The sequence below is a fragment of the Ovis aries genome, chromosome 21 (genome assembly GCF_016772045.2).
Source record: "Ovis aries strain OAR_USU_Benz2616 breed Rambouillet chromosome 21, ARS-UI_Ramb_v3.0, whole genome shotgun sequence".
In the NCBI taxonomy this organism is placed as follows: Eukaryota; Metazoa; Chordata; class Mammalia; order Artiodactyla; family Bovidae; genus Ovis; species Ovis aries.
This window is the reverse complement of record NC_056074.1, coordinates 47,104,893-47,210,903: the sequence shown is the minus strand read 5'-3', so window position 1 is coordinate 47,210,903 and position 106,011 is coordinate 47,104,893. Positions and strand designations below refer to the sequence as shown.

At 61.6% G+C, this 106,011-nt stretch overlaps 6 protein-coding genes and 1 long non-coding RNA gene across 35 annotated transcripts; 4 read left to right on the top strand and 3 right to left on the bottom strand.

Annotated features, from left to right (window-relative positions):
- Window positions 1–1,302: 1,302 nt before the first annotated feature.
- On the top strand, window positions 1,303–26,535 carry PTDSS2 (phosphatidylserine synthase 2). 2 transcript variants are annotated; one of them, XM_027959959.3, is made up of 12 exons: window positions 1,303–1,487; window positions 7,226–7,327; window positions 14,217–14,299; window positions 17,773–17,840; window positions 23,382–23,516; window positions 23,801–23,851; window positions 24,258–24,371; window positions 24,532–24,650; window positions 24,967–25,081; window positions 25,152–25,297; window positions 25,492–25,677; window positions 25,802–26,535. In XM_027959959.3, exons 1-12 carry the CDS (start codon window positions 1,306–1,308, stop codon window positions 25,974–25,976), a joined length of 1,476 nt encoding a protein of 491 aa, XP_027815760.1. In that variant the 5' UTR covers window positions 1,303–1,305; the 3' UTR covers window positions 25,977–26,535. The 2 variants fall into 2 exon arrangements, with proteins under 2 accessions (XP_027815760.1, XP_027815759.1); XM_027959958.3 differs by having other exon boundaries at window positions 23,743–23,851.
- A 1,173-nt stretch (window positions 26,536–27,708) lies between these two features.
- RNH1 (ribonuclease/angiogenin inhibitor 1) lies at window positions 27,709–42,939 on the bottom strand. Of its 9 annotated transcripts, XM_060404383.1 has the most exons (12): window positions 42,341–42,908; window positions 39,697–39,906; window positions 39,409–39,607; window positions 35,778–35,883; window positions 29,994–30,164; window positions 29,711–29,881; window positions 29,178–29,348; window positions 28,924–29,094; window positions 28,668–28,838; window positions 28,327–28,497; window positions 28,017–28,187; window positions 27,709–27,892 (listed from the first exon to the last, which is right to left on the bottom strand). In XM_060404383.1, exons 3-12 carry the CDS (start codon window positions 39,563–39,565, stop codon window positions 27,805–27,807), a joined length of 1,548 nt encoding a protein of 515 aa, XP_060260366.1. In that variant the 5' UTR covers window positions 39,566–39,607; window positions 39,697–39,906; window positions 42,341–42,908; the 3' UTR covers window positions 27,709–27,804. The 9 variants fall into 9 exon arrangements, with proteins under 9 accessions (XP_060260366.1, XP_060260365.1, XP_060260367.1 ...); XM_060404382.1 differs by having other exon boundaries at window positions 39,697–42,432; XM_060404384.1 differs by having other exon boundaries at window positions 39,409–39,588; window positions 39,697–42,432.
- A 149-nt stretch (window positions 42,940–43,088) lies between these two features.
- Window positions 43,089–59,304, top strand: LOC132658382 (uncharacterized). Its single transcript, XR_009597962.1, has 3 exons — window positions 43,089–43,684; window positions 45,271–54,138; window positions 54,845–59,304. It is a non-coding gene; the product is annotated as an uncharacterized LOC132658382 (long non-coding RNA).
- Window positions 59,305–66,495: 7,191 nt separating this feature from the next.
- HRAS (HRas proto-oncogene, GTPase) lies at window positions 66,496–69,410 on the bottom strand. Of its 3 annotated transcripts, XM_027959996.3 has the most exons (6): window positions 69,266–69,410; window positions 67,972–68,133; window positions 67,625–67,803; window positions 67,364–67,523; window positions 67,195–67,276; window positions 66,739–66,854 (listed from the first exon to the last, which is right to left on the bottom strand). In XM_027959996.3, the coding sequence occupies exons 2-5, from the start codon at window positions 68,080–68,082 to the stop codon at window positions 67,214–67,216; spliced, it is 513 nt and encodes a 170-aa protein (XP_027815797.1). In that variant the 5' UTR covers window positions 68,083–68,133; window positions 69,266–69,410; the 3' UTR covers window positions 66,739–66,854; window positions 67,195–67,213. The 3 variants fall into 3 exon arrangements, with proteins under 3 accessions (XP_042093664.1, XP_027815796.1, XP_027815797.1); XM_042237730.2 differs by lacking the exon at window positions 67,195–67,276 and having other exon boundaries at window positions 66,496–66,854; window positions 69,198–69,410; XM_027959995.2 differs by lacking the exon at window positions 67,195–67,276 and having other exon boundaries at window positions 66,496–66,854.
- Window positions 69,411–71,152: 1,742 nt separating this feature from the next.
- Window positions 71,153–87,123, top strand: LRRC56 (leucine rich repeat containing 56). 6 transcript variants are annotated; one of them, XM_042237729.2, is made up of 13 exons: window positions 71,153–71,240; window positions 72,981–73,054; window positions 73,526–73,716; window positions 75,804–75,891; window positions 76,467–76,527; window positions 82,942–83,038; window positions 83,138–83,338; window positions 84,000–84,183; window positions 84,564–84,722; window positions 84,803–84,867; window positions 84,950–85,092; window positions 85,330–85,448; window positions 86,490–87,123. In XM_042237729.2, the coding sequence occupies exons 3-13, from the start codon at window positions 73,540–73,542 to the stop codon at window positions 86,777–86,779; spliced, it is 1,584 nt and encodes a 527-aa protein (XP_042093663.1). In that variant the 5' UTR covers window positions 71,153–71,240; window positions 72,981–73,054; window positions 73,526–73,539; the 3' UTR covers window positions 86,780–87,123. The 6 variants fall into 6 exon arrangements, with proteins under 6 accessions (XP_042093663.1, XP_042093662.1, XP_042093661.1 ...); XM_042237728.2 differs by having other exon boundaries at window positions 85,327–85,448; XM_042237727.2 differs by having other exon boundaries at window positions 85,315–85,448.
- A 212-nt stretch (window positions 87,124–87,335) lies between these two features.
- LMNTD2 (lamin tail domain containing 2) lies at window positions 87,336–96,593 on the bottom strand. 13 transcript variants are annotated; one of them, XM_060404173.1, is made up of 15 exons: window positions 94,136–96,593; window positions 93,607–93,699; window positions 91,903–92,110; window positions 91,660–91,812; window positions 91,075–91,162; window positions 90,800–90,955; window positions 90,457–90,528; window positions 90,286–90,374; window positions 89,651–89,943; window positions 89,094–89,361; window positions 88,794–88,989; window positions 88,579–88,698; window positions 87,958–88,495; window positions 87,817–87,872; window positions 87,336–87,661 (listed from the first exon to the last, which is right to left on the bottom strand). In XM_060404173.1, exons 3-15 carry the CDS (start codon window positions 92,088–92,090, stop codon window positions 87,482–87,484), a joined length of 2,397 nt encoding a protein of 798 aa, XP_060260156.1. In that variant the 5' UTR covers window positions 92,091–92,110; window positions 93,607–93,699; window positions 94,136–96,593; the 3' UTR covers window positions 87,336–87,481. The 13 variants fall into 13 exon arrangements, 11 of the variants coding, with proteins under 11 accessions (XP_060260156.1, XP_060260157.1, XP_042093656.1 ...); XM_060404174.1 differs by having other exon boundaries at window positions 93,607–93,670; XM_042237722.2 differs by having other exon boundaries at window positions 87,958–88,079; window positions 88,299–88,495; window positions 91,903–96,593.
- Window positions 96,594–96,793: 200 nt separating this feature from the next.
- Window positions 96,794–99,395, top strand: RASSF7 (Ras association domain family member 7). Its single transcript, XM_027959968.3, has 6 exons — window positions 96,794–96,888; window positions 97,460–97,590; window positions 97,773–98,485; window positions 98,577–98,705; window positions 98,780–98,861; window positions 98,945–99,395. The coding sequence occupies exons 2-6, from the start codon at window positions 97,467–97,469 to the stop codon at window positions 98,974–98,976; spliced, it is 1,080 nt and encodes a 359-aa protein (XP_027815769.1). The 5' UTR covers window positions 96,794–96,888; window positions 97,460–97,466; the 3' UTR covers window positions 98,977–99,395.
- Window positions 99,396–106,011: the final 6,616 nt, after the last annotated feature.

Genomic DNA, 106,011 nt, shown 5'->3' with positions numbered 1-106,011 from the left:
GAAGGGATGGAACCAAAGCAAAAACAATACCCAGTTGTGGATGTGACTGGTGATAGAAGCAAGGTCCAATGCTGTTGGACTGTGAAGAAAGCTGAATGCCGAAGAATTGATGCTTTTGAACTGTGGTGTTGGAGAAGACTCTTGAGAGTCCCTTGGACTGCAAGGAGATCCAACCAGTCATTGGAAGGACTGATGCTGAAGCTGAAACTCCAATAGTTTGGCCACCTCATGTGATGAATTGACACATTGGAAAAGACCCTGATGCTGGGAGGGATTAGGGGCAGGAGGAGAAGGGGACGACAGAGGATGAGATGGCTGGATGGCATCACCGACTTGATGGACGTGAGTTTGGGTGAACTCTGGGAGTTGGTGATGGACAGGGAGGCCTGGCGTGCTGCGATTCATGGGGTCGCAAAGAATCGGACACGACTGAGCCACCGAACTGAACTGAACTGAACTGATTCCCACTCCCTCTTCTCCCTAGAGTAGCAAGTTCCCCCACTTCGTTCTCTGGATTTGCCTGTGGTCCACCACTGCTCACGTATCCTGAGTTGCAATTCCTCTGCTATTCCTAAGTAAGTCTGCCTTTGCTGGTGAAATAACTGGCTAATTCATCATTAAAGGTGACAGTATCCATGTACAGCTCTGCATGGTTTCATTTCTTTTGAATATATCCCTAGGAACGGAATTGCTGGGTCACGTGGCAACTCTGTCTCACCCTTTGAGGAGCTGCCAGACTTTTTCAAGTGGGGTTCACTGAATATTTTTGCAGGGTGCTCTCTCTCTATTAATAATCTGAGTCAGCCAAGATCAGCATGGCTACTGATCTTAAGAGCTACTCTTTGGCCACCAGGAGGCTAGAGTCTGGAGATCCCAGTGAAGACTGGGAGAACACGCCTGGGGATAGGCCGCCTGGGGAGGAGAGTCTGGGGCGTGGCTCAGGGCAGACAGCCCAGGAGGAGGGTCTGGGGCAGCCTGGGCGCCCCTGATTAGGGAGACGTCGCTCCTCCCGCAACTCACGCAACGCTAGTTACCTAGCGACCAGGTGGCATCCCTCCCAGCAAGCACTGTTCCTAACGCATGACATCGGAGACTACGAGTCCCAGGATACCCCGCGCCCAGGCGCTCAGACTACAAGTCCCACAATACACCGCCCGCCCTTTTCTTGCCGCCCCCCGCCTCTGCCCTCCAGAGACCCTGCGGAGCGGGCGCCGCGACCCCTTCCCGGCGCTCTCCGCGCGTTCTCGCGCGGACTCGGGTGCGTGGGGTCAAGGCGCGGGGCGGAGCGGCCGGGGCCCGGGCGTCATGCGGAGGGGCGAGCGCCGGGGCGCCGAGGGGCCGCGGCCGGGGTCCCCGGGGCCGGGGGGCAAGGCCTCGCCGGAGGAGCCGCCGGACGGCGCGGCCGCGGGCCGAGCGAGCGGGCCGGCCGCGGGCCGCCGCAGCACCGAGTCCGAGGTCTTCGACGACGGCACCAACACCTTCTTCTGGTGAGGGGGGTGCCGGGCGCCGGCGGGGTCGGAGGGGCGTGGCCGCGCCGCGCGGGTGGAGCGCGCCCCGGGGCCCCCGCGGCGGCCCCTCGCCGCCGCCCCCCGGACGCGGCCTGCCCGGTGTCCAGCGCCCACTCTGACCCCTGTCCCCTCTCCGGGAGGGCTTGGCCCCGCAGTCACCTCCGGGCGGCTTCTCCTGCCCTCGCTGCCCGCAGTCCCCCGCTGCCCCGCGTCCTGCCCCTTTCTCTGCCGGCGCGGGTGTCCTGTGAAGTGACACCCTGCTCCCCCGGCGAGTGGGGGAACATCCGCGCCGCGCGCCACGCCGGGAGCCCAGCGGACGAGTGTGGAGGGAAGGCGCTCCTCTCCTCGGTGGCCCCGCGCCAGGCCAGTCCTCTGACCCCTGTACCCCTCTGACCCGGCCACGCCTCGGCTCAGGCCGCCCTCTGGCCTGCCTTCACGGGGGTCACGGAGGGAGGGGCAGCCAGAAGCAGAGGTGGAGGAGTGCGTGGGCCGAGTTGGGCGCTTCTGCGTTTGAGGGTCCAGGAAGCCAGCCTTGGGTCAACAGGTCCCAGGCATGGTTCATGCACCTGACTGACCCAGTGACCTTGGGCTGCCTTCTGCTTGTCTGAGCTTCTCTTCCGTTCCTTGTTAGAGGGACAAACCCTGTACCCTGGAAAGCGTGCTTGAGAGGAGGGCTGTGCCTGCCGTTTGCTTCTCAGTTCAGGTCCAGCTGAAGTTGAGTCCCGTGATGGGCCCTGGGGACAGTGGTGGCTTTGGGCCGTAGCCTGCAGGGATGCTGCGTGGAAACAGCTTCTTCAGCAGGTCTGGGAAACCTCAGAGGAGGTGCACGAGCGGCCACATGTGTCTCATATCTGACCCAGGAGAGGCCTGAGGGTGTGGTGGGGGAAGCAGCCCTCTGGTGAGGTCGGTGTTATCTCCTCTGTTGTGCAGGCAGCTGCCTCAGGGGTGGGTTGGGAGAGGGCTGGGTGACGGAACGACCGGCCCTGCTTTGGGAAGCTGCTGTGCGCCAGTGGCCTGAAGCCAGAAGGAGGGGGAAGGGACGGGGTGCCCACCTCAGTGGGGGTGAGGCCCTGGAGCTAGTGGCTTGAGCACTGTGGGACCCTGCTGGGCGTTTCTGTGCGTGGACCAGGCCGTCGGCTGTCCTGCTCATGGGGCAGGACCCCTTCAGGCTGCAGGGCAGAGGGCGCAGTCCTCCCACACCCGAGCTGCTGGCCTCTGAAGGGAGGCTGAGGCCCGGCTTGCTTTGCTTCTCTCCCGTTCATCAGTGCCTGTCTTAGGGGCTGCCACTTGCTGCTTCAGGGCGTACAACAGCCTGGACAAGAAGCTTCGACTCCGGCACAAACAGGCTCCCTGTGCTGGCCAGGGGTGCTGAGCACTGCACTGGCCTCAGCAGGCAGAGCTAGAAGGGCGAGTGCAGGCATCTTCAGAAGCACAGACTGCCAGCCCGTGGGGCCCTGCCCGTGGGGATGCAGAGAGGCCTGCCGTGGTCGGGCCGTCCTGTGGGGAGGTCTGATGGAGCCCGGAGGGCTCTGAGGAGGGCGTGCCCCAGGGCTGCCGGCTCCTGGGACCTGCCTCCAGGGCGGGTGCCCCAGCCTCTCCACCACAGGTGTTGGGGTGCCCGCGTATGTGGTTTTTGTTGCATCTTGGGCTTCTGCCCTCACCTCTGTAGGGGAAGCAGCTTCATGTTTCCGTAAGGTAACCAGATGCTCACCTGGCGAGAATGACTCACTGTTGCTTGTAGGGCCCAGCCACTTTCTGAGTCTCCCATCATTGACTTGCTGTGCTGGGATTTTGAAAATTCTTTCATTTTAATTTTTTGTTTTAGGGAATTTTAGTAATGAATGTTACCAAAAAATTAAAGACTAAAAGGTATATATTTGTGGAAGTGACTATATGTTCCACAGTTTCTCAAAATAACTCTTCCATGTTCAAAACTTTGTTCTAACAGTTTTCGTTTTCAAAGAAGCTTGGGGGTCAGCTTATCAGCCAGAGTTTGGAGTTCATGTTGAGCCTTGGTGTCCTAGTCTGGGCTGCTTTCAGCCGGAAGGGGCAGAGGCCGGCAGGGTCTGCTCAAGTCTGGGCTGCTTCTGGCCGGAAGGGGCAGAGGCCGGCAGGGTCTGCGGTGGCGCCGACCCCTCTTCTGCAGCTGTGGTGCCTTTGGTGGGGAGCGCCTCAGGGAAACGTCGGGACCCCAGACTCTGGGGAAGTGTGCAGAGATCCGGCAGCTCAGAACGCCTAAACGTTGTTCCGATCACTCTTAGAGACCCAGTGCCCTGACAGGTGCTTCTCAACATTACCACCTGTAGGTGGGAGATAGTGAGTCAGCACTGGGTCAGCGTGCTTCAAGGCAGGGAAGAGATGGATGGTTGTGACCCTTGGGAAACACTCATTGTATGCTCACCTCTTACAACACTGAGCCTTGGGTGAGTGTCCTAAATTGATTCTCAGGGCTCTGCTGTTAGCAATATGCTTTAAGAGTAGGTATGAGAATTGGCAGGGCAGATCTTAGATGCCCCAAGTTCCAGGAAATGCCTTCCTCAGTTACTGTGGGTTGGGGTTTGCCAGCTTCGCCCACATCTGGGCAGCATGAGCTGCCAGCTGATGCCTTTTTGGTCACGCTGGTCAGTGGCCCTCGGTGCCTCTCGCAGGCCCAGGACTGGCCGTCTGGTCTTGGCCTCTCACAGCCACGCCTTCGTACCTTCTCTGACTGGTTTGGCAGGCTGCCTCCCTGCCCACACAGCATAGTGGATTGGCCCTCTCTAGAGAGGGGCTGGCAGCTGGGCATTCTCCACTGGCCGTGGCAGGGAGCCCACTGTCCTCCCGCCCTCATGTTGGCCCAGTGGCCAAGTCACAGGATTCACGGCCGAGCGATCCCTGTGCCCAGATCCCCACGTCTCCTCTCAGCCAGGCAGCCAGGCGATGCTCCGGGAGCTCGGGCGTCTGGAGGGCACGGAGGCGCCCTGGGTCCTGAGCCCCGCGCATCGCCTTTGTCCCGCAGCATCCCCAGCCCCGGCATCCGCGCTTGGCCACGTCGCGTGCGCTTTGATCCATCTGGCCTCCCGACTTGGGCCCTGGTGGCCCCGGTCAGTGTTCATGAGGACAGTGCCCGAGTGTCTTCCTTCCTGGCCCCCGGGCTTCCCGCGAACGTCTCTTCCCTTCTGTCGGGAGAACTTCTGTGGTGGTGCTTGCACGGCAGGCCTGCTGCGGATCCCCGCCTTCTCCCTCTGTCCGCCTTCGCTCCGCAGGGTTGGGGATGCTGCTTCGACATTTCTTTCACTGCGTTACAGATTTTGTCCCACTTCTGGGCTCTGTGGTTTCTGAGGGGAAATCTGAGCTCAGACTTGGTGTTTGAGCGGAAAAGGAGCCTGGCCAGGAGTCTGTGCTGCAGGGGCCTTTGGGGCCAGTTCTAACACCTTGATTTCTGACTTACTCCTGTTTTTTGCTTTTTTTCCTCTGAAAATGCTCACCAGGGTAAGCATGGCCCCTGCCTCTCGGGGCAGGCAGCTGGGCGTTCTGGAGCGCAGGGGCGTCTGCCTCCCTCGGGGTGCAGGCTGCAGATGCCCCGGGCTTGAGCAGGCCTCCTGTGGCTCCACCCAAGCCCCCTCTGCTCTCCACCCCTGCCAGTCCTCCAGCCACGTGGGCCCCACTGCTGGCCCGCCCTGTGCTGGCCCTCAGCTCTTGCCTTGCAGGCCTGGACCTGAATCTCCGGGCCTGCTGTGAGGCCTTCCCTGGTTCTGCGCCCCGCCCCTGCCCCCCTCACCTTTCCCCATATCCAGCCCTCTGTTTGTCTTGCTCCAGGAGCGAGCGCGCGGGAAGGCAGGCCTGAGGTCTGCTGGCACATGGTGTAATCTAGCCAACGTGTTGTCTGTGCCACTTGGGACCACTCACGCTGGGTCTCCTCACCTCACGACAAGGGTTTGGTGTCGGTGTGCTGGAGCCGTCCTGGGCCGGGCTCAGGCCCCAGGCCCCTGTCACGACCTGAGTGACCCTGGCAATGAGGCTCAGCTCTGAGCATCCTCAGGGCCGAGATGAGGTAGAGCCCCACGCCTCGTCGTTGCCAGCTCAGCCCTGGCGGGGTCCCAGCGACCGCTTCTCCCCGTGCACATCGGATGGAAAGGGTGGGCCGTCTCCTCGACCCAGGAGAGGCAGCTGAGCTCGCGAGTCCTGTGTGTAGGCTGGTGTCCCGCAGAAGTTGAGTTTCTGGGTCACCACCTCCAGGGAGCCCCAGGAGTGGCGGCCTGGAGCAGCGCCTTGTGATGTCGCCTGCGCCTGAGACACTGCGTGGAGTTCAGCTGGAAGGCTGAGGTCCTGAAGTCCCCGTGCAGCCTCACACTCACACATGATTATGTTACATTGAATCTTATTAAAACAGTTAAAGTAGGAGTTTGTCCACTTTTGACAGTTTTACACGTCAGCGTTGAGAAGTGTGAAAGGATGGATGCCGTCTCTGCTTTCCTCGCTGGGAGCTGCCTTCCCTGCACACAGCTGTCTCTGTTTTCACGAGGCAGAGCATAAGCTAACAGCGGGATGGAGGGAGAGAGGGCCTCTGCCTTACGGGTGGGGGCTTGCCTGCAGCGTCAGTCGCGCGTCAGTTCCTCCCGTACTAACCGAAACCTCCGCGGTTCCAATTAGGCTCCCGATAGCGTCTTCCGTGGCAGCTGTCAGGCTGCTGCTGAGTGAAGATGGGAGAAGGCCGAGCGGGCTGGTGGGAGGGGAAGCAGCGGGCCTGCCGCAGGCCGGGCTGGGGGCGCCCGCGGCGAGGGCAGCCTCGGCGCTCGGCCGCTGCCGCTGGCCGGCGAAGCTGCGCGCCTTCCGCGTGTGGCTGGCCCGCTACGTGCCTTTTTCTGTGAAGTGTGTGTCGAGTCTTGTCTGCATTTTCAGGAGATTGTTTGTCCTTACTGGTGAGAGCTCTTCGTGTGTTCTGGCTACAGAGGCCTCTGTCAGGCGTGAGTGTTTTCTCCAAGCTCGTGACTGACCCTGGTTTCTTCCCTGTTTCATGGAGTTCTGACGGCAGGCAGGGAACTGACGCCCGGCGGCCAGTCCTGGGCTCGGGGCTTCCCGCGTGTTGTCCGCCTGGTCGTCAGGACACCTCTCAAGGCTGGAGGTGTGGCTCCAAGGACACACTCTGCTCTCTCCTGTCTAGAAGCTGGGTCTCTGCCTCCTTTGCAGACAGCTGTTAGCAGGCAGGGGCTCCGGCAGGCGTGTGGCGCTCGACACAGCGCGGTGGCTGTGGCCGCGTTTCCAATCAGGCAGGCCTGCTGGCTGCCGAGAGCCATCTCCTTCCTTCCACGTGGGGCTCTGCAGCCTCAGCCGGGTGGCCCGGTAGCGGGAGGGGCCGCTTCCCAGTCTCCGGGTGGGTGGCAGTGCTTGCGCTCCACGCCCTCAGTCTGGGTCCCGCGGCCTGTGTCTGCGCCACCCTCACGGGGCTCTCACCCGTGGTGCGAGGTTGGTCTCTTCGGCGTGATCTGTTCTGTGACTTGAGCTGTGTGACCTGTGGGCCAGTCCCTCTGAACAAGAGCTGCCCCCTGCTCCCCGCCGCCCGCCCGCCCAGCCGACACGCAGGCAGAGGACCGTCCGAGCGTCACGAGACCAGCAGCCAGCGGTCAGTGGGTTTTGCGCTGCAGGTCGAAAACGGAGTGCGCTCCTTCAGGGACGCGTCGCCTGCGTGGTCACTGCGTGCTCTCCGCGCGCTGATGCGGGCTGTGTTTGCGTTGCAGGCGGGCCCACACCCTGACCGTGCTCTTCATCCTCACCTGCGTGCTGGGCTACGTGACTCTGCTGGAGGAGACGCCGAGGGACACGGCCTACAACACCAAGAGGTACCCGCCCGGCCCGGCAGTGGGCGAGGGTCTGCACTCCTGGGGCTCTGGGGCCTTGCGGCACTTTCGGCCCCTCTTCTGCCTGGCCCAGCCCTGGCACCATCGACCTGGCTCCAGGGAGGGCTCGGGTTCAGGTCAGCTTCAGTGGGGCGGCTTCTTGGGGGTCCAACTCTTGGCACCCCAGGCCTCACCTGAGTGTCTGGCAGGTTGGCTCAGTGCCGATGCTGTCCCCCTGGGCAGCGCCAGGCCACGTGGCCCCAGGTTCGGCCCCTCCAGGCTGCACCCGCCCTCTTAGGCCCCACTGGCAAATGCTGTTGTCGCCCGATGCCCCCTCCGTGGGTTCAGCTAGCTTGCTAGAGTGGCTCACGGCAGTCAAGGAACGTTTTGCTTGTTTATTATAGAAAGTTCACCGTAAGAAGACTAAGCAACAGCCAGATGGGGATGGGTAGTGGGGCAGGGTTGCCGAGTGCCCACGCGTCCCGGAGGCCCTCGGGGGGTTGCTCACCCGGCCTCTGGGCTCCTCACATAGCCTGATCGATCGACTGAGGCGGGCCACTGGCAGTGGGCTCGTTGTTCCCTGCACCCAGAGAGCTGGGGGACCTGTGATTGGTTCCCCTGCAGACCTCCCATCTGGAGGTGGGATTTGAAACATAACCGAGGACAGCTTTGTGACCCTCAGCAATTGGGGAACTCCGGGGGTTTTAGGGGTTCTGGCTAGACACAGAGGAAGGCCAAACCCGCATTTCTTGCTGTGAATCACAGTGGCTGTGAGCTTGAGTGTCTGGGCTTTCTGGACGGCCAGGAGTGGCTCCATCAGCTGGCGCCGTGCTCTGCACTGTGCCAATAAGAGGCTGCTAGAAAGGTTCGGCCCCGTGTGGGGCGTGTGGCCCATCTTCTCTTATCTCCAGAAAGAGACTAGTGGGCAGGATTGTGTCCTTTGCCTGAATCCGGGAGATCCCGGGGCCAGCCTCAGAAGTGCGTGGGGAAGACTAGCTGGTTTTAGAACTCGTTTCTGTGTGTTTTCTACACTGGGTGGACTCGCCTCTCCCCTCTGGTCCCACGAAGCCCCCATTGCTGTTCCAGTCCTGGGGCCCAGGCCCCAGCCGCTCTGCTAGGGCAGCTGGAGGAGGCCAGGCAGGAACAGAGGTGGGGGCACCGCCCAGAGCCCGCAGGCGCCGGGAGGCTGTTGGCCATCATCAGCGGGGAGACTGGGCTGGCGTTCCTTCACCCTTGGGGTCTTGCCCTCTGGCTGGACTGTGACGTGGACACCAGGGTCCAGGACACGGGAGGCGTGCCTTGCCCTCCCCCGTGAGGTGCAGGCCTCCTGCCCGGGCTCCTGGGTCCGCACTCGGGGGTCCCCCCGCCTCCCTCCTGTCTCCCCGTTGGCTTTGTTGGGTCTTCCTCTTCATCCCAAGTTCTGCGTGTCAGCCCCCAAGTCTAGCACCTCTTAGTGCTCAGTCCTCCCCAGCCCTCCACGGTCACGCTGCAGGCTGGCACACGGAGTGGGGCCCAGCGCCGAGGAGGCAGCTGCGCTGCTCTTGGACCCCCCGGGTGGGCCCCTGGGGCTGTCCCCCACCACCACAGGGGGCCCTGAGGATTCGGGAAGTAGTGAGGCAGTTTGGCGGGGGCCCTGCACTTGCCTCCAGGGGATTTCTGACTGGAAGTTGGTCTTCGCTGTGAATTTGTGTGCTAGCCCTGAGTGGAGGGTTTGCACCATCTGCTGGGCGCACCCGTGTAGGGAGCCGGAAAGCAGAACTTGGTTAGACTGGAGAGGTGGCCCGTGTGGCTGTGAGGCTGCGCCAGAGGTGGGCAGTCCTGATGCCACCGGGCCAGGACAGTCCCAGGGAAGAGCTGCCCCCCAAACCCATACAGAGTGTCTCGGAACACCATCCCGGGGGCTTGCTGGGTGAGTCACAAAGCCTTGCTGCCAGGGACCCCCACCCCAGCCCCCAGTGTCAAGGGGGCTTGTTGGCCCCCCCGGGACCACTCTGGGCCCGTCCTCAGCTCTTCATCCTGCGCTGACCTTTCTCCCGAGCTGTCTGTGTCTGAGCGAGGGCACAGAGGCCGCCAACGGGGCCATCTGGGTCTCTGCCGGCTCCCCTGTGTGAACTCAGGCGGGGCTGGGGACGGCAGGTGGGTAGAAGTTTGGGGCCCCGGGTGCTGCTGTGACCTCTCAACCACTTGAGGGCAAGGGAGTTCCCTCCAGGCCCTTGGGGCTGCCTGGTGCCTGGAGCCCATCCTGGAAGCCTGCAGGCCCCACCTCTGCACCTGACCGAGACTCTGCAGCTTCTCCCAGGGACCGGCGAGTATGCAGGACCCCTCAGACCCCAGAGGGGGCCCCCTGCTCTCCAAGTCAGCACCTCACAGCCTGGGCTGTGACGAGGCCCTCGTGTCTCTGGAGGGTGCTGGGGCACACATATTTTTATTTTTTATTATGTCAGAGCTTTTGATGTTTGCGTCCCAAAGGTTATGGTTATTTTTTTATTAATATTTATGTTAAACATTTAGGAAATCGGTTTGCTCTCCCTAAGCTTTCAATTCCGCCTCTTTCTACGGGTCTAGCATGTTCTGTCACTTCAGGAGAGCAGACTTTCTCCCTTCAGCCACCTTGATGGACGTGTCGTTTAACGTAAGACGCACCTGTCACTCAGGCTGCCACGAGGTGGAGGCGTGCTGGGCTTCTGAGGACGTGCTCAGTGTGCACGGCTGGCCGCAGGCCCTTCTTGCCTGTTGCAGAGTCTCGTCAGGCCTGCGCCCTCGTGTCTGGCCCCTCCTGCTCCGCATGGTGGTTTCGTGGCACCCGTGTTGCCGTGCCTGTCAGCAGCCATTCTGGTCCGTTTCCAAGGGGTGGTCCGCCGTGTGGCCACGCCCAGTCCTTTGGCTCATTGTCTGTTGGTGACATTTGGGATGTTTTCGTACATGTGCACATCAGTTCAGTTCAGTCGCTCAGTCGTGTCCGACTCTTTGCGACCCTGTGAACCGCAGCACGCCAGGCCTCCCTGTCCATCACCAGCTCCCAGAGTCCACCCAGACCCATGTCCATTGAGTTGGTGATGCCATCCAACCATCTCATCCTCTGCCGTCCACTTCTCCCCCTGCCTTCAATCTTTCCCAACATCAGGATCTTTTCAAATGAATCAGCTCTTCGCATCAGGTGGCCAGAGTATTGGAGCTTCAGTCTTTCCAAAGAACACCCAGAACTGGTCTCCTTTAGGATGGACTTATGCACTTGTAAATGTGTGGACTTACCAATACAATGTACAGTATCAACGTATGTCGCCTGTCCGTAACAGAAAGAAATACAACGTGCCCACAGCAGTTAGGAGGAACAGAGCCAGAGGGCGGAGGCTGCCCGGCTGCAGGGCTGGCTGCACAGTGGTGCCGGAGGAGCTAAAGCAGAGCCCAGAACCACACGGCCACCTCGTCCTTGACGGAGGAGAAAGGCACGTCGGCGGAGAAAGAGCGATGGCGCGCGCCCCTGGAGTGACCAGAGCCCGTACGCTGTGCACAGTAATTAGTTCAAAATGGACTGTAGACCTCAGTGTAAAATGGAAAACTAAAACTTGCTGAGAAAAACACAGGAGAAAATCCGGTGATGGGTTTGAAGATGGCTCTCGCGTCTGTGCCACACGGCTCGGGGGGTCATGGTTCCCAGGAGTCGATCTGGCGCCCGCTGCAGGGAGCAGGCGTCCTAACCACTAGACCTCCAGGGAGGCCTGATGGCCCTTTAATAGAGTGCCAGGAGCACGCTCCGTGGGAGAGAAAGCTGGTAAGTTGGACTTGATTAGAATGAAAAACTTCTGCTCTACAGAGCCCGCTGCTGAGACAGCAAGAAGACAAGCCGCAGCTGGTGGCGGACCCGCGCCGGACCCGCGCCTGACAGCGTGCTTGTCTTCTTGTGCAGAGAGCTCCAGAGCCCCGCACGGGGATCCCAGCAGCACAGACGAGCCTGGCGGGAGATCTGGATGGACACCAGCAAGGACGTGAGCGCGGGAGAGGACACGCAGCCCCGTGCGTCCGCAGAGAGCGCCGCCGCACGCGGGCCCAGCGGGCCCAGCGGCCCCAGCAGGCAGCGCCAGGTGTGGCGACGCCCGGGGCAGCAGGCGCGCGCTTCCGTCGCCAGTGGGAGCAGGAGCGTCCGTCACAGGACGAAGCAGGAAACAGCAGCTGCGCCTTGGCGTTTACCCAGAGGAGCGGAACGCTCACGGCCACACAGAACCTGCATGGGGACCGTTAGAGCAGCTTGGTTTGGAAGCACCAAGCTTCGAAGCCACCAAAACGTGCTTGAATGGGTGAACAATAGACTGCATTCATTCATACAATGAAATATTATTAAGCAGTGAAAAGAAGTGAGCTGCCAAGCCACGGAGCCAGAGATGAAGGCTAAATGCCTGTTGTCGTGAAAGAAGCCCAGCTGGGGAGGCTCCTCTCCTGTGAGCCCAGCGCTGTGACCTCTGGACGGGGCGGAGCTGTAAGGGCAGAGATGAGCGCTGTCCAGGGGCGGGGAGTGTGCAGAAGGGAGCGGGGGAATTTTTGGAGCCTTGACGCTGTCGTGTTGATGTAACGGTGAATGCGTGACCCTGCGAACCCGCAGGACTGAACAACAGCAAGCTAAGTGTGCAACTGGTCGAGACTGTGTAGCAGGCGGAGGCGCCCAGGCGGGAACGTGAAAGAAGCCCCGCCTTAGCTAGAGTGAGCGCAGCGCCTCAGGAGGGGCCGGGGGCAGGCGCTGACCGCAGTCACCCGAAAATTAGACGCCCAGGCGTAAACTCAAAAGAAAAAAGCGTACAGGATCCAGGTGAGAACACCTGCAAAATTCTGACGACTGAAATCAAAGATCTGAATCAGGGGACCGATAGTCCGTGTTCGCCGATAGGGTCTCAGTACTGGTGAGGTGCCATTTCCTCTGGGCCTGTAGATTCAGTGAGGTCCCAGCCAAACCCCAGTAAGCTGCCTTGTAGACGAGAGTGGGGTCTGTAGGCGTGAAGGCCCGGGACGTGTACAGAGCGCTGTGCCCTGGGGCGAAGCTGGTTCCCACGGGCGCGGGTCAGCAGCAGGGTCCCTGCTGCGCCAGCCCTGGGACCACACAGGCGGCGGGTGGGGGCCGAGAACCTCAGCGCTGGGGGCAGGTGACGGGCGCCCGAGGGGGGAGCGACCGTGGATAAGAGATGCCGCTGGGCGTCGGTGAGGACTCGGGTGCACTGGAACGTGGAGCCGGGCGGCACACTGGCGTGTCTAGTGTGCGTGTGTGCAAGGCTGGCACACGCACGTCTTGTTCTGTTGGCCACGAGGGTCCAGAGGGAAGGAGCACGTGGCGCCCAGGTCTTGGTTCCCAAGACCGTTCGTTCTGCAGTAGAGGAGCCAAGCGCCCTGAAGAGTGGCCGATCCCACGGCTGGGACAGGGGGCCCCGAGAGCCGCCTGGGGCATCTTCCAGCCCCGGAGAGGAGGGAATGCCAAAAAATGCAAAACCTCGCAAAGACGGGGCGCGCCAGAGACGCAGGGGCTGAGTGAGAGCTCCCGGCAGCTGAGGCTGGATGAGCTGGAGCAAAGACAGCAGTCAGGTGCTGAATTATAACCCAAGTACAGTGTAGATGCCGTTGAGTCCGTGCTGATGCCAGAAATGAGTCAGGAGAAGATACACCACCTGCACAGAAGGGTTCCTCTTGGGCTGTGGAGCTGCTCTCCACCCCGCGCAGGGGCCTCCCTCCCAAGGGCGAGGGGGACACCTGCCAGGCACCCTGTGGGGGCCAGGTCGGCACCAGTGGTCCGGCTTGTGTCCGTGGCATGTACCTTGATACGACGGGAAGGCGGTCTCCTTAACATCTGTAGTCATCACGTAGCCCTGATCTAGTCATGAGCAGCAGCAGCCTTCATTCAGGGGCAGCCACAAAGCACCTGCCCAGTCTTCCTCAAAACTGCACAGGCCATCAACACAGGGGCCGTCAGAGCCGAGAGGAGTGTCGTGTCGGGCCGGGGGGCCTGGAGCAGGAGAAGCACATTAGTCTAGAAACTGAGCAGATCTGGGAAAAAGAAATACTGTGGGCTTCAGTTATTGTACCAGTATTGGTTCACTGGTTGTGACAGGTCCCAAACGGATGGGCGTGGGAAATTCTGTACTGTCTTCGTAACTTTTCTGTCCCAAAATTCAAAGATTATTTAAAAGCGTAATGTCTTTGCTTTCCTCTAAAAGTGCTTCTGGTGGACAGGTTCTCCCAGGTAGGCCCGCTGGGGCAGGAGGGCCCGGAAGCGTGGCCGCGGCCCCCGGGCAGCCCCGCGTATGCTTCCCACGGCCAGTCCGTGCTGACCGCCGGGGCCAGGGCTCAGGGTCCTTAGGCCTGCTCCAGGGCCCCGTGGGGTGGCCACAGCCTGGCACGCGAGGCGGGGCCTGGCTCCTTGGCAGGTGGGCTGCCGTGTGTGTCTGCGTGCCTTCCGCTGGCTCCTGGGGGCTCCTGCCCGGACTGGATAGGCAGCCCTGGGCCGAGGGAGCCACCAAGGGGCCCGCCTGTTGGAGCGGGAAGCGCTGGGACCCTGGCCGCGTCTTTCCCTCTGGGGCCTTACGAGCCCTGGCCTGCCGTGCGTGGACCTGGAGGGGCGGTTGGTTTGCGGTGTGTGTGTTTGCCGTGCAGCCTTAGCACTTGGTGGCGCCCAGAAGCCGGCCAGGGCCAGGGCCTTCTCCGGGCGTGGCGCTGCCTCGGGGGGCCGTGCGGGCCAGGGCCGCGGTGCTCGGCCACCGGCTTCACCACAGCTGAGCCTCCGCTCTGCCTCACCGGGGGTCGTGGCCGTCCCCACCGTGGGTGCCCCGGGCTCCCTCCCACCTCCTGCTTGGGAGGAGCAGACCCAGAGCTTCACGCTTCCGCACACTGAGGGCTGTTTGTTCTTTATTTGCAGAGGTATTGTGGCCAGTATTTTGGTTTTCTTATGTTTTGGAGTCACACAAGCTAAAGACGGGCCATTTTCCAGACCTCATCCAGGTAACTTGCCGTTCCTCTCTCCGTGTGTGCCGAGTGGCGGTGCTGTCCTGAGGCTCGAGAGTGTCTGTGCTGCTGCGTGTGAGTGGCCTGCCCCCCCACCCCCCCTGGCCTGCAGACGTCAGCGAGGAGGGCGGGCGAGAAGGGCTTCACAGGCGCCAGGAAGCCCCTCTTCTCCCCCAACTCTGGGCCCTCGTGTCCCGCTGCTGCCCACCCGGTGCTAGTCAGGGAAGTGTGCCTGGGGGCGGAGGGGCCCTGGGGCTGTGCAGGGCGCTCGGCGTGGCCTCTCACAGGCGGCTCTGCTTTCCGCTGCAGGGCCCCCTGCCCTTCACGGTGTGGGGGGGCCCCTGGGAGCCCTCCGCAGCCGGCTCTCCTGTCTCCACCGTCCCGCCTCCATCCCAGGGTCGTGCTTTTTAATGAAAATAAAAACCACCCGTGAATATAACCACCGTTAAGCTTTAGTGTGTTTGTACACATGTATACACGCACAGCTGTAGAGCATCAGCAGTGGCCTGCACTGGGGTTTCGTGTCATCGTTGTTCACTTCAGGCTTCACACAAGCACATCGTTGTGAACCTTTTGAGAACTGGGTTTTTGGTGGCCTCAGTCCTCATCTGAACGTACCACACGCACGAGTCCTGTCCTGGAATGACGGTGTACTTGGGGGTTTCCCGTTCCACGGCGATAAGCTAGGCTGTGGTGAATTTCCGCGTGGGTGTCCCTACCCGGTTACCTGTGGAAGCGGCAGGTTAGGGGTCCATGTTGGCTGTTGCCCAGCTTCACTCCAGAAGCGGGGGCTCGGGCTCACGTGCCCGGGGGCTCTGAGCCGGGGCCTCACCAGCTGCTCGGCCCCTCGAGATGTTGGTGTGGGTGAAGCCTGCGTGGTCCCTGCCCGGGGCATGGGGTGGCGTGATTGCCTCCCCAGCTCGGGCTGCAGGACCTCCTCCACTGGCTTGGGCCTGTCCAGTGCTGCCCAGGAAGGGTGTGGACTCCTAGCCAGAGAGTGGAGGAGTGAGCTCAAGTGTCAGAAACCAGAATCAGTGAGAAACCAGGTGTGTGCCGTCCTTGTCAGATGGACTTGGGAGGCAGAGCACGAGTGCTGGAGACCCCCACGGAGCCCGTCCAGGGTGGGGCAGCGAGGCCACAGGGCGCCAGGCCCGGGTGAAGTCAGCGGCGGGACAGGCGAGCCCGCCCGGGTCGCCCAGCGGGACGCGGCCGAGTGCTCTGAGCCCGTCTGCGGCTCCGGGCCAGGTGGGCCCCGGCCGGCCTCCCCTCTGTGGTGTCTGGTCTGTGTTCTGACTGTGGCCTTGCCCTTCTTTAGTTGCTGTGTGTGACCCTGTTTCTCTGCCAGCCTCGGTTAGTTGCCACGGGGGCACCTGCCAGACGTCTTGTTCGCCTGGGGCTCGGCGGGAAGTGCTCAGATCCTGAAATCAGGCTGCATCTGCAGGCCGGGAGGACAGCGTGAGGAGGTGTTTCGGGGTCTCCACCCCCCCCACCCTCCTGGGCCCGGCTCGGGTCACTCCTGGGGGAGCAGACACAAGGCTCCAGGCCCACTGGTCTGGGGAGCCGATTTATCTGGAAACTGGAATTGGGTCTGGCCCGTTGGAAAGGCCCCCTCCCTTTCGTGGTCTTTATTTTCACGCGTGGCTTTCTCTGAAAGCTGGAGTAAGTGGGCACACTGCCAGTGCTGCTGAGGTAGCCAGCGCTGATGTTTAGGAAGAAAATAAAAGTGCTCGGTTGGGGAGCAGGGCAGGCAGACTCAGGGAACCAGCTTCAGGAGCCTCTGGGTGGTTCAGGAAGCTCGGGGTAGGGCCAGGGGGCGTGTGGAGACCCTGGCCGGGGGATGGACAAGGGCCTCTGAGGACCAGGGGTGGGCGTGGGTAGGCCTGGACTCCTGGTGGGCTCCACAGTCCAGTGGCGGGAGGTGGGGAGCCTTTCTGACCCACGTGAGTGTGGACGAGGAGGGACAGAGCCGCCTTCACAGGCAGCGGCTGGTCACCACGGCGGCGTCCCCCCACATCCCCCACCACAGTCCTGGGGCTGCTGGTGGAGCCTCGGACCAGGGAGACTTTTCCAGGCATCCCACCTTCACAGGCATGAAGAATGTCACCTCGGCTGTCTCCTTCCGAGCACATAGCCGATTTCCCAGGAATCCAGCAGCCTGTGTTTTCTGCCTGTGCGTGACTGGGCTCTCAGATCTCCTGGCAAACAGATGTGGGACAGGCTCCAAGGGTGCCGGGCCACCCCAGGGCCCAGTGTGTGCACAGCTGTGCCCAGGCGGCTGCCAAGGGACTCAGACCCAGGAGATGAGCACCGCACACGTCCCGCGTGCTTCCAGAGAGCAGGCCTGCGCATGCCCTGCTCGCCTGCGCACGGCCTGGCCCGTGCGAAACTCGGGGTGGGCGGGCAGGTGCCGTGGCCATGGCTGACCTGGAGCAGCTGGACTAACCGTGGCCGAGTGTGTGTGCACAGCTTCTTTCTTAATTAGCTTTTAAAAGAAGCCTGGGGGTGGGCTTCATTTCCCCACAGACATAACCACAGGGAAAGCAGGTGTCTTAGGCCTTATTAAGCAGGCTCACGGAGCTTCTTGGAGCAGCTCTAGACCCTCCCCTTCGCACTGTCTCATCTGCCGGGGAAGGCTGAGCTCGAGAGGGGAGGCGGGCGGTGAGGGCTGCCCTCCCCGCGTGGCTGGGATGCAGCCGAGGCGTGGCTGGGATGCAGCCGAGGCGAGGCGAGTTGAGGGCTCTGAGCGGCGACTTCGCGCGCCCGTTGCAGAACGGCTGCTGCAGTGCAGGCGGCGCCTCCGCAGCCTCGTGTGGCCTCAGCTGTTCTTACGGTGAGAACACTTGGGGTGGATGCTCAGCAACTCAGTATATCACGTGCGTGCCGAGAGTCGCTGCCGGAGAAGCATGCTGACTGGAACTCAAGACAGTTTCCTAAAACAAGTCATCCCAGGAAGTCGGGACCATCTAATGTTGGAAAATGTGTTCACGTCACTCATCACACTAACACTGAAGGTGGAAAACGGATTCCCGTGAAGGCAGAAGAGCAGGTTCTCATGTTCGTTCATGATGGAACCAGTTCGACAGCACACTGGGATTTAGAGATTTTCTTAAACTTGACGAAAAGTCTACCAAAACCCTGCAGACCTACCTAGCGATGAGGGTCGGGAGTGTCCCCACGGACACAAGACAGGGACCTCTGCCGTCGCTGCTCACATCCCGTGGTTTGTGGGCCATCTCTGCTGCAGCAGGGGGGCAAAGTGAAATGCAAGATTAGGGGCAGGAATGGGAGAAAAGGAAGGGAAAGCATTCCAGAGAGGACTGTGTGCCCACCCCTGGGCTGGAGCTTGCTTCCAGGTCTCTGCTAGGAGCCCGAGAGGGGCCTGGAGCAGGGTGCCGGCTCTCCCAGGAGCCGAGTGGGGGTCTGCAGGGCTGCGGGGCGAGCACCCCTGACCCTCTGCTCTCTCTCCGCAGCTTACTGGAGATTTTGGCTCTGCGTTAGTGTGGTCTACGAGCTGTTTCTCATCTTCATACTCTTCCAGGTAAGAGGTTTTTCTCGGTTGCATGAATGGGGGGTTCAGGTGGGTGTGAGGTGGCAGAGGAGGCTCTGGCAGCAGACACGGGGCGCTGAGTGTCAGCGGTGGGCCGGGCCAGTTGCCGTGGCCTCGCTTCCAGTCTGGGGACAAGTGTGGCTGCGTGTGCGTTGGTCCCTTCTGGCACGTGTTCGGCAAGGTGGTCAGCGGGAGGAGGTTGGAAACTCAGCTCCTTAGGAAATCTCGGATCAGGATTTGTTGCTGCTGACATCTGTCTGATAACACGCCTTGGTCTGCTGGGTTAGGCAAGTGTGACTTCAGAATTCAGTCTCAGAACCGTCAGCGACGGCTGAGTGAGTTATCATCACGTGGGAAAGTCTGCCTTTAGGGAAGGTGTACAGGGCCGGGAATCGTGACGCTGTGTGTGTCTGTGTCTGTGTGTGTGTGTACACGCTAGAGTCGGCGCAGAGCCCGGCCCCCACGGTCCCGCCCTGCAGCTGCGGTCTGTCCCCCTGCACCCCTGCACCTTGTCTCGGACACTCGTGTGAGTGGAGCCTCGTGGCCTTCACGGCCTTGAAGCTCACCCGGGTGCTCCCCTGCCATGGAAGGTGTTTCTGGTGGAGGCCCCGCCGTCTGTCTGTCCCTCCAGCAGTGTGGGCTGGCGTGGGGCGGGTGTGAGAGGAGCAGCTCGGCGCCGCCGGCACAGGCCCTCGTGTGCCTGACGCCGGGAGAGCTCCTGTGTCCTGGTGGGTTGGCCCGATGGCCAGGCCCTCGCAGCCCTTGCCGTCGTCAGAATCTTCTATTTTAGCCAGTGTCTTTTCAGGGGGTTCACTGCATTTCTAGGAGGGCTCGTGATGTTTATCAACTTCTGCATTTACGACCCAGGAAGCAGACACCCTCTTTGGTGAAGTGTCTGTTTTTGCCCTTTTGAGAAACCAGGCGGTTGGTTACTGTGGGGTTAGGGCCTTCATGCTGTCCCGGCGCAGGGCCCTCGGCCGGCGGCTTGCACGTTCCTTCCCCAAGGCTGCAGCTGGGCCTGTTCTTTCAGCAGTGCTGGGCCAGGTGTCTTCTCTTTTTGTGCTTTTGATGTCATGTGTAAGACTTCTTTGTCCAAGACCAATTTATTAAGATTTTCTGCTATGTTTTCTGTTAAAACCTGGCTTTATATTTTACACCGAGATTGTTCATTCATGTTGAGTTTCTTTTTACATTTTGTTTTGGAATAATTAGATTCACAGGAAGTTGCGAAAAAATTACGCAGGGAGGTTCTGTGTTCTTTTACCCGGTTCCTCAGTATTTTGCCTAAATGTGAGATAGCACGTGTACCTGAAATTAACACAGTGTTGTGGGTCAGCTCTCGTTCCGTCAGTGTGTTGTCTGACTCGTGGTGGCCTCGTGGACTGCAGCAAGACAGGCTCCTCGGTGCTTCACTGTCTCCCAGAGTAGAGTCGTGTGCGCTGAGCCGGTGCCGCTGTCTAACCTTCTCATCCTCTGTCCCTTTCCCTCCCTCCGTCCTTCCCAGCATCAGGGCCTCTTCCAGTGAGTCAGCTCTTCCCATCAGGTGGCCAAAGGATTGGAGCTGCAGCTTCAGCCTCTGTCCTTTCACTGAGTGTTCAGGGTTGATCTCCTTTAGGATTGACTGGTTTGATCTCCTTGCAGTCCAAGGGACTCTCGAGAGTCTTCTCAGCAGCAAGTTCGAAGGCATCGGTTCTTCGACTTGCTGTCTTTTTGACTGTCCAGCTCTCAAGTCCACACGTGACTGCTAGAAAACCATAGCTCTGACTGGACTGACTGTCGTCGGCACAGTGATGCTTCTTAACGCGCCGTCGGGCTCGTCATCACTTTGCTTCCAGGGACCAAGCGCCGTTCGGTCCCGTGGCCATGGGGCCATCCACAGTGAGTTTCGAGCCCAGGAAGATCAGGTTTGTCCCTGCTTGCGCTTTTTCCCCTTCTGTTTGCCATGAAGTGACGGGACCAGAGGGGTCCTCCTGTGGCTCGGCGGCGAAGAATCCCCCTGGGGTGTAGAAGGCATAGGTGGCCTTGGGCTCGAGCCCTGGCTTGGGAAGACCCCCTGGAGGAGGGCATGGCAGTCCACCCCAGGATTCTTGCCTGGAGAGCCCCGTGGACAGAGGTGCGTGGAGGGCTGCAAGTCTGTAGGGTTGAAGAGAGTCGGACGTAAGTGACTGGGCACACACGCGCGATGGGACTGGGTGCCGTGGTCTGCTTTCTGAGTGTGGTGTTTCAAGCCAGCGTTCTCACCCTCCTCTCTCACTGGCAGCAAGCGGCTCTTTAGTTTCTCTTCACTTTCGGCCACTAGAGTCAACTGTGCTTCCGTTTAAAATAAACAGATGTGTAAGGCAGTGCAAGCCAAGAAATAGACACTGACGCAATCCAGACAGCGGCTTACTCACCTGTGCACGCGCGCACAGACACACACACACACACACACACACACACACACACACGCGCGGATGTAGAATTCGGTACGGTGTGGGGGAGCTTTATTGCAGTGCATTTAACTAAAAATATTTTTTAATTATAGTAAAAACAAATTCCATAACATAAAACTTACCATCTCAGCCATTTCCAGCTTGGGGCCCTAGAGCATTCACCAGCCTGTGTTACCTTCCCCACCATCGTCCCCAGGACCTGCTCATCTTCCCAAACGGACACTCACTGCCCTCCAGCCCCTGGCCCCCGTCCACGTCCTGTGTCTACGGATGTGACCCCTGCAGGACGTCCTCTGGGGGAGCCAGTCAGCACCGGTCCCTCTGTGGCTGGGTTGCTTCTCTGAGCAGCGCGTCCCCGAGGTCCATCCGCGCTGCAGCCTCTGTCAGGGTTTCCTGCCTCCTGGAGGCTGAGCAGCGCCGTGGTGCTTATGCCACGCCTGTGCGCTCACTGGCGCTGGGCGGGCTCTTGGGCTGCCTCTACTTTTGGCGACTGTGTGACGCTGCTGTGGACGTGGGCGTGTGAGTGTCTGGGCAGCCCTGCCTTCCCTTCCCGAGGACACGCCTGGAAGTGGGACAGCTGAGGAGCCCTGGTCAGCCTCTAAGCAGCCGCCGGACCGCGCTCCACGGCGGCCGTGCCCACATCACAGCCCCGCCAGCCGCCGCAGCTCCGTGTCTCCGCGCCCCCAGCTCTTGGCGTGAGGTGGTGGCGTGGCTCCCGCGGTTTGCTTGCACGCCCCCAGCTGCTCGTGACACGTGTTTGGGGACAGCGGTATGTCTTGGGGAGACCAGTTTTTGTTCTGGTTGATTTTTATTAATGGTCCACGTTCTGTTTACTTAAAAGAAACTGTATCTCAAAGCAGAGAGGCCCTGCTGGCCCTTCACCAGCTTCCTCCTGTTACGAACACCTTACGCTGTGTGAACCGGCTGTTGCAGTCGGGCATTGAGGGAAGCCCACACCTCCTCCCACTTACCCTCCTCTCTGTGGCGCCGCACTCTCCCCGCACGTGGGTCTCTGATTGCTCCCAGCGGCGCTTTGTGGTTTTCAGAGTGTGTCCCTAAGTGTCTCTCTCCTGGTGCTGTCCTCAGCGGGCTCATCTCGGCTCCATGTGGCTCTGCTGGTCTGGGCGTCTGGAAGCACAGCCTGTTTGCTCTGCGCTGTCAGCTGCGCCTGACTCGTCCGCTCTCACAGCTCTGCTGCTGTTGAGGGGGTTTCTGAGGGGGTCTCTGCAGGAATGCGGGGGCTCACGTCTTCCTCGCCAGCCTGAGTGTCTGTCTGTCCATCTCTGGCCTCACTGCCCAGCACCAGCCTTCCCGCCCCCAACTTCTCAGTAGGGAGCCTCATTAGATGCCCTTTATCAGTGGAGGAAGTTCCATTCTTCCTAATTTGTTGAGTGTTTTTATCATGAGAGGCTGTTGAATTTTGTTGGTTGTATGCTCTTTTTTTTGCATCAGATGACATGGTCTTGTGGGTTTTCCCCTTTATTAACATGACGTGTTAATTCATTCCCTTACTTTGAACCAGCTCAGCACTGGGATGAACCCGCTGGGTCGTGGGGTACGGCCCCCGTGTATGCTGCCGACTGACTTGCCCAGGATTCTGCCGGGGGTTTTTGCGACTGTCTTCATGAGGGGCGCCGTCCGTAGTTGGCCTGGCGCGTGCTTTTCTGGCTTTGCTGCCAGGGTTGCAGCGGGTGTGACTGCTGTCCTTTCAGGCTCCGACGCACATCCTGGCCGCTGGTGAAGGTCCAGATCCCTGGCAGGCGTGTCTGTCGGGTTCCCCGCCCCGGCCCTCAGGAGGGAGGCCCCCGCAGGAGTGGGAGCAGCTCCACCGCCCTGCGGGAAGCCTGTGGGGGCGCCTTCTCCCCAGCTCGGTTCTGACATCAGCGCCCCCCGCGGTCATCTGCTTCCTCCTCAGGGTTATGAGTCAGTATCTGATCTGTGCTCACAGCGTCCAGGCTTGGTGGCTGGGAGCGCTCACGAGCCCCTTCTGTGTGGGGTCTTGGTGTTCTGTTTCCTGTTTCTGAGCATCCCCCCCCTTTTGGTGCTGGAAGATACCCACGCCCAGGCCCATCCTGGGCCCCTGCCCCAGGCCTGGAGTCAACCATTTCTCCAGGGAGCCTGGTTTCTTTAGAATGGCTCAGGAACCTAGGTGTGGGCCCTGTCAGTCAGCACCGTGAGCCATGTGGGTCCTGGCCTTTGTGTGCAGCTCTCCCGCCCGGCTGCTGCCCTGTCCCAGAGGGTCCAGGGGCCGGTCGGCCTCCTCAGCCGTCACTGGAGTGGAGGTTCCTGGTCTGGCCTCTGGGCTTGGTTGATGAGCCCGAGGCTGGGACAGCAGCGACTTCCTCGGATGCCCTGAGACAGACTCTTGGTACGCTTGCGCTGCTCCCTTCTGCGGCCTGAGCATCGGGGCTCAGAGTCCGGGGGCCACGCTGACTCGGAACGCAGTGCTGACCACCGCTGCCCTGCTTCCTGGCCCTCAGATCCCAGGTTCCCAGAGCACGTGTGGGGACGTGGCAGTTGTTCGTGCCACCACCTCAGTCGTGTGACAAGACGCAGGTCTGGGTGTCATCTGTCCGCACACCACAGACCTCATCTCGTCACCCCGCCTGGAACCTCCTCCCATGTGTCCCTTGGCCGGTACTCGGGGTCCTGACGACAGGTGTCTGGGGCCCCAGCTGGTGGCCAGTGGGGCAGAGGGAGGCACGGGGCTCTCTTGCTGGGGGTCCTCCCCCACTGGGGTGACACCCAGAGTCTCTGTGCTGGGTCTAGAGGCATGTTTGGCTGACGCTGGCACCTTCGTGTCAGGAGAGGCTGCCCAGGCACCGTGTGAAGAGGACACCCCACGATGCCGCTTCTCTGTGTGGGGTCTGGAGCCCGAACAGACTAGGGTAGGAGAGGGGGAGATTGGTGATCGAGCCTCTCCAGGGGAGGTACACCCGTGACCCCCATGGGGGCATGGGGACGCCCTCGGCCCTGAGACGCCCCCATTCTGCCCGGCCCCACGTGGGGCCACACTGAGACAGGTGCTTCCCCTCCCGGTTGGTGGGCGCTGTCTGCACACTGCAAACCCGCCCTGCTGACTCGGGCACTGGCCTTGCAGACCGTCCAGGATGGGCGCCAGTTTCTGAAGTACGTGGACCCCAGGTTGGGGGTCCCGCTGCCAGAGAGGGACTACGGGGGAAACTGCCTCATCTATGATGCAGACAACAAATCCGATCCCTTCCACAACGTCTGGGTGAGTGCCCGGGAGAGGCCACCTGCCTGGCCTCACGCTCTGGGGTCTCCTCCGGGCAAGTCTGTGCCACATCCTGGGCGTGAAGCCTGGCGGATTATCGCCCAGGCTCCTGGGCGCTGCCCCAGGTGTGGGTCTTTCTGGAACCTGAGTCATTCTGCAGACGGGATGGGGTGGGGGACGCGGGGGCTGAGCAGCTCACGTGTGAGGGTGCCTCTGGCGGTGGCAGGGTCCCCTCCCAGCTCGCACTGGGGAACCAAGCACGAGGCCTGCACCTGCCCCCACAGGACAAGCTGGACGGCTTCGTGCCTGCACACTTCATCGGCTGGTACTTGAAGGTAGGTTCCTCCTTGTTGGACAGGACACCTGGTTTCAGGCCCACCCTAAGCTCCGGGCTGTTTTCCAGCCATGCAGTGGGTGGGGCCCACAGTGCTGGACGGGCGGGCTGCTGGGCTCGGGGCCCCAACCTGACCTCACGTGTCCTGGGCATCACAGCACCCAGCAGAGAGCAAGGGAGACCGACCCACGGAGGCCTCCGGTCCCTGGGTGGGAGAAGCCCGGAGCTAGTCGCTCGCAGCCCTAGGCTGGGGCACGCCTGAGAGCTGCCTCAGCGTCTCGAGTCGGGGTGGCTGGAGCGGAAGCGGCCCCCCTGCCTCTGTGTCCCTGAGGACTGTGGGGCGGGGAGGGGCGGACTGTCCCTGGAGGCCCCACCGCGGAGAGCTGACGCGCTGGCCTCGGCCCCAGACCCTGATGATCCGCGACTGGTGGATGTGCACGATTGTGAGCGTGATGTTCGAGTTCCTGGAGTACAGCCTGGAGCACCAGCTGCCCAACTTCAGCGAGTGCTGGTGGGACCATGTAGGCGCCCCGCCCTCCCCGCCCCGCCCCGCCCTCCCCGCCCCGCCCCGCCCCCACCGGCCACACCGCGGGGGGAGGAGGGCAGCTCCCGGTGGCCTCCGACAGGGCCGCCGCTGCTGGGGGCCCATGGCGCCACCTCCCACCTGCCTCCCACCCCCAGTGGATCATGGATGTACTTGTCTGCAACGGGCTGGGCATCTACTGTGGCATGAAGACCCTCGAGTGGCTGTCCCTGAAGACGTACAAGTGGCAGGGCCTCTGGAACATTCCGACCTACAAGTACGTCTCTAGAGCTGCTGATCTGCGGGCCTGGGCTCTGGTGTGGGGCCTGTGGGGCCTGCGGGGAGGGGCCGCGGCGAGGATGTTGCCCCCTGTGAATTCCACCTGGGATATGACCCTGGGCATTGCTCTTACGGCGACCAGGACGTCAGCCCATCCTGGCCACCCAGCTCCTTGTCCTCCCTTCTGGGGTCACCCCTCCGCGGCTGCCTCCCTCTGTGAAGAAGAAAAGAAACTGCCCAGGAAAAGGCCTGGGGGGGCGGGGAGGCCGGCCTGCCCCGAGCGCGCTGCCCTAGCTGATGGGCGCTGCTTCCAGGGGCAAGATGAAGAGGATCGTGTTCCAGTTCACGCCCTACAGCTGGGTTCGCTTCGAGTGGAAGCCGGCCTCCAGCCTGCGCCGCTGGCTGGCCGTGTGCGGCATCATCCTGGTGGTAAGGCCGGCGAGGCTGGGCTCCCCGCGCACCCCAGCCCGGGCTCCCCGCCACCCTCCTCTGCCCCCAGTTTCTTCTGGCAGAGCTGAACACCTTCTACCTGAAGTTCGTGCTGTGGCTGCCCCCCGAGCACTACCTGGTCCTCCTGCGGCTCGTCTTCTTCGTCAACGTGGGCGGCGTGGCCATGCGGGAGATCTACGACTTCATGGACGACCCGTGAGGGCGGCGGGGGCGGGGCGGGGCCTGGTGGGGGCGGGGCCGGGGCGGCGGGGCGGGGCCGGGGCGGCGGGCGAGGGCGGGGCCTGGTGGTGGGCGAGGGCGGGGCGGTGGGCGAGGGCGGGGCCGGGGCGGCGGGTGGGGCGGGGCCGGGGCCTTCCTCGGCGTCGGCGCAGCCCCACCTCCCTCCGCAGGAAGCTGCACAAGAAGCTGGGCCAGCAGGCCTGGCTGGTGGCAGCCATCACGGCCACGGAGCTGCTGATCGTGGTGAAGTACGACCCGCACACGCTGACGCTGTCCCTGCCGTTCTACATCGCCCAGTGCTGGACGCTCGGCTCCGTGCTCGCCCTCACCTGGACCGTCTGGCGCTTCTTCCTGCGGTGAGCGCCGCGGCCCCGGGGTGTCCTGCCCACCGCCCCAGGCCCTGGGCTCCTCTGCGGGGTGGGATCCAGGGACCCCGCCCCCGCGGGCTGGCCTGCGGTGACCCGCCCCCGCCGCCCGCAGGGACATCACCCTGAGGTACAAGGAGATACGGCGGCAGAAGCAGCAGAGCCGGGACGAGCCGGGCAGGGACGAGCCGGGCAGGGCCGACGGCAGCGCGGACGGGCGCACACCCGGGCCTGATGACGCCTCGGGGTCCGAGGAGGCAGACAGAGAAGGGGTGCCGGCCCCACACTGACGCCTGGGCTGCCGGTCCTTGGTGATTCTCGCCATGAACCTGCCAGCAGCCTCAGCCCTCAAGGCTCTGTTCCCCTTTTCTCCCGTGTGCACGGCGGCCCTGGGTATGTGCGCGGTGTGTGTGCGTGCTTGAGTGTGGGCTCCAGGGCTCCCCCTGGGCCTGCCAGTCCTTGTGGAGCCAGAGCCCCCTGCCGCTCTGTGCAGTCAGCCTGGGGTCTCCTCGACCCCAAGCTTCGGCACCCAGATGGCCTGGCCCAAGCAGTGGCATCGTGGTGCCAGCCTGCTCCCTGGGCCCCGCCAGTCCCCCATGACCCCCTGGCAGCCTGTGTGAAGGACAGTCATCCAGGGACACCCTGAAGAGGCTGAGGAAGGGCACATCCCCTTCTCGGGATCTTCCATCTGACCCTCTAAGCTGGAGGGTGCGTGGATGGTGCTGGAGGGAGGCAGAGACTCCGAGGCCTGGTCCCCACTGTCACGAGTAGGTCATGAGGGTCTCTGTGGCCAAGTTGAGGTCCCCTCCGCAAGCAAACAGCAAATAAAAGCCATGGTGGAGGCCTGCAGTTCCACGTCTCCTCGCTGCCCCTCAGCCGTCCTTCCCTGTGCCGCCCCACCCTGCCCCCCTGGACCAAGCCCTGGCAGCCTCCGGTGGGATGTGGGTGGTGCTGGTCCCCCCCGCTGCCCCCCCAGAGGCGGGCGCACGCCTCACGCTTCATACACAGATGAAGAGGGGCGAGGACTCCCCGACACGCCCAGGGGCAGGGCAGGCCCGGCTCTTGGAGCATCACTGCTTCAAAGCTCTCATTTCCTTGGGGGTCTTTTTGGCCTGTAACTACTTTTTGGGAGAATTTCAAACCTAGAGTGAAGGATCGACCTCACACCTGTGCCCACCCCTGCGCTCAAGCATTGAGTTACTGAGCCTCTGGCTTCGTTGGGCTTCCTCACTTTGGGAGGAGACAGAGGGCCTTGATGCAGCTTGGATCAGGGCTCAGGGCTGATGCCTTCCTGCTGTTACCGGAGCACGAAGCGTCCTGCCCACCCAGCTCCCCCCGGGCTCGGGGTCACTCTTGTCCCAGCCCGCCTCCCTGCCTCTGCTGTCCCCAGGAGACCTCTTGTTTCTGGCCCCTTGAGCATCTCCCACCTAGACTGGGACCACCCATTCCTCTATGGAGCCTGTTCTGGGGGAGGGTAAGAAGCACCGTGAAGGGCTTTGTAGTGAAGGCAGGAACTGAGCTGCACAGGCTTCAGACCCTCTGGAAGCTGCCCAGCGTCTACACCTAGTTTGTGCTGCTCAGGGCAGGTCAGCCCTGTGGGCTCACCCACAGCACGACTGAGGCCAGCTCGACGGCGGGGGGACGCTGCCCTTCTGCCCACAGGGCTCCAGCCTCTCTACCCGGAGAGCGTTCAGGAGCTGGCCACCGCTGGGAGCCGGGCCCCGGGAGCAGCTCGCACACGGGCAGCCGGGGGCGCTGCCGGCTGAGGCGAGGCAGGCCCCCTTCCAGGGCCCCTCAGGGCAGGTGGGACGCTCTTCTCACAAACTGGAGGAAGGCCTGGGTGGGTTGCAGGGGTCCTGCCAGCGCCTGGGAGCTCAGGCCGGAGCCCCTGGAGGAGCTTGCCAGGCACACTCCTGGCCCGGACCCTGGACCCCTGACTGGCTTCAAGCCACTACAAGTGGTCGTGAAAAACTCACTCTACACCAGCACCTCACGGGGCCAAGTATGGACAAAGACGCCGGCTGCCAAAAAAGGGATTTTAATAAAGTGCCTAAAGTTCTCTGCCAGAAATGAGCTAATATGACCTTTTCTCAGTTAAAGCCCGGTGGGGGACCGGGCTTAGGAGATGATGCGCAGGCCAGGCTTGCTCTCCTCCACGGCCCGCAGGCGCTCATCCACCGCCTCGGTCCAGTAGATGTCATACAGGCTGCAGGGGAGGAGCGGGGAGGGGAGCGGGGTGAGAGGAGCCGAGCGCCCCACCCCACCTTCACACCTCACCTGCCTGTCCCTGCCCACCCACCCCCCGCCACCCCCGCCCCACGGCCACTCACACCAGCTGCTCCAGGCCGCAGGCAGGCTGCTCCAGGCTGCCCAGCAGCTGCAGGACGCCAGGGTCGCCCAGGCCGTTGTTGCTCAGGTCCAGCTCCCGCAGGCTGCGGCTGGCCAGCAGGAGTGAGGCCAGGCCGCCACAGCTGCTGTTTGTCAGCTCACAGTCGCCCACCCTGGGCAGAGGGTGGAGCTGCGGTCAGGCGGAGGGCGTGCCCCCAGGCGGCCACCTGATAGTGGGGCACCAGGGGGTCTAGGTCCTGGGCATCCCCACCGTCAGCCGGAGTGGACATACCCCCCCCCCCAGCAGCTCACCAGAGCACCCGCAGCACAGTGCCCGGCTGGCCCAGGGCCTGGCACAGCACGTGGACGCCCGCGTCGCCCAGCGGGTTGCTGCTCAGCTGCAGCTCCAAGAGGCGCTTGTTCTGGGTCAGCACGGAACCGAAGTGCTGGCAGCAGGCGGCCGTGAACCCGCAGGACTTCACCCTGAGGGCGGCAGGGGCTGCAGTCACCTCGGACCGCACTTCTGGGGTCCCCCGAGTGCGCCCTGTGCTTGGGCGGCCACGGCGCCCTCCTGGCCGCTCCCCCCCAGGACCCCAGCGCTGTCGCCCCCCACACCCCGCCCCGTTCGGCCCCGAGCACCCACGGCCCCTCACCACAGGGACTCCAGCTGGCAGCCGGGCTGCAGCAGGCTCTCGCACAGCAGCTGGGCACCCTCGTCCCCCAGGCCGTTGCCCGCCAGGCTCAGCTCTTTCAGAGTCTCCTTGGCCTGGAGGATGCGGCAGAGGTCTCTGCAGCCGCTGACGCTGAGGTCGCACTCCCAGAGCCTGCGGGGTGGGGTCCCCATCAACACAGAGACCCTGACACGCTCAGGGGTGCCCGTCTGCCCACCCCGCCCGGGGATGGACTCACCACAGGGTCCTGAGCTGGGAGCTGGGGCTCAGCAGGCCGGGGCACAGCTCTGCCAGGCCTGCGTCGCCCAGCCGGTTGCTGCCCAGGTCCAGGTCCTTCAGTGAGGCCTGGGAGGCCACGATCCCACACAGGTCCTTGCAGTTGGCCGCCGTGAGGCCACAGTTCTCCAATCTGGGGGCACAAGAGGCGCCGGGAGCTGGGGAGCCCCCGCCCCGCCCCTGCCCCGCCCTGCTCCACTCCCGACCACAGCTTACTTGAGCGTCTCCAGCTGGCAAGCGGACTCTGCCAGGCCCCGGCACAGCACCTGGACGCCAGCCTCGCCAATGTCATTGTTGCTCACCACGAGCTCCTTCAGGTCCCGCGTGGCCCTGAGCACCGCAGCCAGGGGCTCGCAACTGGCGGCCGTTAGGTTGCAGTACTCCAGCCTGGGGGCGGGCAGCAGTCAGCCCTGAGCCTGGCCCAGAGGACACCCGTCCGGGTCTCATTTCCCCCCGCCCCGGTGATGAAGACAGCAGAGGCTGGCGGGCCCCCAAGCGGGACAGCACAGGGGCCGGGGGCTGTCTCCCTGGTAGAGTCCTGACCCAGCTGGGCCTGTCGGGCTCAGCCTCCTCCAACTGACACTGACCCCGTCTAGGCTCCCCAGGGCCACTGGGCTGCCTCAAAGCTCCCTGCAGGCGATGAACTGGGAAGGAGCCTGCCCAGGGCAGACACGCCACACAACGCAGGGGATGGCGGGGGCTGCCCGGGGCGGTGAGGCCATGCAGGGCCCCGGGGAAGGCACACTCACTGCAGCTTCTCCAGGCGGCACTGGGGGTCCAGGAGCCCCTCACAGAGCAGCCGCAGGCCGGCATCCCCCAGTGGGTTGTCGCTGAGGTGCAGCTCGCGCAGGCTGGGCAGGGAGCGCAGCGCGCCCGGCAGGACCCTGCAGCCAGCCTCCGTCAGGCAGCAGTTCTGGAGGCTGGAGACACGGGGCGTCAGGGGGCCCGAGAGCCAGCCAGCCCCCTACGAAGACAAGCCACCCGCGGCTGTGGGAGACTCGGGGCCCGGGACAGCAATGACGGGCGGCGCACCTGAGCTTCTGGATCTTGCAGGTGGGGCTCTGCAGGCCCTGGAGGACCAGGAGCACGCCGCCATCGCCCAGTTCATTGGTGCGCAGGCTGAGCTCCGTCAGGGACGGGTTGGCCTGCAGCGCGGACCCGATGTCCTTGCAGCGCACCTCCGTGAGGCCACAGTCGTCCAGCCTGTGGGCAGACACACCGTCACTGCACACAGCGGACGGGGAGCGTCCTGTGACAGGGCAACAGGCAGGAGGCCACAGGGCTCTGAACGGAGGAAACAGGCTGCAAGGGTCAGACATTTTTTCTCTCTCTTAAGCAGCAGCAGGAAACAAACTGCAAATGTCAGATTAAATGGCAGCCCACTCCAGGGTTCTTGCCTGGAGAGTCCCAGGGACGGAGAAGCCTAGTAGGTTACAGTCCACAGGGTCCGAAGAGTCGGACACGACTGAGCGACTTCACCTTCACACAAATTTTACAAAGGGTCACTTTTAAAACTCTGTGTTGCCATGCCAACACCTGGTTCCTGCAGGCCTCTCCTCAGCCTTGAGCTGCTGCAATTTCCTCACGCGGATGTTCTCTTGAGCCACGTTAATGAACTGTGTTCACCCGAGACTGTCTTCAAGCTGGTTCTGCCTAAGACTCAGAACCCACTTGCCTAACACCAGTATGTGTTACTCACATGAATGTTCTCTTAAGCTGTGTTGATGACACGATGTCCTTACTTGGAAACCTGCCTTTCCTCAAGATTTCTGTTAACTGTTTTATGGCTTGGGATGACTCACCAGATGCCAGTGTTATCTCAAAATGCATATTGTGGGTGAGGGGCCTGGTGCCAGTCTCTGAGTTTTGGGACACCTTTCTCTAATTCAGCTCAGTTCAGTCGCTCAGTGGTCTCCAACTCTTTGCAACCCCATTAACCGCAGTACACCAGGCCTCCCTGTCCATCACCAACTCCCGGAGTTCACCCAAACTCATGTCCATTAAGTCGCTGATGCCATCCAACCATCCTCTGTCGTCCCCTTCTCTTCCTGCCCTCAGTCTTTCCCAGCATCAGGGTCTTTTCCAATGAGTCAGTTCTTCACATCAGGTGGCCAAAGTACTGGAGTTTCAGCTGCAACATCAGTCCTTCCAATGAACATTCAGGAAGGATTTCCTTTAGGATGAACTGGTTGCATTTCCTTGCTATGCAAGGGACTCTCAAAAGTCCCACAGCTCAAAAGCGTCAATTATTCGGCACTCAGCTTTATAATCCAACTCTCACATCCATACATGACCACTAGAAAAACCACACCCTTGACAAGATGGACCTTTGTTGGTAAAGTAATGTCTCTGCTTTTGAATATGCTCTCTAGGTTGGTCGTAACTTTCCTTCCAAGGAGTAAGCGTCTTTTAATTTCATGGCTGCAGTCACCATCTGCAGTGATTTTGGAGCCCCCGAAAAGAAAGTCTGACACTGTTTCCACTGTTTCTCCATCTATTTCCCATGAAGTGATGGGACCAGATGCCATGATCTTCATTTTCTGAATGTTGAGCTTTAAGCCAACTTTTTCACTCTCCTTTTCACTTTCATCAAGAGGCTTTTTAGCTCCTCTTCCCTTTCTGCCATAAGGGTGGTGTCATCTGCATATCTGAGGTTATCGATATTTCTCCCGGCAATCTTGATTCCAGCTTGTGCTTCTTCCAGCCCAGTGTTTCTCATGATGTCTTCTGCATAGAAGTTAAATAAGCAGGGTGACAATGTACAGCCTTGATGTACTCCTTTTCCTATGTGGAAACAGTCTGTTGTTCCATGTCCAGTTCTAACTGTTGCTTCCTGACCTGCATACAGATTTCTCAAGAGGCTGGTCAGGTGGTCTGGTATTCCCATCTCTTGAAGGATTTTCCAGTTTATTGTGATCCACACGATCAAAGGCTTTGGCATAGTCAATAAAGCAGAAATAGATGTTTTTCTGGAACTCTCTTGCTTTTCCATGATCCAGCGGATGTTGGCAATTTGAACTCTGGTTCCTCTGCCTTTTCTAAAACCAGCTTGAACATCTGGAAGTTTATGGTTCACGTATTGCTAAAGCCTGGCTTGGAGAATTTTGAGCATTACTTTACTAGCATGTGAGATGAGTGCAATTGTGTGGTAGTTTGAGCATTCTTTGGCATTGCCTTTCTTTGGGATTGGAATGAAAACTGACCTTTTCCAGTCCTGTGGCCACTGCTGAGTGTTCCAAATGTGCTGGCATATTGAGTGCAGCACTTTCACAGCATCATCTTTTAGGACTGAAAATAGCTCAACTGGAATTCTGTCACCTCCACTAGCTTTGTTCGTAGTGATGCTTTCTAAGGCCCACTTGACTTCACATTCCAGGATGTCTGGCTCTAGGTGAGTGATCACACCATCGTGGTTATCTGGGTCATGAAGGTCTTTTTTGTACAGTTCTTCTGTGTATTCTTGCCACCTCTTAATATCTTCTGCTTCTGCTGGGTCCATACCATTTCTGTCCTTTATCAAGCCCATCTTTGCATGAAATGTTCCCTTGGTATCTCTGATTTTCTTGAAGAGATCTCTAGTCTTTCCCATTCTGTTGTTTTCTTCTATTTCTTTGCATTGATCACTGAGGAAGGCTTTCTTATCTCTCCTTGCTATTCTTTGGAACTCTGCATTTAGATGCTTATATCTTTCCTTTTCTCCTTTGCTTTTGCTTCTCTTCTTTTCACAGCTATTTGTAAGGCCTCCCCAGACAGCCATTTTGCTTTTTTGCATTTTTTTCTCTTGGGGATGGTCTTGATCCCTGTCTCCAGTACAATGTCACGAACCTCATTCCATAGTTCATCAGGCACTCTATCTATCAGATCTAGTCCCTTAAATCTATTTCTCACTTCCACTGTATAATCCTAAGGGATCTGATTTAGGTCATACCTGTATGGTCTAGTGGTTTTCCCTGCTTTCTTCAATTTAAGTCTGAATTTGGCAATAAGGAGTTCATGATCTGAGCCACAGTCAGCTCCTGGTCTTGTTTTTGCTGACTGTATAGAGCTTCTCCATCTTTGGCTGCAAAGAATATAATCAATCTGATTTCGGTGTTGACCATCTGGTGATGTCCATGTGTACAGTCTTCTCTTGTGTTGTTGAAGAGGGTGTTTGCTACGACCAGTGCGTTCTCTTGGCAAAATTCTATTAGCCTTTGCGCTGCTTCATTCCGCATTCCAAGGCCAAATTTGCCTGTTACTCCAGGTGTTTCTTGACTTCCTACTTTTGCATTCCAGTCCCCTATAATGAAAAGGACATCTTTTTTGCGTGTTAGTTCTAAAAGGTCTTGTAGGTCTTCATAGAACTGTTCAACTTCAGCTTCTTCAGCATTACTGGTTGGGGCATAGGCTTGGATTACCGTGATACTGAATGGTTTGCCTTGGAAACAAACAGGGATCATTCTGTCATTTTTGAGATTGCATCCAAGTACTGCGTTTTGGACTCTTTTGTTGACCATGATGGCTACTCCATTTCTTCTGAGGGATTCCTGCCCACAGTAGTAGATATAATGGTCATCCGAGTTAAATTCACCCATTTCAGTCCATTTTAGTTCGCTGGAGGTACAGGTCAGCAGTGGACTGCCGCAGGGACAGGGGCTCTGGGTGCAGCAGGCCTGGGCATGGCGTGAGCCCTCTCGGAGGAGGTCACCATCAACCCTACTACTGAGCTGCCAGAACCTACACAGGACTGGGAAGCAGACTCTTGGAGGGCACAATCGCCCTGTCGTGTCTGACGCTTTGCGACCCCAGGGACTTTACAGTCCATGGAATTCTCCAGGCCAGAACAGTGGAGTGGGTAGCCCTTCCCTTCTCCAGGGGATCTTCCCAAGCCAGGGATCGAACCCGGGTCTCCGCATTGCAGGTGGATTGTTTACCAACTGAGCCACAAGGGAAGCCCTTTCTCTAATTAGCACACTGCTAGTAGCTATATAACATCCGGCTACAGACTAGCAGGGGGGCACTCTTTCTGCCCCCTTCTGATGTCTGTTCAGAAGCTGTCTCCTTTGTGCTTTAATAAAACTTTATCACACAAAAGGTCTGAGTGATCAAGCCTCGTCACTGGCCCTGGATTGAATTCTTCTCCTGTGGAGGCCAAGAATCCCGGCATCTTTCACGGCTCAGCAACAACCTTTCACTTGGGCCAACACTGAACAACGTAGGTCACAACACATCTTACGATGAAAGAGGAAAACGTGAGTGGAGCATCTCGTGAAACTGATGGCAACTGAAGATAACGGCACACGGAGGGACGCGTGCCTCCACAGCTTCCATGGGGCACAGGCAGCGGGTACAGTGCCTGTCCACCTCCAGGAGACAAACCTGGAGGTTTCTTAGTCCTCCAGACGCAACAGCTCGAGGGCACGGCCCCGCTGCAGGTCCCGGGGAGGCCAGCGCGGAACGTGCCAGAGCGCGACCCAGCGCCACTGCCATGCAACTAAGAAAACAATCAAGTCGACACAGGTGGGAGGGATGCCAGCTCTCACCCAGAAAAGACAATCAATAAGTGTGGAAGGGATGCAGAAATCAGAACTCCAGTTGGAAAAAGTCCCAGTAATGCTGTCTGGCAAGACCCACCAACAGATGCAAAGACAGGTGGGCAAAGCTCTGAGCAGAAGCAAAATGTTAGCAGAGTCTGAAGGTGTCTCACCCCGAGAACCGGCAAGACCCCCTCATCAGCAGCCACGGTGACCACCAGGCGTGACCGTGTGGCACCACCGGCACAATGCCCCCGCGGCACAGCATGCCAGGCAGGACACACTGCCACTGTGCTGTCTGCCCAAAGACGCGTGACTCAACCATGGGAAGGCATCAGAGGACCTTCAGCAGAGCCCCAGCAGGCAGACCCCACCGTCAGGCAGCCAAAGACCAGGGGGACAGAGAGGCCATCACAGACGGGAGGGGCCGTGGGGGCTGCACAACGCACTCAGACAAGCCGGTGACGTGAGCCCAGGCCATGTCGGCGCCTCACCTTGACCAGCGCCCCAGGTGATGGGGCACAGGGGACCCTGCCTCGTTTTTGTGACTCTTCCGTAAACCTAAGACTACTTTAAATGAATCCAAAAGGAAAACGTGAAGCAGATAGGCTCTTGTCTCTTGCTTGTGAGCCCTGAGGAACTTCTGGGTTAGAGGGCTAGTCTGGGCTCAGATTCGGCCACAGCCTGGGAGGGCAGGGGGCATACTGCCCCCAGGAGCAGGCTGCAGCACCTTCATGCCCAGGGGAAGGGGACACTCCGACCTGCAGGTCCAGCCAGAATGAGTTTACCTTCTGCTGCTAAGTCGCTTCAGTCATGTCTGACTCTTAGCGACCCCGTGGACTGCAGCCTACCAGGCTCCTCCGTCCATGGGATTTTCCAGGCAAGAGTACTGGAGTGGGGTGCCATCGCCTTCTCCAGAGTTTACCTTCAAACGGCTGGAAAAGTACAGAGAGAGCAATACTTCACGCTGCAGAAAAACACGCAAGGTCTGTACCGCGCGTCTACAAGTGTGAGGGTCTCCCCGGTGGCTCAGCCAGTAAAGCGTCTGCCTGCAACAAGGGAGACCCGAGTTCGATCCTCGGTCAGGAAGATCCCCTGGAGAAGGGAATGGCAACCCACTCCAGTATTCTTGCCTGGAGAAGCCCATGGACAGAGGATTGGGGGGGCTACAGTCCATGGGGTCGCGGAGAGTTGGACACAATGGAGTGACTGACACCTCGACCTTCTCTAAATGATATGACCTGGGACCACAGCTCACCCCCGGAAGGGTGGGCCCCCAGGTCAGCGGGCACGGCGGTCCTACCTGACCACCTCGTACTGCTGGATCAGAGGCAGCAGCTCCGTCCAGCGGGCGTCGCTCAGCTGCTCACACTGGATGTCCAGCTTCATGGTGTGAAGTGAAGGGTTTCCTGGCAGAGGCAGGGGAAATAGGAAAACATTTCAGCCAAGCTCTCAAGGTCTGACAGGCCAGAGCCACTGGCGGGCAGCACCCCACAGGCCCAGGAAAGCACACCCGAGGAGAGGCTCCCGCCTGCCGCGCTTCCCTGCCTCCATGCCTCTATCCGCCTCACCGCCAGGGAGGGGGCTCCCTGGCAAAGACACCACAAGCCGCAGAGCTCGGGGCGCCACTGCGGGAGCAGAGGCAGCGCTCATACCCCAGCCCCCACTCGCAGCCTCCTGGGCACCACCCGCACAGGAGGAAGCGGAAAAGCGAGCCTGCCACCCAAAGCTCTGCCTCTTCCCTGCCTGAGCCGGGGCAGCGGGGGAGGAGGGGGCCTGTGGGCCAGAAGGCCTGGAGACTCAGCTCGGGGCACAGGGGCTGGAGCCGACTCCCAGGACGCACCTGGGCCCTCCCCAGCCCGAAGCCCCTGCATGGGGGGGCAGGTGCCTGTGGTCACCAGCAGCTCCTCAGGGGCACTGGCTTCAGGGGCCCTGGACAGGTGGGCTGGGGACCCCAGGCCCAGTGACCTGCACTCGAGCAGCCACCCGGGGCACCTGCTCCCACGATCCCTCCGGGTGCTGGCAATCGGTGCAGGGCATGCCCTCCACCTCACTCTGACTCAGCCCGGGGACCTGCCCCCGAGAAGCCAGCTCACCAAGGAGGCTGAGCGGAGGGAGGCCTCTGGCCAGCAGGTCTGGGATAGGAGGGCGCAGGCCCTGAGATCTCAGCAGGGCCACGCAGAGCTGCTGCTGCCTGTGGCCCAGAAGGTGGGGCCTGCAGGAGATGAGCCCAGGGGGAGCCAGGAGCTGGGGGGCTGCCTGGGTTCGGGGCAGGGAGTGGGTTTCATACAAAGAGCAACCGTTCAGTGAAGACCAGAGCCTGGAACGCATGCCTTCCCAGGTCTCCGGAAACAGGGTGACCCAGGCCCATGTGAGATTCCTGGGAGAACAATGTCTCACTCGTGTGTGTCTGAGCCTGGCACGGCCTGGCCTGGCTCAATGGGGGACGCCCCTCCATCTGCAGGCTGACGGAGCCCACAGTGGGCAGAAAGCCAGCTCAGGCAGAGGCTCTCACTCCTCTCCTGCTGGGAGAGCTCCGGTGCTAACAGTCAGGCAAGAGTCACAGACGCGCGTCTGCGCGGCCCGGCAGGGAACCTGCTAAGAAACAGGCCAGGGCACGGGTGCCGGGCCACTCCACACGTCATCACGGGATGGGCCATCCCTGGAGAGGCCACCCAGCTCACTGCCCAGAGCAAAACCAGACCCACCCCACCCCCAACCCAGGGTGTGGCCAGCCCAGCCCTGACTCAGAGTCCTGTCATCCCAGGAAGGGGGCCAGCAGGCGGTCCCAGGCCCCATGGACCAACACTGCTCCCCACCTGCGCCCTCGCCCTGCAGCTGCCTGGCTCCCAGCCTGACAGGAGGGCTCTCGCCTCTCCCTGGTAGGAAGCAGATCCCAGCAGCTGAGACGCCCCAGCCCTGACCCGACTTCTCCTGAGTATTCTTCCGTTGACGCCGGGGCTTCGTAGCCTCCAATGGACACCCATCCCTTTGAAAATCCATGAGAAAGTATAAACATCCCCAAAGACAGCTGTGTGTACAGCCTCCTCACAAGCCCCCGGTGAGGCTGCCTGATCCGGGCAGGAACAAGAACGCGTCCCGCCCACGGCCTCCTTGGGAATCAGGACTCCCACCAGCCAGGCTGCTCCCTGGCCGACTCACGGCCAGCGATCTCAATAACGGCCCCTGATCAACGCTTAAAAGCGCGGCGACTTAAAAGCTGCTGCGCAAGACCGCGCCGGACACCGGCCTGCGTCCCTTCCGCCTCGGGTACGGCCCAGCCTCCCCCGGGCGCCGCGCGGTTACCTCTGCGGGGCGCCGGGGGCGGCAGGGAGCGGGGGCGCGCCGCGGCCCGTGCGGGGCCACCCAGGGCCGCCGCCGCCTTCCACGCCCGCCGGAGGCCCCGCATGTGTCCGGGGGCCTGGGGTGAGCGCAGGGGAGAGGACTCTAGGGACTCCCGATGCCCCCGGCCCGCGCCTTTTCTCGGGCCCAGGAGTCAGCCGCCCCGCGGCCGGTGGCCGGAGGACCCCGAAATCCCCCCGGACCGCGGATCTCACCTCCTGCCGCCGCAGACCCGAGGGCCGAGCCGCCTCTTCCGCCAGGCGGGAGGGTCACGGCCCGGGCGGGGCCCTGGGGGCGGGGCCTGGCGGCGCCCGGGCCGACCCGCCCCGAGGCGGGCGCTCGCCCACCGGGGACCCCACGGCGGGACCCCAGGCCTCCCCGCCGGCCCGGGGTCTTTCCGAGACGCGCGCCGAGCCTGTGCCCCCGAGCAAGGCTGCGCCGCTTTCCGCTGAGCTCCCGGGCGGAACCCGCCGTCCCTGGCGGACTTTCCACTTGGCCGCCCAGCACCGGGGCAGGCCGCCTCGCGCGGAGGCAGCGCCCGGGGAGGCGGGCGCAGGGGGCCGCGACCACCCCGCGGAACCGCGCGGCCGGGCTTCCTCTGCCTCCTCCCACCCGCAGGCGGACGTGGGCGTTTCCCAGAGCAGGGAGATCAGATACCTGGTACACTTCTTAAAAGACGGTATTTGTCCCGGCTGATGAAATGCATGTGAAATGCGTGTGTGTGTAAGCAGGCGTGGCAGGGGGTGCGTGTGTGTGTGTCTGTGCGTGCACGCACACACAGACATGGTAAGGTGTCCCGGGAAAGAGAAACAGGCACGGCTTTCCTGACAGACGAGAAGCCATTTTGGCCAAAGCCATTTCGTGATCTAAGCCTGGGCAGGATACCGGCTCTTAAACAGGTCTTAGTAATTGGTCTCAAGGGGAAAAGGAATGCAGAAACCAGCACTGCTATCAGGCGAGAGAAGCAACAGCACCGAAGGCGGTACACCAGCTGTAAAGACTCTCGGTTCTGTTTCTCTGGCGACCACGAGCCCGCGGTCTCAGCCACCGGACCTGCTGGACGGAAGGGGTGGAGGTGACCTCCTCCGACCCTCCTGAGGTCAATCACACAAGCCTTGGACCCTGACGGGAGACAGCGCTATGGGAAAGGGCACCGGGGTCCTCCTCACTCGCTCTGAATAACAGAGCCTTTCTGCTCCCATCTTTGGCTTGTTTGTGTCTTTTGGCTCGAGATCCACCATGAAGCAAGCCCAGATTTTCAGGTAACAAATGCGGAGCGTGGCTTGGGTAAGCACTACACACCCCTCCATGTCTGTGTGTCAATCAAGAGGAATATTCACGCGTGAGCCAAGGAGACATGTTCAAAATGTCTACAGCGTTTTGCAGCTGTCCAAACCTGCAGCAATCTAAACGCCTGTCAGGAAGACGGTGAAAGCGCCACAACACACCTGCCTCACTCCCCTCTTGGCCTTGCCATGCGCGCCATGACTTGGCCCACCCTCGTGACTGCACGGCAGCCTTCAGCAAAGATCGTCAGGAAACTTCAGGGCGGCGTGTTATTACTCACGAGTGTTGGAGTTCACGTGGCATACCTGGGGCGACACAGTAAGGTGGGGACGCACAAGGGGCGGGGGGCACACGGGGTGGGGAGGGCAGGCGGGTGGGGTTCCGCTTCTGCCAGGGTCGAGCACGGCAGCCTAGGGAATGGAGACCCAAGCTCTCATCCTCCAGAAGAAAACGGTCTGACATCTGCGCGTGTGCTCCCACTGCTCCTGTGCACACAGTTCCGTTCTACAAGTAAAAACGAGGCAGAACGAACAGCAGGCAGAATAACAGCCCCCAGAGGCGCCCAGGCCCGAATCCCCAAAGCTGCAAGTTACCTTAGTAAAGGGGTCTCTGCAGATGCGACCAAGTTAAGAACCCTGAGATGGGGAGACCATCCTGGACGACCTGGGCAGGCCCACGTCATCATGAAGATCCATAAGAGAGAAGCAGACCAGCCAAAATCAGAGGAAGAGCGACAACGGAAGCAGCAGCCGGAGTCGCCGAGCCTTGAGGGCTTGAGGGTGGAGACAGGCAGCCTCTAGGAGCTGGAAAAGGCCGAGCCCGGAATCTGAAAAGAATCCGCCCGTGGATGCCCCGATTCTAACCCCCTAAGGCGCATTTCAGACTTCTGACCACGGCAAGAAGGTAGATGCCCCCTTCCACCCCCAGGGTAAAGCAACTGGAGATTCATTCCCTGTGGAGGAAACTGGAAGACAAGAATAGCAGGACAATTAAGGGAGGAGGCTGGGCCGCCGCCTAAACCACATATATTCCTCATTCTAGAAGCCAAGAGACCGCCCCTAACACGAACAGAAAGGCTCCTTGGAGGTCCAAGGGCAATGATGCTAAGCTACTCACAGGGCTGTGGCAGACTCTGTCTTGGCTAAAAGTTTCATGGGCACACACGGGAGGGTCTGTGACATACCAAACACAAGTATGGCAAGGCTGCATATTGTCACCCTGTTTATTTAACTTCTCTGCAGAGGGCATCATGTGAAATGCCAGGCTGGAGGAAGTACAAGCTGGGAGAAATAGCACCAACCTCAGATATGGAGACGATACCGCTCTAATGGCAGAAAGTGAAGAGAAACCAAAGAGCCTCTTGCTGCTGGTCAAAGAGGAGAGTGAAAAAGCTGGCTTAAAACTCAACTTTCAAAAAACTAAGATCATGGCATCCAGCCCCATCACTTCATGGCAAATAGAGGGGAAAAGTGGAAACAGTGACATATTTTCTTTCCTTGGGCTCCAAAATTACTGCGGACAAAGACTGCAGCCACAAAATTAAAAGACACTTGCTCCTTGGAAGGAAAGTTACGACAAACCTAGACAGTGTAGTAAAAAGCAGAGACATCACTTTGTGACTAAGGTCTGTGTAGTCAAGGCTGTGGTTTTCCCAGTAGTCACGTATGGATGTGAGAGTTGGACCATAAAGAAGGCCGAGAACTGAAGAACTGATGCTTTTGAACTGTGGTGTTGGAGGACTCTTGAGAGCCCCATGGACTGCAAGGCGATCAAACCAATCTATAGTAAAGGACATCAACCCTGAATAGTCATTGGAAGGGCTGATGCTGAAGCTCCAGTACTTGATGATGCAAAGGGCAGACTCACTGCAAAGCCCCTGATGCTGGGAAAGATTGAGGGCAGGAGGGGAAGGGGACGACAGAGGATGGGATGGTTGGATGGCAGCACCGACTCAACTGACACGAGTTTGAGCAAACTCTGGGAGATGGTGAAGGACAGGAAAGACTGGTGTGTTGCAGCCTACAGGGTCACAAAGGGACAGACACGACTTAGCAACTGAACAACAAAGAATAGGTATGTATCCATGAATATACGTAACTATGTGGACAGACTCGTAAGCAACTAACGCCATGGCCACCGCGCGTCACTGTGGAGGAGGAGAGGGACATGCCGAGCTGACTCCATCTTGAGAAAGAAGGAAACTCCATCTTGCATTTTCAGTGAACTTTGGACTATGTGCCTGGTAGCCATGGGGATAACATACCTACGGCCCAATTGTACTCCCGGACTGATAAACACCAGATTCTATACCAAGATTTCCCGTGGCCAAAAAGAATGCAATAATCCCCTATGTAGTCAATCGCCTCTGTAATCTTTACGGCCCCCATTGGTGTGGCAACAGCACCCATTGGTGTGGCAACAGCACCCACTCCAGTACTTTTCCCTGGAAAATCCCATGGACGGAGGAGCCTTGAAGTCCATGGGGTTGCTAGAGTCGGACTCGACTGATCGACTTCACTCTCACCTTTCACTTTCATGCACTGGAGAAGGAAATGGCAGCCCACTCCAGTGTTCTTGCCTGGAGAATCCCAGGGACGAGGAAGCCTCGTGGGCTGCCGTCTATGGGGTCGCACAGAGTCGGACACGACTGAAGCGACTTAGCAGCGGCAGCACAGTGTATAACCAGCTGCCCCTTCTGATTATGAATCATGGCTGCAACCTGATTGTATCTCCCTTTAACACTGTCCAGGCTAGGGTTAAGGAATTTGGGGATGTGGGCTTGAGCAGTATACTTAGATATATAAGGTTTTCACAAAAGTCGATCAGGGTCCCTAGCTAAAGAGGAGACTCTGCCTCTGACCGCTGGTGTACTAAACCGCACTCCACTATCCACGCTGTCCTTCTGAGTGAGTTTGTTTCCCGGAGCGTTTAACTGTAACAACTGTTCAGACGTATTCAATATCCGCAACCAGTCTCCACAGGCTGACAGTTTTCAGCTAGCCCTTGTCACAACCTGAGCCCAGAGCCACCGAGGCGCTGTCCCACTTACGTCATTCTCTTCCCCACGGGAGCTGCCCGCCCACCTCCCAGGGCCTCGGGCCAAAGCTGCACGAGGCCGGGTGGCTATCCCAAGGCCCAGCACAAGGCCGGGCGCCACCCGGGCGAGTGCGCTCTGCCAGGGCTGTCTGTCCTTCCCAGGGTCGGTTCTGCGGGGAATAAGGTCGGGGGTTACTCAACTTGAGAAGGAAAGTCTGACTGGCCAGCCCTCGGTTGTGTAACTTGCAGGACCCCAAAGAGCGGATCCCACGATCACGCGGGAGAAGCAAGCCAAGAGGCAACGCGCAGGCGCAGACTGCGCGCCGCGCGTCGTGGCTCCCAGCGTGCCCCGGGAGGAGGGCCCGCAGGGGGCGCGCACGCGGGAGGCGCACTCGGGCGCCGTGACGTCATCGGAGCGCGCCGGTGTTCGCTCCTCCCGCGGGGGTCCGCCTCACGGGCCCCGCCCCGAGAGAACTCAAAAGCGTCCGTTCTTCAGTCGCGTGGGGGGGGACCCGACCTAGCGAACCCCTAGACCCTTCCCGCAAGCGCGCGTCTCCCCGGGCTGCGTAACCTCAGTGGCGCCCGGCGCACGTCTACACACAGGAAGGCCAAAGCTGCGTCGGTGGGAACTGACTTCGGGCCGGTCAGTCATCTGTTTGGCCCACCTGCTGATAGACTGCGGGAGTGACTGACTTAGACACGACGACGGACTGTCTCCAGCCTGCACGCCCGGAGGAACACGGCCTACCTCCCACCGAGGGGCTGCCTTGGGGCCCGCGCTGGGGCGGGGCCTCGTGTCTGCGGCACCAGGCGGGGGCGGGGCCTTGGGCGGGCCTCACGCTGCGTCGGGCGGGGCCTGCGGGGCGGGACCCGATCCTCAGTGTTGGGGCCCGCGGTGGGGCGGGGCGCAGAGTGGGGGCGGGGCCTCGCGCCCGCGGCACCAGGCGGGGGCGGGGCCTTGGGCGGGCCTCACGCTGTGTCGGGGGCGGGGCCGACTTAGTCACGCCCCAGTGGGCTGGACCTGATCCCCAGGCCAGCAGCCCACGTGGCGAGAGGATGAAGCCTCGCAGGGCCCGGGACGTCAGCGAGTCAGTTCTCTGACTTGGAGCAAAGTTGGATCTCAGGATTCTGACAACTGGAGCTGGAGAGCAAGACAGAGACAGTGGTTTTGAAAGAAAGAGGCAATTTTGTAACTTAAAAAGACCTGTAATCCATGGGTGTAATCTGTTCAGCTAACATAGGCAATGCTGCTGCTGCTGCCGCTGCTGAGTCACTTCAGTCGTGTCCGACTCTGTGCGACCCCACAGACGGCAGCCCACCAGGCTCCCCCGGCCCTGGGATTCTCCAGGCAAGAACACTGGAGTGGGCTGCCATTTCCCTCTCCAATGTATGAAAGTGAAAAGTGAAAGTGAAGTTGCTCAGCCATGTCTGACTCTTAGCGACCCCATGGACTGCAGCCTACCAGGCTCCTCCGTCCATGGGATTTTCCAGGCAAGATTACTGGAGTGGGGTGCCATTGCCTTCTCTGAACATAGGCAATGAATGGTAAGAATTCAGTGTCTAACCTAAATGTATTCCTTGACTCCTGCGTGCCTGAGTGTGTTGTAGGTGCTGAGGATTCAACATTGAGCAGAACAGAGAAATCGCTCATGGAGGGAAACTCCCTGGTGGAGGGGAAGGCCAGGCCCAGAAGGGTAACCTGCAGACTGGAGCTGGTGAGGAGCGTGGCCAGCTGTCTGCAGACTGAAAGGAAGAAGTGGTGCCCAGCTGAAGGAGATAAAATCGAGATCTGAGTAAAATTCCTGAGGAGGGAAAGGAAGGTCTGGAAGGACCTCCCCCGCATTTCTCACCTGTGCTTGTCGATTTTGAGATACCCCACAAAGCTGAGTACAGCAGGTCACCACCACGCATGCACTGGACCCCTCCCAGAGTGTGGGGGCCACAGTGGGGGCCTGTGGAGTTCACTGGGAATTATGTCACTGGCCATTTTTAACTCACCTGATTCACCTGGCTGAGTCCTTACCTTTCTTTCTTGACCATGTGGCTTGTGGGTCTGAGTTCCCTGACCTGGGATTGAAACCAGGCCCTCTTCAGCCCTAGCATTTTGAACTTCCAAATGGGGTCCCTTTTTCTCCCCTCCCTGGAGAGCACCTAGTATTTCATTTGGTGTGGGCTTCCTGGCGATGGATTCTGCCAGTTTTTTTTCTCTGAAAACTTCTTTACGTTCTTTAGTTTTCAAGAACATGTTCATTGGGTGTAGAAGTATAAGCTGGCTTTTATTTCTGCTAGCATTCCGAGGATGTTGTTCCACTGTCTTCTGGTTTCCATGCTTTCTGTCATTCTTACTATCACTCCTTTGAAGATGGCATGTCTTCCCAGGTGCTCTAAGCTTTCTTCTTTATTCTCAGTCATCAGGTTTGCTGTGCTGTGCCTGGGTATGTTTCCCTGTGTCTCCCCTTCTCGGTGCTCACTGCCCTGGAATCTGTGGTTCGGTGCTCACTGCGCTCCTGGAATCTGTGGCTCGGTGCTCACTGCGCTCCTGGACTCTGTGGCCCAACTTCTCTCGTCCGTCTGGGGAAAGTCTCAGCTTGTGTTTCCTCACGTGTTTTGGACGCCTCACTCTCTTTCTGCCCTTCATCTAGAACTCAGTTAGAAGTATTCTTGACCTTTCCGCTGAACCCCAGTGTCTGTTGCGCTTTTCACCAGCTTGCACGCGCTTTCGCGCTCTGCCTCAGTCTGCACGGCCCCCTCTGAGCTGCCTTCTGCTTCACTGACTCGCTGTCTTACCTGTAGGCCTGCCGTCACAGCCACCGCTGAGCTCTTGAGCTTAGTTATTCTGTTTCTCCTTAGAAGCTTCATTTTGTTTGTGTCCAGGGCTCCCCGCCCCCAGATTTGTTCATCTTCTTTCACTCCTTGAGCCCATTTAGTGTATTTCTTTTAAAGTCCTTGTCAAATAGCTCCACTGTCTTCATCTCTGTTGGGTCAGTTTCTGCCACCTGTTCCTCTGAATGCATCTTATTTCCTGATATACTCTTTACTTTTGATTGAGCGTTACACAGATTATATTTAAGAGCTTATAAAGACGGATTTCCCTGGTGGTCCAGTGGTTAAGAATCCACTTTCCACTGCAGGGGACATGGTTCCATCCCTGGTCCAGGAACTAAGAGTCCACCTGCCACAGAGCAAGTAAGCCCACGTGCTGCACCACGGAGCGCGTGTGCTGTAGAGCCTGTGCGCCGCGGGAGAAGGCCCTGCACGCAGCCAGAGGAAGCTCGCATGCTGCAGTGAAGACCCGTCGCCGCCAAGAGGGGCTGAAGTGGGGCGGGAGCACAATGTCGTGTGAGCTTCAGCTGCAGCACAGAGACTCAGGCAGCACACGAGGGAAGGCTTTTAAGACAAATAAATGGAGAGCCATACATGTCCATTCACAGAAAGACTCAACATAGTGAAGATCTCAGTTCTCCTTAAGTTGATCTACAAATTAATTAGAATTCCAGTGAAAATCCCAGCAAGTCTTTTTGTAGATAGAGACGAGCTGCTTCTAAAACTTACACGTGGAGACGCAATGAACAAGAATAAGTTACACAGTTTTGAAAAAGAAGAATAAAGTGTGAGAATCACGTTTCCCAACTTAAAATTCAGGGTGGCTTTCCTTTAGAATTGACTGCCTTGATCGCCCTGCAGTCAGACTTCCCATGAGAAGCAAACTCCATCGAAGCAACGATGTGTGTCCTGATGATAGTGGTGGTGTCTGGAGGGATGGTTGTTTGGAAAGCAGTCTGGCAAAGCGGAAATGATATGTGACCTTTGACCTAGAACTTTCTCTCCCGGAAATCAGGCCACCCCACAGAAGGAGGACACGGGGAGACTGTTTAGCTTTGCCTGTGGTGGCAGAAACACGGGCTCCTGGGGAGACTGTGCTGGACTCCCACTAGCACAGCCCCAGCCCTGTGTGAGGCTGACCCCAAGCTCCAGGTCCCGGGAGCACAGCAGAGAGGGCTCCAGCCGGGGAGAGGAGTGAAGAAGGAGGAGGGGGCAGAGCCATGTGGAGCGAAGAGCCAGGTGTGGACCAGCGACAGCCGTGTGTGCACAGGCCGAGCACGGCAGCTCGTGGGATGCCACGCAGATGCAGGGGGTGTGTCAGCAGAGGTGAGACCCTGCTTCACGGGCCTGCTTGGGGGTCCTGCTGGGCACAGAGGTGGGGGAAGTCACGGTGTGGAGCTCCACGACGTGAACTCATAAGACGGCGGGAAAAGGCAGGTTTTGTTGCTGCTATTTGCTTGTTTTTTCAGCTGTGCTGCGTGTGGCTTGTGAGATCTTAGCTCCCCGGGCAGGGATCGAACCCGGGCCACTGGCGGTGGGTGCCAAGTCCTAACCACTGGGTTGCCAGGAGATTCCTGAGGTCGTGGTCTCAGAAAGATCACACCTAACACGTACCCACAAATGCACACCTGTGGGTGGACACTTGTAATGGAATTAATGGAGACTGTGAGATCTGGGCTGCTGCAGGTGCTGGCCAGGGGCGCCCAGGGTCTCACTGGAGCAGGGGACACTGTGGCCCCTGGCTGTGAGGATGATGTGGGCGGGAGGGTGATTGGGAGCCTGGAGACCAGCCTGCTCCTCCTGGCTGGTCAGCCCTCAGATGTGGTGCCCTCCAGTGTCTGTCAGGAAGGGTCTGCTCCAACCACAAGGGTCTTCGTTCTGCTCAGGGGCCCTGAAGGACTTTAAGAGGAGAAGGGTCTTTAGAATAAAACCTTTATTTCCACAGTCAGTGTGTCTGGACACATATTAGTAGGCGGTTCCTAAAGGAAATCAATCCTGAATACTCACTGGGAGGGCTGATGTTGAAGCTGAAGCTGCAACACTTTTCTCACCCGATGCAAAGAACTGCCTCATTGGAAAAGACCCTGAGGCTGGGAAAGATGGAGGGCAGGAGGAGAAGGGGACGACAGAGGATGGCATCACAAGTCAGTGGACCTGAATCTGAGCAAATTCCAGGAGATAGTGGAGGACAGGGAAGCCTGGCGTGCTGCAGTCCACGGGGTCGCAGAGTTGGACACGACTGAGCAGCTGAACAGCAGCAACGAGCGAGTGCGGAGGAGCGAGGGGCACCTCGGGCGTCGTCATTCCCGGGCACGGGCCGGCAGGAGGAACCCGCCGGAGGGTGCCACGCAGTGGAAGGTCCGCGAGAGGCAACACAGGACGCCTTGTGGATGGGCGCGGGGTTGGCCACCAGCATGAGGAACAGCCTGGAGGCCACCTGGTGAGTGAGTCTCAGGAGCCCGTGGAGTCTGGAGAGGAGCCCCTTTGTCCCCAGCGTCGTCCCCCACCAGCAGGCAGACGCTCTGTCCAGGACAGGCTGCTGGGGGCCAGCTCTGCTCCCAGATCTCGGGCCGGGGGCCGGGCGGAGGCAGCTCTGGTGCCACAATACAGGACCTCCTAGCCCCCGTTTCCCCAAAGGCCTACGTTCAGAGACACCGCTTTCCTCAAGGAGGCTATAAATAGAAAGCTTGCCTGCAGCTCCTAGCTCAGCCTGACCCATTTCTGCCTCAGAACTGCTGGCGTCAGTGTCGGGCCTCTGCTGTACCCTGTAGACGCGGCACTTGGGAGGAGACACTCTTCCTTCTGTCCTGCAGTTTGAGGAAATGACCAGCGCTGAAGGACAAGGAGTCCGTGTGCCCAGGATTACCTCTGAAACAGGACACGTGGGCGGCTCTTTGCCAGGACTCGGCTTAAAGTGGTGTGGGATGCAGTCTTGTATTCCTCAGGTTGTATTAGCGCTTGTCGCCGTGAGTCTGTGTCATCGGGGAGTGAGAAGCAGGTTAGAGAAACGTTGTAAGGAGGAGAAGATGCACGGCTGGAAGGCATGTCATGTGCAGGCAGGTGACTGTTGGCACAGGAGGGCCCACGACCTGGGCCTGTGAGGACACGGCCCCCGTGCCCCAAGGGCCGGCTGTGGGCATCTGGCCCTTGCAGCGGAGAAATCGCGCACGCGGTGCGAGGCAGGGGCCAGCCTTGGCGGGCCGCCTGGTTCTCTGGAGAGAGAACCATGACCGTCGGGTCATGGCTGTGGCCCCCGTGCTGCGGGGCCAAACCTGCGCCTCGTCCCCACGTAGGGCTGTTGGGAAGGGGCTGCCATAACGCGTGCTTTCATTTCTCCGGGGCGCTCATCCAGGTGTGCGATCACAAGGCCCTGTCTTGTCGGTGAGCAGCCGCCAGGGGGCCAGGAGGGAGGGGCCGGTGCCCGAGGCGTGGCCCTGCGCCCTCGCCCGCCAGCAGTGGCTGTGCAGCACGTCTCTTGTGGCCCTGAGCTGCCCTCGCTCTCAGCAGCCTCGCCTGCTGTGCCAACCACAGTCAGCAGAGACCAACGGTGAGGACAGGCTGCCCAGTGGTGGCGAGGAACTCAGCCGGGTCTGGGGAGCAGCTTGTGCGGCAGCCTGCTGGCCGCTCACTCAGTGGAGAGGCTGCTGCCTCCGTGCCCTGGCTCCTTGGGGGCTGTCCCTGCCCTGGGGTCCCTGAGCTGCCTGCTTGCTGGTAGACACGCTCGTGAGCTCCAGACCTTTGGAAGGATCAGCTCCCAGGCCTCCTGTGACCTCCTTCCTCCTCCTCTCTCACTCAGAGGCTCTGCCCCATTCTGCCACCAGCCTCCTACCGCCCCAGCCGCCCACCACTTCCAGGGTCTTCGGTGACTCTTAAACCAGATGAAGGCTGGCATTTCTGTTGAAACACGTGGTTGCCACCTCCTGTGCCTGTCAGCGTTGCCAGCTTGAAGTATTTCTAATTTCCTTATGATATCTTCTTAGAACCATTAACTATTAGAGCTGCTTCCAAATGTACGAGGTCACTTTGGTTTGTTAATGATCAACAGGAACTTTGTGAGGCCTGTGTGCGTGTCAGTGTCTCTGGGCTCCGGGCGCGCCCAGCAGGGCCCTCCCCAGGCTCGGCGTGCTCTTGCTACACGTGTATTTTTTTTTTTTTTTACACGTGTATTTTTAAAATGTTCTCAAGCTTTTGTTGTTTTTCCCTCAAACATCAGATCACACAGGCACATACACATTTCATAACCCTTTCTTACGGTCACAGGCCCATGAAGCACGTGCCTCGCGACCAAACAGGTTTGTTTCACAGCTCGACAGGACCAGCTCCTCCAGGAAGCCCTCAGGGTTTCTTCAGACCACACCCAGGGCTGGATGAGGGTACCACCCACCCTTGCCCCTTATCAGGGCAGGATTCGTGGGGGCAGTGCCTCCCACCACCCAGTCCATCTTCTTCCTGGGATGGGTGGGCCGGGGGCTGAGACACCTGGGAGAACCACCTCCTGAGCCTTCCCTGCCCGAAGCTGGGATGTCTGCACGGAGCCCTTCACCTCCAGCCCTGGCAGGGCTCCGTGGGGCTCACCTAGGAGGAGCTGCTGCCCCTGGTCCCCGGGTGGCCTGGCCACCAAGCCACGGGCCTCTCCTGGCTCCGAGGGCTCGAGTTGAGCCTGGAGCCCGGCAGGAGTCTTTGCTGCAGGTCTGAGTGGCCAGCCTCTGTGCCCACGTGCAGGAGGATGCAGGGCGCAGCTGCGTCAAGGTGCCACGTGGGTCAAGGCTGCCCCCGGGCCCCCAGAGCACCAGCATTCACGGATCAGGCCAAATCACGGGCTCTGACTCGGCCCCACCTTGGACCTCTTGCCGCCAGGGGCAGAAGCCCGTCCGAGCGCCTCACACACGCCCGGCCCCTGGTCAGGCCTAACGGGCTTCCGGCTCCGACTTAGTGGCAGAACCTGTTCCTCATGAAACCTCGGGCAGCGCTTCCCGAGGTCTGCCCTCCCCCTCGTGTGCGTTGCACATACGCTCAAGAGGCACGGGCAGCCCCTGGTTCCACGCAGCCCCTCGGTCAAGCCCGTCAGTCACGTGTCGAGGCTTCTGCGGACTGGCTCATTCCTGTGGGACACGTTGGTTATGACATGCGGGATGGCAGGGCGCCTCGTCCCTCTCAGTTTCCATGGGTTTGCGTTTGTTGAGGTTGTGAGAGGAACACGGTTGGGTCACCTCCCTTCCTGGGGCCCCATCTCCATGCGGCGTGTCCCCAGGGTCCCAGTCAGCGTGCCCGCCCCCGCCCCTACTGTCTGCATGTTGATCAAAACTGCTCTTATTTTTCTGTTTGTTTACTTTCTCCCTCAGTCTTTATTTTTTAATTGAAAAGTTTTAGTTTATTTGGCCTTCGCTGCTGCACACAGGCTCTCCAGCAGCAGTGGGTGGGGACTGCTCTTTGCTGGGTGCACAGCCTCTCATCTCTGCCAGCCTGCTTGCGAGCCCGGCTCTGGGGCCAGCGAGCTCCGCGGTTGTGACGTGCGGCCTAACTGCCCCGCAGCTCGCCTTGTGGACTTCAGGAAACCGGGAATCAGGACCACGTTCCCAAGTGCTTCCCGGTGCCCAGTGCTGGAGAAAACAAGCCAGGAGTTGGGGGCAGGCCGGGTGGGCGGGCTGCCTTCCTGAGTCTGGGGAGGAGGCTCGGACACCCGGGGAGACGCGGTGGATGGGGCGGCCCTGTGGCAGGGGTGCTCCAGTCCAGGGCGGCTGCTGTGCTGGGGCCGGGCTGCGGCTCATGGACTGAAGCAGGAGGCAGGCGGGGCCCAGCTGCGCAGGATGCCGCCTGTGGGTGAGGCCCTGAGTGTCGCTGCCTAGCCGGTTCCTGCGGGTCAGGGGCCGTGCAGAGTGAGGCTGTGGACGCAGCGCTGGCTGAGCTCCCAGTCAACCCCTGTGCCCTCCCGCTTCCCTTCTGGTGGGGCCCCACCTGACCCCTAACCTGGGGGCAGAAGTGACAGCAAGCGCTGAGCTGACACCCCAGGCCCCTGCCCTCCTGGCCCTGGGCCTGGTGAGCAGCCCCGGCACAGGGCCCTCCTGGCCCTGGGCTCAGGCCCTTCCCACTGGGAGGGCCCTGCCTCCGCGCCCCGCCCACGAGAACAGAGGGAAGGAGTGAGCGGGAAGGCCTGCCGCAGCCTGCCCTCCCGGGCGGGCTCCCCACCCGCGCCGCCCTCTGTGCCCCCGCCGCCGCTGGGCCGAGGAGCCACCGCGTGGCTCCAGGATGGTCGGGGAGGGACTGGCCGCAGCAGCCGCAAGTCACAGGGAAAGCTCACTCACGCCGCTGTAACTGAGGAAGGCCTTTCTGGATCACAGAGTCCTCCGTGCTGCTTATAACAGACTCAACCACACGAAAATCAAGTATTTGCTTGGGGAGGAGAACCCAAAGCAAACTTAGAGGAAGATAGGAAACTGTGGGAAAATATTTCCAGGTCTAATGTCCTTAATGTGTGAGCAGTTCCTACGGATCAGTTTCTTAGAGGGCAGAAGGGTGGGAAATGACGCGAACAGGCAGTTCACAGTAGAAAGGAAGCTGACAGAACACGCTTGTTCGTCTCACTAAGAGATGCGCAGATTGGGAGCAGAGCAGTGTCGCCGTGCACTGCTCACCACGAGGGGAGGTCTGCGGGCCCAGGAACCTGGGAGGGTTCCGGCCGGGGGTCTGTGGGTTCCACAGAGGAGACAGACCGCATCCTCCGAGGCGGGAGGAGCAAGTGCTTGGAGCCCCCGTCACACCAGAACAGGGGTGCCTGTCACTAAGGAACCCTAGTGGAGCATGGCGCACCCACTAAATGCAGGTCACACAGCCTTTAACAAAGACACACCCTGGGAGGGCGTGAGGAAGATTCCGGAGACTGCTAAGTGGAAAGGGCGCGACGTGATGCTATGTGAGACACGGAGGCCATACCGGGCAACCATGGCGTGCCACCTCCATTCTCGAGGGAGCACCTGGGCTCGGGAGGGGGCCCGGGGGTGGGGGGAGAGCACAGACCTCCCAGCTGAGACCACAGGGTGTCATGACCCTCTCCCGCGGGCAAGACACCTGCGAGGTAAAAGGCTCAGAACCACCCTGACCTCTGACTTGGGGTCCCACCGTGGGTTGGAGTGGCAGCAACCCCACAGCTCCGCCCACTGCTGGCACCCCCTCTGCTCCAGTGGTCTGGATCGGGAAATGGGGAGAAGGCCGGAGAAAGGGAGGGGGGGAGAGGCTGGTGGGTGCAGTGTTGCAGCCGCAGCCGAGGGAGGAAGAAGGATGGAGGGGCAGGGGGTGAAGGGCAAAGGGCAGAGGAGTTGGGAAGCGTGTGGCAAGCAGAGCTTCAGCCGCTCCAGGGCCCCACGCTCGTGTCCGGGACCCTCCTGTGTCTCTCCTCCTGCCCCAGGTCAGGGACACAGGCCGCGCGAGTCTGTCTTCCCTGGGGGCCCAGGTGGGGATGCAGGGCCTCAGCCCTCGACCCTTGCAGTGCCCTGCCCCCGGTCCTCTCCATGAGTCTCACACACCCAAGCCGTTTCCCAACCGGCCGGGCCTCCTGTGCGTCTCCAGGCCTGAGTGGACCCTTACTGTGAACGGGACGATGCGGCCCTTCCCCTGCCCAGTGTTCAGAACTGTGAACGAGAGACCCTCAGCCACGCAGGCCCCTGAGGTCGCGCGTGTCCTTCCCCCGACCAGTGCCCTCAGGGTCGGCCAGCGTGTCCCCTGGGCAGATCACCAGCGAGAACCGGCTGCAAGGCAAGTCGAATGGAGGCGTGAGCGCCTCGTGCTAGAGCCCCATGGTCCTCCGAGTGGGGCCTGCCTGGGGGCGGGGGTCCTGGGGCTGAGACGGTGGGAATCTGGTCAGAGAGCTTTCCTTCAGCTCTCACAGCGCCAAAGGCAGGTGTTAAAATATCCCACTCCGTGGTTTTAGCGTATTCACGGGGCTACGCAGCCATCACCCTCTGTCCACATTTCAGCACCTCCTCAGAGCCCCTCACTCACCAGCAGACCTGCCCCTCGCCCCTCCCCAAGCCCTGGACGCCACTAACCCGGTCTCAGTCTGTGGACCTGGCGGCGCGGGACGTTTCGGCTCAGTGGCATCACGGAGTCTGTGGTCTCTTGCGTCCGATTTCCTCCACAGAGCAGCGTGGGCACCCACGTGTAGCGTCCGATTTCCTCCACGGAGCAGCGTGGGCACCCACGTGCAGCCGGATCAGCGCTTCCGCTCCGCGGTCCGGAAGGGCTGCCGGCTCTCCCCGGGCTCGCGTTGCTGGGAGGAGCCGTTCCGTGTGATGCGGAAGTGCACGTGCCCTTGGCCTTGCCCTCGGGAGCTGGGTGGGTTTTGGAGAAAGGTCTGTCCACATTCTCTGTGCGTTTTCTGAGCTGCTGCTTTTCACTGTTGAGTTAGGAGTTTTATATAGTCTGTATACTAGGCCCCTTACCAGATAGGTGATTCACAAATATTTTTTATTCGTTGTGTGGGCTGTCTTTACATTTTCTTGATGGGGTCATTTGAAGCACAGCTTTTCATTTTGATAAAGTCTACTTTATCCATTCTTTTCTGTTGCTCATGCTTTTTTTCCCCCTTGGTTGCGCTGTGCAGCATGTGGGATCTTAGTTCCCCAACCAGGGATCGAACCTGTGCCCCCTAACCGCGGGGCCACAGGGCAGTGCCCTGTCGCTCAGGCATCCGCGTAAGCAGGGCGTGCTCCCGGGAGCCTCAGGGCTCCCTGCCCAGCGCGCGTCTGGCCTCTCCTTTCCTCACACTCAGGGCCAGGCGCGCGTGCGCTGCACTGCGGTCGGCACTCCTGCTGGGCCTTCTGGCTCCCTTCCTGTTCTGTCATCGCGTTGTGACAGGCTCTCTCAGGCGGCTGGAGGGGAGCTGGGAAGTGGAAGTGTTAGGAGTGTGCATGCAAGCTGTAACGCGCCAACCTGGGGTGCCACCCCGCTGGGCAGAGTGGCCTTCTCCCTGCCTGTCAGACAGACCAGAGCGCTTAAAACAGGGAGCCGGCTTCGCTCATTTGATCTCCGAGGCTCTTTGGTGCCCTGGGGTGTCTGGGTTTTTGTCTTGCAGTATTGGACGATGGAGAAGCGGGAGACCCTGCTGGCCCTGGACTGAGCAGAAATAACAGCCAAATATGAGGAAGTGAGGCCTGGCAGAGGTCAGAGCCCAGGACAGGCAGGTGAGTCCCGGCGGGGATCTTAGGTGAATCAGGTGAGGCTTGAATGTGTCTCTTCAGAGTCAGGGACCCAGCCAGAGCAGGTGCACGCCCGGGCAGAAATCACAGCAGCCAAGGCGAAGATCACAGCCCCCAGGAGCAGGGGCGTCCCAGCGGGGACCAGAGCCCCCAGGAGCAGGGACGTCCCAGCGGGGACCAGAGCCCCCAGCAGGGGGGACGCCCCAGCAGGGACCACAGCCCCCAGCAGCAGGGGCGTCCCAGCGGGGACCAGAGCCCCCAGCAGGGGGGACGCCCCAGCAGGGACCACAGCCCCCAGTAGCAGGGGCGTCCCAGCGGGGACCAGAGCCGAGGAGCAGCAGGGGCGCCCAGGCGGGGCCATCGGCAGCAGCAGCAGCTGTGCTCCAGGCCGGGCTCTGGGTGGACATCCTCATCAGGGAGCTCTGGTCCCCGCTGGGACGCCCCTGCTCCTGGGGGCTGTGATCCTCGCCTCGGCTGCTGTGATTTCTGCCCGGGGCTGCACCTGCTCTGACTGGGTCCCTGACTCCCTGTTGGGGGTGGCCCAGGTAGGGGCACCAGCACATGGGACCAGGCGGCCCAGGCAGGATCCTAGCCGGATGTGCAGGCAGGTCCGTGCTGGGCCCCTGGGACGCAGGGCAGGGGAGGCCTCCTGCCCCACGATGTCTTCACCCCTGGCCCCTCTGGGTTTCAGGGCCAGTCATGGGCCCGGTGGAACCCAGGAAGGATGCTGACCTCTGGCGGCACGAAGTCGCCGCACCTCTGCCGTGAGTCATCAGGACGCCCCTCCTTCCCATCTGGGGTGCATTTCCAGGTGCTCAAAGACCTCTCTGGCGGAGAGACCCCTTGGTCTGGGGGTGGAAGGGCAGGCCAGGCCCCAGAGCAGAAGGAGGAGGAGGTGTGCGTGGGCAGGGACGGAGCTCCAGAGGTGGGGCTGAGGGTGCTGGGCTCCTGGAGGAGGGTAGCCTGGACCGGGCGAGAGCCTGGGCAACGGCTCACCTGAGGCTCTTGAGCCTGACCAGGCCTCCGCTCTCCTGGCAGGGCTGCTCAGGGCAGAGTGGGCGATGGGCACTGGCAGGCAGAGGGGCACCTCCTGGGCTGCTGTGGGGACGCGGCCCAGCCCGAGCCAGCACCCTCCTGGGGTCGTTCCTCCCGTCCGGAGTCCCCCGGGCTGAGGACTGGGGGTCCGTGGGGGCCGGGCGCAGGCCCTCACCCTGTTTCCGCTGCCTTCTGGTCGGGAGGGGCTGCCCAGCTTCAGCACTCAGGACCTCAGCACCCATGGCTGCAGCTTCTACTCGGCAAAAGCGCGAGCCCGTCCACGCGGCAGTGGCAGGAGGGCGGGGAGCTGCCAGGCACAGCTGCAGTTCCCTGCTGCCCTAGCCCCAGACCTGCGAGGCATCCTCGGGCTGGAAGGGGTCTGGGCCTTTCCTGGCCCTGTCGAGTTCACCCCGCTCAGGGCCTCCCTAGGAAGCTGGCAGCTGGGCCAACACCATGCCCCATTTTCCAGCGAAAGGCCCTGGAGATCGGGTTAGCCAATGAGTGAGTAAAGATGCTGAGGAATTGGAGTAAATACCAGGGCCGCAACGGAGCACCCTAACCTGAAGGGCACTGGCCTGGGCGCCTCACCAGGCCCCGGGAGAATCTGATGCCAGGATTGCAGCCAGCCCAGCCTGGGGCCCCGCAGGGAGAGAGCAGCAGGGCCCCGGCCCGTCCTAGCTGAGGGAGGGCCCCTGCCTCCGTCTCCTCCTGGGCATCCCCCGCGCGTGCCGGCCTCAGGGCAGGCTTCCCTCCTGAACGTGCCGCTGGGTCTGCGGGGGGACCTCCACTGGGGCCAGGGCAGGTGTGGTCTCTGCTGCTGGACCTGGAGCAGGTGAAGGTAGAGAACAGAGGGCAGGACCAGGCCTCTCCCCCCGTGTGGGGCAGCGCCCACAGGCCAGGCCGCCTCCAGGGCCCTTCACCCACCCCCAGCACTCTCCTGGCACCTCCCAGGCCCACGACCCCAGCCTGCCTGCCAGGAGGGCCCCATACACCCCTGCCCCGCTGCCCATTCTGCTTGGCCTGGTACAAACACTTGGTCCAGAGATGGACAGATGCCACCTGGGATCAAACTAAGCCCACCTGACAGCTGGGGGTGGGGGCGGCATCGACAGAGCCCCCCAGCAAGGGGCAGAGGCCAGGGTGGGCATGGATGGAGCCACCCAGCAAGGGGCAGAGACTGGGGGGGGCATAGACACCCAGCAAGGGGCAGAGACCAAGGGGGGCATGGACACCCAGCGAGGGGCAGAGAGTAGGGCGGGCATGGACACCCAGTGAGGGGCAGAGAGCAGGGCGGGCATGGACACCCAGCGAGGGGCAGAGACCAGGGTGGGTATGGACACCCAGCGAGGGGCAGAGACCGGGGGAAAAGAGCAAGAAGTCGCCCAGAGAAACATGGAAGAGAAGGCACAGCCACACCAGAGGACCCACAGGCCTGTGTTATTTGAAGAGCTGAACTGGGACAAGAAACGGGTCTTTTCCTATTGCCCAGTGAGGTCCCTTCAGTTCCTCTCAGTCGCTCAGTCCTGTCCGACTCTTTGCGACCCCATGGACTGCAGCACACCAGGCCTCCCTGTCCTTCACCGTCTCCCGGAGTGTGCTCAAACTGATGTCCATCGAGTCGGTGATGCCATCCAACCATCTCATCCTCTGTCGTCCCCCTCTCCTCTGCCTTCAGTTTTTCCCAGCATCAGGGTCTTTTCCAATGAGTCAGTTCTTCGCATTAAGTGGCCGAAGTATTGGAGCTTCAGCTTCAGCATCAGTCCTTCCAGTGAATATTCAGGACTGATTTCCTTTAAGATTGATTGGTTGGATCTCCTTGCAGTCCAAGGGACTCTCAAGAGTCTTCTCCAACACCACAGTTCAAAAGCATCAATTCTTTGGCACTCAGCTTTCTTTATAGTCCAACTCTCACATCCATACATGACCACTGGAAAAAACATGGCTTAATGGCTGTTTGTTGGCAAAGTAATGTCTCTGCTTTTTAATATGCTGTCTAGGCTGGTCATAAATTTCCCTCCAAGGAGCAAGCATCTTTTAACTTCATGGCTGCAGTCACCATCTGCAGTGATTTTGGAGCCCACGAAAATCAAGTCTGTCACAGTTTCCACTGTTTCCCATCTATTTGCCATGAAGTGATGGGACCGGATGCCATGATCTTCGTTTTCTGAATGTTGAGTTTTAAGCCAGCTTTTCCACTCTCCTCTTTCACTTTCATCAAGAGGCTCTTTAGTTCTTCTTCGCTTTTTGCCGTAAGGGTGCCATATCTGAGGTTATTTGTTTCTCCCACGCATCTTGTTCCAGCTTGTGCTTCATCCAGCCCAGCGTTTCTCATGATGTACTCTGCATAGAAGTTAAATAAGCAGGGTGACAGTATACAGCCTTGACGTACTCCTTTTCCTATTTGGAACCAGTCTGTTGTTCCATGTCCAGTTCTAACTGTTGCTTCTTGACCCACATAGAGATTTCTCAGGAGGCAAGTAAGGTGGTCTGGTATTACCATCCCTTTAAGAATTTTCCAATTTATTGTGATCCACACAGTCAAAGGCTTTAGCATAGTCAATGAAGCAGAAGTAGATATTTTTCTGAAATTCTTGTGCTTTCTCTATGATCCTATGGATGTTGGCAATTTGATCTCTGGTGCCTCTGCCTTTTCTAAATCCAGCTTGAACATTTGGAAGTTCTCAGTTCATGAACTGTTGAAGCCTGGCTTGGAGAATTTTGAGCATTACTTTACTAGCATGTGAGATGAGTGCAATTGTGCGGTAGTTTGAGCATTCTTTGGCATTGCCTTTCTTTGGGACTGGAATGAAAACTGACCATTTCCAGTCCTGTGGCCACTGCTGAGTTTTCCAAATTTGCTGGCATAGTGAGTGCAGCACTTTCACAGCATCATCTTTCAGGATTTGAAACAGCTCACCTGGAATTCCGTCCCCTCCACCAGCTTTGCTCATAGTGATGCTTCCTAAGGCCCCCTTGACTTCGCACTCCAGGATGTCTGGCTCTGGGTAACTGATCACACCATCATGGTTATCTGGGTCCTTAAGACCTTTGTATAGTTCTTCTGTGTACTCTTGCCACCTCTTCTTAATACCTTCTGCTTCTGTTGGGTCCATACCATTTCTGTCCTTTATTGAGCCCATCTTTGCATGAAATGTTTCCTTGGTATCTCTAACTTTCTTGAAGAGATCTCTAGTCTTTCCCATTCTATTACAAAATTCAGACTTAAATTGAAGAAAGTAGGGAAAACCACTAGACCATTCAGGTATGACCTAAATCAAATCCCTTATGATTACACAGTGGAAGTGACAAACAGACTCAAGGGATTAGATCTGATAAAGTGCCTGAAGAACTGTGGACAATTCTGAACTCCTGTTCATAACATTGTACAGGAGGCCATGATCAAAACCATCCCCAAGAAGAGGAAATCCAAAAAGGCAAAATGGCTGTCTGAGGAGGCCTTACAAATAGGCGAGAAAAGAGAAGCGAAAGGCAAAGGAGAAAAGGACAGATATATCCATCTGAATGCAGAGTTCCAAAGATTAGCACAGAAAGCTAAGAAAGCCTTCCTAAGTGAGGTCCCTACATGCGGTCCATTCCCTCTGCCCAGCGCCTCTCCGCGAGGGTACCCCAGGTCACACGGCCGCGGAGGGCGCCCTGTGCTCCCGGCAGGGGAGCCGCAGCCGGAGGAGCGCGCCTAGGAGGCTAGTGAGGTGGCGGACACCCACTGGCCACCGAGGGGCCACAGCCAGCATCACGCCCAGTCCTGAAAGGGCCCCCAAACCAGGCAGGTATGTGCAGAAATCAGGATAATGTGCGGAGGACAAGTGTGTTCCACCGTATGAACAAAAGGAAGCTCTGAAACGGGAAACGTGGGCGTCTGTTAGGGCTATGGGGAGCCCCAGAGACAAACTTTTGCACCCTAAGCAGGGTCTGACAGGGAGCTGTCAGGACCGTGGGGCTCCGCACTCCTCCTGGGCTGTTTTAGGTTAGGGTGATGGGAGCCTGAGCCCTCAGCAGCCGTCCAGTCCTCGCGGACCCCGAGCTGGGCGCGCGCAGGAGGACGCGAGGAGCGGGAGACGATCAGAGGGGAAGGAAGCGAGCTGCCGCCGAGGCCCACCCGCCTGGCCCGCCCCGCCCCCGCCCCATCCCGCCCCGCCCCCGCCCCATCCCGCCCCGCCCCCGCCCCATCCCGCCCCGCCCCCGCCCCATCCCGCCCCGCCCCCGCCCCATCCCGCCCCGCCCCATCCCGCCCCGCCCCGCCCCGCCCCATCCCGCCCCGCCCCCGCCCCATCCCGCCCCGCCCCTCCTGGCCTGGCCCCGCCCGTGCAGCCCCGCCCCTCCTGGCCCGGCCCCGCCCCGCCCCGCCCCCTGGCCCTGGCCCGGCCCCTCCCCATCCCGCCCCGCCCCCGCCCCATCCCGCCCCGCCCCCGCCCCCGCCCCATCCCGCCCCGCCCCCGCCCCATCCGGCCCCGCCCCTCCCGACCCGGGCCCCGCCCCATCCCGCCTCCCCGCCCCTCCTGGCCTGGCCCCGCCCCGCCCCGCCCCGCCCCCCTGGCCCTGGCCCCGCCCGTCCCCGCCGGTCCCTTCCTGTCCGGTGTGACTCCTGCGGAGGGGTCAGAGGACAGAGGCGCAGCGCCCCGCCTTCCCTCCCCACGCACCTGGGCGCAGCCCCCCAGGCGCGGTCATCCTAGAAGGCCCCCTTCAGGGGACGGAGGAGGGGTCCAACTGGCCTGGAAGGCGCCACCCTAACGGGCAGGGGCCTGAGCTTTAGACGCGGGCGTCCCTGGTGACCCGCCTTAGCTTCAGAAAGAAGCCAGAGGTTTCTGCAGAAACAGCTCTTGTTCCGCTGGCCACGCAGCGGTGGGCAGTGGCTCTGGGTTAGGCCTGATGCTGGCCGCGCCCACAGAGAAGGCAGGCGCGGGCCGGACTCCACTCCCCAGACACAAAGCAGATGACGGAGCGTGAGCCGCACTTTCTAAAACCGCGTCGTGATCCGGGCGCCCTGCGGCATCAAGTGGGTCCCTGGGGCTGGGCAGCGAGGTGCCTCTCCCTCCTGGCTGTGCGGGGAGAGCGTCAAGGGGGGAGAGTGGGCGCGGGAGGAGCAGGGGCCGCGGCGCAGTGGGCGGGGGAGAGGGGGACAAGGTGGGATGGCTCAGCAGGCCCCAGAGGGCCACGCGGGCGGGACAGGCGCCAGGCATCAGAGACCAGACCGGCCCCAGCCCAGATGGACTGAATGCCAGGGGGAGCGGTCAAAATGATGCCCGCCCTTACGTCATACATTTCTGCTCTTTTAGACCATTTCCATCATTTATTAAAGTGTGTGCGCATCTGCGTGCTAAGTCGCTTCAGTCGTGTCTGACTCTTTGTGACCCTAAGGACTGTAGCCCGCCAGGCTCCTCTGTCCATGGGATTCTCCAGGCAAGAATACTGCAGTGGGTTGCCATGCCCTCCTCCAGGAGATCTTTCCAACCCAGGGATCAAACTCAGGTCAGGTTTCCTGCATTGGTAGGCAGGTTCTTTACTACTAGCGCCTTCCGTGGTGGCTCAGTAAAGAATCCGCCTGTAATGCGGGAGACCCAGGTTTGATCCCTGGGATGGGAAGATCCCCTGGCGGAGAGCATGGCAACCCACTCCAGTATTCCTGCCAGCAGAATCCCAGAGGAGCCTCGTGGGCTGCAACCCATGGGGTCCCTGTCTTTCATTTTTAAAGTGTGACAACCCGCCCGAATTTCATCAGCCAGGTCCAACCCCAGCAATGCTGTCCTGTCCGTACTCACCACACATTTGACCCACATGGGTGTTTTACAGTGAACCCAAAATGTCCAGCCGCACCCTGTCCATAGGCTCTCAGCGTGAGTTTTAAAAACAGGGATTCTTGGGAATTCCCCAGGGGTCCAATGGTTAGGCCTAGGCACCGTCACTGCAGAAGGCCAGGGTTCCACCCTTGGTCAGGGGACTAAGATTCCTCAAGCCCTGTGATGCAGTCGAAAACACCCAGGCATTCTCTCCTTATGCTTGTCCGTGACCCGGTTGCTACACCGGAAGCTTTTGCTGTAATCCTCTAAGGTCAGGCCTCCAGCGCCTCACTGCTTTCCGAACAGCCTGTTCCAGTCCACGGACGTGGGTGTAGGGCTAAGACCCTGATAGCCAGGGAGGCCGTGTGGGTGGTCGGGAGGGCAGGTTCTGCGATGACAGAAGCAGGGCGCCCGTGCACAGCCAAGAGATCGCGCTCGCTCCGGACCAAGAGGTGCTTTCGGAGCCGGGACCCTGGAGAGGAGAGCGGTCTAGCCCAGGCGGCACTGCGGCGGCGAGGCAGGTGTGGAGCGGCCACCCGACTCCTCTCACGATGAGGGCTCTATGGAGGGGCTTCCTCGGCCCTGAAGCCAGGTGGTCCCACAACTGCCTTCACCCGCAGACAGTGGCTGTGATGCTGCTGACCTCTAACGCCAGGTCCAGGGGCATCAGCCAGGCAACAGCCAGCCCCACAGGGCCACCAGGCTGCAGGCCTCGTGCGGACAGGAGCCAGGTGTGAGGCTGAGCCTGGTGGGGCCCGCCAGCCCCGCCACCCCTGCCAGCCCACAGACCTGCCACAGAACGAGGTCTCCTGGAGCGGGCCAGCTGGTAAGCATCCGAGACCGAGGGCCTGGCCACCGCTGTCTGGGGACACACCCTGCCTGCTGGAGGCACAGTGGGCGTGGCTTGTGCCAACCGCTGGCTCCATCTTAAACCTCTGGCTTCTTTGCGATGAAGATCAGCGTGAAACAAGCTCCCCGTGTCCCTTCCCCAGGGGCCTCACGTGTGGCATCAGAAGCCAGAATGTCAGGACAGGGCGAGGCGATGGGCACTAGGGGAGAGGCCGGTCAGGTGAGAGACAGGGCACCTGTGAGAACCGTGTCTGCATGTAACATTGAATTCTGCACCGAACTGTTAGAGGGAAACAGAAAGCTCCAGGGCGGGCGGAAGTATTCACTGATCGCGAATCTAATAAAGGACTCGCCCAGAGGAGGAGCCACTGTGCGCGAGGACAGCATCCAGCACGGGCGGGAGTGGGCGGCGGGGCACGGATGCGCAGCCACCGCGGAGACGGCCGGCGGCTCCTCGCCCAGCACACTTGCCCTCACCACGTGGCCAGCATCACGCTCCTGGGTACTCACGCAGATGAGCTGAAACCCACATCCACATAAAACCTGCACACAGCATTCACTGCTCTCTCCGTGACCATTAAGAACTGGAAGCAACCAAGATGATCTTCCACAAGGGGATGGATGCACCACGGGGCTCCACCAAGTGGAACAGGACGTTGACTCGCTCAACTGGGCCTGTGCGTCTTAAAAGGAACCCAGCCCCACCTGTGAATCCACTCGTAGGACCTTCTGGAAAAGGCATTGCCCCGGGAGGACAAGTGTCAGCAGCTCGTGGGCAGGGAGCCTAGGTCAGAGTGTGCAGAAACCCACGGGGCTGCCACCCCGGAGACTGAGCCGTAACATGTGCAAGCTGGAACAATAAAGCCTTGTCAAACCGCACACCTGGGGTATTTGCGTCACTGCATGTAGACTTTACCCCTGAAAACCGTTTAACAGTGAAATGCGACTTCACTGCTTTCTCGGCTTCTGAAACACACCTGTTTTGTCGTGAAGGTTTGTCAGACAGTATGGAGTGGAGATCAGCGTGAAACACGCACTCCGTGTCCCTTCCCCAGACAGCAGGCCCTGGTCCGCGTGCTGGAGGCCTGCTCTGGGCACGACCCGGGAGTACCCCTGCGCCCCTGCCCAGGGGCATCTCAGAGCTGGTCAGGAGGTGGTGCAGGGCCCCCCGACCTCAGACTGAGGCAGAAACACTGGGTGCAGGCTCCACTTTTCAGGGCAGAAAGGCACCCGACTCCTGGCTGGAACCACCCCGTGCTTGGCAGGGCTGCCAGGGGAAGCGCTCCACACAAGTGAACTCAGCCAAACAGGCACCACTGTTGTGAGGGACTTTCGGTCCGCCGCATCACTCAGCAGCAGCTCGGCAGGAACGAAGGTTCCCAGGAACCCAGGCACCTGTAGGGCCCCCGAGGCGCAGCTCCCCCTTTGCCTGCCTCTTTCCAGAACGTTCCCTCAAGGAACACCAGCTGAGAGGGCCCCAGGGGCTGCCCACCTTGAGGTCTTGGGCCAGCCCCTGGCCATGTGCCCTCCCAGGTGAAGCCCCCAGCCTGCCCTCACAGCAGGAGGTTCCCATCGCCCCACTCACCTCATCTCAGAGGGGACCAACGTGGGCTGGCCCCGCACCAGTCCCGAGGGCATCTCAGGTGGCCCCTCCAGGGCACTAAGCTCCGCCAGCCAGGAGCCCGTCCAGGAGCCGAGGAAGCCTCTGGGTAGCCCTCTCTGTGTCTGGCTCTGGCAAGAGCCTGGCGTGAACCAGGTTGTAGCCGTCCTGCTGCGCTCCTGGACCAGGAGGACAGCTTCTGGCGCTGGTCCAGCTCACGACTGACGAGAAGCAGGCCGTGCGTGGTAGGTGACTGCCCTGGACTGCCGGGAGTGCCCCAGAGCCGGGGTCTCCCGGGAGAGCTCCCCCAGCAGCAGGGCTGGTGGGACCCTGCCAAGCCCATCTTCCTATCAGTGAAGGGCACTGGCTCCCCACACTGGCCTCTGGGCCCCCCCATCCCTGCCTCACGCCCACCAGGTGCCCAGTGCCCTCTGAGGCCACAGCCAGGTGGGGCCCAGGTGGTGACACCACGTGCCCAGCCTGACTCCCAGGCCCAGGAGACAATCAAGCACGGCCCCATCAGCCGCCCCGTGGGCCACACTCCCTGCCCCTCAGTCCCAGAACCCCTGCTGTGGTTGGGACACCTGCCAGGGCCAGTCCCCAGCCCACCCTCAGCCCAGGACGGCAGCAGAGCTGGGCCAAAGGGCGTTGCCCCAGCCCCGGCCCCACAGGGTGTTCTGCCTGGGAAGAGCGTGTCCAGCCAGGACTGAGAGGCCCCGAGGGCCGGGGTCAGGGCGGCACTTGACCCTCAGTGGGGGCAGCCCTGACCTGTGGGGTCTGGGGGCTCCTCAGGCTTCTTCATACGGGGTTCCCGAAACTGCTACGATCTCAGGCCCATCACCAGCTCACTCTAAGCAGGGGCACCCCCAAGCCAAAGCAGCAGCACGCAGACGCACCCCCAGAGCTGGTCACTGTGCCACACTGGCAGCTGGGCTCCCGCAGGCTTCGTTCTTCCCGTGGGGCAGGGGGGCTGGGGCAGGCCCGTGGCAGCACGTCCCCCCAGCTCCGGGGGCCCTGGGCCCTGAGATAAGACTGCTTCTCGGCCCAAAGCAGGCCTGACCCCCACGCGGCCCGTCACGAGGAGTAGCCATCCACAAGGACCCACAGCATCGAGCGGTCCCTTCAGGGCTTCCTCGACTGGGCAAGGCTGCCAGGAGGTGGATCCCCCAGTGCTCCTGCCCCCTCCAGATGCCGGTGGGGGCCCAGCTCCCCTCCTGACACGCCAGGCCCCTGCCCCACCAGGGGGTGTCCAAGGGCAGCCCAGAGCCCCCCTGCAGGCGTGGGGCTCCCGTCAGGAAGGCTGGGCCAGCCAGGAGTGGGCGAGCCAGCGTGCTGCCCTGCGGGGCTGGGACGACCTGAGTGCTGGCCGCTCACCCGGGAGCCCAAGTCCAGGAGCCAAGACCACCAGGACAAGCCCCCCAGATGAGGACCCACAGGAGCTGGTCTGCTACAGCCCGGGGGGGACTGCAGGGGCCAGAGGCCACTGGGGGGTTTGTACCCTGTGCTGGGACCCCCACTGTGCCCTGCTCAAGCTGACCCTGCCGGGCCTGTTGTCCGCAAAGACCCCCTTGTCATCACCATGAAGCCTGGAGACACCTACATCCTGGAAGGCGAGCGCGTGCTCACGGCCACAAGTCCTCAGGTGCATAAAGCCAGTGGCGGTGTGGAGCAGGCAGTAGAGAGCCGGCCAGCCCATCAGCCCGGAGCGCACCCTCTGACCCTGCTCCGCCCATGTGGAGCGAGCAGGCCTTGGAGACCCAGCCAGCCCACTGCCCAGAACGTGCCCACCCCACGCCGGGCACGGCTGGAGCCCCAGGCGTGACGCACAGCGGACATGTCGCTCCCGCAGGGGGTGCTCCGGGGTGGGGGGCCGGGCCTTCCTGGGGGGCACCCCACTGGCCAGATGGCACTCTCCCCGCAAGAACCCGCCCCTGGAAGGCCTGCAGGAGCTGTTGCAGGACACGCTGTCCCCAGGCCGGGTCCTGCAAGCCTCTCAATGGCTGAGCTGCAAGGGATGAAAGGCAACCTCCCCCGGCCCAGGCAGGCTCAGCAGCGGTCCCGAGTCACCCCGGGGCAATGAGGGATGGGGGTCCCGGGGCTTCCTCCTCACCCCATCCGTCTGCTCCTCTGCTCTGAGACTCGGCCGACCCGGCCAGGGCTGGGCAGTGTCAGCCCCCTGCAGAGGCCGGAGGCCAGCGGGCTTAAGGGCAGTTCCCAGTGTCAGGCCGGGGTGGCCACGTAGGCCTCACAGGCCCACCCTGCACAGGTCACCTGGCCTGGTGGGGAAGCCGACCTGGTCCGTCCATTCCCAGCGAGCGGCTGGATCTGGCCCCCAGGCACCCCCACCCCTCCCAGTATCGAGACACTCCCCAGAGCGGACAGGCTGGCCCTCCCTGGCCCCCCGGCCCCACACGAGCAGCCTGGACCCTGCCCCGCCAGGCCAGCCCAAAGCCAGAGCAGCCACACGACGGGGGCCACGGCCACAGGCCTCGCTCTGGGAGCCCGGGCTCCATGCCTGGCCCACCGACCCCCAGCCCAGGACTGCCCTCGGGACAGCGGTCCCAGCGACAGGATCCCCCCAGACCTCCCGGTGAACCGAGAGGCCACAGGCGAATGGCTGCCTGCATTGAGGCAGAACGCGGTCCATCCCCTTCAGCTCTTGCCTGAGCCACCCCAGCCACCAGCTCCACCCAGCCTGCTGGAGACGCGGCGCTGGGCTCAGAGGGCCCCCCCGCCCCGGGGCACCTGCAGCCAGCGCCCCTCGCGGTGCCGGGACCAGCACGGCCCCAGCAGAGCTGGGCAGTGCCCCGAAAGCCACCCCAGTGGCCCGCTCCTCCCTGACCTCCACAGACAGTATCTGGCCTCAGTATCCCCCCTTGCTGATTAAAGGTTGCGAAACTCCCGCGTGTCAGGTGGCCGGTTCTGGCCGCACCCAGAAAACTCTGACAGACACGCCAGGGGCCACCCGGAGGCGGGGTGGCCGCCGCCCAGACGAAGCTGCAGTTCCCTGCCTCCTGGGAGGCCACACGCGCTGCGGCCTCCTGGCCTCAGGCAGACGCCAGGTCAAGACCATGAAATAATTTACTGCGACTCGGCCTGCGCCCGCTGGGCCAGGACAGGGCTGGAGGAGAGCGAGGCTGGGGGCCAGCGGCGTCAGTTCACCAGAGTCTGTGCCAAGCGTCCCGGGAGGCCCGTGGGCACTCTGTCCACCGGCCTGGGGGGCCGGGCTCTGGCGGCACCCCCCTCCTTCCCTGCTGTGCCGCCTCCTGCGTGGCACCCAGCGCTCCACGCCCCCGCTGCCGTCAGGAGAGCAGGCACCTGCAGCTCAGGCAGCCGGGGCCCCCCTCGTCCGGTGGGCTCAGCTTGCGCATCTTGTGCTGCCGGATCTCGCGCACCAGAGTGTAGAAGGCGTCCTCCACGCCCTAGGAGAAGGGCCCGGGTCAGGGCAGGACCACCGCCTCAGCCGCGGGCAGGGCCCCAGCCCTCTCCCCACCCCGCAGACAGGGAGCCGGGTCCTGCCTGCCTCGGGCCCCAGGCCCGCCTCGTCGGGAGGCCTGTCCTCAGCTGCCAGCCCACTGAGTCTTTGGGGCACCCTGGGACCCGCGGGGCACTCTGGGGGTAGGGGGGCTGGGGCCCCAGGGTCACCGCTCCGGTCTGGCTCAGGGCAGCTCTCTCCGGGCACCCCCACCTCCCCCAGGAGCTGTTTCAGCCCAGACCCGGGCCCTGGCCTCCCTCGCTGCCCTGCCATCCGGGGAGACTTACAGCGAGAGGGGCGGCTGGGTCACGGGGGTCCCGGAGGGTCCCAGAGGGTCCCGGAGCTGCAGCCAGAGCCAGAGCGGCTGCCCTGCGTCGAGGGAGAGGGGGCAGTGAGCCCTGTCCCGGGTGGGCGGGGCGGGGCCCTGGCTGGCTGCGGGGCAGGGGCCGGGCTCACCTGGCGGGTCTTGGCGGAGGTCTCGATGTACGGAATGCCGTAGCTGCGGGCGAGGTCCTGGGCCTGCCGAGACTCCACGGTGCGCGCGGCCAGGTCGCACTTGTTCCCGACCAACACCATGGGCACGTCGTCCGAGTCCTTCACCCTCTTGATCTGCTCCCTGCAAGGAGGAAAGGCTGAGCTGGCAGGCAGCCCGCAGGCTTGGGTGCACTCAGGGCACAGAGAGGGCCAGGGGCCCCTGAGGGCCGGCAGGCAGCTCACCGGTACTGATGGATGTCCTCGAAGGACTTGGTGTGGTTGATGGCAAACACGCAGAGGAAGCCCTCCCCGGTGCGCATGTACTGGTCCCGCATGGCGCTGTACTCCTCCTGGCCCGCCGTGTCCAGGATGTCCAGCAGGCACGTCTCCCCATCGATGACCACTTGCTTCCGGTAGGAGTCCTAGGGACGACACTGTTCAGAGACAGCCGGCCCTCCCGGGGGGAGACCTCCCTCGCTCCTCTCTTGCCCCGCCCCGGGGGCCTGTGACACGGGGACCCTTTCTTAGAGGAGGTGCGAGTCAGGCCCACGTCAGAAGCTGAGCAGCGGACAGGAGCCAGGTGGACTCACCTCGATGGTGGGGTCGTACTCGTCCACGAAGTGGTTCTGAATGAGCTGGATGGTCAGGGCGCTCTTCCCCACGCCGCCGGCGCCCACCACCACGAGCTTATACTCCGTCATCGCTCCTCAGGAGACCGAGGCACGAGGCGCTGCAGTGGTTTGCGGTCCCACCTGCCGAGGGAGCCACACTCAGCATGGCCGGACCGTGCAGGGCGGGCGCAGGGAGCTCCCTGGACCAGCCTGGCCAGCTCCGGCCTGCCCCCTGGGCCTATCCACCCAGATGACAGGGGCAGCAGCCACACAGGTGGTCCAGCCCTCACCTGTGGCACCTGCAGCCCAGAGATGGGAGGGGGTCTTGCCTCCAGCTGCCCCTAATGACTGTACCAGAAAAGCAAGGAGCAAGGAGCAGGCCCCTCAGAGGCAAGGCTGGGAGCAGGGAGCGTCTCCCAAGCACGTACCCGAATTAGAACCTGCTGGGTAGGCAAAAAGCCTAAACTAGAGGTGCGTTGGGCTGAGGTTACCAGCACCCCCACGAGAACAGGTCTTGCCACAGTGGCGGGCACAGCAGCGTGCCCAGACAGGCTGGTGGCAACCGACAATCTGCTCCAGCCCTCCCCCCAGGGCATGCTGGTGCATCTGAGAAGTATTCAGTAAGCACCTACTGCATGCCAGGCGCTGCTGCAGGCGCACGGGGACAGAAGAACCCCTGCCCTGGCAGGTGTGGGCGACACTCCAAGGGGAAAGTCCGCATGAGCCCACGGGTCCCACTGCCAGAACTCTGGAGAATATAAAGCAGCTGTGGAGGTGGACAGGGGGCCGAGGCTCCAGGAAGCAGATCACAGGAAAAGACCCAAAAGAGGTGTGGGCGCAAGGGGACAGGTGAGAACGGGACAGGGCCTGGGCCCTAGGCTCCCAGCTGGGATGTCAGCGGTTTGTGATGCTTAAAGAAGAGGCGCCCTTGCGGGGACCGCAAGCAGTGACTTTCTAAACCCCCGGTTCGCCGGGCGTGTGATGGCCGCCGGATGCCCGAGCTCTCCGGAGGGGCCCGTGCGGCTCCCGCGGGTGGAAGACCCGGCCTAGCGCCTCTGCTCGCGGACACCCAGGTCACTTGCGGAGCCCGTAAGGCCGGGCCCGGGACACGGAGCCAGAGGTGCTGGCCGGGGCGCGGCGGCGCGAACCCGCCGCCTCCCGCAGCCCCCGCCGCAGCGCCCCGCCCGCCGCCGCCCGCGGCTCACCTGCGCCCCCGCGCGCCGAGCGCAGACAGCAGGCCCCCCGCCCGGCCCACCGCTCCCGCCGCACTCACCGCTCACAGGCGCGACTGCCCCCGGGGCCGGGGCCGGGGCGGGGGCGGGGGCGGCGGCAGGGGGCCGGGGCCGGGGCGCAGGGCTCGCCCGGCGCATGGGCTCCGTCCGCGGCGGGTGCGGCTCCGGCGGCGGGCGGCGCACACTGGACCCGGCCGCGCGCGCCCCGCCCCACGCCCGTCCGTCAGCCCTGCGCGGCCTGCGATTGGCCGAGCGCGCCGGGCCCCGCCTCGCCCCGCCCCGGTTGGCCGAGAGGCCCGCCCGTCAGAGCCCCGGCCGGGCGGGGCTTCCGGGAGCCTCGCCGAGGGCGGTGCCCGCTCTGGCGGCCGGCGCGGGCCGCGGCCTGCGGGGCTGGCTGCGCGGAGCGTCGGGCCCCGGGGGGCGGCGTCCCCGAGGGAGGCCCGGGCTCTCCCTGGGGCAGGCGGGCCTCGCGGGGAGATAGAGACCCCGTGGCTAAGCGAGTCCGCGGCCGGGTGTGGCCTGGGGCGGGGCGCTGCTCCCGGAGCCCCGCGCCGGACCCCGGGCACCCCCGCCGGGCACCGCTGCGCCTACCCCGCCCCCGGCCCGGGTCCACGCCGCCCCTCGCAGGGCCCGGAAAGGAGGCGACGGCCCGAGGGCTAAGCCTCAGGGAGGCAGGAGCCCGCATCTTCAACCCCGCGGATGCCCCGGACCTGAGGCCGGAGAAGGGCGGAGGGGCTGTCCAGACGAGGGTCAGGCGCAGGTGGCTCCGGGAGGGGCGCCTGGCAGCTTCTGCGGGGTCCTGGGAGCGGCTCGGCCTCGCGGGCGCCTCGCCTGGGCGGGGAAGTCTGAGCCCGCGGAACGGCGAGTCCGGCTCGGTGTTTCCAGCCAGTGCCCAGGGTCTTGCTTCTCGCTTACGTAGCGCGCAGCTCCGCCGAGCATCACCGCTAGCCTCCCAAAACATGGGCAGCCCCTGCAGACTACCTCCCCATCGAGCTTCCCCGAAGCCCCAGGTCCCAGCCCTGCGGAATCTTAGCTAACAACCCATACCCAGCAAATTCACCCCCGAAGTTGCTATGGAGGGCTAAACTCAAGTCTACCGCCTCCCAGGCGAAGTGTGCACATTGTATCTCCTTTAAAGACGCTCAGAAATGCATGTTTTTAACATTAAAAAAAATTTCACAGTAACGCATAAAAACATCCTCCGTATTTACAGGAAAGAACGGTGCGTCTCACGTGAGCCCAGACCTTTGCCCCTCCGGCACTAGCTGGCAACCCCACCCTCCGCGCCTCTCGGCCCCCTCCCGCTCCGGCTCCGCGCAGTTCCCGGGAGCTCATCCCGCTGCCGGCCTCGACCCCGGCGGGACCCTGCGGGCCGCTCCCGCCTCCAGCACGGCGCCAACCCCGCGTGTCCCGTTGACGGCCGTAGAGGCGCATAAATGACAGCGGGTGGCCCGCCCCTCGCCGGCGCGGACACTCTGGACTCCCCTCCAGGTGTGCAGTCCCCTCGTCTTCAGGGGGTCCTTTTGTCGTGGCGTGGGCCACACAAGTAGGCGGTGGTGAACCCTGCAGGGCCCTGGTCTCAGCGACCGCCCGACAGGGGCGCCTCCCACCTGGGAAAGGTGGGCACGAGTCTCCACCCCACGCCACCTTTGTGGGTGCAGACTTTGGGCTCGTCTGCGCCCCGCGGGCTAGACAGCGTCTCCCCTCCCCAGCGTCCCTCCTTGTGGGAGGGGCCCTGCCGCGCGCCCGCGCGGGGCCAGACCAGCGCGAACCCCGCAACCAGGTTGGCCCCCCGCGCCCCAGCAACCGTCGCTAAGGGGCGTGGCTCGACCGCGCGGAGCCTGAGGGTTCCCGTGGCCCATGAACATTTGCAGGTTCAGCTGAGGCCCCGCCCCTGTTGCCTTGGCGCCCAGGCCCCTCAACCCCGCGACCGCGAGAACTACCGAGTCGAAGGGAGCGCCCGGCAGAGGAGGGCTCCCGGGGCCTCGGCCGGGGCACGGGGGCCGACCCCCTCAGGTGAGAGCCGAGCGCACCTTTGGGTCTGGGGCCGCAGGGCCACGGTTTTCCCCCATGCCAGGGGGAGAACGGAGGCTGAGGATGGAGCGGCCGCGACGGGCGGGGGGGGGGGGGGTCCCTGTGATGCCCCAGATGTCGGATCTGCTTCCCTGGGGCCCATCCCATACTCCCTGGCCCTGCTGAGGATCTTGAGGTCACCAGGACAGGAGGAACCCCAAGCCCTGACCTCAGAGGGGTGGCAGGTGGAGGGGGCCAAGAGAGGCAGTGAGACCAGCCAGAAGCTGACATTCGCCTGCGCCATAGAGGAAGAAAGGCCCCCAGGTTTCCAGCTTGGGGCCTCAGGGAGTGGCAGGGCAGGAGGGGATCAAGGCCATCAAGAGAGTGGACAGGTCGAGGCCAATGAGTGGACGTGAGGGGACAGTGTCTCCAGAGCCCCAGCCTCCTACCCAGGCCCTGCTCCTTGGACCGCAGGACCTCTGGCTAAACGGGACCATACCCTGGGCCAGGTCGTGGGCAGGACCTCAGGTCAGCTGCTCTCAGGCTCAGAGGGAAGAGAGTGGCCCACTGGCTTCCTAAACTGCAGCCTGGCCAGCCCAGACCTTTCCCAGAGCCCCAGGCTGGCATCCTGGGTGCGGGGCCAGGCAGCATCTTCCCAGGGGGCCTGGTGCTGGGGTCGTCCTTTGAGGCTCAAGGCCTTTCACCAGTTGGAGAAAAGCGGGCAGCAGAACTTTTGAAAAGAAATCCTGGCCAGAGATTTCATGAATCTCTTCCCTGAGGCTCCTCTGCGTGGCTTCGCCTCCTTGGGTCCTCGGTGTGGTCAGTCTTCACACACAGGCATCTGGTAGCCCAGGCAACCTCTCCCAAGGCCCACCACTGCCTGCCACCCTCTCTGGCAAAGGGTGACACCCCTCACCACCCTGGCCGGGGTGGGTGGTTCCGGACGCGATGTGGAGGGTGAATTGTGACCACCCACAGGCAGTGGCTGGAAGCTGCACCTGCCGCATTGACTGATGTGGGGGGAACATTCCAGAGCCCTTGCTCTGCACACTGGACATGGCAGGTGAGCCAGGTTCTACCCGCACAAGAGCCCACACTGTCTCAGGCAAGGCACTCACTCAACTGAATGAGTCATAAAACACCTAGGGCTGCAGGAAGGGCTGTCTTACGGGAATAAGTCCAGGAAGGGAGAAGGGAGCACAGGCCTGGGGGACACCTTGACCCGGGTGGACAGAAGTAGCCAAGATGGCCCACACAGCCTTCTGGCTCTACTCTCAGAGATGATTCCAGGCTCTGGAGCCAGGTACAGGCACCTGGGTCTTGAAGGGGCAATGCCAGCTGAGGCTGGTGCAGGTGGGCCCCCTCCTCTGCAGCCTGGGGGGTAACACCAAAGATGGGCAGGGTCCTAGGGAGACCAGCCCACAAGGGACGGTCCAGAGCAACAGGCCAGGCACCCCTTTTGGAGAGAGTGGACTTGAGGATGGAGGGAAGTGGGGATTTGAATGAAGACCAAGCATTTGCATTGGAGGGACCCAGAGGGACCCCGGTGCCTGTCACCCACACGGCCGTCTTCCCCCATCAGCTGGGCCAGGATGGTTGAAAGGACCTAAGGGCCAGGGCCCAGGCTGAGAGCCCCACCGCCTCTGCGCCTGCTCACTCTGAGCCCTGTGGTCTTGGCCCAGCCTGTCCCAGGTCCCTTGGGCACAGTGACCTGACCAGGAGGCCGACTCGACTCTCTCGCAGGCGCCGCCTGGGGCCAGATGCCACCCTCGTGCCCAGATGTTTGACCCACGGTGGGAAAAGGCAGCTGCCTCCTGGTGAGGGGGTTCGGTGGGCACAGGGGTAGGGGGGAGTGCCCGAGACCCTGGTCCTGAAGGCCCCAGGCTCAGAGACCATCGGTGGAGGCCAACACGAGGCCCGAGGCAGAGCTGGCTGCTGCTCCCAATGGCAGAGGAACAAACAGGACCTGGAGGCAGCGCCACAGGCTCGTGACCTCCATGGGGCTCCAGAGGGGCAGGCTGGCACCGGCACCCCCCCAGGACCCTGAAGGGTGGGCAGAGGCACCAGGAGGGTGGCCTGCCCAGGCCGGGGCGCGAGTCCAGGCCCAGGGAGGGACCATAACGGCCCAGGCAGGCTCTGGCTTCATTGTCGGGCCTTCTCTGGGCCAGAGGGGGGCTTGGGGGCTTGCTGCGTGCACCGACCTGTCAGCAGCTCTGCAGGGTCTCTGCTGGGCTGTGGGTCAGAGGAAAAGCAGAGGCTGACCGGCTTCGCTCTCTGCCTGCACCCAGCAGGTTGGGTGTGAATGGACCAGGCCTGGGACGGAGCCTGCGGGCCTCGGCCGAGCACAGCCAGCATCCAAGTGTGGGAGCTGAGCTCACAAGGCCTGCACAACCCCCAGCCTCGGAGCAAGGCCCCAGGCCGCCGCGGGCATGGCCACAGCGAGCAGCTGGCGGAGGAGTGCCTGTCGCCCGCCAGGCTGGTGAGTGCAGGGCTGGGCTTGGCTGGCTGCCAGACGCCCCGCTCCCCCCCGAGGGCCGACCCCAGGTGCTGGGGGCGCAGAAGCCCCTCGGCATCCAGGCCAGAAGGGCCCAAGCCAGCCCCTCCACAGATCTGCTGGGCATGGGGCTCCAGCGACCCTGAACCAGATAGAAGCGCGCTCATCCTTGTGGATGCAGGGTGGCAGGCCCCCGGAGCGCACAGCGCGCAGACTTCACGAGCTGCGAGCAGGGATGGGCGGTGGGGGCTGCTCCGGCGGGGTGGCTCGGCGCCCCACTGACCCGGCTGTGGAAGCCTTCCTCCCAAACCTGGGGTGCTCATGGCAGTCGCCCCCCCCCACCCTGAGGGCCCGCAGGCTCTGCAGACCCTCTGACTGCAGGCTCCCGCCTGGCGACCCCAGGGTGCAGCCCTGCACCCCTGGCAGCGGGGCTGCCTCCCTTCCTGGCCACACGCTCACCCACCCGCCGCTGGCCATGCTAAGGGCTCGGTGCGGTCCAGTGCCCCTCCACCCCTACACATGCCTGCACCCGTGTGAGAGGCACACAGGAGGGGAGCATTGGCGACCCCGGGGCAACACAACCACCAGAACTCTGCAGAAGGAGTCTGGGCGCCCGGGACCCCACCCACCTTTCCGACCAACGTGAAGGGCTCACACTGTCTACTCGCTGCTGCTGGATGGGACACTCCTGTGCGCCCCTCCCCACCCCCCATGGCCCCTGTGTGTCTGCCCTCCAGCCGGGCCTGCAGCACAGCAGTGCCCAAGGTCTGGGTCCAGCATGGACCCGTCACGTCAGGCCAGCTGCCATACCAGCCCCTGCGCTGGGCGGTTGCCCTGACCAGGGCCACCCCGCCCACCCTGGAACCTGCTGTCCTCCACCAGCTTCTGGCTGGGGAGGCTCGCCGCCTGTGTGAGAGAAGCCTGGACTCCTGGCCTCTGGCGGCCGCGCTCAGCCCCAGTCCGGGCTGTGGCCCTCGGCGGGCGTGCTTCCGAGCACACTTGTGTCCAGCGCCCACCACGCCGAAGCCGCCGCCCCGGTGGCTGCTGCAGCGTTTCTGCCTCTGCTGACTCGATCACTGGAACCAGGGGCCTCAGGCCTCGGTCCTCCTAGCGCCACCCGAGGGCAGCAAGTGCCTGGCAACCGCTTTCTCCCACATCTCACAGGGTCTTTCTAGCTCCAAGCCTTTCTTCATCTTTCTTTCCACTGATTTGAGTTGAGAAGCCATTGTATCTTTCGAGCCACAGGTCTCAGAACGCCTGAGCTCTCCCCATTCCAGCTGAAGTTTGCCTCCTGCGGGGCCTCATCAAACGCAGTGAGCCGTGGCCGGTTCACTCTGCCCACATCTTGCTGGGCACCTCTCTCCCCACCGCCACGAGTTCGCTCTGTGCACTTTCTGCCAGCCGGGTTTCTACTGGAAACTCTCTTTACCAAAAAATTGCACCATCCCATGACCTGTGTCTCCATCTTTCCAGTTTTAGTAACACTCTCATTACTAGACGTTACTCAGGTTTAGCAACACTCACGTTAGTAATCCCCCACCCCCAACCCGGCCACCAGTGCCCAGTCCGCTACTGGAGCTTCATCTACGTCTCAAGTTTTGTATGAGTCAGCTATTGCTATAGTGATGCTGTGTAACAAACAGTTCCCAAACTCAACAGCTTACAGTATAAGTGTACTGTCCCCAGGTGTGAGGGAGGCTAGGGCTTGGCCGTGCTCAGTGCGGCCAGGCTCAGGCCCCAAGCTGCGCTGGGGCTGTTCCATGGGTTTCATTGGAATCAGCCCCCTGCCGCCAGGCAGGCCCTTCTCTGGCAAAGGCCCCCCCCCCAGCCATGCGGGGTCACCGTCTCCACTCTTGTTGGAGAAGGCGATGGCAGTCCACTCCACCACTGTTGCTACATCGCACTTAGGGGCCAGCCAGAGCTGACTGTGGCTGCAGTTGACGTGGCTGAGGCAGGCAAGCGCCCGCACCTGCTGCAGCCTGTGGCCAAAAGCAGGAGTTTCACTGGGAGGTGGGATGGAGGGCGTGTGACTATGGTCTAGGCTCCAGGGCTGATGCCCCTGACCCCTGCAGCAGGCCCTGGCCCAGGTCGATGACCTCCGACTGGTGAGCGTGCTGGAGATGTGTGTCAACACCCGTGAGAACAGCCTGGGGAGCTTCGGTGAGAGCCCCTCCCCACATACACCCACCACCATCCCGGCCAGGCTGCACTTGGAGGGCCTGCCTGCTCGGACCCTGCCCTGGTCACTGGGCAGCCCCTCTGCACGGCCCACCCCGCACACCTCTCTCCGGGGACTAAGGACAGAGACTCTGTGTCGGCGTCCTGTTCTCCGAGGCAGTCCAGACTCGGAGCCTCCCCCCGGGGCCCTGGGGCCCCCTGCTCTAGAGCCCAGGGTGTGAGCCGATGGAGGCTGTGGCCTGGCTATGCCTGCAGGGCCCGGGGGCCAGTCGCGGGAGTGGCCTGGGGGCAAGACCCACTCGTGGTGCGTGGACGCCAGCCGGGACCCCTCCCGCCAGAGCCCAGGGCTTCCACGGCCTCCTGTGTGGCCCTGCCCACTCAAGGCGCCCTGTACACCCTGGCCCGCCTCGTTCGAGCAGGGCCTCAGGGGTCAGCATGTGGCCCCAAGGCCACCCTAGGCCTCAGCAGCCACAGGCAGCAGGGAGCGGGGCACTGGTGCTGCCGAAGGGTGCCAGGGTGGCAGTGCCGGCGCTGACCTCTCCCCCTGTGCCCCACAGGGCTGCACCTGCCCAACCTCAGCCAGCTGAAGCTGAACGGCAGCTGCCTGGGCTCCCTGAGGTGAGTGCCCCGGTGGTCTCAGCCTGGGGTCCCCCCGGCATCCCTCCCTCTCTGGCTCTAATCCCGCCTCCTGTTCCCGCTGAGGCTGACGCACTCTGCCTGAAGCCTGCGGGCTGGCTTGGGCTGGTCACTCCAGGTTGTGTGGTCCTCAGAAATGCCCACCGACCTTCGGCAAAGAAACCCCCACCCGCGAGGCTGGAGGGTGCATCACCATCCGGCTCCGGGATTTGGGACACTCCCACACCCCCCAGCACCAGCCGGGCCTCAGGCCCCGCATGACACACAGGAACATCCTGATAATTAGCGTAAAAGTCACAGTGCGAAATGAAGGACAGAGTAAAATTTTTACTTACTTCGTGGGGCTGGAAAGGACGATGCTGAAGTAATATCAGAGTTTATTCGTGTGTTTGAGCAAACGGAGTGTTTTATGCAGCTAGACAGCTGTCCTGAAGCAACAGGAGGCCAGCTGCAAATCTAGAAAGTCCTCCCGATGTTTTAAATGGGCTGTGAGTGTCCAGTTATTTTCAGGGGAGAAAATGAAGTAACTCATGAGCAACCGCCTATTTATACTGCTGGTTATTCATATAAGGCTCCCCTCTGGCTCAGCTGGTAAAGAATCTGCCTGCAATACAGGAGACCTGGGTTCCATCCCTGGGTTGGGACAATCCCCTGGAGAAGGGAATGGCTACCCACTCCAGTATTCTGGCCTGGAGAGTCCCATGGACTTTATGAAGTCCATGCAAAGAGTCGGCCACGGCTCAGTGACTCTCACTTTCACGTCACCTTCAGCCCAATTTTGACGAAGACATCAATCCTGTAAGTTAGCAGAGGGAAAAAGTCATACTTCCTCCATCATTAAGGCTCACACATTAGCTCAAAGAGCAACAAAAATACATAGAAAATCCATGAAGAATGGAACCCGTAAAGAGAAGTGGAAGATAGAAAATCAACTACGATGCGCCATTCGTAACAAAGCAAAATACTTGATTTCAAGGAAAAAAAAAAAAAGAAAAGAAAAGAAAAATCAATTCCAGGAAAAATTGCGTCGTAAATTCCATGTAAAAATGCCTTCTGTTCCTTAATAACAATAGTGCAAAATGGAAGAAACCTTTGTTATCAAATCCCGAAACTTGGCCAAAAGATGTCTGCACATCTCCGTGGTGTGACGGTGACTAACACCTGTGAGAGGGGCCTGATTCCGCATGACGGCCCAGTGGAGCGGCCTTACAGCTTAGCTGGCACCGGGGTGGCAAGACTGTAGAGCCTCAGTGGCGTTACGAGGCTGGGAGATGGCCTTTGTGTGGTGACTGTCACTCCATCCGAAGCTAAGGGAGAATTCGGCCCCTGAAGGTGTCCTGACATGAGGCCTGGCGCGGCTGACTTCTGGGCCAGCCAGCATCCAACACGCCCCTCCTTCGCCAGAACTGCTGGGTGGGGAATCCCAGTAACACAGCTAACGTGGGGGCGATTACAGTAACCACAGGGATGCTCTTCACACCCCTTGACCACGGGTGTGTCCCCTTGTGCTGCCTTTTCAGGTGAGTCCGGCCCTCTCCTTGTCCGTATCTGTGGCTGTCTATGTAGCCTGGGTGCCCTGGAGACTTTGCGACTCTCCACCCTGCCTCGCCTACTAACTCAAGCAGAAGCCCTTCATTCTGACTTTCTACCAGCTCTGGCTGGTGCTAGGGCAGTCTTAGGAGGTTCGTCCACCTCTTCCCCTGCAAGGTCTTGGAGACAGTCTTCTCTTCTATTCATTTGTGGGCCCACTTTTTACTTTTGGGTCTTCAATCCTGCTTATCTCCAGCTTGCCCCCACTCCTGGTGTGAGAGCCAGCTCTGTTCTTCGGCACCTGGTGGTCCCGTGTTCCCCAGGCCACATGGGCATGCTGGGGAGCTGAGCGCTCTGTCTTCATGGTGTGGCTCTGTGCTTCTGAGCGACAGGTGACCCTCGTCTGAGCTTTCCTCTCTGCAAGCTGACCTGGCTGCTCCTGGACACTTCTTCTTGCCTTTGAGTTTTACAATCACTTTGTTGAGTTCCACACGTCCTAATCCTTCCGGATTTTTTTGGAGGGGAGGGGAGGGTTTTTTAAAGTCACACGTCCAGTTGACGTTTGAGGTACATCCACCCACGACTCTGGGGCGGCTCTCCGTTCCCGCGCGCGTCTGTGTCTCTCGTAGGCTCTGTTTTTACCTGGAGCGTAATTGCTTCACAGGCTGTTAGTTTCTGCAACAACGTGGATCAGGTTTTCGTATACGCGTGCGTGCACGCTGAGTCACCTCAGTCGTGTCCCGCTCTGTGTTCCCATGGACCGTGGCCCGCCAGGCTCCTCTGTCCATGAGATTCTCCAGGCAAGAACACCGGAGCGGGCTGCCATGCCTCCCTCCCAGGAAGCAAGCCTGTGTCTCCTGTGTGCAGCCCCTCCGCTGCAGGCAGATTCTCTACCACTGTGCCACCAGGGAAGGCCCCTGTATACACATCCCCCCTCCCTTTTGAGTTGCCCACTGAAGGGATAAATGGTTTCTCACTGCTTAGGGCCAACTGGACACAGGTTTCTGTAACTTGCAGCTGAAAGCATTCCAACTGATAAACTTTAAAGAAAATGTTTAAAGGCTATTTCTGCCTCGTCAGAGCATCACAAACTAGGCAACTTGAATGGCAGAAACTGACTCAGGTCTGGGGGTCACGGGTCAAGGTGTGTCTCCTGAGGCAGAAGGAGAACCTGGCTTGCTCCTTGCTCCTGGGGGCTTGCTGGCCATCTTTGGCGTTCCTCACCCCAGTCCCTGCCTTCACCTCGAATAGCCTTCTCCTCCTAGTGTCAGGATCCAAATTTCCCCTTTTTAAAAGGACATCAGTCATACTGGATTAGGGCCCACCTCATCTCCACTAGGGAGAAGGCAACGGCACCCACTCCAGTATTCTTGCCTGCAAAATCCCATGGACAGAGGAGCCTGGTGGGCTGCAGTCCACGGGGTTGCTAAGAGTCGGACACGACTGAGCGACTTCACTTTCACTTTTCACTTTCATACACTGGAGAAGGAAATGGCACCCACTCCAGTGCTCTTGCCTGGAGAATCCCAGGGACAGGGGAGCCTGGTGGGCTGCCCTCTATGGGGTCGCACAGAGTCGGACACGACTGAAGCAACTTAGCAGCATTGGAGACAGAAATGGCAACCCACTCCAGTGCTCTTGCCTGGAGAATCTCAGGGACAGGGGAGCCTGGTGGGCTGCCCTCTATGGGGTTGCACAGAGTGGGACATGACTGAAGCGACTTAGCAGCAGCAGCAGCAGCACCTCAACTAGGGCCTGCCTGCCAAGGCAGGAGGCATTAGAGATGCAGGTTTGATCCCTTGGTCAGGAAAATCCCCTGGAGGAGGGCATGGCACCCCAGTTCAGTGTTCTTGCCTGGAGAATCCCATGGACAGAGGAGCCCCCTGGCTGCAGTCCATGGGGTTGCAAAGAGTTGGACATCACTGAAGCAACTTAGCACGTGTGCACACGTCTCTACTAATGACATCTGCAGAGACCCAGTTTCCACAGCAAGGCACATTCTGAGGTCCTGAGGGTCAGGATTCAACATACGAATTTGCAGGGACGCACCTCATCCCACAGCAGGAAATGTGCCCTTCTGTGCCCATCGGTTGGTAAGAACAAGAAGGTTCCCAGCGTTCTTCCTGTGTTTCTTCTGCCAGAATTGTGTGACGTGTGCACTTTCTTACACTAGCCACTCTCCAGGGGATGGAACTGCGGTTGCAGTGGGCTAACCAGGACCCCCGCCTGAGCACCCCGCTGCCACCTGGGACAGGGCAGGACACAAGCCTCCCCTGAAGGCTGGGCTCCCTGAAACCAGAACTGAATCGCTTCCCACATATTCATAGTGTTTTGATAAAATCATGGATGAGGCCCTGTCTCTGTGGTATCTTGTTTGGTCATTGCAAATTTAGAAAAACACTATGCTGATTTGGGATAGATTTTTCTTTTTTTTTTCTTTTTTTTTTGGGGGGGATAGATTTTTCTAATCAATGAAGCAATTGATTTTCATAAGCGAGCCTATTACCTCTGGCAATACTGTACCTTCGCTTTGTATTTAAACGTTATTGCCAAACTCTCCCGATAGTCAGATAGTTTGTTAATTCAGTCGGGTCTCTATACTGATGGTCACATCGTCAGCAAGTTACGAGCACTGCCTTTCACTTTAACCTTCCCGCTTCTCTTTCTTGTCGTATGCTTTGGCCAGGACCTGCTCGCCAACATGATTTAAACAGTGGCAATAACAGCAGCAGGGGTCCTTGGTTTGTTCCTGATCTTAACAGATATGTGTCTGGGCTCTTCTCCATCTGTTGACATGATCATAAAGTGATATTTCTCCTTTAGTCTGCTTGTGTACTGGATTCCACTGACAGATTTTGCAATTCATCCTTACACTCCTGCAGCAACATTACTTGATGAGCTATTTTTAAATCTGTAACATTACAATCTTTGCTCCACAATTTTCACATCTGTCTTTGTCGGCTACAGCCCGCTGATGGTCCAGTTGGTACTTCTCTGGTCCTGGAATCGAGGACTGACTCAGACCCACACTTTCACTGTTCTTTTCAATTGCCTGATTTTTCTTTAAAAAAACTTCTGTATAAGAAACTATTGTAGAAGATGTTGACTATTCCATAATAGAATGTACTTTAAAACTGATCCAAATCTGGGGACATGGCAGGGGCAGAGAGGAGGGAGGGGTGTCAGTGACGATTTAATTTCTTTAGCGGCTATTAATGTAGTTTCCTTTCCTTTTTTAAGAAAGTCTTCACCTATTTGGCTGCCTCGGGTGGCGCATGGGATCTTTGTTGCCTCGCGTGGGATTTTTCGTTGCAGCGTGCTGGTTCTCTAGCTGGGGCGTGTGGGCTCAGTATTTGTGGTGTGTGGCCTTAGTTGCTGTGAAGCAGGTGGGACCTGAGTTTCCGGCGCAGGGGTTGAACCCTTGTCTCCTGCATTGCAAATTGGATTCTTAACCACTAGACTGCCAGGGAATGCCCTAGTTTTCTGTCTTTCGATGCCAGCTCTCTGGGTTTTCAAGGATATTGGTGTATAGCTGGTTCTAAATGGTCTTTTGCTATTTTAAATTGCTCCCAAGACCATGATTATTCCTCTTTCTAAGTCCGATACATTAATTTTCATGGTCCCTCTGCTTATCCTTGATCAGTCTTGCCAAAGGGTTGTCTGTAAGTTTTTAAAGAGTTAGCATTGGGCTATGTTCATCTCCTCTGATTTTTCTAGTTATTACTAGTATTTTTCTGACATCTTCAACAACTTTAAAAATCGATAGCTCATTCATGGCTGCCGGGGCCTCCCTTGCTGTGTGCAGGCTTTCTCCAGTTGGCATGAGCGGGAGCTACTGTCTAGGTGTGTGTGCGGGCTTTCTCCAATTGGTGTAAGCAGGGGCTACTGTCTACCCTCCCTTGCTGTGTGCGGGCTTTCTCCAGTTGGCGTGAGCGGGGGCTACTGTCTACCCTCCCTTGCTGTGTGCGGGCTTTCTCCAGTTGGCATGAGTGGGGGCTGCTCTCTAGGTGTGCAGGCCTTCTCACCACAGAGGCTTCTTGATGCCCAGCGCAGGCTCCTGGGCACGCTGGCCTCAGGAGATGCGGCACGCAGCCACAGGCTCAGTGGCTGCAGACAGTGCCAAGGGGGAGCAAGCTGTCCAGGTGCCTCCAGGGAACGTTCTGAGAGGCGCCGAAGAACACGCGGCCTCTCTGTACCCTCAAAACAAAAATAGCACTCTACGGGAAAAGATGAGAGAACAGCTAAGGGCGCTTAGGAATTAAAAGTGTGACGTTAACAGCAACGTGGGAAGACATGGGGACCTCCCAGAAAGCAGAGGAAAGGTGCAGGTTTGGAAACGGGAGAGAGAAGGGCTGATGATGAGGCCGCACGCCCGAGGCCGAGCTCCGGACAGGAGAGAAGGGGACGCTGGGAGAGAAGCACAGACGAGTGCATCCCAGGAGCCGATGGAGAGCCCTGGCCTGCCCGCCCACGGGGGAGCTGCCACCACAGGGAGGTGGCACAGACCCGTCCCGGCAGGGAGGGGTGTTCCTGCAGGCACAGCTGGGCTGGGGAGGGGCCACAAGAAAGGCCTGGGGGGAGCAGGAGGGAGGGCCCCCGCTGGCCCCGCTGGGGAGGCCAGGTCCACCGCAGCAGCCGTCAAGCACAAGGGTGACCTGCAGCCAGGCCTGGGCCCTCCAGCACCTGCGGCCAGGAGGGAAGGCAGGCGGCCGGGCGCTCTGGGGCTCCTCCTTGGCCTGGAGGCCACACAAGCCGGTCCCAGCGGCCCCCGCGTCTGGAGACAGCAGATGTGGGTGGCGGCGGGCACAAGGCAGGGCACAGGGCCTGGGCAGTCACCGACACAGCCCCCCGCCCCGCTCTCTGCAGGGACCTGGGCACCTCCCTGGGCCGCCTGCAGGTGCTCTGGCTGGCCCGCTGCGGCCTGGCCGACCTGGATGGCATCAGCTCCTTTCCTGCCCTGAAGGTGGGCCTGCCCTGCCCTGTCGGGGGGAGGCGGGAGTGGACAGGGGGCAGGAGGCAGGGCGGCCCTGGCTGAGCACCCCTCCCCTGCCGGGCCCCCCAGGAGCTCTACGTCTCCTACAACAACATCTGGGACCTGAGCCCGCTGTGCCTGCTGGAGCAGCTGGAGGTGCTGGACCTAGAAGGCAACTGCGTGGAGGACCCGGGGCAGCTGCGTTACCTGCAGCTGTGCCCGCGGCTGGCCACGCTCACCCTGGAGGGCAACCCACTCTGCCTGCGGCCAGGCTCCGGCCCAGCCCACCAGGTGCGCGCCGCCGGGCGGGAGGCAGTCGTGTGCCAGCCCCTTGGCCGGCCGGGGCACCGCTCTGCCCGCCTGAACGGGCCAGATCGCAGCAGATCCCAGGGGACCCACCCAGGGCACGTCAGGGCCTCCTCACGGGAGCTCCTTCTCATATTGCTGGGGGCCTGGCGGCTGCCCCCACACCCCCCTGGGCCACGCACAACTGGACTCCAAAGGGCCACACATACCTGGGCCAGGCCCTGGCTCACGTGTGCTCCTGGGAGAGCTCTATGCACGCGCCATGCAGAGCGCAGTCTCCACGTGGAGTCGGGTACGCACACCCTGCAGCCTGCAGGCCCCGTTCAGAGGTGCCCCTATGCTGGGGGCCACACCACCTCGGCCAGAGCTCCCTCCACCCGCCCGGCTGCTTCTGCCCTCCACGGGGCTAAGCTCTGAACTCAGGGCAGCCCTGCAGGCCAGAGGGCAGCCCTGGACCCTGGCAGTAAGCCCGGAGAGTGTGATCATGAGTGGGCAACAGCCCAGGGTCCCAGCAGTCCCCGAGGTTCCAGAGTGACCCAGGCGGGCCTGGTCCCAGCAAATCCCGGCTCCCCTGTGCTGCCCACAGAGGGGCTGGAGGAACAGCCAGGCCCAGGCTGGCCTGACTCAGGCCCGCCCCCACCCGCAGGTGCCCCAGGGCTACAACTACAGGGCAGAGGTCAGGAAGCTCATCCCCCAGCTGCAGGTCCTGGACGAGCTGCCCGCCGCGCACACGGGCCTGCTGGCCTCTCGGAAGCTGGACCAGGACTGGCTCCTGGTGAAGGAGGCCATCAAGGAGGGCTGCACCCTAGACAGCCTGCTCCCCAGGCCGGGTACACGCAGCTGCACCCAGGGGCCTCGGGCTGGGGCCACCCCGCCTGGCCTGCGGACCACCCCTGAGAGCCCCAGGAGGGGCCGCACCCCAGTCCCGCTCGGAGGCCGCCTCCTGCGTCCCTTCTCAGACCTGACCCTTTGTCCCCAGAGTCCTGCACACACACAATCCCAGGCCAGCACGCCCTCCCTGGGAGCAGCCTTGGTGCAGGCCTCCCCCACCATCCGCAGCGGGAAGGGAGAAACCTGCCACCCTATGACTTGGGGCCTCAGGCACACTGACGCAGGGCGGTGGGCTCTGTGGATGGGGTTCAGCTGGGGGGACTCCTGGCTGACCAACTGGCGTGCGCCTTGGTGATCTCTGATTTTGACCCTTGGGCAGATCGAACCCACTGCTCCCCTGAGCTGTGCCTGCCTGAGACCCAGCCCCGGGCCCCCAGGCGCTGGCCTCTCTCCCTGCTGGTTCCCGGGGTGCCCCTGCCTGAAGGCCTCCTTCCCAACGGCCCGGCCCCAGAGGATGACGCCAGCAACCTCACCCACGGTAGGTGACCCGCCCCAGTGTGAAGCTGGCCCTGAAGCCCTGAAGCCCCAAACCAGGCCCAGCTGCTTCTTCTTCTCCAGGCGCCGGCCGGGTCCTCTGTGGGAACCCCACCAAAGGCCTGCGGGAGCGTCAGCACCGGCGCCAGGTACAGCCTGCCCCCACGGCAGGCGGCACCCAGCCCCCAGCCCCGGCAGGCCGTGCCCTGAGCCAGCCCTCTCCCTTCTCAGGCTGGGGTGCACCCAGAGAAGCTGCCCTCTCCCAGGCCGGAAGAGCTGGCCCCCAGGGCCTCCGGCTCAAGGCCTGACCCTGCCGACGATCGCGACCTCCTGGCCTGGGCTGGGCTTCAGGCTTTGAGGGAGCTGCGCCTTCGGTGGGTGCCCCCTGCCCCACACCCCAGCCCTGCCACCCTATGCGTTCTGATCGGGGTAGGGGGGCGGGGCTTGTGGCTGGGACCTGCCTTGGCTGAGTGGTTCCTGGTCCCTGGGTGGCTGGAGGGTCAGGTCACGGGAGCCCAAGGCTGCCCCAAGTCACACTCCTCTGGGATCTGCTCCAAAGGAGGAGCAGGCTGCAACCTCCCCCGCCCACATCCCAGCCCCCTTCCCAGTAGGTGCCCAGAGTCCTGGGAGGAGAGGGCCGCAGCCCCCTGGGGCCCACAGAGGGGCTCTGAAGAGCAAGAGGACAAGGCTGGGCCCAAGCCTCACCGCAGCCCCCTAAGCCTGGCCCCAGGTAGCCTGCCCCACAGAGCCAGCACCGCTGGGCTGAGGCGGGAGGGGCAGGGAGGGCCTCTCCTGGGGGTGGGGGCTGAAGTTCCCCTCCCCTGAGCCCAGGGGCCAGGCAGCCGGGTCAGCCGGCTGAAAGAGGGAGAGGGCAGGCCCTCCCGACAAGGGCAGTGCAGGGGCCCAGAACGAGAGTGAGTGGACCGGGGAGGGGCCAGGGCCAACACGGGGAAGACCAGCAGAGGTTCCCCGGAGCATAGTGCAAGCCCAGCGAAGGGAGCAAGGCCCCCAGGTGGTGGGCAGGAGACCACGGTGGGGGGTGGCGGGTGGCAGCTACTGCCTTTCCTCTGCAGACAGGGCCTGTCCTGGGCTGGGACAGAACTAAGCCGGGCAAGACCCTCCCTCAGGGACACTGGCTCGAGGAACTGTGGCTGAGCGGAGCCAACGCAGGGGCCGTGAGGCAGAGAGAAGGGCCGCGGGGGGCTTCCTGGAGGAGAGGGTTGAGCCGACTTGCAGAGCAGCTGGGCAGGCAGGCCCGGGGAGGGGGCCTTTGTGAGCAGGGGCTGCAAGGTCGGCTGGATGACCCTGCGGAGAGGGGGCTTTGGGGGGCGCACCGAAGAAGCCAGGACAGAGCAGGGACAGGGCCGAAGCTCTGCACTCGCTGAGTTGCTGCTGTGCCTGGGGCAGGGGCTGGGGAAGGCAGGCCTGAGACAGCCAGGGCCCTCAGCACCTGGCTGAGCCCGCTGAGCTGAGGGCGGAGGAGAGGGGAGCGCGGGCAGGCAGCCAGCAGGAGTGGCTGGAGGCGCGCCAGCCAGCGAGGGACAGAGAGGTGCTAGGACCTCCTACTCCAGTCAGGGTCCAGGTGGGCACTGGGTGACCACGCCCACCCAGCCTGCCTTCAGGTGGGTGCCAGGGCTTCACTGCCTGGGGGAGGTTTGGGAACGACCCCGGGGCCACCTGCCTGTGAGCAGACACTACGGCCCTGCTGTGCGGCCTGGCCCCGGTGACCCCGGTGGCTCTGTCTGACCTGCTGTCTTTCCTCCTTTCCCAGAGTCTTCCAGGACCTCGGGGTACAACCTGATCCCCTGTCCCCCCAAGTCCTTCATGCCAGACCAGGGCCGCAACTCCTGGGGGTCCGCAGATCTACAGTTCCGGGGGCGTAGGCTCAGAACCCTGGGTAGTTTGGGGCCTGGCCTGGGTCAGGGGCTGGCTCCAGTGACTGCTCTGAGAGCCCAAGAATTGGCCTCGGGCCCCAGTCCTCAAGCAGAGGGATGTCCAGGCCCAAAGCCAGCCCCAGACTCAGCAGCCAGACCCCCAGCCTCCGGTGCATGCCGCACCTGACACTCACCACCCCAGCCCGACCCCACCCTCGTGTACACCCCTACCCACTGCCAGGCCTGCCTGCCTAGTGGCCAAGGGCCCCAGGGCAATTGTGGAAGGCCCAGCGTGCACTCCGGCCTCGCAGAATCCAGAGCCCCTGGGCGAGCATGCTTGGAGGGGAGAAGTGGGCCTGGTACAGGAGAGGACCCTCTTGGTGGAGGGAAGTCAGGAGCTGGGACCACCAAGGGGGTAAGAGGTTGAGCCCAGGAGAGAATGCACAAGTCCCCACCACTGGCCCAGCCGCCCACCTCTTCCATGAGGCCTGGCCTTCCCTGAGGAGCAGGCCTGAGAGAAAGCAGGTTGGGCCCTGGCCAAGGTGGCTGGAACGGGGCCCTGGCCAGCCCTGGGCCAGCCCACCAGCCACCCAGGGCTCTAAGCCACCCTTGGGCTGCTGCGGTCCCAAGTAGAGGCACTTGCCGCTGGCCAACCCTGGTGGACCGGTGGGGTTCCCTGCGTGGGGATGGGACGACCAGCTCCCTCCTCCCGGAAACCAAAGGAATCATTTTCGACTCTCAGGTGTACAGAAATGTGGTTTACTTGGTAGGCGGCGTTCAATAAATTATACAGCCGGCACCGTCTGCCTCCCGTGCTTTCTTCCTGCCCCACCGCCACAGTCGTGGAGACGTGGGGGCGCAGGTGCCGATACTGCCGCCAGGCCCGGCCCTACAGCGGCCAGCGAGTGTCCGCGGTGATGGGCGGGCAGCTGAGGAAGCGGAAGCCGAACCTGCTCTCAGCCGTGCTCTGCACCGACAGCGCCACCATGGGACAGCCACGGTCCACCCTCTTCCGGCACACCTGGCGGGGGGCGGAGCCCGAAGGCCGCTGGATGGGAGGGGGCGGGGCCTAGCGGAGGGACGGGGCCGGAGGGTGGGAAGGGGTATGAGGGAGGGGGGATGGGCGGAGGGGCCGGAGGGCGGGGCCGGCGATGGGGCGGGGCCTGAGGGCAGGCGGGGCCTGGTGGGGCGGGGCCGGAGGGCGGGGCGGGGCGGAGCACTCACCCGGATTTTGTGCTCCTTCCTACCCCGGCAGTCCTGGAGGCCCACCCCGACCTCTGCTGGGAAGAAGATGGGTGGGGTCGGCCGGGCGCCCCCTCCTTGCCGGCCGCCCCTCCTTCACGTTCCTCCCAGCTGCGCACTCACCGGGGATGGGGATGGCGGGCAAGAGCTCTGGGTGGGCCTGGGCCACGTCCTCGGGCCATACTGGCGCCTCCCGCTGGCGGAGGAGCTTGATGGTACTCAGGCGGGGCAATTGGACCCTTGGCCTGGCGAGGTAGGGAGGGGTCGTGAGAGACAGCCTGCCAGCAGGAAGGGGTGGTCCCGGGGCAGACGCGGCCTGGGGAGGTGGAAGACCTGAGGGGAGTCCAGAACAGGCGGAAGGGTGGGACCTGGGGAGGTGGGGGGCAGTCCCAGCAGGGAGTCTGGGGTCTTTGCCAGTCCGGGCCTGGGGAGGAAGCAGGCACCGAGGGACCCGCGGTCCCCACCCCGGCCTCCGGCGCCCAGCCCGGGCCTCCCGAACCCGACCCTTGCGCAGGGGTCGAGGCTGGGGCTGATGCTCCGCAAGGTCAGCTCCAGGCCGGGCCTCTGAGAGTGGGAAACAGTCGATGGACAAATCGGTGTTGTCTGCGAAGATCCTGGACACTGGGGTCACGCAGTGTGGGGACTGGTGCTCGCTGAGGACCTAAGAGGCCGTGGGAAACACGGAAATCACCCCTACTCCACAAAGCCGCCCGTTCCCCCACCCGCGCTGGGACCCGATCTGACCTCGCCTTGGGGGTTCAGGAGGAGGGTCACGCAACTTCGGCTGGAGTAGAAGTGGACGGGCTCCTGGCCCAAGGAGGAGGGCTGCTGCCGCCTGGTACTGCAGGGCCCCTCACCCCACACCTGGGAAGAGCCGGGGGGCGGGGGGCACCGGGTGAAGGGCTGGCCGCTGGAGGGCTGGGCCTTGAGGGGCGGGGGGAGCGGGGAGCGGGGCGCACCGTGACGTGGTGCCGCGGAGCCAGCAGGGTGCTGGGCGGGAAGCGGTACAGGCACACGGGGAAGTCGAGCACCAGCTGCTGCAGCACGAAGCCGCCCAGGTCCACCGTCTCCTCCGGCGACTGGTTGAGGATGCGCACGAACCTCTGGCGGCGGCTCACCGCCATGATCTTCAGGCAGGAGCCCGTGGGGCTGGGGCTGGAGCGCAGGCAGGGGCGCTGTGCCAAGTCAGTGGGGTCCCTCCCGCCAAGGGTCCCTCTAGGAGACCCGACCCTGCAGTCCCAGCTGGGTCCCCTCCTCACCTTGGACAGCGCCTGGAATGCCAGAGATGGGAGTCCACCCCAGACTCAGGCTTCTGGCCATTCTCGCCCTGCTCGTCTGAGTGGGTGTTCTGGAGATGCACGGAGAGGCGGACTGCCTGGGAGGGGAACCCCAGTTTGGAGGGTCCAGGGTCCACCGAGGACATCTCCTGTGAGGCTGGACCCGGCCCGCAGTGCCCCGAAGGTCCACGTGGGAGAGGAGCAGCAGTAGGGATCAGGTCCGGGCAGGAGGGGTGGTGGGCCCCGGCCCCTGGGAGAAGCGGAGGGACACTGTGCAGTACTTGGCGGGGGCTGGGGTGGCAAGTGGGCTCGAGCCAGGGCACCGAGGCAGCGGCAGGAGCCCTCCGAGCCCGCCCTAACCCGGGGACAGGGCTGGGGGCCCTGCTGCCTCCAGCTGGGACTGGAAGCCAGGAGGTCGCTGCCTCCAACTGGGAACCTGGAAGCCAGGTTAGGGGGTGTCCTTCGGGGCTTGGGGCAGAGAGCACAGTCCTGCAGGTGTGGGAAGGGGAAGAAACCAGGGGAGACCCGCCCCGCTCCACCTGCAGATGTTGCCTGGCCGTCCCTGCAGAGGCTCTGTGCCTGCGCCTCCACCTGCTTGGCAGTGCGGCCAGGCACTGGGGGACGGTCCCTTGTGACTTTATGCACCCGATTATGCGCTGCCCGCTGGCTGTTGCTGGACTCAGAGTCGGCACCCCCAGAGCTGCTGGTGCCCGCCAAGGGCAGGGAGCTCCACTCGACACTCTTGAGATTGTGCTCCTGGTGCCTACAGCACAGCTCTGAGCTCCGCTGGTCAGGCGGTGAGGCTGCTGGGAGCTGCGGGGTCCGGGCGTGCCTGCAGGTCATGACCAACTTGCTGCCCAGGCCTCTGGCTCCTGGACACCAGCTCTGCCCCCTTCTGACCTCCATCAGATGGGGGCAGGGCCCACCAAGTTGTGGCCCCAGCCCCTAGGACCCCACCTGGGCAAAGGGCTCATGGGTAGACAGAGATGGCCCCAGAACGATTTCCCTTCATCCCTGACTACAAGCTGCAGGTCAGAGAACTGACGCTTGGAAGGTTTAGATGACCTGTCCATGGACACTAAAGGATGGAACCTGGACTTTGGTTCGTCCCAGCCAAGGCAGGCCCTCCCCTCTTCTCCCTACCCCCTGAGGGGTCCTCATCCAGGGCAATTACTTTTGATCTGAGTTGGACTCGAGGTTGGTGAAGAGGTTGGGGTACCGGTGGGCAATGCTGTTCCAGTCCACATCCTCCAGCCGGAAACCCTGGCCAGGGAGCAACAGGCAGGTGACCTGACCCTCCTGCAGGACTGCAGGTCCAAGAACATACCTGGAGGGCCTCATTTACCTCCCCAGCAGCAGGGGCCTGATCATTCTCAGAGAAGTCACTGAGGTCCATCAGGGTCTCTGCGGTCACCACCTGCAAAGGGGACAGGAGGCCAGCAGGCAGGGGCTGCGGGTGGGGAGCACACCCCTCTGCCCAAGGCCACTCTGCCCTCCAGCCTCCCCACACCTGAGGCACACGCTTGCTAAGAGCCAGGTGGGAGGGACCACAGGCTTGGTTGCTCGTCCCTGGTCCAGGAGGCAGGCCTCCAGGGAGGCCAAGGCCCCTGAGTGGAAGCACCAGTCTGAAGGGGACAGCCAGCCGACCAAGGAGGGTGGGCTGGGGGGCCGCCCATAGGCAGGCTTACCTCCACACTGCCCGTGGAAGACCGCAGCACGCGGCCCACCCAGGAGGAGTGGGCCAGCTGCAGGAGGCAGGATTTCTGGAAGGCCTGCAGCTCAGCCTCCAGCTGCTGCAGCGCGTCCCCGGTCTGCTGCAGCCGCTCCTCCAGGAGCTTCTTCTCCTGCTCAAACGGGTCAGCAGTGGGTGGGGCCTTCCACCGACCCGACCCCAGCCTGCCCCACCCTGGCTTGGGCCTCACCCCCCACCCCACCCCCTTCCCTGATCCCTCTTGCCCTTCACCAGCTGGGCCTTTTCCTTCTGTGCTTTCAACTCCAAAGTCAGCTTTTGGACCTGGTTTTGCAGGAACTTCTCCTGACTTCTTGAGCTCCTGGGGGAGGGGTAGTCTCAGCAGCCCCACCTCTGGGTCCGCAGCCTCTTCACTTAGGATGCCCAGGCCAGGCAGGCGGGTCAGGCCCTGAAGAGGTCTGCGTTGGAGGCCGGGTCTAGGCTGGGTTCAACACCCATCAACATGCTTGGGGGCTAGGGTCTGGGTGGTTCACAGTGTATTAACTTCTTTAGGGTTAGGGCGGAGAAGACAATGGCACCCCACTCCAGTACTCTTGCCCGGAAAATCCCATAGACGGAGGAGCCTGGTAGGCTGCAGTCCATGGGGTCACTAAGAGTCGGGCCTGACTGAAGCGACTTAGCAGCAGCAGCAGCAAGGTTAGGGCAGGGGATCAGAGCCAGGTAAGGACTGGGGACAGAGGCGCAGGTCAGGGTCAGGGCTGGGGTCAGGCTTGGTAGCTGACGTTGGAGTCAGACATAAACCCCAGGCTAGGGCCGGGCCGGGGACTAGTGGGTGGGGGACCAGTGGACACCACTGACCTCTCGGCTGGAAGCCCAGCCACCTCCTGCAGGATGTGGCGGCGCCGGGCTGCGCGCTGATGCTGGACGGCCCACCGCAGGGCCTGGATCTCCAACTCTCTCTGCCCCCAGAGCAGCCGCAGGGCGCGGGGGTCCAGGGACTCCAAGGCCGGCCTGAAACACCAGCCGCCCTCGCTGCTCGGTCAGGCCCTACTGTCTGGCTGGCCTGACCCGAGCCGCCGACCACACCCCTCCCCTCCTTACTGCAGGCTGATGGAGGAGACCATCCTGGTGGAGCTGGGCTTGGCATTCTGAGGGTGTGTGGGAGCCACTGGGTCTGCAGCGGCGCCTGCTGGAGGCCCCACGTGGCCACTCACTGGTTCTCGGTCAACCAGGGATGGGAGAGCCTCTTCCTCAGCATCTTCAGCCTCCTGACAAGACTTGGGGGCCATTCTTGATGTCGCTGGGGGCGCTGGGAGGAGGGGTGGTAGGGCTGCACCGGGCCTGCCCTGCACCCTGCAGGGCTCTCCTTACACAGCCACCCTCGTGTATGCCGGCCCCAGACGGCACTGCTGGTTCACGGGGTGCCACTCTCCAAGAAGGGGTGCGCGTGTGTGTATGTGGGTGTGCGTGTGTGTATGTGAGTGTGCGTGTGTGTATGTGAGTGTGCGTGTGTGTATGTGGGTGCGCGTGTGTGTATGTGAGTGCGCGTGTGTGTATGTGGGTGCGCGTGTGTGTATGTGGGTGCGCGTGTGTGTATGTGGGTGTGCGTGTGTGTCTGCCCCACTGAATGGCACGCTACCAGTCACCTGAGTATCTACACCTGCGCGTTTCTGAGCAGGCCAAGGCAGCAGGCCACCCCCAGCCCTGGCATAACGTCGGTGGGTGCTCGGCCGTTCCCTGTCCTCTCTTCCCTGTCACCCTTGCCTCCAGGACCTGGGCGCCTGCTCCCCCAGCCTAGAGCACGGGCCCCCAGAGGTGCTGGTCCTTCACTGGTGCAGGCTCTGTCCCCTCAGAGCCAGGGTCCTCCCCAACACTCACCTGAGGCCTGAGGTCCAAGCAGGCCTGGGGAGAGAAAGGCTCTACAGGGTTGCCATGGATACCAGCAGCCAGAGGGGAGGGGCTGTTTGTTACCAGGAGCCTCCAGGGAGACCCAGACCAGGGCCCCAGGTGCACCCTGGCCCCGTCCTTGGCTAGCCTGAAGGAGCAGCTGTGAGGGGCTGACCGACAGCCCAGCTAACCTCAGCAGACCCAGGGGACACAGAGTGACCCACAGGGCCTGCCGCCATCACCGCTCAGCTCAACAGCCCCAGCCAGCCCTGGGGAGGCTCCCGTGGGCCCTCCCTGGCTGACCCAGGCAGTCGGCGGGTGCTGGGGGCACCACTGCTCTGTGAGTGTGTCCACAGGGCAGAAGGCTGGCTCTGCGAAGCACGTGACCTCACTGGGGCCCAGCCATCTGGGGAAAGGGAAGGGAGAGCCCTGAGGACCTGGGAGAGCGGCTTGCTGCACTCTGGCCAGCAGCGGGCCCCCTTCCATGCCTTCCCCTGCCCGTTTGCCTTACTGACTGCTGTGCCTTTGCCTGACCCCCAGTACAGAAGCCTCCCTCCCGGCACTCGCCCACAGCACTAGGGCCGCTGTAAGGAGCCTTGGGACACAGACAACGACAACAGTGGCATCTAACTGAACGCAGCGTTCCAGAGAAAGCGAGGAGAGGCGGGAAGGCCTTCTTAAACGGACACTGCAAAGAAACAGTGGAAAATGGCAGAATGGGAAAGATCAGAGGTCTCTTCAAGAAAGCAGGAGATACCAGGGGAACACTTCATGTGAAGACGGTCGTGATAAATGAGAGAAATAGTAAGGACCTAACAGAAGCAGAAGAGATTAAGAAGAGGTGGCAAGAAAACACAGACGTACTACACAAAAAAAGGTCTTAATGACCTGGATACCCACAATGGTGTGATCACTCACCTAGAGCCAGACATCCTGGAGTGTGAAGTCAAGTGGGCCTTAGGAAGCATCACTACAAACAAAGCTAGTGGAGGAGATGAAATTCCAGCTGAGCTATTTAAAAAGTTTAAAAGATGATGCCGTTAAAGTGGTGTACTCATTCTGCCTGCAAATTTGGAAAACTCAGCAGTGGCCACAGAACTAGAAAAGGTCAGTTTTCATTCCAATCCCAAAGAAGGGAAATTGCAGAAAATCTTCAAACTACCACACAATTGCACTCATCTCACGTGCTAGCAAGGTCATCCTCAAAATTCTTCAAGCCAGGCTTCAATAGTATGTGAATTGAAAACTGATGTTCAAGCTGGATTTAGAAAAGGCAGAGGAACCAGGGATCAAATCACCAATATCCATTGGATCATTGCTGGATCATAGAGAATTCCAGAAAAACATTTACTTCTGCTTCATTGACTATGCTAAAGCATTTCACTGTGTGGATCACAAAAAAACTGCAGAAAATTCCTCAAGAGATGGGAATACCAGACCACCTTACCTGTCTCCTGAGAAATCTGTATGCAGGTCAAGAAGCAACAGCTAGAACCGGACATGGAATAATGGGCTGGTTCCAAATTGGGAAAGGAGTACGTCAAGGCTGTATATTGTCACCCTGCTTATTTAACTTCTATGCAGAGCACATCATGCAAGATGCTGGGCTGGAGAAATCACAAGCCGGAATCAAAATTGCTGGGAGAAATTTCAACAACCTCAGATATGCATTGGAGAAGGCAATGGCACCCCACTCCAGTACTCTTGCCTGGTAAATCCCATGGATGGAGGAGCCTGGTAGGCTGCAGTCCATGGGGTCTCGAAGAGTCGGACATGACTGAGCGACTTCACTTTCACTTTTAGTTTTCATGCATTGGAGAAGGAAATGGCAACCCACTCCAGTGTTCTTGCCTGGAGAATCCCAGGGACAGAGGAGCCTGGTAGGTTGCCGTCTATGGGGCTGCCCAGAGTCGGACACGACTGAAGCGACTTAGCAGCAGCAGGAGCAGATATACAGATGATACAGCTCTAATGGCAGAAAGCAAAGACAAATTAAAGAGCCTCCTGATAGGGTGAAAGAGGAGAGCGAACATGCTGCTTTGAAGCTCAACATTCAAAAACACTAAAATCATGGCATCCAGTCCCATCACTTCATGGCAAACAGAAGGGGGGAAATGTAGAAGCAGTGACAGATTTCATTTTCTTGAGCTCCCAAATCACTGCAGATGGTGACAGCAGCCATGAAATTAAAAGACACTTGCTCCTTGGAAGAAAAGCTATGACCAACCTGGACAGCATATTAAAAAGCAGAGACAGTACTTTGCCAACAAACGTCCATCTAGTCAGTTATGGTTTTCCCATCAGTCATGTATGGATGTGAGAGTTGGACTATAAAGAAAGCTGAGTGCTGGAGAATTGATGCTTTTGAACTGTGGTGTTGGAGAAGACTCTTGAGAGTTCCTTGGACTGCAAGGAGATCCAACCAGTCCATCCTAAAGGAAATCACTCCTGAATGTTCATTGGAAGGACTGATGCTGAAGCTGAAGCTCCAATACTTTGGCCACCTGATGGGAAGAGTTGACTCATTGGAAAGAACCTGATGCTGGGAAAGACTGAGGGCAGGAGAAGTGGATGACAGAAGATGAGATGGCAGGATGGCATCACCGACTCAATGGACATGAATTTTAGCAAGCTCTGGGAGTTGGTGCGGGACAGGGAGGCCTGGTGTGCTGCAGTCCATGGGGTCGCAAAGTCGGACACGACAGAGCGACTGAACTGAACGGAACTGATGGTTTTTCCAGTAGTTATGTGTGGATGTAAGAGTTGGACCATGAAGAATGCTGAGAGCCTTCAGCTGACCAGAAGAATTGATGCTGTCAAATTTTTGTGCTAGAGAAGAAAGTATATTAATCCTGAATATTCCCTGGAAAGACTGATGCTCAAGCTGAAGTTCCAATACTTTGGCCACCTGATGCGAAGAACCAACTCACTGGAAAAGGCCCTGGTTCTGAGACAAATTGAAAGCAAAAGGACAAGGGGGTGACAGAGGATGAGGTGGTTGGATGGCATCACCAACTCTATGCACATGAATTTGAACAAAGTTGGGGGAATAGTGGAGGACAGAGGAGCCTGGCATACTACAGTCTATGGGGTCACAGAGTCAGTCGGATACGACTTAGGGGCTGAAACAATAACAAATGGTTCCCTTGCCCCTGGACCTGGACAAAAGTGAGCCCCAGACCTGACCCATAAGACCATGCCCTCTACTTTCTGCTCCACTCCCACCCACCTTCATTCCCTCACCATGCATTCATTCAGACTTTCAGCTTTTGCTCCTGCAGGGCTTGGGGTGGGCAGGAGGGAGAAACCCCCGCTCTGGGCCAGTCTGACTTGGGCAGTGCAGGTTCCAGACGTCCTTGCTGCTGATCCACACAGACAGCACTGAGAGGATGAGGGACGCCTGCTGCCGCGCCGGCCTGGGGTCTCCGGGCAGAACAGCAGGACTCGCCTGGCGGAGGAGTGTGTTTACAGCTCGGACCAGCCTTGGGCCCCACTGAGCCTCAGACAAAGAGCCCAAGGCCTTTGTCCCAGGCAACCTCTTGGCGGCCCCCTCCCCCATCAGGATTGTCAGTCTGGCAGCAGCTGGAGAGGACCAGCGGCCAACCTGCTCCACTCCCTCCCGTCTTGAGCCCCCCGACTCCCGCGCGTCCCATCGCGCCCCAGGCGAGGGGAGGGGCGGTGTGAGCCCCGTTGCCCTCCTGGGTGCAAGCCAGGCTCGAGGGGTCCCGGGCCGGCGCCCCCTCCCTTAGGCGGGAGACTCATCAGACGGGACGGCTTCTGCGAAAGTCAGCCAGGACGCGCGGCCAGGCACCTGCCCCACGCGCCGCCTGCGCCGCGGAAGGCAGCGCTCTTCCGCGCGGTGAGCCGGTTCGGGGCGCGCGTGGACCCGGGCGCTCTCGGCCCCCGGCGCCGCCGAGCCCCGCCCACACCTGGGCGCCGCCGGGGGCGGGGCGGGCGGGGAGCCAATGGGGAGGCCCAGGGGAGAGGCTCTGCGTAGGTGGCTAATGGGCGTAGGCACGGAGTGGGCGGGGCGCGCGGTGCAGCCAATGGGGGCTCGAGGGGCGGGGCGCGCGGGCGGCGAGCCAATGGGGCGGCGGGCCGGGGCGCTCCCGCGGCGCTGGAGGCGGCAGGTTGCGGCGGCGCCCGGAGCCTGGCAGCAGCCAGTCTGCGTCCGGATTCCGGAGGCCGGTTAGCGTCCAGGTGAGCCGCGCCGAGTTCCGGGGCGTTCGCGGCGCAGGGCGCGGCCCTGGACTGCGACTCCGACAGAGGGGCGCGAGTCGGGCCGGCGAGGGGGCCGCGCCGCACCTGCACCCGCTGCGAGCTGGGACCGCGGCCTCGCCGCGAGCGCGGGGCCGCGCGGTAGCAGGGAGGGGCCGCCCGCGCCGGGTGCGGCGGGTCTCCGGTGCCGAGGGCTGCGCGCAGACGCCCCGCGGGAGGGGCTGTGCCCTTCAAGCCGGGTGGCCCGGTCTGGTTAATGATTTGCTTGGTTCCGGGAGTGGGGCCGGCCGAGAGCAGGCTGGGAAGTGGGGCAGCCTCCGAGCGCTGCGGGAGGGCCCCCTGGTTCCCTCTCTGTTGGGGGGGGGTGGGCACTGGCCTTTGCTGCCCCACCCCCAGGAATGTGCGGCCTCCGTGTGGGGCTGCGCACCAGATGCCGAGGGGCAGCAGTCCCGAGCCAGTTCCGGGGTGCGGGGCAGGCCTGAGGAGGAAGAGCCGGTCAAGCTGAGTTGGGGCCAGGCGGGGCCTGACCCCGTGGCCCTCGCCCTCGCTGCAGGACAGGCATGCTCTCAGGACTGGCGGCCATGGAGCTGAAGGTGTGGGTGGACGGCATCCAGCGCGTGGTTTGTGGGGTTTCAGAGCAGACCACCTGTCAAGAAGTGGTCATTGCACTAGCCCAAGCCATAGGTGAGTTCCTGAGCACAGATCGGCCCAGCAGGTGCGCTTGCGTGGGGCCTGGCCTCGGGGCCCCATCTGGACCCCGGGAGGGTGGGGCTGCTGCTGGTTCCTCTTGCCTTCCCCCAGCTGCTCGAGCCAGATGGACTGAAGGTAAGGGATGTGGGCTGACTGACCCCTCTCCCCGACTCCAGGCCAGACGGGCCGCTTTGTGCTCGTGCAGCGCCTCAGAGAGAAGGAGCGGCAGCTGCTACCCCAGGAATGTCCTGTGGGCGCCCAAGCGACCTGCGGACAGTTTGCCAGCGATGTCCAGTTTGTCCTGAGGCGGACGGGACCCAGCCTCGCTGGGAGGCCCTCCTCGGACAGCTGCCCTCCCCCTGAGCGCTGCCCTATCCGAGCCAGCCTTCCCCCAAAGCCTCGACCAGCACTGGACCGTGAGCCCTGCAAACCACTGACCTTCAGCCTGGGGTGCTCTGGGCAGGCCCCCGGCCCTGTGCCACCCGAGCCTCTGGCTCCAGTAGTGCCTGTGCCAGGCTGCTGTGCAGACCTGCAGGGTCTGGAGCAAAGGGTGCGCAGGAACGCAGCGGAGCTGGGCCAGGAGGCCTTCTGGGAGCAGGAGCTGCGGCGGGAGCAGGCCCGGGAGCGCGAGGCACAGGCCCGCCTGCAGGCGCTGAGCGCAGCTACAGCTGAGCACGCTGCTAGACTGCAGGCCCTGGACGCCCAGGCCCGTGCCCTGGAGGCCGAGTTACATCTGGCTGCAGAGGCCCCTAGGCCCTCCTCACCCACAGCGTCTGTGGCTGAACGCCTGCGCCAGGACCTGGCCACCCAGGAGCGGCAAAGCATGGAGGTGCAGGGCAGTCTCGCCCTGGTGGGCCGGGCTCTGGAGGCTGCCGAACACGCCCTGCAGGTGAGCCTGTATCCCCAGCGCAGGGGGGGGTGGGGGAGTGGGCATCGGTCTCAAAATCAGAATCAGAGCCTGAGGGTCGCGTGTGCCCCAGGCCCAGGCCCAGGAGCTGGAGGAGCTGAACCGGGAGCTGCGTCAATGCAACCTCCAGCAGTTCATCCAGCAGACGGGCGCTGCGCTGCCCCCGCCCCCACGGCCGGACGGGGGCCCCCCCGGCACTCAGGTCAGAGCAGTTCTGGAGGAGGCCAGGTCGGTGGGGGGCCTGCCCAGCCCCAAGCTGACTTGCTTTTCCCACAGGATCTTCTGCCTCCAACCAGAGAAGAGCCTCTCACGGGAGACCCCCGGAGTCCGGCCCTTGTGTCCAGCCTGAGCCCAGAGAGTATGTCTGTCTCCCCCCTCTGGATGGGATGAGGTCCTCCAGTGACCCCCTTCAGCCCTCTCAAGTCTGTGTCCTCCCCACAGTTGCCCCCATGAGGCAGAACTCCTTGAGGTAGCAGCTCTCACCTCAGAGTGGACGTCCGCAGACAAGGTTAGCCTAGCCTGGATGACAGAGGCGAGCCCGTGGTCACAGAGGACTCCTTCCCCCGTGCAGGGGGAAGCCCTGGAACCTGGAGCCTGAGACGGGACACCTTGGAGCCCTAGGCCTGCTGCAGGGGGCACGGGAGGGCTGAAGACTCTTGCCCTAGTCCTTGTCGAATCTGCCAAGACCCTGCAGAAGCTAGGGGCATGGCCAGCCCTGAGATCATATCCCCCAAAGGCCACAGCTCTTTGTTGGGGACAGGAGGTGCACAGACCCTGTGTTCAACCTATGGGTATGTGCTTGCATGTGGGAGGTATCTTTGCCCACATCCGTGTGCACACTGGGTCCCTACCCCGACATTAAAACCTCAATAAACGGTCTCCCATGGCTTAAGCGTGTCTTGAGACTGCACTGGGCAGGGTCTGCAGGGTCTCTGAGTAGCCGCTGAGCTGCCGGGGGCTAGCCACAGTTAAGGGTCCCGAAACGGAAGTCTCCCAGGGACCCCTGGTTATTTAATCCAAAGCTGGAGCTGTATCCACCCACCCTTGGGGAGTGGCCTCTCCTTGCTGGCGGCAGGGTAGCTTCTCTCCTTGGCAGCCTGGGGTCGGATGGTCTGGGAGGCTGAAGTAGCCTCGACACTGACCTGGGTTTCTGTCTAGGCCCCTCCCTTGCCTGACTTCCCTGTCTGGTCTGCTCCCCGCCAGCAGCAAGAAGCACTGCGCCCTCTGGGGTGGCTCCTGGATATGAGGATTCAAGGACACACCAGACCCGTCCATCAGGTTTCCTGAGCCTGAGAGCTTGCGGGGGCAGGCCCCGGACTCCTGGGTCTGCCAGGCCCCAGGAGCTTTGCTGGCCCCTGGAGGGTGTGCCGCCCTGCCTTCCAACACCCCACCTCCTCTCCCCAGCCGGGCATGAAGCTTTAGCCGCATGCCTGCAGCCTTGAAATTGGGGCAGGGCGAGGTCTGAACCACAGCCTTGGCTCTGGAGTGGGCCACCAGCTCCCAGCTCTGAGAGTTGCAGTTGGGAGAGGCGAGCTCTGCGCCAACGAGAACCTGGGGGGCTCCAAGACCTGGGTGTAGCTACGCACGTTGAGGAAGAGGACAGGACAGCCTAGATCACAGGGGTCTTCCTGCTTAGTGTGAGAGTGGGCAACTTTGGGGTAGACTCACCCTTCTCCTGGGGTGGCCCCTGAGCCGGGCCTGGTGTTCCCTGATTCTTTGGGGCAGACTGCAGGGGACGTGAAGTACTGAGTACAAGGAGACCACCAAGTGCCTGGCTTGTGGGAAGAACCAGGAGCAGGTCCTTCCTACCCGAGCTGGAGGAGGGTCGGGAGTGGCTGTACAGGCCTGGGGATGAAAAGGCTCTGGCCCCAGTTTCCTCTTTGGAGCCCCCAACCCATTCCCATGCCTGTCCACACTCCTGCCTGACCTGTGACTCTCCTTAGGGTCAAGCACAGGCCATACAAGGTGCAGCCCTGAACGCATGGGCTGCTCAGGCCCCGTGCTGGGTGGGAGGACTGGGGGCTGTCGAGAGGCCTGCTCCCTTCACCTGGATCCCCCACCTGCATCCACAGGGTTGGATGGACCTCCGGGCACAAGCCCTGAGCCTTAGCGTACTTTCACCTCCCAAGCTGAGCACACCGGCCAGCAGGGCACAAGGCCAGGTGCCATCCAGGGACTCCCCTACACACACGGGGGCAAGGGGGGGACCAGCCTATGCCCTGCCCAGTACCCTGCGCGTCCCCACTCCCCAGAGGACAGCAGGCACAGGCCTGGGTGGGCTTTTGCCCCCTGGTCTGTGTCTGTTTTCAGGGACACCCATTCCTTCTGAAATCACTGCCAGGGATCTGCGCCTGGTCCCAGGCTGCCTCTGGGGACCCTGAGAGCGGTCTCCAGCTTACAGGGGGTCCTTAGGCAGCCCGCCCATTCTGGGGTGGGAAAGGGGCAGAACCTTCTCCAAGTGAACAAAACATGGCCCCCCTCAAGTTGCCTGAAGTGCTTCAGATCACTAAGCAAATGTTTGAGTTGCTGAAAAGTTTACTTTTGAGTTTTAAACTGTACTTTGAAAACAACGCTGTGGGGTGTGCTGAGGGGAGGAAAGGCCAGTGGTCGTTCAGTCGCTCAGCAGTGTCTGAATCTCTGCGACCCCAGGAACCACAGCAAGCCAGGCTCCTCTGTCCTTCACCATCTCCTGGAGCTTGCTCAAACTCATGTCCATTGAGTCGCTGATGCCATCCAACCATCTTATCCTCTGTTGCCCTTTTCTTTAGCTCCCCTCAAGCCAGGGGAAGGCAGGGCAGGACACTGCCCAGTGTGAGTACAGGGCAGCCCTCCTCGGGGTTGCTCTGAGGCCAGACTGTGTTTTGGGGGAAGGCACCGGTGCCCTGCCTGACCTCAGATTCCTACTTGACCCTTCAGGGGCTGGTTCACAGAGGGTCTTGGGCCAGTGGCAGCGAATCCACACTGTTGGTTCTCAACCCTAAAGCTGCTGACAGCCTCCCTGCCACCTGCAGAGCCTGGCCTGCCAAGCCTGCTGGGTGTGACACTCATCACACCATATCAACCGCTGACTAGGGTAGGGTCCCTCCTGGGGGTGTCCAAGTCCACACAAGGGCCCAACTAAGTGGGGCTCCCCTCCAGACTGCCTGGGAGAGGGGATAGAACCTGCCGCTGTGGCATCTGCAGGCCCAGAGGCTGTTCTGGGACTGCTCCACGACCATAAGACTTTCACGGTGAATTCAGGAACACCCAACAAGGAGGACAGGCCTCCAGGAGCCCACACCCCTGGGAGGGCGTGTCTGTGGGCATCAGTGGCCTCACTGACACGGCAGAGGGCACAGGAAAGCCAAATCTGCCACTGTCTTCGTCAAGAGAGTTCCTGGAGGTGGCCCCCCAGGGGCTAGTTCAGGAGGGCCTGTCCTGACGTCCAAGGGTCCGACAAGGACACCGGTGTCTGCCCAGGGCTGCCTTCAGCCTGGCGACATCAGGAAGACTGTCCCAGGAGCCCTGCGTACCTTGGCATCCTAAGACACACAGGGAGAAGAGAGTTCCCTCCGAGAGGGCGTCTGGTCCGGCCCGAGGCCCCGCATACGAAGGGCAGCAAAGGCCTCTGAATGTCCCGTCTTCCCCACCCGGCCCACTGCTGGGCGCAGACAGGCCCACCTAGTCCGCGCAGCGCCCTGGCCTACCACCCGCCTCGGCACGCTCCCTCTGACCCGACGTGGCCGCCCCCTGCCCCACAGGGTCACAGAGGGGGCGGGGCGGTCGCGCTGCCCAGGGGCAGATCAGCCGCTGTCACACGCACAGTGGGTCCGGAGCAGCGCAGTGTGCGGTGGGCAGTGGCTGCCCTGCGCCTGGAGGGACCGCCGTGCGGGCGGAGGAGTCGTCCCCCACCCACGACCCCCGCCTCCCCTCCCGTCCAACTTGGCGGTCCGAGCCCGCCGCCCCTGCCCGGCCCAAGTTCCCGCCCGCGAGCCTAGGACCCCTCGCGCGTCACCTGCGACCCCGAGCGGGGCCGTCGCCGGCTCTCGGCCCAACTTCGGCGGCGGCCGCGGCCCCCTCGCGCCCCCGCCAGCCCGGAACCCCGCGCCCGGCCCGTATGCAAATGCCCAGGTCTCGCAACCAATGGTCGGCCGAGCCGGGCCCGCCCTGCCGGGCCGCAGCCAGTGGACGCGAGCCGGGGACGGGACGCCGCGCCCACCGCCGAGCGGCCCCTCGCGGGCGAGGCCGGCGCGTTCCTTTCCGCACGTCGGCCTCGGGGCGGGGCCGCCACCTGCCGGGCGGGGCTTGCGGCGCTCGGAGGCTGCCAGGCGCGGGGCGGCTCCCCCGCCGGCGGGTGGTACGACCCGAGGCGCTCCCCCGCCCGCCCAGGGTGGAAAGGCCCGGGTGCCTACGCACCCTCCGCCCCCCACCCCCCCAAACCGGTCCCCCGCGAGCTGGGCACGTCCTTGGGTCGCCGGGCCCCGGCACGCGTAGCACGGGCGGTGCGCTCGCGACCACCTAGTGCACGCGCCTCCTGCACCCACTCCGGGGCGGTCTGCCTGGCAGGGAGGGGCTGCGGCTCTGCCTGGTTTGTGAACTCTCTCGTCGTGAGGGCCCACTGCACGGGGCTCAGGGCCCTGGGCCGCTTGGCCCCGTCCTCTGCTCCGTTCTGTCCGGGCATTGGAAAGGCAGAAGCCAAAGGGAAGGACCGTTTCAGCCCTCCTGGTGGAGCCCCATGAGGCAGCCGAGGGAAGCATGGTCCTGGGCCGGGCTCTTTACACTCCCTTCTCAGCCGCTCCGAGGCAGAATCATGGGTCCCTGGGATCCCTAGTCAGGCAGAGAGGTGCCCGGTCCCCTTTTGTTCTCCACAGTCCCGTCTGGAGAGTTATGGCTGGGGTTCCCCTCCAAAGCAAGAGCTCCCGGATATCTCCGCAGCCTCAGCCACCCTGGCTGCCTCCTGCAGCCCTCCTGACCCCAGCTCACCGCCCCACCCCTCGCCCTCTCAGAGTTTACAGAGGCCTGGACTGGACCCACCAGCGGCCACAAACCTGCATGGGCCCCTCCTCCCTCTTCCCACCATCCCAGCCATTTCATTTCTTCCTTCAAATCTGCTGCCCAGGTGGCTAAGTGCAGGGCTCCAGGGAGGTGTCTGACTCTGCCTGGGACCTCAGGAGTATGAAGCCTGAGTATCGGAATTCAAGTGCAGGGTGTAGTCGGGGGTGGCCCCCTGTGGGAGGGGAAGGATCAAGGAGCCTGCTTGGTTCTGTAGGGGGTCATCAAGGCCTGGACTTGTGTGGATCTGGAAGGAACCCTTAGGAACCTGTGGGACCCCTGAGGAGGCCCAAGGCTTTGGGACAGGGCGTGACTGGGGACAGGCAGATGGGCAGAGGCTTGGAGGGGAGAAGCCCAGGGTTCCGGGACAGGGACAGGCCGGAAGTCAGGATGACTCCGAGTTCCTGCCTCACCCTGCTGGTCTGACCCCCAGCCGGGTCCCCTCCAGTCCTGTTGGCTCCAAATGCACCCCTTCCTACCCTCTGCAGTAGGTTGAATGGTGTTCCCTCAAAAAAAAAAAAGATACCTTATCTCCAAATGCCTAGACCTGGGGATTGTTACCCTGCTTGGAAAAAGGGACCTCCCGGCTTGATGAGGTCATCCCAGGTTAGGTCATCCCAGGTTTTCTGAGTGGCCCCTATATCCAAGGCCGAGTGCGCTTTGAAAAGACAGAACAGTGCAGACACACAGGGAGGAAGGTGACAGGGAGACTGAGGCAGATGCTGCCCTTAGCCGAGGAGGCCTGAAGCACCAGAACCCAGAAGCGGCAAAGACGGGCTCTTCTCAACAGGTTTCAGAGAAAGCGCAGGTGTCAACCTAGATTTTGGACTTCTGGCACTCGGGACTGAGAGAGAAAAAACTTGTGCCCTAGGACACTGATACCCCCGCCTTCCTATGTCAGGGATCATAGCCCTGCCTGTCTCTTCCCCCCAGCTCTGGCCCTGTGTGTTCCTGCAGGCTTGATGGCAGGGGAAAGGGCTGGCCTGGGCTGGACAGAACCAAGGCAGCTCCTTGTCCAGCTCCGCCCTCCTGCAGGCATGAAGAGAGCAGCGCGTATCCCATGTCTGGGCCTGCCTGGGCCTTGGAGGAGCAGGAGCAGGGTGTGCCAGTGAACACCAAGGAACCAATGAGCGCTGCAGGGTACAGGTTTCTTGACGGGCACAGGGACAGTGCTGATGGCCGGGGAGGCGTCCACTTGTGTGTGAGTTATGCGTATCGGCGTGGAATACGGCACGCCAGCAGGTGGAGGTACAGACGTGTGCCTCTGGGCAGTTTCATGGGGACACATCTCACGTGTGAGCAGAGGTTGGCATGGCTGGGTGGGCTGTACGCTACCCAAAGATGCCTGCTGAGGACCTGTTCACATCTCATCATGGGTGCGTGTGTTTATTATGGATGACAATTTTCCAGCAGCCTCAACAGCAGATGCGGATGAGGGTGGAGGGGCTGGTCCCATTCCAAGGGGGCTCTAAGATGGCCACAGCTCCTTGTCCAACTCCTTCCCTGGAGCTTTAGTGGCATGGTCCCACCCCCATTTGGGACCCTCTGGTGGGCGGTGGTCTTCGGCAAGCAGGTGTGTGTAGAAGGGCCCACACTTGCCAAGAGTAAGCTAAGGAGGAGGGGGAGGTGTCTGATGCAGGACTGGCCCCCCCCATCCAAAGTTCTGTTCCTGTACTCACCCATCCGGCCCTCAAGATCTCTATTTTATAGGCAAAGAGGCACAGAGGGGTTGAGAAACGCTCCCAAGGTCGTGCCATCCATACTTAAGCAGAGAGCCAAAGTATCCTGGGGCTTCCCTGGTGGCTCAGTGGTAAAGCTTCCACCTGCCAAGGCAGGGGTCATGGGTTCAGTTCCTAGCCTGGGGAGATCCCGTGCTGAGGGCCAACGAGGTTTGTGCGCCCAGTACTGAGTCTGTGCACTAGAGTCCGGGAGCCACAGCTGCTGAAGCCGGAACACTCCGGAGTCTGCTCTCCAAGAGACGCCGCTGCAGAGAAAAGCTTGCACACCACAGCAAGGAGCAGCCCCACTCACTGCAACTAGTGTTATGCCCAAAGTCCGAGTCCTCAAAACTGAGAGAATAAGACATCCACAGCAATGCAGACGCAGAAAGGGGTTTATTGCTAGCTCGAGCTAGGGCTCAGGTCTCACCCAGCGCAGTGGAGTCTTGACTCCCGGGCTCTGAATCACATCTACTTTTATACAGACGGTGCTGTTTCTGTAACAGCATAGCTGATCGGCTAAACCGTAGGCGCCCACGGGTAGGCGGGGTTTTCCTGATTGGCTCAGGCCGGGCTCCCGGGACTTTTTTCTGATTGGTCGAGCTACACTGCCTGCAGGAGTTCCCAGGGCCTCAGCTTTCCTCGAGACTAAACCTCAGACCCCAGCCTGCCCCTTAGAGCCCGTCTCGGCTCCAGTTTGGTCCTAACAGAGAAAGCCCACATGCAGCAACAAAGAACCTGCGCGACCATATTTAAACA

Excerpts from the sequence above, each read along its gene's own strand:
- PTDSS2 (XM_027959958.3), top strand. The coding sequence starts at position 1,306 with ATGCGGAGGGGCGAGCGCCGGGGCGCCGAGGGGCCGCGGCCGGGGTCC. Across the intron at positions 7,328-14,216 it reads ACGGCCTACAACACCAAGAG|AGGTATTGTGGCCAGTATTT; the intron begins GTACCCGCCCGG and ends CTTTATTTGCAG. Across the intron at positions 25,082-25,151 it reads TGTGCGGCATCATCCTGGTG|TTTCTTCTGGCAGAGCTGAA; the intron begins GTAAGGCCGGCG and ends CTCTGCCCCCAG.
- RNH1 (XM_060404383.1), bottom strand. The coding sequence starts at position 39,565 with ATGTCAGACCGTTTTCTTCTGGAGGATGAGAGCTTGGGTCTCCATTCC. Across the intron at positions 35,884-39,408 it reads ACCTTACTGTGTCGCCCCAG|GAAACCCTTCACTTCACACC; the intron begins GTATGCCACGTG and ends TGCCTCTGCCAG. Across the intron at positions 28,498-28,667 it reads TGCCAGCTGGAGTCCCTGTG|GGTGAAGTCCTGCGGGTTCA; the intron begins GTGAGGGGCCGT and ends TGCCGCCCTCAG.
- HRAS (XM_042237730.2), bottom strand. The coding sequence starts at position 68,082 with ATGACGGAGTATAAGCTCGTGGTGGTGGGCGCCGGCGGCGTGGGGAAG. Across the intron at positions 67,804-67,971 it reads AGTACGACCCCACCATCGAG|GACTCCTACCGGAAGCAAGT; the intron begins GTGAGTCCACCT and ends TGTCGTCCCTAG. Across the intron at positions 66,855-67,363 it reads CCTCCGCCAAGACCCGCCAG|GGCGTGGAGGACGCCTTCTA; the intron begins GTGAGCCCGGCC and ends CCCTTCTCCTAG.
- LRRC56 (XM_042237726.2), top strand. The coding sequence starts at position 73,540 with ATGGACCAGGCCTGGGACGGAGCCTGCGGGCCTCGGCCGAGCACAGCC. Across the intron at positions 83,039-83,137 it reads GCTCCTTTCCTGCCCTGAAG|GAGCTCTACGTCTCCTACAA; the intron begins GTGGGCCTGCCC and ends CGGGCCCCCCAG. Across the intron at positions 83,339-83,999 it reads GCTCCGGCCCAGCCCACCAG|GTGCCCCAGGGCTACAACTA; the intron begins GTGCGCGCCGCC and ends CCCCACCCGCAG.
- LMNTD2 (XM_060404171.1), bottom strand. The coding sequence starts at position 92,090 with ATGGCCCCCAAGTCTTGTCAGGAGGCTGAAGATGCTGAGGAAGAGGCT. Across the intron at positions 91,163-91,659 it reads GCTGGGCTTCCAGCCGAGAG|GAGCTCAAGAAGTCAGGAGA; the intron begins GTCAGTGGTGTC and ends CCCCTCCCCCAG. Across the intron at positions 87,662-87,816 it reads GGAAGGAGCACAAAATCCGG|GCCCCGCCCCCTCCCATCCA; the intron begins GTGAGTGCTCCG and ends TCCCTCCGCTAG.
- RASSF7 (XM_027959968.3), top strand. The coding sequence starts at position 97,467 with ATGCTCTCAGGACTGGCGGCCATGGAGCTGAAGGTGTGGGTGGACGGC. Across the intron at positions 97,591-97,772 it reads TGCACTAGCCCAAGCCATAG|GCCAGACGGGCCGCTTTGTG; the intron begins GTGAGTTCCTGA and ends CCCCGACTCCAG. Across the intron at positions 98,706-98,779 it reads GGGGCCCCCCCGGCACTCAG|GATCTTCTGCCTCCAACCAG; the intron begins GTCAGAGCAGTT and ends CTTTTCCCACAG.